This window comes from Podarcis pityusensis (genome assembly GCF_964106645.2).
Source record: "Podarcis pityusensis genome assembly, chromosome: 1".
Classification (NCBI taxonomy): domain Eukaryota; kingdom Metazoa; phylum Chordata; class Lepidosauria; order Squamata; family Lacertidae; genus Podarcis; species Podarcis pityusensis.
In genome coordinates this window covers 81744203-81863067 of record NC_138028.1, presented here as the reverse complement: position 1 = coordinate 81863067, position 118865 = coordinate 81744203, and the positions used below count along the sequence as shown (strand labels likewise).

Here is a 118865-nt window from a genome sequence, read left to right as displayed (position 1 = left end):
GTTCTACCAGTGTGCCTCTGAATATTCCAGTTGCTGGGGAATCAGACCTATAGAGACTACTGTTGCACTCAGGTCCCATTTGCAGACTTTCCATAGGCATCTGGTTGGTCACTTTGAGAACAGGGTGCTGGACTTGGCCTGATCCTGCATATCTGTTATGTTCTTATGAGTATCTCAAAGCCCATGGGGTCAGTGCTCTGCTTTTGGCACAGAGTAAGACCAGTCTCAGGTCAAATGGATTTGGCAGAGTTTTGATGCCCAATAAAAAGTTGCAAAACCAGACAATAAAAAAAAATGTCAAAAATTGCAGGTCACTTTCTGTGTCCCAAAGGCAACATACCCCATTTAGCAATTAACTTAATTAATTAATTAATTAAATTAAGTTAATTTAGCATTAACTAGTGAGCTAGCTTCCTCACAGTGCCCAAACAGATGCTTATGGAAAGGGCTGCAAAATACAATTCTCGTTGTCTTTTCACCTACAAGAAGAGGTGGGAGAGATGCTTATGAGCTTTTGTTTTGTCTTCTTTGCCTCAGGCGTCAAAATAACTTGACCTGTCTTTGCTACTGATGCACTACGACCTCCGGAGGAGGAAATTGCTGCACTGCCTCAGGCAGCAAAATGTCTTGGGCTGCCTCTGAACCTGCTTTGGACAACTTGAAAGTACTTGAGCAAGCAAAGATGTCTCTTTAGCAGTGCAGGGTCAGCTAAAGATGAGGAAAATGACCTCTGGACTGCAAACTGACGATCCTTCTGAGCCGTTAAGGGGAAATGTTTCTCTGGCTATGATGCTGCAACTGTTTGAGCTATGCACAGTGTCCAAGAATTTAACTTCCCCACAATTCCCTGCATTTGAGGCCACAGAACAGAAAACAGGTTGTGCTCTCAGTCTCCATTTGCTTGCATTCCCCCCTCTCTGTTTCCCTTTCTTTGTTTCCACTTTTGACACATACAGTACAGAAGAGATGGGGAACCTGCAGCCCATCAGCTGCAGCCAGCATGACCAATAGTTGGGGATGATGGGAGGTGTAGGCCAGTGATATATGGAGGGCCACACAGTATCATCTTATAAGCTAAAAGCAATCGCAGATATTCCGCGGCTGGTCTGTATGTCGCTGACTCAGGGAAACCCTTGTGAAAATGCAATACTTCAATCCCACACTTTCAGCATGGTGCTGGAGAACCTGTGTGAGGTAGCAAAATTTTGGGATATTATTTTTTTCTGGAAATGGACAAAATAATTGGTACCCATATTGTAAAAAAAACAAAACAAAAAAAACCCCTCCTTGCTCAAGAACATGAGAACGTTACATTTTAAAACTTTAATCAGTCATAAGCTATTAGCAGCAAGAGTGACAATGGCACATTACTAGAAAGACTTGAAAGGGGCAGATTTGGACTGTTGATACATCAAACCATGGCAAATTGCATTGATGGAGAAACTCACCAAGAAACAAAACAAGAGCAGCTGCATATACTGTGTACAGATATCTTGTCTCCTGTCTTTGAATAAGTGTGCTAATCTGTTGCTGATTTGTACGGTTATTCAAAAACCACAAATAGGAAATAAAATTTATAGATGTACACACACAAAATACTGAAGGCAACGTAGGCTCCTCAGCGGAAAGAGAATGCTAACTGTTGGATGGTGAGGCAGAAAACAGATGAGCGATGGAATAAAATACAGTGGTACCTCGGTTTAAGAACGATTTGGTTTACAAACTCCACAAAACTGGAAATAGTGTCTTGGTTTGAGAACTTTACCTCTGTCTAAGAATGGAAGCTGAATGGTGGAAGGGCACCAGCGGCGGGAGACCACATTAGGGAAAGTGCACCTCGGTTTAAGAACGGTTTTGGTTTAAGAATGGACTTCCAGAACGGATTAAGTTCATAACCCAAGGTAAGAACTTAATTCATTCTGGAGGTCCATTCTTAACCTGAAACTGTTCTTAACCTGAAGCACCACTTTAGCTAATGGGGTGTCCCACGCCGCTGCTGCATGATTTCTGTTCTCATCCTGAAGCAAAGTTCTTAACCCGAGGTACTATTTCTGGGTTAGTGGAGTCTGTAACCTGAAGCGTCTGTATCCCAAGGTACCACTGTATCTGGAACAGAAGCATCCGTGCTGTAACATTTTGTTGCAGGCTCTACTTGTATATTCCAGTTTGTACAATATGTAATGGTGTCAATTCAACCTTGTAAAGTCAATGAGCTGAAGCATGCTAAATCAGCACTGAGCCTCTATCTATAATGGGGATCTTCTGCATTTTAACAATGAGAATAAGGTTGCCAGTGTTTTAACAGACGGAGACGTAATGACAGAGCGGGTAAAAGAGGTAATCCTGTGGACAGGCATTTCTGTGCTTCCTCTCGGGGCTTTTTATCTCCCCTGACATTGAGAAATGGTCAGATAAGTCCTTCAACTGAATGTGCCTTCACTCCTCCTTGTTTGCAGCTGGTACAGAGAGAAACCATCTGCTGGAAATAGCATGAGTAAAGTATGCTAATTTAGCATGTGCACTGTGCACATCCATAAGGTTGCTATTCATCATGAATAAATCACATCCTATGTAAATGAGGCTGCCTGGATTTGTGAGGCCGCGATACAGCAACCGTGTTCATTAAATGAGTGAATAACTTGCAGTGCGGTAGCCGGTGATCAGACAGGCGAGTTCCAACAAGCAACAGCTGCAGGCTGCCACCTCTCTGTGCGACTTGATATGCAAATGACAGCTTATTGCAAAATAGAAAACATTTATTTGCCACATAAGAGGTTGGAATTCATTTACCAGTCTAGAAATTTGAACAGAAGCCTGCCTAGAAATTGTGGGCTCAAAAATAATTGCACATTTTCAAGGATTTGGCATATTTGCTTCAGGAATGAAGCTCCTGCAATCGGATCCTGATTTCCCCCCCCCCCCCTTTCAGCAACTTTCTTCTTCCTTCCTTTCAAAATACAGGCACGTTAAATGGAACCCCACATTTAACATAGTGGCGTGTTTGACGCATGTCGCCGGAATGCAGGTGCCATTCGCACTCGGCCTGCATTTTGTGAACTGGGATTTAAAGTTATCTTGCATTGTGAACTTCTCACTTCCCTCAGTCCTCAACACCCAGTGCTGGTAGTGGTGTACACCAGAGCAGCAGCAACAGCCACAAAATGGCAGCCATGATGTCATTTCTGCAATCTGGATTTCCGTTTTGAATGCAGGAAGTGAAAGAGGGTGGGGAGGGCCCCACCACCACCCAAATATATTAGTCAGTGCCTTTCTCTAGGCTGAAAGGATGGGGCACTTTTCTAAGAGCAATGTAATTGTGCCGGTAATTCTTCTTGCTGGGCCCAGAAATACATTCACTCATTTTCTTGGGGGCAGGCGAGCTGGAACTTGTCACTTGGGTATGAAAGCCCAGAGGTGATGATAATACCACAGGGAGGTGTTAGGGAACCTCAGTGTTCATGACAAGCCACAACACGACCCCTCCGCTGCTCTTCAACAAAGGAAATACCCTCTTCAACTCTCTAAATGCTGAAATCCATTAAAAGCTCCTCTGTGGCTTTTGGTTCATACAGTCTTCCATCTCACTCCAGGTTTCTAACTTTTGATGTGATTTTTTAAACCTGGCATCTTGCATAGTGTGCGTGTCACAGAGAATCAGCTTTTGAGTGTCGTTGTCTTGACAACAAAGGTTTATATTTTCCAAAAACAGGATTTGAGGGCACAGGGTCCCTGAGCATGTATTGAATGTATTGAATCAGGATGCCTTTCTTTTGAGAAGGAAACCCACTTCTGCTCAACCCCATCCTATAAAAGAGGTTATAGGAAGTTGGAAAATATAAAAGACTCAATTCGGTGTTCTCCCCAACAGAAATCTAACAGTACCAATATTCTGTTCTCTTACATGTTTTCGTGCAACACTAACAGGATAACACGGCACTGCTTTTGTAACTGTGGCAGTGTGAACACTAGGTGAAGCTGCAACTGGTGGAAATTCTCCTTTTAATGCAAATCTCCTACCCCACTCCTGGCTTTTCATCTTCTTAGTCTGGCAGTTACCCAAGTGAATAAACATTTGCTTGATTCGCATCTAATATTAAGAGACTGATTTGTTTCCCTATCTGTCTTGCTGTACAGACGTCTCTATTTTACATTCTATTTGCTTACTATGAATAAGTCTGTCTTATTCGTACTGCATTTCTTTGCAATTATATATATATTTTTAAACAACAGAACAGGTTGCCTTCTTAACCACTGGGTTTAAATTGGCTAGCCAAGTGCTTCTGCACTGTGATTTGATGTGCATTTGTGCTAGAGCATCCCCTGAGGTAACCAACACAATTCTACAAAGCGAACTACATTTGGGGCTGCATACTATACAAAAACATGGCCTGCCTAGTCCAGCATTCTGTTCTCACTGTGGCCAAAACCCACAAGCAGCATCCTGAGTGCAATAGCACTCTTCCCTCCTGCAGTTTCCAGCAATGGGTATTCAGAAGCACACCGCCTCTGGCAGTAGAGGTGAAGCACAGCAGTTGTGGCTAGTAGTACTCTGGTTCCAGCAGTGGCCAATCTCTTGCCCCAAGGAAACTCAGAAGTAGGCCATTTTGGGGGCAGCCATACCTCTTTGTTTCTTCCCTGCAGGTGGGGATGTGAGGTCTACTGCCTCTGAGTAAGATTCCATTTTTGTTTATAAGGACTAGTAGAGGTATGTGAGCCAGCATTACCAGAGCAAATGAAGGCATCCTAAATGCCTTCTCGGACTGCCTATCTTTAGTTAGCCAAAATGGCACAACCCACTCATAAAAGGAAGGCATTAGCAAGTTCAGGGGGACTCTGAGGTTTGCATAAGTACAAAAAACAAAAGCCACTTTACAGAAACCTATTGAGATGGAATGCAATAGTGTTTCCTGGCAAAGAGCCTGGCTGGCTGGTAATATGAACAGAAGGACTCTCACATTTTGGTGCATGCCTGACTTCTGAAAGACATTCAGGTCTCAACTTACACGCCACAGAACTCACTTGATGGCCTTGGAGAAAATATTATCTCCAAGGCTTTCTGATTTTCAGACTAAATGGAATGGTGATAAAGTCTGCCTGGGAGCCATCTCAGCAACTCTGGAAATCCTGTTCCTTAATTCTAAACTCCTTAATCCTAAATGGCAGAGGTTACTTAGTGGTGAGAGAGATGCATTCTGCAAACGCTCAGAGGTATTTTCTCCATTGTTGCTTTGCCTGCTCCAGGACTCAGCAGTGGTTTTGAAAACAAAATCCTGAGCCCTTATTTTACCTCAAATCATATACTGCAGCTGAGTGTCAGCCTCACTTTCCCTTCTGCAAAAAGGAAATTGTGCAAAGCAATCCTATGCACATTTGCTCAAATGTTAAGTTCCACTGATTTCATGTGGTGTGTGTGTGGATTTCAACATACTGGGGAAGTGGATCAAGTGTTAACTAGGCTAACTAGGCTTCCTTGAATGCAAGAACTCCATCTGTCCATGGGCAGAAGTGAGATCCTGTGGAAGATTCAGCCAGTAGAAAGGAGGAGGGATCTGTTGATCTTTTAGTTGAAGCAAGCTAGTCCTTTTGAGAGGCAGCGGAAGACAGGAGTGTCTGGCATGCTCTGGTCCATGGGGTCATGAAGAGTCCGACACGACTAAATGACTAAACAACAACAGTCCTTTTGAATTGGCATTCGATTAGCTGGCTGAAACTACACCTAACTTCAGTGGGTTCAGACTGTTGGTTTTTTACTCATGTGTTCAACAGTGGTGGTTCCATATAGTCAGACTAATGTGAACTGGGGAATTATTTTAGGTAGATTCTCCTCTGTTGTTTGACAGGCTGTCAAAATCTGTAAATGAGGGCTTGATCAAACCTGACAAGAGTTCTTTCTGTTTCTTAGGATTGCATGAAGTCTTGAATTTAAAAGGTCCCTTGTGTGCTGCCTGAATCCTACTTCTCCAGGCCATTTCCCTGTACAGCTAATCCAAATGTTGTAAACTAATGTGAATAGGAAATAATGTCACCTGCAAAATTAAAATTTAAAAGGGGGGGGCACACCATTTGCATGCCTCTATAAGGCTTTGTTCAAAAGAACAAAGCTTGGAAATCCACCCTATATCAACTGTTAAATTTACTTCAGGCCTCAAAATTAACCACATTGGAGGGGCAGATGGCATTAAGGAAACTTAACCAATGTGAAGTATTTATTAGTATCCAGTCGCTTTTTGTGGTTTTTTAAAAAATATTAATATTGAAATAGCACCTTATTTTTCTTTTGCAACTCAGTCAGATGGGCGGGGTATAAATAATAAAAATTATTTATTATTTATTTTATTTTCCCAGGATACCTTCAGGAAAACCACGGTGAATTTCTCATCATCTCAAGACATCATCCGCGTGGCTGCTTTCTTGTCAGAAAGGGTGAAAGTTGGAAACCACTGGAAACAGCAGCAGAAGTGAAGTGTGCGAACAGTTCTGTATTGCATAATGAAACGCGCTCGAATAAAACAGCCGCCTGGAAGAGTCCCCTCCGCGATCGCCCTTTCCTTCTCCCTGCTCTTTCGCGGGAATCCACTTTCTTGGATTTCCTCCTCCCCTTCGCGTTTTGACCATGCCACTCTCGCTGCCCTCGGCCTCCCAGATCTGCTCAGCGGCTCGCCCTCTCCCGCCGCCGCCGCGCCCCTTTTCCCCGCCTTGTTCGGAGCCGGCTTCGCGCCTCTCCCGCCGGCCCGGGGCGGCGCGGCTAGTGGGGCACTGGGTCGCCCGTCATCAAGGGGGCTCTCAGAGGCGCTTTAGGACCCAGCGGCGCAGCGGGAAGGCGCTGATCCCATGTGCTCCGGTCCCCTCCCCCTGCCTGCCTGCCTGCCTGCCTCTATTGTCTGAGGCTGAGCAGCCCGGCGGCGGCGGCGGCCCGGGCAGGGATGCGCGGCTTGCGCAGCGCACCGGCGAGCGCGCACGGCTGACGGCGCTGACTGCCCGCTCGCACCTGGAGTTTGGCGCCGCAGCGGAGCCGGGCTGCCGTGCGTGTGTGTGTGTGTGTGTGTCTGTGTGTGTGTGAGAGAGAACATGCGCTCCACAGCGCCGGGAGTGGGGATCTGAGCCGGAGTTGGGAACGGATCGGCTCCTGGAGAATGGAGTCCCCTCGTGCAGCTGCCCGCTGGCTCCTGCTGGCCGTCGCGCTGCTCCACCTGCGCGCCCCCGGAGGTGAGTCCTGGCTGGGGCTGGAACCCCCTCGCCGATCTAGCTGCGGTTTTTTGCCCCTGGCTGGGAAATGGGGGTGCGATCACGACTTGGATGTGGGGGTCTCGCATGTTCCTAAAGCGATGGACCGCCCTCCCCCGTCAGAAACCGATGCCGTCCCTTCCCCCTGGTTGGTAGGGACCCTCTTTTAAAAAGCGGCTTTTGAAAAACTATACTGCCTTCACTTCGGATCTCCATGGAAACAGCTGAACACCTCTGCGCGTCTGCGGGGTTTGTGTGCGTGGGGAGCCAATGGGCTCTTCTCCCCCTGCTCCCCCTCTCCGGACCCTTGAGCGCTGCTCCCTGATCCCCAAGGAGGTGCCCCTCCAGTTGTTTCCCGGGCCAGCAATGCCCCCACCCCACTCGATCTCCCCGTACTGACAATCAGGTTGAAGTGGAGCATCCTTTCGACCCCCTCCACCTCGCGTTTTCGTTTATTTGTTTACCGATTTACATGCCGGCTTTCAAAACAGAAGTTTCCCCCAAGGTAGCTTCGGAACCGAGCCAGCTCTGGGCCCCCACTCTGCACCCCATAGGACCCCCTCTATGTGCTTTGCAGTTGCTATCGCATCTTTTATGCGTCTTTCCTCTACCTGCTGCTGAAAGGGGGGGGGGGGGTAAGGAAAGAAGCAGATTTCTCTAGGACTTATCTTGAAATGCAAATGACTCTTCAGTTGCTGCTGTAGTTCAATTAGCTTTTGGTAACCCCCACCCCTTTTTCCCCCAGCAAGACATGATTATTCCCCACAGTGTATCTCCCCCCCACCCTCCAAGCCTGCAAGATGGGTAGGCTACTTGCAAATGATTCAAGCCTTAGAGCTGATACGTCTTCCCTTGGGAAGCTGAAGCTGATGAAATTGTATATTGTGTGGAGAAAGAGAGAGCAGAATTCTACCTGTTCTGGCTGAACCTCCCCCCTCAAATGCTCCACCCTATTCCCCAGTCCTCACTTCAGCCTTCTGAAGAAGCTTTTCTCCCAATATGGGTCCTTATGCTGATTTATTTGCGCCTGCTCTGAGACTGTTACTGTTCTCTGACTTTGATGTTCTACAGTCATTTTTCCACAGGCAATTTGTTGTAGTCAGAATGTGCCACTAGTCTTGCGTTGGTTTAGAATCTCGTATCAAGGCTTATAGATGACCACATACCACTGTAGTGAGTAGCAGCACTTTTCAGCTGTGCTGAAGAGCGAGCATTTCCTCCATCATTTCCTCTTTTAAGCACAATTGTTGAGATTATAGCACCAATTCTCCCAGCTCTAGTATAAATTCCTATTAAGCAGAGGGTGCCAAGCAATGCTTCTGCCCCTTCACTAATGTTAACTGCACAACTGTGTGCCTGGCTGATTTAAAAACTGCCTCCAGAGCCATATGCACAGCCATTGACGAAGGAATACGACCTAAGTCGATCCCTTAACGCAGATGGCTTTTGGCTGCACGCATGATATCCTCCACAACGTATCTTTGATGGTTTTGGCCAAAGAAGAGGCGCCCAACATTGTTTTGATCAGATTGTTCCTGTGTTGAATTCCTGACAGAAAGCTCATTTAGTCTCCTTGGAGCAAAGGATGTTTCTGAGCATCAGTCATCATCGGAACCATTTAAAAAGTGATGAATAAATCCTCCCCTTGGTCCTGTTCATTCAAGGGGAGCCTGTGAAGCTACCAGGAAATGGTTATTGCCGGCAATATCTCAAAGCTGTGGTGGATTCATTTATTGTTCGCAGCCGCTGCTTTTGAAGTGATTGCAGAACTAGTGGGTGCTTTAAATGGGAGCATCCCTGGAGAAAAACTGGTGTACAAGATGGCATATCAAAGGAAGAGGGCCCTGATGGTCAAAAGAGAGAGGGAGAGAAACACAGGGAGATGCTATAGATAGATAGATAGATAGATAGATGGACCTTGAAGGGTGTAGCACCCACCCACCCACTGAGGTTTGTATGGAAGGAAAGGGGGAAAACTCAATCAATCCAAGAATGAAGAGGACAGGTTATATATCTGGATCATGTTGTCAAGCTGACGAGGGGGAAATTGATGGAAGAAATGGTGATTAGCAGAGAGGGGGAGCAGAGGTGACAAGAGGTCTCACCCTAAGGGAAGAAGAAGCTAAATTTGTAAAGAGGCCACTTGTTTCCTTTCTCCTTCTGCAACCTAGAGGGGCAGGGGGTGATGTCACGGTATCTCCTAGCCATCTGCTGCTTCCTCAGGGGAAAGTCTGTGACCCGACCCAGGGCCTGTGGGAGGTGCGATAAGGGGATCCCCGCAGGGCTCAAGATCATTAATGCTCCGCATACAGAGGATTGAGTGGGGAGAGCAGAACTGCTCAGGTTTATGGAGGTTGCATTATGGCCAGGGATGCACAGCTCCGTCTGTGTGTCAGCTTCATTGTTAGGCAGTTTCCAGAGGGGCAGCTGTATTGTTAGTAGGTCACAGCAAAGACAACCAAAAGCGTCTTGTGGCACCTTAAACTATTAGCCGTTTGAAAATGACGTATGCCATAATAAAATTAGTTAGTCTTTAAGGTGCCACAAGACCCTTACTGTTGGGCAGAGCACTTCTACATCCCCACTATTAATGGCCGCTAAATCACGAAGAGTCGGGCACGACTAAGCGACTAAACAACAAGATCAGTGCAATATAGTCAAGATATTGTCCTTGTCTGGCAAACATAAGATGAGGAGGACAGGATTGCACTGTCGGTTTGTGGGATATATGATTTTCTTTGGTCAAAAAGAAATTTTTGTAACTTCTACATGACTGTCACTAAATTAAAATGTGCTGTTCGAAGTCTGAGTGAAGGGTATCCTTGCTCAACAATTGTAAAAAGTTGTACATGCTCTCAGGAGTAGGTTTAAATTTTTTGGTTTTCAAAAAATATGTTTTTTTTATTAAAAAAAAAACTATCTGTGGAAAAAGAGGGGAGTGTAAGTTTTCCTTTAAAGCATGCGCGCACACACACACACACACACACACACACACACACTTTTGTGGTAAATGTCCAAGAAAGCCTAAAATAAACTTTCTTTTGTAATTCACCCTTATCTCCAGATTATTATTTTTTGCAGTCTCTGACTTTCTCTATTACTTTCTTGGTCCCTTCATGTCTTTTATTTGCTTGCTTAAGGGAATCTGATCTCCTCTGAAGATTTCTTTTTGTGTGTGCCCTTTTTGTGCCTGCATTTCCATTTTCTTTGTAGTGCTGGATGGCAGACTGTAATATTTTGGTTGGGGCGTTCCTAATTCCCTGAGCTGGGATGGCATATGCAGAGCAAGAGGATTTGGGTGGGGAATTACTTGCCAGCTCCCATCTAGGGATTTGGCTTTTTAGTCTTTTTGAAGTCTTACTGCTTTCCCTGAATCACAGCCAGTATCTTTGGTTTGGTTACTCCACTGATGCCTAGAATCTGACTGATGCTGACTCTCCTATTTAGCCTAAAGAAGAGAAGGTTCATTTATGTATTAAATTGATATCCTGCCCTTTCTCCCAAAGGAGCCCAGGACAGCATCAAGATTAAAGGGATACAGGATAGTGCACTCTGAATATCTGCCATGTGGAAGGTGGAGCAGACTTTTTTTCTGCTGCTGCTGCTGCAGAGGGCAGCTCTAAAACCAGCGGACAGAAATGGTAGGGAAGAAGATTTGGGTTAAACATTAGGAGAAATGTACAAGATGTTCAAAAGTGGGAAAGGCTGCATTGGGAGGTGGTGGTCTCCCACATTTAAGCAGACTTGATAGCAATCTGTCAGGGATGATGTCATTGCACCCTGTATTGTTGGTGCTGCCTTGAGCAGGGGTTGGACTATCATGACCTCTGAGGTCCCTTCCAGTTCTGTCATTCTACGATTCTCACCCAACATCACTTGGCCAACTCTAGCAGAGCATGAATGTGTATAGCACGGGGGAGTGGGATGGCTTTTTCTTCATTCAGTGCATGCAAGCCCACCCCTGCCTATGGCTTGGTCCTTGTCCTCCAGGGCAGCACCCATGTGACACCCTGAGCTCATAGCATGGGAGAGTTGGAAGGGACCCTGAGTGTCATCTAGTCCAACCCCCTGCAATGCAGCTAAATCTCAGCTAAAGCATCCATGGCAGGTGGCCATCCAACCTCTGTTTAAAAACCTCCAAGGAAGGAGAGTCCACCACCTTCCGAAGAAGTCCATTCCACTGTCAAACAGCTCTTACTGTCAGAAAGTTCTTCCTGATGTTCATTCAGAATCTCCTTTGACCTTGTCACGAACAAAAGGTGTTTGGTTTTGTGCTGTACCCTTATTTCTAGATGCACGCGGGAGGAGGAAAAAAAGGTGCAGTGTTAAAATGTCCACGGACACAGCTGTGCCAGGACCACATCCTGCTTTGGTGCTTTCACTTTAACCCAGAAGAATTGAGTGGAATCCGTGTAAAAAACAGGGATGTGACAACTCATATTGATATTATACGCTACCCAACCCTACAAAACATGTGATAAGCACAAGCACAAAAGGAAATGTGCAGATAATATCAGAGAAAGATGGGAGAAATAGATAGTTCTGATCTCTCTGCTCTTGTCTGCAGTGCAGATGGGTAGGGGAGCAGGGTTGGACTCTATGGCACTTGCAAGATCAGGGACACTGGGAAGATGCGTTTAGTCCCCCCAAACTGCCCTCTTCTTATACGCCCTTTGTGTGCAATTTCTTTGCATGTGGTGCCCTCCGAAAAATTGGCTGTACATTAGCTTCTGGCATTGGGGGACCAAGCCAGAACAGTGTTAATGGGTTGGATTTGAATCAGGGAAACCTGGGTTCAAACCTCCACCCAGCCAGAATCATAGAATCATAGAATCATAGAGTTGGAAGAGACCACAAGGGCCATCGAGTCCAACCCCCTGCCAAGCAGGAAACACCATCAGAGCACTCCTGACATATGGTTGTCAAGCCTCTGCTTAAAGACCTCCAAAGAAGGAGACTCCACCACACTCCTTGGCAGCAAATTCCACTGTCGAACAGCTCTTACTGTCAGGAAGTTCTTCCTAATGTTTAGGTGGAATCTTCTTTCTTGTAGTTTGGATCCATTGCTCCGTGTCCGCTTCTCTGGAGCAGCAGAAAACAACCTTTCTCCCTCCTCTATGTGACATCCTTTTATATATTTGAACATGGCTATCATATCACCCCTTAACCTCCTCTTCTCCAGGCTAAACATGCCCAGCTCCCTTAGCCGTTCCTCATAAGGCATCGTTTCCAGGCCTTTGACCATTTTGGTTGCCCTCCTCTGGACACGTTCCAGTTTGTCAGTGTCCTTCTTGAACTGTGGTGCCCAGAACTGGACACAGTACTCCAGGTGAGGTCTGACCAGAGCAGAATACAGTGGCACTATTACTTCCCTTGATCTAGATGCTATACTCCTATTGATGCAGCCCAGAATTGCATTGGCTTTTTTAGCTGCCGCGTCACACTGTTGGCTCATGTCAAGTTTGTGGTCAACCAAGACTCCTAGATCCTTTTCACATGTACTGCTGAGCATCATTTGGTCAGGGCATTATCTGTGAACCCATTTTACAGAACTGTGGCCAGAATCTATTGAAAATGCATACATAAAGACCCTATCTATATCTATCTATCTATCTATCTATCTATCTATCTATATCTATATCTGTCATACTGGGATATCGCAGCCAGCAGAGCACGAGACCCTTAATCTCAGGGTTGTGGGTTCAAGCCCCATGATGGGCAAAAATATTCCTGCGTTTCAAGGGGTTGGACTAGATGACCCTTGTGGTCCCTTCCAACTCTACAGTTCTATGATTCTTTCTATGTATGGCCAGAATAGATACACTGGAGGAATGGTGGGACAGGAATATTCTAGTGTTGGGGAAATGAACAGCGTCATTTTGAGAGAGCACCCCCCCCCCGCATGCTAGAATATGGCGTTTGGATGATTGGCATTTCACAATTGGAGGGGAGGGGATGGTGGACTTGCTGCCTGCTAAAAAAAATAACAACCCTTCATTGGCCCAGTTTTAAAGGGATACTAATAGCCTTGGCAACCATCCGCTGCCCCAGTGGCTGTAGCAGCAACAGTGCTTGACCTAACCCCTCGGACACAAGTGGGCACCTCTGTATCTTGCTGAGGTTGCTGCTGGAAGGCTGTCTTTACAGCTAGAGATGTCATTCTTGTTTTTGAAGGGCAGCTGAAAAACAGCGAAACCTCAAGGCAGCAGCCTTCAAAAGATTCACCCCGAGTGATGTGCTGAATGCCATTTCCATGACCGCCTCCCCCCCTCCGATGGACCGCTACAACTGTCCTCCCAATGGGGCAGCCTGCTACTACACACCACACGTGCCCCCTCCCCCTCAGGCTCCTTTAAAGCTAGGATCATGATGCCTTTTTTTCCCAGATAGATAATTCAGCGGAGCCTCTAATTAGGTTTCAGTTAATTAAGAGCAGCATCATTATCATTTTTAACATTGTTTGGGAGCTGGAGAAATCCCAAATTAAAGCTAAACCCCAAAATCTATTTGAATATTTCCCCCCCACACACAAAATAATTGCTAGGGGAAGGAAAACAACATTCACCAAAACAGAACAACAATCCCTCCCTCACACATCCTACAGCATTAAAATGGCTGCTTTGGAAAACCTCAAATCCCAGGTGGAACTGGGGTGTAGATAGAAATGTTAACAAAACTGAACAAAGCATATTAGCGGACAGATCAGAAGTTTCATTAGGTACAATGGGTGCCAAAGGAGCTCTTTATTGGTTTTATTCTGGTGGGTTCCACACCTGCCTTAAAATGACCCCTCGTTAACCAATTTTGACCAGCATATTGTTTCCCCCCCTCTTTTTATTGAAACCCACCAAACAGATGTGATGTAAGAATGCACAAACTTGATTATAAGAATGCCTAGGCTTTGTTCCGTTCTTCTATCAAATCGCAAAAATTAAAAATAAAGGGCAGAGCAAAATTGTGGTGTCCATTCTCTGGAGCTTTTGAAATAAGGGGCATCCATTGTGTTTGACAGAGCTTTTGTGTGGAAATAAAGAACATTCCTTAAAAAGATGTGTATCTGCTCTCCCTAATCCCTGCTTTCCCCTGCTTAATTAATGCTGGTCTTTGGCCACCTTCTGAGTACTACTCTTCATAAAGAAAAAAAAAGGGGGGGGTTCTTTCTGACACTGGTGTAGTTGATATATTCACCCACCCCACCCAACTGATGTTTGACCTGATCATGGTTTATTAATTCCAGGGAGAGAAGAATAAAAGCTGAGGCTTGTTAAAAAAATATTCTTTTTCTGACTGTCACTCAGTTCTTTGGCGATGGACAATTATGATGTGTGGTCCAAAGAGTTAAATGATCTGACTTGAAATCCCTTTCTCTCTCAGCTACTTGAGCTTTTTTATTCCATTTTCTCATCTGATGATGTGTTTGTACCGCTCTCTGGGTGTCCAGAGAATTCAGAGAAAGATGAGGTTTGCATTTCTAATGGGAAACAAGCAGAAATGCAAACACCTTAGACTTTTTAACACACACACAAACAAAATCTCCCCAGGCTTTTCATGAACACAAAAGCAGAATTGCCAGCTCTAGGTACTCCTAATAATTGGATGTGTCTTTAAAAAGGATGTCATTTTCCTTCTACAATTCCATTTATTTCGTATTTGTCTTGTGCTTCTGGATTCTTTTAAATGCCTTGGTTTAAAATCCTTCATAACGAGAGCATTTTCTCTTCCCCAAAAGGCAGCTACGGTTTCAGATAACAGCCTGACATTAAGACAACTAAGGATTTTAAATTTGCTCATGGCACAATCCACCACGGGAGATCTCTTGTTCAGGCTCCACTGAAAACAACAGGGGCTAGCTACACAAGAGTGCGGCAGGGCTCCTGCACAGCTTCCATTCATCTCAGCGGCGCTTGTGCAGGAGATCTCCCAGGTGAGTGCTGCCCTAGGATTACTAACACACTGAAGAAATTAAAAAGATGTAAACTCGATGCTCTCGTTTTGCAGTACGCTTATGTCTACCGTGCCCCAGGTAAGACTGGGGGCAATAGTCTGCAAACTGATGTACTGCTGCATTGGGAGAGAAAGTCTTTAGTTGAAAGAGCCCTGGCACGATTCCATTTTAGTAAATATCTATTCCTGTGAGAGGGGAGTCCTGTTGTCCAGGCAGCCCAGGAACTCCATGCACACTTATTTAAAGTAGATGTATAAATGAGTCAATTAAGCGAATTTGGAATATGCAGAAAATATAAAAAATAAATTTAAGGAACCACAGAAAGAGGGGGAAGGAAGTCGAGTTTTGAAATGTTAAAATGATTGTAAAATTATTGAAATGCGTAAGATTGAAAACAATAATAATAATGAATGAATGAATGAATGAGTTGTGCTACTTCTGAAAATTTACCTCCCCAACTGCTCTTACCTCAGCAGAAGAAAGGAGAGGTGTATGCACATTTTTTCCTTGATAAGTTTTTTGTGTCTAGGGTATTTTTGGCAGGAAGCAGCGCAAGGGAAAGGGTTTATGAAGCCCCTCTCACCCTCTGTGCCAATGCTCTCCTTCAAATCTCAGCTTTGTCGGCTGCAGTGTACAGAAGAGGAAGGAAGTGCCACTAAAAAGAATCATGGGTCCACACGTAACATGTAATTCTGCCCCTGAATGAGCTTGATATCGAATCCACAGGGTGTGTGGGAAGCTAATGGATTGATGAGAACCAGTAGTAAGAAGCCAGAGGAAAGTGAAATTAGGATCTGTTTCTTAGGTCTCTCCAAAGCATGGTACAAAGTGTCTGCAAGAATTGAAAATACAGACAGTTAAGGCGTCCGTAATCCTGAATAGTGACCTAATCTTTACTTTTCCTATCATCTCATATACTCTGCTCTACCTCCTCAGGCCTCTTAGGCATAATGTACCATGAAGTGCAGTTTACAAAATCATAGAGCTTGATTTTTTCCAAATCAGTGAGATGCCCAAATCAGCTCAGCTTGAGTTTGCAATGGTAAATTGGAATGAAAGGCTCTCAGATTCATTCAGAAATATGGTTTGTTTTTGTTTTTTTAAAACCACACACACACACGGTAGGATTTCTGTGTCTTAGCTGCCATTCAAGCATGAAGACATCCTGAGATGGACCTTGGCAGGAGGTGGAGTAGCACTGCCTTGGGCTAGGAATCTGTCTGATCCCATAAACAGAACTAGGTTGGCTCATATCTAACTGCCAAATGTCATGCATCTCACACTGCCATTCATGCATTTTCTGGTTGCATGCATTTCCATGCTACCTTTGTGGGATTTTCAAAGAGAGCTGGAAAATTCTCCGTGAATGTGGCATAATTTAATCTCCTTTTCCAGACCATTTAAAAAAAATCCTGCATATTTAATCTTTTAGAAGCTTGAAATGTTATGCTTATTGAGCAGTTTAAAAAAATTGGTGGCATTGTCCTTGTGTTGGAGTTTATTAGATTACCAATTATAGGTCCCGTTTTTCAAATAACTGATTTGAAGCTAAAAGGTGATGTGGCCTATATATTAATAGTGAGTGAGTATGGATTGTTATGTAGCCAAAATAGTACAATCCGTACATGAGGAAGATATCAGCAGGCTTGGGCAGACCCCAAGATTTCCAGAAGTACACATCTTATTTGTAGGGGGAGGGGAATCTCAAAACAGCCCATAGAGGACTGAGTGTGTTCAGTGGGCATGGAATGTGGACTGACTATTGAGAGTGAAAAGGCTGAAAATGGGGTCAGGAGAGAGGAAATGGAATGGAGTAACCTGGTAGAGTGCATGATTGGTTGGAACTCTGAACAGGAGCATTGTGCACTGACATGTTTGCTGCAGGTCCCTCTTACTAACATTGCTTCCAAATCACACCCACAGCACGGTTAACGCCAATCAGCTGTTCAAGACAGGCCAAATAATAACAACAACAACAATTTATTTATTTATACCCCGCCCATCTGGCTGGGCTTCCCCAGCCACTCTGGGTGGCTTCCAACAAAATATTAAAATACAGTAATGCATCAAACATTGAAAGCTTCCCTAAACAGGGCTGCCTTCAGATGTCTTCTAAAAGTCTGATAGTTGTTGTTCTCTTTGAAATCTGGTGGGAAGGTGTTCCACAGGGTGGGTGCCACTACCAAGAAGGCCCTCTGCCTGGTTCCCTGTAACTTCGCTTCTCGCAGTGAGGGAACTGCCAGAAGGCCCTCAGAGCTGGACCTCAGTGTCTGGGCAGAACAATGGGGGTGCAGACGCTCCTTCAGATATACTGGACCGAGGCTGCCCATTCACTGCCTTTAAAGGTCAGCACCAACAACTAGAATTGTGCTCAGAAACGTACTGGTAGTGGATTTAGGTTCACCCCCACCAAATAAATGATGAGCGCTGCTCAGAATCTTTAACCAAGGTCATGTGCCCATAACCCCAATTCAAAAGCAAGAACTGCTTGTCAATTTTTGTGGTGTGCCTTTTCACGCGGCCATTTTTGTGGTGTACCACATGCAGCCCATTCTTTAAGCTTCTACAGACAGACCACCTATTATCGATCAGGCTCAATATACTGTAGCTAAATTGAGTTATTCTGACAGGCCCCAATTCCTGTAACTATTTAGCTAGAAATGAATGCAAGGTTTGGGTGGCTCTCCTTGTTATTTTTCTCTAGTTTTGTATATGGACAACTGTGCCCTTTTCCCCCTTAGTGGCATATCTACCACACTTATACTAAACAGATGGGATAGCTAAATGCTAAACTCTGAATCCTAAAATATACAGGGATATGCAAATAACTGTTTGGGTTTTCTTGGTTTGGTTTAGTTTTTTACACACATTGCTCTGTGCTCATTTGGCAGCTGCATAGACAGCTGAACATTGAGTTTCTAAGGAGGGAAAGAAATCATCATCATAAAAAACAGGACAATACAAGATCAGCCATGAATCAGAGACGCTGTCCTGGGGGCCAAATCTATAGTCTGACTCTGTAATAGGAGTGGGTATCAGGGCTCCACAGTTATTAGAACATCAATTGGAGAGAGATGAGAAACTTCCTGAAATACCTTCCCGAGAGAGAAATTAGAAGTGGTGTTTTTGCTTTCCAGAATGTGTATGAGTACTGCAACAGCATGTGCGTGAAATTTATGCGAAGAATTGTCACTGCTTTTCCTTTTTCCACACCTTGATTTCGGTTTAGTAGGGTAAGGAGGGCCAGAGGAAGTCAGAGTGCTTCTGGCTCTTGAATCCTAGGCCTGAGGCTGGAACACATGAGGTTTGACTTTGATTCCTGGTTCAAACAAGATTAAAGGTTCCCAATGCCCCACCCATGCATTGAAATAGCATGTGAGGGCTGGTGTTGCTGATGCATGCAGCAGCCACACATCTGTCCATGCATTCAGCCAGCGTGTGAAGGGGATTTACTGACTGGTGAACATGTCTAGGACGCCCCCATGTGAGGGGAGCATCCTGATTGGGCGCCAGAGTCCTCCATTGCATCAAGGAGCTGGGTCTGCGCATGGAGCCCCTTCGCACACTGGCCAGACATGCAGACACCAGGGGCCATGACTGCTGCACGTGTCTGTGGGGATTATGACTAGTCTGTATGACCCCGTGCTCCCTGCACCCATTTGAACACATGGAAGGTGGGACACCTGAACTCTGGCAAGTATTCACTGCCTTTATTTCAGCCTTTCCTATCGCTAGTCAGGGTTTTGTGGAACAGCACTTGTATATCTGGACTGGGGTATGGGGAGAGGTTGAAAGGCTGGTGTTGATGGACGTGGTTCTCCTCTTTGCAGTGGACTGTGAATCTGAGTCTCCTGATGCGGTGTACCTTCCAGCCGAACTAAAAGTGCTAAATGGCCCAGACTACTTCCGTCTTCAGCGTACGGACCGCTACATGCCAGGAAATGCCTCCCTCAGCTCCCGCTCAGAGACCTTCCTCTTCCTCCACCGTCGACTGTCAGGGAAGCCCACCATCCAAGCTGGCTACCCCCCTTTCACAGCTCAGCAGGTAAATAGTCACATGCAGCTGTACAAGGGGACTCCCTTTCTTTTCTTGATTCCTGCTGTGAGGTGCTTCAGCAGAGCTCAAGACTTTCTCTCTTCCCCAGGCAATACCAGCTGATGACTCTCAATCCACAGACGTCTCCACTGCCTGGGACATCCGGGCTGTGTCCATTGAGGGCACAGTGTCCCCTTACGAGCCATACACCAGGGTGCTCTTCCACCTCCAAGGGCAGGACTGGATGTCAAGACAGCAGGCCCTGCCATGCGTCACCTTACATGTCTTCCACCAGGCCCAAGTGGTTCATCGTGCCTGCCACCTCCAGGTTGGTCAATGAGATGCCACTATTTTGGGTAGTCGTTGTCGTCCCTGCCAACTGTCTTGCTTGGGAGAGATTTGGTACATGACCCTGAAATGTCATAGGATAGTCTTCACCAGCCTGGTGCTCTCCCCATGTTTGGGACTGCAATTCTTACCAGCACTCTCTCCTCACAGGGGCTGATGGGAGTTGTAGTCCCAAACATCTGGAGGGCACCAGGCTGACTCAGGCCCACAGAATAAGTTCTGGTATGATTCACTGTAAGGATTCTTTTGTAAGCATCTATCAACAAACTAGAAAGTGGAATGTCAAAGCCGGCCAGGGATGTCATATGAATCCCCTTCCTTGGATTTTTTTTTTTTAATTATTAAGAAGAGAATGGACAAACATCCATCTGCTATGGTTTAAGTCTACAAATCCCTGGTGTTCCAGGTGGCAGGACTCATGAGGCTCCTTCCAGCACTGTGATTCTAGAGCAGAGATGGATAGCATGAGACTCTTAATCTCATTGTTGTGGGTTCAAGCCCCATGTAGTCCCTCCCAACTCTACAGTTCTGTGATTCTATGACATTAGGGCTCACACACTTGTAATGTTCGCAAAGGAGAGGGAATTTCAGGAGAGGAAGCTTGTCATTATAGTTCTCCAGAGGTGAGAAAAATCCCCTCTTACACAGAACATTAAATTTATACAACGGGTGCCTTTTTTTCTATAGCATTGTTATTTCCATTGCATGTTGGATAATATGAAACTGTTTCCAAAATTGGAAAAACCTTTTTGCCCCCCCCCCAAAAAAGATGAACGGGCTTTTTTCTAAATATCTCTGTGTGGGGAACATTTCTGCTTTTAAAATAACTGGTTGTTGTTTTTAATTACACACTCATACCACTCATCAAAAGAAAGCAACATTTAACAAGCTCTCCAATGTTCATTCAGAACACATGTGAAAATGTTTAGTACTTTGCTGGGAAGAAAACCGAAATGATAAAGCACTGGAATTACCCTAGGCAGGTGTTGGCTTCCGTACTGAGGACGCTTCACTGCAGCTTCACACATTGAGAAATGCAGGGATTCTACTTTTACAGGTTTCCTGGAAGTGCAGAAACCAAATGTGACTCACAGCTCTACTTACCAGGACTTTCTGTAATGTGTGAAGCTGCCCTCAGGGTGCTCATACGGACGGTGCATATTCTGTTCTTCCGTGCATTCTCTAGGTGGTGGGGGATAGTTCAATCTGTTAACATGGGAGAGGCATTTGTGCGCAAGTCAGTGATTCTTCAAGCCATTCCGTTGCTCTTGCTGAAGCCTGGGAGGCTTAACATCCAACTTGTAAAGGGCTGCAAAATGTCAGCAGTTCAACTTGGCCTTCCCTGTAGTAGCCCATTAGCTTTATTCCCCGAGCCCCCTGTCAGTTACCGATGGCAACTGGTTGAGTGGTGGCCAAGCTCAGCAGAGAGCTCCCTCTGCAGCCTGAGGCCAAGCATGTGGTAACTGTCAGATCTGCCTTTTTTTGAGCTGGTGGCCTGGTAATGTCAGAGTGAGTCTGTGAAGTTCTGCCTTGACGTGGGCTTCCTGCTGCATGCTGGTCCTGCTTTACTGACTGCCCTGGCTTCAAATCCCCACCAGAAGATGTGTGGGCTAGGTAAGACAAAAAAGACAGGGACAGAAGGAGAGAGATAGATGATGAGCAAGAACTAGTGGAAATGGAATATGGTGACAAGCAGGATGGGCCCTTCCATGAACCAAGGTGAGCCTCTTAACTCAGGTGGCAGAATGCGCAGGGCAGCAGATGGTGCTTCTCACCGCCCAGTCCTCCATGGCTGTCCTCCCACAGTCCCACCCACCACCCCGCTGTCACCTACCCACCCTCTGGCAAATTTGGGCCCTGTGTGTGTCAGCCAAGGCCACAGAGCCACCATCACTGACCATTACCTAACTAAGTGGCACAAGAACAAAACAAAAGCTAATTTCTGGTCACTGGACCAAAGTGGACAGCAGCTATATTCCTGCAGCTACCCTGCCCCCAATCCCCTTTCATCAGAGTGAGGTATTATGGCATGAGATAGGCCCAGAAAGAGATTGCACCACAGCCCTTGCACCACAGTGGCAAAAAGTGGGACCTCTGAGGCCCTCTTGGTCAGTCACTCAATGTGTCTTTCAAAGTGAGGTGGGATAGCTGCCCTACCAAGGCTGGTTGAGAGGAAAAGAGTGGCAGTTGCCACTTAAGGCAGGTTGGGAGGAGGGGCGGGGAGAAAGAGCAGCTGCCGCGCGACATTTCTTGGTCTGCTTCAGTCATCAAAGTGTATTGGGCTGACCCTAGTTGTAGAGTAAGGTGAGGTGAGAGTAGCTTTCTTGGACTCCCAAAGTAAGGGACTATAGCTCAATGGTGGAGCTGTTGCTGCATGCCCATAAGGCTCATTTCTGGCATCTCCAATTATAAGCATCCCAGAGAGCTAGTCTGAAAGAGACCTTTCCTGAGATCCTTGAGACTCAATCAGAGCAGGCCATACTGGACTAGACAGACCAACGGCCTGACTTGGTGTAAGGCTGCTGCATGGGTTCACATACCATGAGGAGGGACTTAAAAGGAGCACATGGTTTGTCTCTCTCTCTGCTTCTCCTGACCAGGCACCGCTGGGTGTGTGTGTGGTGGAACTCGAGCTCCCCCCTCGCTGGTTCTCTCCTGCACCCGCCAGCAGCCAAAGGAAGGGAGAGGATTCCACCATCACTCCTCTGAGGGCTGAGCTGTACTACACCCTGGAGCCCACGCTGCCCGGGAGGACGCCGAGAGAGTGCCCCCACGTCCGACCCCGGGAAAGGCCACGTCCGGGCGCTGAGGGCGGCAAGGAGCGACTGCACTACGTGGGCCCGGTTGATATCAGGGTGATGAGCCTGCCGCGGCGCCAGGAAGTGCGGCTGGACGACAACGTGATGGTCCGCGTCCCCGACATGGCCCTTCGCCCGGGGCAGCTCTTCACGGCCACCCTCATCCTGCAGCAGAACTTCACGGCTGACCTACTGATCCTCCGGTGAGTCAGGGGAGCCAGGCTTTGAGATTCCAGCCATAACGTTCTCATTCCAGTGAATGACAAAGGAATCTGAATTCTTAGGGGGAGCTTTCGAGTCAACTGCGGTTATGTTAATTCTTAACAACCAGAGAGCACTTTCAAGTGTTCAAGCGCTTTGCATGTTTTATTTAGTTGTGATCCTTACAAAAAAACTTGTGCATCAGTATTCTTATCCCTCAATACGCTTTATCTAAGGTCACTTCATGACAGAGGCAAGAATTAAACTGGGGACTTCCTGATCCACAGCTCATTCTGTTAGCCACTATGTTACACTATCTCTCGGGTGCTGTCTTCCCTCAATTATAGGCAGTTCAAGCCTTGGGGTGCTCATTCCTCTGGGGCCTGGCCCTCGTTATTCCTTAGCCTATCGCCAGAGCTGCTGTGAAACTGTTTTGCTGGCTTTTTCCTGTCTACACACCTCACTTTGCTGCTTTTCCTTTCAGGATCAAGGTGAAGAAAGGGTTACAGGTTTTGGCAGCTCGCCCTACCAGACCAGAGGCTTGGACTGCAAAGCTGGACAAGTTCAAGGGTGCCAAACACCACACCGCTCTGGTCACTTGTCGGCGTTCCCTTACTAGTGGCTTGGACTGGAGGTAGGTGCTCATTGGACATCTCTTGGTGTCATGAGGGCTAGAAACTTTTTGTTTATTTCAAAGGAAAGCTGAGATTTTCAGGAAATAGGAATCTGTACCCAGTATCACTTATGTGATGTTTGTTTTTTGAAGTTCTTGTGGAATTGCAATATACTCACAGCCCTTACTATATCTCTTTCAGTGGAATTGTTTTGTCTGCTGAACGCAAAGACTATACAAGGGACTCTTGAGGGAGAACTATACTGTTTAGCTACAGTAATGTAGATAGTCAGTCTTGTTTTGAGAGGCTCACACTTCACCTCTCTCTGTGAAGAAAGTAAGGAGATAAGAGAACATTGAGACAGAAAAACACACCAAACCCTCTCCTTATCCTCTATAAAGGAATGTCAACTAGGTGATTGGAGCAACTTTCATTGGTCCAGACTGTCTTTAAGCAATATTTGATTATAGTGTCTCCTCCTTATTCTCTGCTGTAGCCTGAATAAAAGACTGGGTCTGGTGATGTGTGAAACTTACCGTATTTTTCGCTCCATTGGACGCACCGGACCATAGGACGCACCGGATCATAGGAGGGGGAGAACAGGGAAAAAGTTTTTTTTTCTTGTTCTCCCCCTCCAAAACAAGGTGTGTTCAAGGTACATTCACCAGAGCTTGTGGGGCTGGCGGTGGGGGGAAGCGCTGCTTTCCCCCACCGCCAGCCTCAAAGATCCCTGAAGCCTTTGGAGCGCAGCGCCCCGCTGCCCTGCACAGGTTTGCGCGCAGCCGTCCCCAAGCTAGAGCAGTGAAACGGAGCCCTCCGTCTCGCTGTTCTGGCTTGGGAACAGCCTTGCTAGCTTCTGCAGGACAGCGGGGTGAAGGCACCCCGCTGCCCTGCAGAGGTTTGCGCGCAGCCCTCCCCAAGCTAGAGCAGCGAGACGGAGCCCTCCGTCTCGCTGTTCTGGCTTGGGAACAGCCTTGCTAGCTTCTGCAGGACAGCGGGGTGAAGGCACCCCGCTGCCCTGCAGAGGTTTGTGCGCAGCCGTCTGCTCTAGCTTGGGGAGGGCTGCGCGCAAACCTCTGCAGGGCAGCGGGGTGCCTTCACCCCGCTGTCCTGCAGAAGCTAGCAAGGCTGTTCCCAAGCCAGAACAGCGAGACGGAGCGCTCCGCAGTGCTCCGTCTTCCTGTTCTGGCTTTGGGCTTAGCGGCGCAGCCTGCATTCGCTCTATAGGACGCACACACATTTCCCCTTAGTTTTTGGAGGGGGAAATGTGCGTCCTATAGAACGAAAAATACGGTAACTGTTTGTCCCCCTGTAAGCTTGGTCAGCCAGCTAAATAGAAATTCAGGAATTTATTTGAAAAAATTATTGGGTGTTTTTCTTCCTATCCAACCTTTCCACTCTGTAATGAACAAAAATTGAGAACAAGTCACATAAGCATTAAGAGACAGTATAAATCCCAGCATTGTTCCAGAGGTTAAGCCAAATGCCTGCTGGAATAAAAACCTTTCGGGTCATGACAGAAAACCAAGACTGAGGGGGCCCAGGGCAAAGTGCTCCACCTCCTGGGCTCCACAGAAGAGAGTGCCCACCACCCCTGCTTCTTCCAACTGTGCTTCTGATAGTAGCAGGACAATCTCGAAAGGCCTCCATCACTGATCTAAGTTGAACAGGCACAGTGAAGTTCTATGATCTACTCAGCTTCTCTTGGGCTCTGTGTTTACTTCTGCTTTACACTTAGTGTGTTGTTGCCTATCCTTATCTCCATCTAGGGCAGCAGATTCCCCAGAGTTCCTGTATCTGGATTTTGTCGTGGAGAATGGCACAGGGGGCCTAGCTTCTAACCGTCCTGTCACCTGGCAAGTGGAGTATCCTGGCCAGGACCCCGAGGCTGAGAAAGACAAGATGGTGTGGGAGATCCAAGTGTCGGAGCGAGATGTGCGGGCCTTGGTTCCACTGGTGAAGGTGAGGCCTAGAAGGGCTGTGCTTCCCCTCCTCATAAGGTACCCCTGAGGGGCATCTAACTTTGGTTCCTCACTTTGTTTTTCCTTGACCCTCTTCAGGAGCAGGAGATTGTGAACACTGCCCTCCTCACAGGAATCCCCCACTCAGTGCCTGTGAAGCTGGTTGTGGTAGAGACTGGGGGAGCAGTATCAGAGGTCACGGACCAGATGGGCTGTGAGTCTTCCAACAAGCAGGTCCTGCAGGTGAGAAGCTAATATGCCTCACAAAGGGTCTGTTTCCCTCTCTGTGGCCACAGGATTAAAATCCGCTTCCTAGGGGTCTTAACTCTTTGTCCATATCTCTGGGACAAGTCTCTGTAGCCCCCAAAATGACCAGACGCCCATTTTGTGTAAATCTGGTGTTTTTATCTGTCCACCTTATACATGCAGTGCTGTTATGCAACTGTCTTCCTATGCTCCTTACAAGCCTCCTCTTTGTTTCATCTGTTCTTACACAGTATCCTTCCTCCTGCTTCCCAGCTTCAGACTTGGCAAACCATGGATTTGTCCCATTCTTTAATGTAGGCCTCAGCCTTCTAGTTGCCTCCATGACGGGCCTTGTCCTCATCAGTCTTCTGTCTTGAGCTTACTCTGTCCTTTTCCTCTGTCTTTTCATGGGTTGGGCTAAAGTGACTGAAAAATGTTGGGCCACAGGAAAGACAAATGTACCTCTCCCTGCCCCCCTCAACCCCCCCCACTCTCCTCTTTCCCCTACCACAAATCTTGGGCCCCTGCCAGATCTGCCTTCTTCAGTAGGCTACAAGAATGTGGAGCCCCATAAGAGTTCCTGGCTACAGTCGCTGAATGAACTGCACATCAGGGGGAGGGAAGAGGAAGCATATAACAGGCCTATGGCCAGGTCCATAATCAGAAATGGGACCTGAACATCTGTCTTCTCACCTGCTCTGCACCCTTATGCGGTCTTCCAGCATATTCTTGGGTGCTTGTCTCTGCATTTGTGGACTTTCTTGATGTGTTCCTCAATTTTCCCTCAGGTATCCGACGTGTGTGATGCTGTCTACGTAGGGGGGAAAGAGAGCCGAGGGGCACGTGGTGTACGGGTGGATTTCTGGTACCGTCGGCTGCACGCTTCACTGCTCTTTACTGTCTGGGCCCCACTGCTGCCCCTGCGCATTGAGCTGACAGACACCTCTCTAGAGCAGGTGCGAGGCTGGAGGGTACCTGGTCCGGCCCCAGATGGGTAAGTGCTATGGAACCAAGTTGGGTTGACTGAGCCCAGTGTTTACGCCACAGAGTGAGGTCTGTGTGCTCTCTGTGCTTAAGCAAGAGGAGAGGGAAGATATGAGGGATAATCTCAAGGGAGTGTTTAGAGCGGGGATGGGGAAGCTGTGGCCTTCCAGCTGTTGTTGGACTCCCAACTCCCATCAGCCCCAGCCACCATGCCCTGTGGTGAGGGGTGGTGGAAGTTGCAATCCAGCAACATCTTGGCAGGCGGGTGTCAAAGGGTCCCCATCCCTGATTTAGTCAATGGCCAGAGCTTTGATACTTGTAGGGTGGGTGACTTCTCATTCCTCCATGCAAGCCCAGTGGTTCTGTATAGACAGCTGTTGTCATGTGGGCCAAAGCGAACAAAGAATGCAAAACAGAATGATGTATTCATGGACAGTGTTCAAAATTCCCCAGCCACGTTTTGCTACTGGTGCAGATCAAGTTGCAACTACCTGGAGATTTCTGGGCGCCATCCTGCCTTGACTTGTGCGTAGCAAAGTCTTGTGCTTCTGTGCAAATCATGGCCCCCTTGTTGGGCATCTTAGTCCTCCATCATCACATCAAGGAAAGTAAGTGCAGGGCTGAGTACAGATATATTTGACTGTGCTTCAGCCTTTCCACAACCCCCCCCCCCAATGGACTAACAGATCACAGCTTAAAAACCTCTGTCTTACTTAGTCTGTAGTTAATACCCTTTCCATTTCCACTGTGTGTTTTTCTCCTTCTTGCATACCGAGACAAGTGAATTGTTGTAAGAGCAAGCTACAGTCAAGCAGTGTAGTTGAGATAGTAGGATCATGTAGTGTTAGAGGGGGCCCTGAGAGTCATCTAGTACAACCCCCTGGCAAATAGACATTCCTTTGTGGCAACCGTAACCTAGGTTTAAGGTGCCATTTGGCACCTAGCTTGTATATCTGAGTTTCTGCTCATGGATGGTCTAGGAGCATGGTTTCAAAATGCACCATAGTCTTTGTCGACACCAGCCTGTTGGTTGATGCTGGGAATACACGGCTCCTCTAAGGCAAGACAGAGCACTGCTCTGCTCTGCTCCCCTTTGATTCTTCTCTTCATGGAGGCTTTCCCCTGTGTGGGTATCTTTCCTGGCACTGGCCTCTACGGTTCTTTAATAAATGGTTCCTGTTATCCTGTCAGGTGGCTGCTGGGGAGATACCTAAATCGCTGAAAAATAACTTGGGGAATTGATTATTTCCATTTGCATTTTGGCAGAGAGATTAATGGCGATAGTGCTCCAGACATATTGTATTGTCTGGAAGTTCCTTGAACGTCTTTAATGATCAACGAACAAACAAAGCATGGCTGCTGGCGGTGCCTTGATTAATACCCAGTGCACAGCAAGCAAGAGATGATGATGTTAATTATGGTATAATATAGTGCCTACAAACTACTAGGTGCTTTACACATCATTCTCCCTAAGAGCTCACAATCTAAAATAACACACAGAGGAGAAAGGGTAAGGGAGGAGAAGGGAAGAGAAGCATGAGAGTGTGCAAGGAGATAAAATTTTTTTTGCCTAGGTGCAAAGTACCTAAGCTACACAGCAGGATGGCCACCTGACTCAAGTTATAATGGAAATGTATCTCGATCTTTGGAACTCCCCGCCCATTGATGTGGGCAGGTGCCTTTGCTGTAGCATTTCAGCACCTGCTGAAAACCTTTATTTGTTTCAGAAACCCTACCCAGGCATATAATTTTAGCATGTAATTCTACTAAGTACCTTTTAAAAGTTCAGGTTTAATTTTAACTTGTTATGTTTACTTGGTTTTAATCTTTGCTTTTATCAATTTTTTTCCAAATGAATATTTTGGGATTTTTCATTGGAAACTACTTAGAGGTCTTGTGTTGATACAGACTGCTAAAATAAAATCTAAAAATGGTAGGAATTACATTGTGCACACTTGAAACACTCGGTACTCTTGTAGGAAGGTGGAGTAGATGTTAATTTCATGTAAGGGTTTACTTGGGGATAATTCCAACCTCTTTTATAAAGCTTTTGTCGGGATTACTGAGATAATGCACCTCGAGTGCATTACTTGAAATGCGCCATTATAAATGCTCAGTACAAGTTATCCCTCCTCTTCCGAGCAGCAGCCCAACAGAGCCTGAAGACGGTGGAGAGGAAGCCGAGAGAAGAGCTCGTGGCTGCCGTCTCCAGTACCAGCGTGCCGGAGTCCGTTTCCTTGCCCATTTTGTGGCTCACCCACTAGATGGTGGCCGTCACTTGACCTATATGCCAAGCTCTGATTGGCTGCTGGATGTCTCTCATCTGGTGCAAAAGCACGCTAGAATCCAGGACCCCCGAGTGGCAACACTGGAAGGTGGAAGTATAGTGGTTGGCCAGGAACCAGGAATGACATCTGTGGAGGTAAGGAGCTGTCCAGGGGGGAAAGAGAGGCAGGGGTGCTGTTTGTTGGCTGCTGAGATGAAGTGGGGCGAGAAGCTTGCTTGATGTGTGATGATAACCTCAGATGGGTCACCTAGAAGTCTGAGCATGTGCTTTGGATGTTACGGGATAGCAGAGGTGTTTGGGGAAAAGGTGGAGCAATGGGAAGAGTGAACACCTATGAACAGGTGGTTGTAATCTGAACACAGTTAGGATAGGTGATATGGTTTGCTGTGGGAGGAGGGAGTCAGAAGACAGGACACTGAAGTGGGGAACAAAGTGGGAAAGATCCCAGGGTAGGATGGCAGGTACAAGCACGCTGTATTGACACATGTACAAGCGTTTGTGTGAAACGTTACCTGTGTACACTTGTTTATTTGTACAGCTCAACTGTTGGGTACACAGGCACACAAATGGTACGTTCGCTGAACATCACATGTGAATAATTATGTAAGTGTGCAGCTCAACTGTTTTGAGTTCACATACTCTACACTTGTTGAATGTAATGTGTGAACGCCCCAGTGGTGAATGCAGGGAAGCTACAAAGAAAGGGGAATATGGCAGTCATGCAAATAGCCCACAAGCATTTTCCTTTTACATATATTTGTCAATCACTAGTGGGAAACCAGCTTCCCTTACACACCAGAGGACGCTTGGTACTAGTTAGCTATTTACAAGCTGAAGCAATTCAGAAGAATATCAAAGAATAAAGGTACTGGTTCCTCTTGAGGGTCATCATGTCCTCTTTATCCCCTGGTTCAGGTGCGTTCTCCTGTTTCTGACTCTATCCTGGGGGAGCAGACCCTGGTGGTGACGGAGGAGAAGGTCTCCATCTCAGAGCTGCAGGCCCAGCTAGTCTCAGGCCTCTCGCTGACACTCTCCGTGGAGCCAGGACACCTGAATGTCTTCACTGCAACGTGTCAGGGACTCTCTGCTCTGCGCTCCCTGAAGCAGGTGAGAAGATGCTGCAGTAGGTAGCAGAGGAAGGGCCCTATTGGGCAGTTGGTGGTGTGGCAAGTTTAAGGCTCATCAGCCATTTGGTCCAAGGAAGTGATGGAGGGTGCACATGGAAGATGAAGCCCCTATCCTGCTGTGGTCCACCCAGGTACGAGCTGGATTTCATGGCTGCCACTGAAACCTGCAGCCTTGTGTCTCCTCCTCCAGTCTGGCAAAATATACCTGTACAGACATGTGGCTTGGCACAGTTGTGCTGTGAGTTTCCTTGCCTCCACAAATGAGGACCTGAAAAAGGGGAACCAACCAAAGTCCTCCAGGCAGATTTGCAAAATGCAATTCAATAAATAAAAAAGCTTCAGTACAAATGACATAAAAAACATCAGAAGCAACACCAAAGCAACACCAAAAAAAGAGGCACAAATCAGGCGAGCATGAATTCATATAAAAGCCAGCCTCTTGAGGACTTTTGACGTCCAGCCCTGAGGGGGCAATTACCCAGGTTACAGGGGGGTCAGTCCCAGCATGCACTGCTCCTGATATGGCAAGCCTACCTCATATTAAACTCAGGGCTGTGTCTTATCTGTGTGGTCTCCTCCACCTCCTGACCCCACATTCCCTTTCCTTGCAGGAAGCAGTGCTGACCATCTGGCTGGTATTCACTGACCACACCTTGGCCCCTGTAGAGCTTTATGGCTGGCGAGATGCGGTGCTCTCGCTTTCTTCGCTGAACCCTCGCGTGGTCTCCGTGCGGCTGGATGAGGAGCAGGCTCGCCCCGTGGCCGTGGCGGAGGGGCCGGGCCGAGGATCCCTCCTGCAGCTGAGCCTGCACCCCCCAGACTCTTGCCGCAAGGGCAAGCATAGGGCCCCCCTCTCCCAGGGCACCATGTGGCTGGAAGTGAACTTTGGCCAACACCTCCCAACCACAGGCAGCCCACAGCAGCAGGACCCCGGTCTCCACGGCGAGCCCCCTTTCCAGCGAGCAGAAGGCGCCATGTCAGGCGAAGCAGTGACGGTTGCAACCGTCACCGAAAGCGGAAGGGGGTCACGGAGGCGCAGCCCGGTGGGAGTGGGGCCACCCATGACCAAATTTGAGGAGCCTGGCGGCAGCTCCTATAACAACCCTGAGAAGGTGGAGGTGGAGGAGGAGGACGAGATAGTGAAGGCCCCTGCCAAGGTGACGGATCTGGAGATAGGCATGTATGTTCTGCTGGGGGTTTTCTGCCTCGCCATCTTCATCTTCCTCATCAACTGTGTGGTCTTTGTCCTCCGCTACCAGCGCAAGGAGCCCCCTGACGCTGGTTCGGGGTCGGCTTCTTCCGCCCCGCAGCCCCACAACTGGGTCTGGCTGGGCACTGACCAAGAGGAGCTTAGCCGGCAGCTGGATCTGCGCCACCAGCACTGCCAGGACCAACCCCTGGGCCCTTCCGGCACCAGCGACGGGTGCTGCTGCTGTGCGGGTCCAGAAGGGAAGCTGGAGGCTGTGGCTCAGGAGAGCCCAGGTCCGCCTCCACTGCCACCGCTGGGGCCAGAGACGGGCATTTCTGCCAGCACTCTGGGCCTGCCTGCCCCTGGGAGCCCAGCCCTCACCACCACCTTGTCTAGAAAGAAGGAGGGCAGGGAGGTGGGTGGCCGGCGGAAGCGCGTGGAGTTTGTGACCTTCGCGTCCCCCCCTGGCTCTGCTCCCAGCCCCCCGCCTTCCGCTCCTGCCGTTCAGTCCATCCTGGTGGCCAGCGAAGACGACATCCGCTGGGTGTGTGAGGACATGGGGCTGCACGACCCAGACGAGCTGCGCAGCTACATGGAGAGGATCCGGGGCAGCTCCTGACCTCTGGCTCTCCCGTGCCCCACCTGTACCCATAGGGGCAAACCAATAAGGGATTGGCACCTGCAAGCTCCCCCCCCCCGGGTGCTCTCCTAGGGTCATCCAGCTGGGCGTTCTCCCCTTTCCCCCCTTTCTGAAGAGGGCTCTACACAACAGGAAACCAGCCTTGGGTTACTCGGCCAGAGATACTTGGCTGCTCTCTCTATGTTAGAGATCTCCTTCCTTGGCTGCACCACTAAGCCCACTCTCTTTTCATGCCGGAGAGGGATGTGCTGGGTTGGAGTCCTCCCCGTCCTGCTATGACCTCAGTGGAGCTACCTCTCCCTCGCGGGGACACAACCTGGGTTGCCCTCGTTGCTTCTCCCCTACTCCCACCCCAGGAGGTTTCTAACTAGAGTGTGTGGGGGGGGTTGAGGACTTTGCAGGCTGGAAATCAGCTGCCCAGAGCAAGCCAACTGCAATGTGTTCTGGAGGGGGATCCTGGGGGCCAGTGGGGGTGCCTTCCTTCCCCCAGACCTCCCTTATTGCTTTGACCCTCATTGCCAGTTTGTGTCCATTGTGGTGGTTTGAACAGCGAGTGTCCCTTCCTTCCTGTGGTCTTGAGCCTGGGGCTCTTCCCCTCCCCGCAACTCCCACACCCCACCTCCAAAAAAAGAAAAAGAAGCCGGGCAAGGGCAGAACTCCAGCAAGCACCGGCCGGTCCTTTTTCACCCCAGCTGTGTGCCTGGTGTCTTTTAACAGTTTTGTACAATCGCTCATATTTTATACCTGTAGTATTGGGAGGCTGCCAGGCAAGTCCTTTTATTTATGGAAGATTTTTAATTCTTACATTGTTATTAAAAAATAAATGATAATTGAAAATGACGAAGGTTTCTGTGTTTTGGACTTGATGGCTTGCTTGTGCTTTCCTTGCTTGGTTGGTCATGGGCAACACTCCCTGCTAGCCAGATTCAGGTCAGGCACTCAGGAGGCAGGACTGGCATTGAGGGATCGGCGCAGTCAGTCGTCTGCCAGGGGGCCACACTTCCGTGGCAAGAGGACCTCCTCCTCTCCACCTTTGCAACCTACTTGCTTATTCACCTGCCTGGGTGCTCATTGGCTTTCTGCAGCTAACAAGCAGGTGGTAGCAGGAGGAGGCAGAAGAGGAAGAGGGGCAGCAGCTGGTGAGAACTGTGATGAGGGGCTGGACTCAATGCAGAAGGGGTGTCTTGCCCAACCTAGAACTGATGCTATCCTACCACCAATTTTTCCCTGTATGGAAGGAAATTCAGCAAGTACCGTTTTCCCATCCTTGCAGGAGACACCTGCCAAAAAAAACCCTCCTCCATGCATTTTGAGTTGACAGGAGCCCCCTCCTCCTCTGCGCTGTTGAAACTTGTCTCTGTGGGAGGCCCTTCCAACTGCCACCTTCCGTCCTCCTGTCACTCCTCAAATATGCCGATAAGCTACAGGCCCACTGGTCATAAATCATTTAGGATTAGATTTCATATTACCAGGAAAAGTAAGACGAGGCCCCGTGGAACTTCTCTCTGGGATTCTACGGGAGTCTTGTCAAGCACAGAATGTTTCTATAGGGAGTTTGGCATTGATTTTAATTTTAAAAATTCATAACGACAGCTGAAGAGCAAATCCAACACACTGAGCTGACACGAGCTGCAGCGGAATCCAGCCCAGCTGGGTGCAATTGCTGCTGTGGTCCAGATCAAAGCCCCTGCTAAGTTGAAGATGCCACACTAGGAACAACCTGTCGCCTTTGACCCACATCTATGCCAGGCTTCTTCCACACAGAAACCACTTTTGGGGTTGGCATTGCAAAGATAATTCTACTCTTCTTTGCATTACAAAAGGAATGCTGAGATGGACTTAAAAGGCCACAAGAAGGCTTACTAAAGCAATTATCGAAACATTATTTTAGATTTTGTGCTGGCTCACATTTGCAAGTGAAGTTTGTTCAGTCAGAGGATCAGAAACACATTGGGTGATTGTTTTTTTAATTGAAAGTGACCGATGTTTCCATTCCACAATAAAAATCTATCCTTGTATTCCCCACATGTAAAATGAAGTGACATAGGTTCACATTGCATAAGTTCAAAATACAAGTGCTTGGATCCACAGAGGTCTTAAAGTACTTAAAGCTTCCCCAAGACACCCCTGTCAGATTCCGCTGTCCCATTGCAGTCCCTGCCATACCCCACCTCCCGCCATTGCTGGATGTTTGTGTCTAAGGGCTGCCGTGAGGTGGGAGGGAGCAGTCAGGAAGTCCCCATTCCACAAGTGCCATTCCTTTGCATCTTCTCTGGGCCCAACCCATGAACACTGTTGTGCTCTTCAAATCCCAGGCCTGCCACTTTCTTTTTTTCATGCAACAGAAGCCAGAAGCAGGGCAACAGACGTCGTTTTCTCTGTGACAAAACTGGCTCTCAGTAACTGATGGTACACACCTTAAAGGCCATGTCCATTTTCAGAAGAGGACTGTGGATCCCTCCACACCAGATTTTGTTGCGTGAAAAGCTTTGCTGTATATATCTGATGTCTTAACCCATCACCAGCCACATCTCCATTTGCTACACTCACCCTTGGCCAGAGAGAATAATTTCCCCGAGGAGGTGACTTTCAAGAAGGCTGCACAGTGGCTTAAAGATAGAATGGTCTTGTCATTGACTTGGACATGGGGGGGAGAGGGGGTAGAGGGAGGAGAGATACAGAGAGAACTCTTCTCTTATTTTTGAGTTTAATCCCGCCACCAAAAAGGACAGCTGAGCTGCAAAAGGAATGTTAAGTACTCACAGAAGCAAGAGCAGCTTTGCCAGGTCAGAGAACGGGTCCGTGTGACTTAGTCACAGTGGCTTATATCCCGGGATAATTAATTTGGGCTCCCCGGGCTCAGCTTCAAGAACTAAGACGTTAATGACACTTTGAACGTGCGGTTGTCGTCTTTGGCTGGCTGCCACTGACGGCTCTATCCCCAATTAATTTCTCTAATCCTTTTATATACCATTGGCCTCCGCAACATCCCAGCAGTTAACCATATAGGCTACAGTGGTGGGGATTCTGCAGCAAGCTGAGATCCAGGGGACTCTGGCGCCTCTTTGCAGTCCAGGTGGAAGAAGGCAGAGGATGTTAGTTGCCCTCGCGGCCAGCAGAGCGGAGGCGCTCATAGCGGATGGAGATCCAGATAAAGAGGACACAGGTTACTGTCTGAATCCCGGCCAGCAGGAAGAAATAATAATCCATCCGACATTTGTTAATGTTCCCTAGGGGAGAAAAAGGGAGAGCCATTAGTGTACACAAAGCAGGCCAGCAGCAGGGAGTCCCATTGCCACGGACTGCAGCATTCACCACTCCAGGCAATTCTTTCCTCGTATTCTCTGTCTACAGCAGCCTCCTGACAACATACCTTCTTTGCAACCTCTCAGACACACCAGGTTCCTTTCTTGCCTACACTGCCCTGCCGTTATAACTCGGACATAGGCCAAAGCCCAGACCCTAGGAGGGGCATGTCAAGAGGCCCTACAGTCTGATTTTACCCGCTACTTGTAGCTAAAGGGCAGCAGACGTTGTATCACTTACCGAAATCCTCTGGGCAGTGCATCCAGCCATCGGCTGGCACAGAGAGCAATGTCAGGAGGCCAGATCCTAAAAGTGATCCCACGCCGGAAATGAAGAAGAAGAGACCCATGATGGCTCCTTGCATGGATTTGGGAGCTTCTGAGTAGGCAAACTCCAGCCCTGGGAGAAAGGAGTGTTGGTTAACCAGAAGAGCAAGGTACTACCAGCTATTTTTAAACCATTATTCAAGGCTCCATAAACCATAGCTGTATTTAAGGCTTCCATTGACCCCCTCCCAGCAGCTTTCTCCCTTGTGTGCAGTTCCAGGCATTTGCTTGCTAGTGCCATAGAAAACTCTTCTGTGCTGCTTACCAGGAATGCTGGCAAAGATTTCGCTGATTCCAATGAGCAGGTATTGAGGGATTTGCCACCAGATGTAGAGCGGGGCTGCATTGTAAACATCCTTCCCAATTCTCTGTGAGATGGTCCCATTGTTGTTCACATATTTCAGACGCTCAGACTCCAGAACACCTATTGAGCAGAAGCAGCCTTTAGACCCATAGGAATGATGCATTTCACAGATAGGATATATTTAATCATAGGCCATGCCTCTGTGGGTGTGGATGTGGGTGGGTGTACAGGACCATTCGCTGTTCCTTTAATGAGAGTATTCCACCAGCTAACAGTTTAAAAGAGAGCCATGTGGTACACTTCTGTGCACTTTCCCATTTGCCAATTAATGCTTCAAATGAATCTCCCTCCTCCTCAGATTGCTGTTTCAATGAGTCCTTATCATGCCACAATTGCAAGAGGTGTAAATGGTTCTTTAATGGTCATAATGACTGAGAGACAGGTAGTGTAGCACAAAAGGGGATCAGGAAAGAATGGAACATAAAATTGCATGCCACCCTAATCTCCGAGCAGTGTGAGATTCCAGGGGTTCCAGATGCTTACCTGGTGCCTCTGTTTCCTTTTGTAAATGAGGCACAGCGGAGACTGTGGTGTCTTTATGAAATATGGTTATTTACACATATATGCAACCTGAGCCTACGATGGAGAGATTCACAACATTAACACCTCAAAAGGGTCTTGTTTCTCCCATAGCCACAGCCTTGGATTCAAGCAGAAATCAGCCATGACTCTCTCTCTCTCTCTGCTTTTGCAGCCTGCAACTTTTCCCTATTCTAGGTCACGCCACAAAAAGCTCTGCTCTCTAAGAAACAGGCTTTGTCCTTCTCACTATCTAAGAGCCCCACCCATTTGCAATCTGGCACAGAGCCCCCTCTCCACTGCTTTCTTAATGGCTCATCGCCTTTCCTTTGTTCTCTCTTGATGGTGATTACCTCATGAAGAAGCTAGCCTGGCTTATATTTTAATCAAGTTTCCTGAACCCTGGATCCAGGGATTATAGGTGCCGGGCACTCACAAACTCGTTAACATGAGGGAACATGGTGTTTCAGTTATACGGAGGCGTTTCTAATTGACCTTTCATTGTGAGGGCAAAACTGGCTCCTGACTCCTCAGACCATGCCAGGCATCTCATGACTAAACTGGGTTTACATAAGACAACCAGGGAAACAGTACAGTCTCGCTCCCAGTCAAGACATTAAATGTCAGCAACAGCGTGAAGTTCTGGAGGAGTTTCCCAGATGCTGCAAATGTCCAGAACTGGGTCATTAGATGCTTCTGCAGGAATTTCCAACTGGCCTCCGGGTCGGGCCTTTCTAACAAGAGGGAGAGCAATTTAATTTCCCCTCCTCTTGTGCTGGGCTGATGCAGCAATTGTCCTGCCCTTCTCCATCTTCCAGCCATGGAAGATGGACCTACTGCTCTACAAAGCCTTGCCAGGGTTTGGAATGAATCTATATCTATATATTGTGAGCATGCCCTGATGATGCCAACTGGCCACAGTAATGCTCATTAGGCAGAAAATGTGCTAGGGAAACATTGGCGTCTTTGACCTGGGCCACCCCTGCGCACACTGTAGGGAAGCAGCTATATGGACTAAGCAGCCTGTGCTGATGATTGCCAGGCCTAGTGGGCAATCAGCACTGGCTAAAGCATCCTGACATTTGCATTGCAACCTGGACATCTGGACTGCAACGCTCAGGGCAGGTCTTCAGAAAAAATCAGATTGTATAGTCCTTCTAGTAGTAAGTGAGTAGTATGTATTTGTGTGTGTAAGGCATGACTGAATGCGCTTTGTAACAAAGGTTCCCTTCCCAAGGAAGGATAACATGTCACAATGCAGGGTTACAGCCTAGCTTTCTCCCCAGGGTGCTATTTTTTAAGTACTGGTAACTGAGTTTTTATTGTTTGTTGTTGTTGTTGTTGTTGTTGTTTACATGGTAGAGGAATTCAGAAACCTACAATCCCCCATCTGCATTGTGAAGTAGTATAATCACAGGACAACTGTAATGCATGCTATTTCATGAAATACAAATTGATTCCTGGAACTGATAAAATAGCATTCCTTATTCCTGAAGCCTTGTTTCTGATTCTATTGGAGCAAGGTGGCTGATAAACCTATTATCTTTTATGCTTTGGGCTCAACTGGTTTTACTCTAAGAATAGGAACTGGGGAGTGCTTCCCTTATGAGGCATTTACTTTAGAATTGCTGTGCATTAGTCAATCACTTTCTGCAGGAAGCATCGCCATCCCGTTATTTTCTTCCTCTATTTTTCCTGTTATTCTTCCATCTTCCCTCAGAACACAGAATGCCTAGCTCCCCCCCCCCCCGAAGAATGGGAAAGCAGCACAATCTCTACATGTGCAGATGCGTTTAGTGCTACTCTTCCATCTTTCTTAAAGAGTGGGGGTTTGATGTGGGACAGTAACATACTAACACTAAAATGTGTTTCCAGGGATAACATTAAAAAAAACAAACCAGGAAAGAAAGATCTTGCATTATAACACTATAATGTAGGGTCAGAACATTACTGAAGTATTACAGCAGTATGGTGTATTACCCCTGTTATCTCTTTCAATGTTCTTAATAAAACTTGGATAGGTGTTTTAGTGATATAATTAAAATATCAATTTATAAAGTAACATGGGGTTATAATGGCATCCACAAGGGTTATAGTGAATGTGTTCTGAGTTTCAAGTGGTTCCATTCACAAAACTCATGCCCATTGATGAGGACAGAACACAGTGAGATACATAAAGTCCATTGCAATTGCAGTGGTAGATACAATGGAAGAGCAATGATTGGGTGGCACTTGGAGCTACCCAGTGGCGGAGCAAGCCAATCGGGCGCCTGGGGCGGTGCGCATTCCCTGCACCCAGGGGAGGGGCCAGCAGCCCATGGGGCGGGGCCAGCCGGGGCAGGACACTCTGTGGGGCCTCCGAGGAGTCTGTCTGCCTCCTCCCACTCAGCCGTCCCACAGCTGAGGGGGAGGCGGCGGGCAAACCGTTTGGGCAGTGTGGGAGCCTGAGCACACCCAAGCCACTGCGTCTCTCCCAGGAGAGATGCGTGGCTTGGGCGTGCTGCAGGCCCCGCGGTGAGTGGCACCTGGCATTTTGTCACCCCCCTCAGTGGTGATACCTGGGGCGGTCCGCCACTACAGCACCCTCCTTCCTCCACCCCTGGAGCTACCTGCCTGCAGAGCCATAGCTAGGTGATCTTGTGCCCCTGGCAGAACTGTCCAGATTGCGCCCCCTAGCCACAGAAATTTAAAGAAAAATGAATGTGGGACAGAAAAAAATAGGGGAAAACAGGGCCCCGCATATCATATAAAGACCCTTTATTTAAAATCTTTTCTTATGAGGCAATAATCAATGTTTTAAATTTATAGACATATTTATGGACATATTTTTAGCCAATTTTGTGTGCGCTCCTGACAGGGGCCTTCCTCACCACCCCCTAGCTACGGCCCTGCCTGTCTGGAAGCAGTTGGGATTGATACAGATGAATGAATGACTCACCTGCAACAACAACTGAGGCAAGCCCAAAGAACATGCCTAGAGCCATCCTCTTCAGTGCTGAAGGCAATAGCTTCCTCTTTGCCAGGAATGGGTCTATGACCCGGTCCTTTAGTGGGACCAGGACCAGCAGAACCACCACATTAGCTAGAAGGAGCCAGGCATCTGGGAACTGGAGAGAGAGAGAGAGAGAGAGAGAGAGACCACACTTCAGATATATTTACAGACAGTGTTGTTTTTTCTAGAAGAGGAGGTGCAGGAACTCACCATGAATGCCTCTCTTATTCTCTTATAATGGCTATGGTGTCCACTTGAGAGGTGCTGGAACTAAGTGCCAGTGAGTTCCAGCTGAAATAAAGCTCTGCTTACAGATACTATTGACACTTCTATGGAGCTAGTGGATGTGGGAACACCTGTTTGATGGGATGTCCTGCAATAGGCTTGGATTCTATGGAGCTGCAAAGGGACAATACACACCACCATACTGTCACAGTCAGTGGGTCCATGCAGAGTTCAGCAACCACTTTCAACACCTGGTGTTATTGCTTCTCCCAAATGCTCACCCCTCACAATCCCACCCTTATTTACTGTGCCAGGAATGGCTGCCCTGCTGTGGTAAGTGGGTTGAGTTGCAAACTGATGAAGGAACCACAGGACTGCTTCTGCTCAACTAACATTTTTGAATGCACTAGTCTGGTTGTGTCAACTGTCCCCAACTACTGTGGCCAATTGGTACAACCTTCAAAACATGTAAGGTAAAGGTAAAGGTAAAGGTACCCCTGACCATTAGGTCCAGTCACGGACGACTCTGGGGTTGCGGTGCTCATCTTGCTCTATAGGCCAAGGGAGCAGGCGTTTGTCTGCAGACAGCTTCCGGGTCATGTGGCCAGCATGACTAAGCCACTTCTGGCAAACCAGAGCAGCGCACAGAAACGCCGTTTACCTTCCTGCTGGAGCGGTACCTATTTATCTACTTGCAATTTGACATGCTTTTGAACTGCTAGGTGGGCAGGAGCTGGGACCAAGCAACGGGAGCTCACCCCATAGCAGGATAGCAGGGATTCAAACCGCCGACCTTCTGATCGGCAAGCCCTAGGCTCTGTGGTTTAGACCACAGCACCACCCGCGTCCCTTTTAAACATGTAGTGGCTGCCCAATATCACAGTGTACTTTCTCACCCCTGATTATCATGGGTTGGTTGTATACAAGCAATCCAATTACATGATCGTGCTTTTATCATATTCCCCAGAATAGAGTGTTTTACAGAGTGTGCAAAAAGCACAGTCCTGTTCGTGGCAATCTCTGCATATGGTTGGCTCCCTGCAAGAAGGAAATGAACCCACACATACATTTTTTCAACAGCAATTTCCAGAGACCACTATATGGATCATGGCTGCATATTCTGAGGATGTTTTCCCCAGAATGAAGTTGAGAAACAGTAATAAAAGCACCACAGCTACCAAGCTGAGGAGATGGGCAAGCAATATCAGAAAGGATGGGGGGGGGGGAATCAATGCCGTTTCAGTCCTTCAAATAAAAGAGACTGCTTCCTATTCATGAAATAGAAGGACATTCCCTTAAGAAAGAAGTCCAAAGCCAACATGAATGCCTGAGTTCTTTCCCCAAAATCCCTCATTCTCTCCTGCATATACATCCCATCCTTACTCCCATCTCAACTCTCCCCTTAGCTTAGCACAACACAGTTTGGGGCCTGAGGGGAAGTGGAACAATTTCTCTTCTGTTTGTGGTGTCTGAGGCTTGTTATCATTGCTAGAGTCACATGCAGCTTGTCAGCAGCTATTCTGCCTATAAAAACAGGGGTTGTGCCTGGGCTGTTGCAGAGGAGGAGGAATGTTGCTCTGGGCAGAACCAGGCTGTTGCTTTATGTCCCTTCCCTTTCCTTAACACATTCACCACAGGCTAAGCCTCTTTATTGGAGCTGTTGAGCACCCATATCTCCTCCACTTAAAAGAGACATTTGTTGTGATGGGTGCCACATTTGTCACAACGTGATCCAAGTCACCACAGCTCATCCCCTTCATATAGCACAGAGCTTGGCACAAGCTCTGTCATCTGGGCTGGACAGTCTTACACCATCTTCTCAAGGTCTAACGAAACCACACAGCAATGTTTCTCATGGCCTACCGTGTAGTGACCATCTGCAGCCACTGAGAAAGCACTGTTGTTCTGCTGACTCTTCTGAAAGATGTTGGGGATGTAGAGGTGCAGACCCTGCAGGTAGTAGGTTGACTGCATCTAAAACGCAAGACAAGAGGAATGCCATTAAAGATATATATGCTCAGCTAGAAAGATCACGAGTCTTTGATTGACCCCAACCCAGCTGACTGTCAAGGTCTAAGCCAGTGGTTCCCAAAGGGGGGAATTACTTGGGGGGTGTTAAGAGGCAAGGGGCCAGCAGGGAAGCACTGGAAGTGTAAATGACAATCAGATTTTGAGCAGCTGGTATATCTGGATCAAGCCAATCAATTTCGTTGAATTAACTAAACTAAATAGTTTCAACTGGATTTTTAATAAATGTGCAAATAATTGTTACTGCTTTGAATTTTATTGTGTTATTATCTACCTTAGTGGGGCATGCAAAGTACTAATAAAACTTCTCCTAAGGTAAAGTAAGCAGCACTGGGAATGAGTTTATAGAACCAAAAAAGTTTGGGAACCACTGGTATAAGCTCTGTGGTGATCAAATGTCTGGACGTCATTGGCAATGCCCACCACATACAGACAACTATTCTTGTGTTATTCCTTGATGTGAAGAAATAAGGAAACAATTTTGCACCAACTTTACAAACAGATGAATCTGTTGTAAAATTCAGGAACTCATAAATCATTGTCAGTGATAACAAGTCTCCCTGAAACTCACAAATAATGCATCTAATAAAGCCAGCCAGAGCTGTTTAAATCCCTGATCATATTAAATGCCAATAAGAAACATTTAATGTGTTCTCTCCCTGGTGGCTAGATATGCAGATCTGACTGCATTTGCATATTCAGCTGCCTCTGCTACAAAAGTAGAAATTATCACCCAAATCCTGTGCATGGTACAAAACCCCCTAACTTCTGTCCTATAAAGCAGCCAGAACCATGAAGAAATGTCTCTTGAGACCAGAAGAGGGTTTCAGTAAGGGAAACAAAAACACAGGAGTGGGGTCAGCCTGTGTAATATATGGCGTCACAATTGCAAAAAACAAACCAACCCCCAAACAACTTAGTTGAATCTGCAATAAACTCTTATTCATCCATTGCAAGCAAAGGATATGTTGCAGCCCTGAAACACTAATAAAGAATGGAAAACAGGAACGTAGGGCCCAAGTTCTGGTCTGAGTCCCATTATGCAACCACTTAGTTGAAGCTTTGCAGGCAGAGGCGCCAGCTTCTCCATATATTTGAGGGGGCCCAAGGCGATGTCCTGATGTCATGTGCATGGCCCTCTGAGAATTGAGGGTCCCACCCCCCTCAAAAAAACCACTGGGGAGCCCCAAAATGCCCTGGCCCCCAGGAGTCACCCAGAGAAACTCCTCCAGGCACCATGTTTCAGGCCTGGGTCTGGTCAGTGCTTGGATGGGAAGAACATCTGGGGAGAACGCTTGTATGCCACCGTGAGTTCCGTCATAGAGCAAAGTCAGGGATGTAAATGTAGCACATGTCTACACAAACTAACAAACTTCAAAAGTCCTTATAAATAAGCAGATGCACAGGGCTTTGATATGCCCATACCCATCCATGGGTCTTCAGTACACATTGGTTTCCCAGCCATCTGCAGGGCAGATGCGGCAAGAACAGTGAAATTCATTATCTGAGCACCTCAGGGATGGGTTGCCTTGTAGTTGGCCAATCAGATTTAGCTACATGATGACATCACAAAGCCAACCACAGCAAGGGCACCTACTTTTACTCAGAATGAGGTACCATTTCCCCACTGTTTTGCAGACCTATCCCCAGCAATCAGTGAAAGTGTGTCTGGGTGTGTTTGATTACATAAGAGGCTGTGTATTCTGTGCAATGTGTATCCTCGTCCCATTTTGGCACAACTCTGATTTTAATCATGAATTGGTTAATCAGTTAAAAGGCATATTATTAAATGGATTCATTAAAAAGAATGCTAGGGGGAGGTAACCTGTAGCCCTCTGTTGTTGGATTCCAACTCCCATTAAGCCCACCCAGCATAGCCAACAGTCAGGGGTGATAGCAAATGGAGTCCAGCAACAGCTGGAAGTTTCCTATCCCTGCTGAGATGCCTGGTGCCTTGGAGAAGGAAGACCTCTCTCAACAGCTGACTTAGTGCCATAGTACCTCAGAGTGGATAAGCGAAACTGTGTTGTATGGAAACACCATGAGCTTGTATCAAAACAGACAGCCTCCTAAGCAATTTTTAACATTTAGAATAATCTGTTTTATTGTTGCCGCCACGCTTGCTCCTTTCCCCTCACAAATATCTCTTTGGGATAAATGGTTTCACATTTCCCTGGCAACCCACTCACCTACAAACAAGGATTTATGACCTTGTTGGAAAAAACGTACGGGAATAGAAACACCTCTGCTTCCATAGCTTTGCTTTTAATGTGCATTTCATTTCACTTTATAGTAACTGCTTGTCAACATTACAGCTGTGCTGTAAAAGCCAACAGGAACCAAGGGGGAAATGAAACGGGCAGACACCCTGTTTTTTCTATAGCCCCTCCTTAGGACACCGGGGGGGGGCACCACAGAAATTTCCCATTGCCAGATTTACCATGGACCATATGGTACAGCTGAACAAACACAAACATTATTTATACAAATATATAAAACTAAACGTTATTTCCCATCTTTCATTTCATTTCAAAAAATAAATTTTATTTTATGGTTTTTTACTGTTTATATTTTGAATTAGATATAGAAGACGGAACCAAAATCCTTTAAGTGCTTAGGGCCTCTAAAGGTCCAAATCTAGCCCTGCTAGGAACCTTGCAGTCTGATCACCCTATGCAAGTTTGCTTGGAACTAAGTTTGGGCTTGAGGCCACATGAATGCATAGCAGGTTGCAATCCTAGTTGAATTTGCTTCCCTGCTAAGGATGGGGCAGAGCTTATGTAGGCCAAAGACCAAGCTTAATGCTTAGTGCAGAGTGACTAAATGGAGAGAGTCCCTGTACCACACTATTACTATTATGTGCTATTATTATGAAAGTATGAAGTCACACATGGTTTAAGAACATTTTGGCAATGAAAGGACATCCTTTAACCCTCCGCTCCTTCTAACTTCAGCCGCTGTATGGGGAAGCTGTAACCCTCCAAATGTTTTGGGACTCCAACTCCCATCAGCCCAAGCCAGCATGGCCAACGGTCAGGGATGCTGCGAGCTGTAGTTCAGCAACATCCAGAGGGCCACAGCACTAAACGGATCAGGGCTTCAGACCAGAATTGGGAAATGGTGCCATGCCCTACCTGGAAATAGACCATCCAGTACGGAATGAGAGTGAGCAACACAGGTAGGATCTTCATGATCACTTGGAAGTTGGCAATATGCTCATGTGACATCCCCACAGGCTGGGTTCTTGGACCTGAAAGTGAGCCATTAGCCTCGGCTTCTGACTGGTTACTATGTGTTCTGTAGATAAAAGGAACAGCAAAAGTGTATCAGGGCTTTTATAACATGACCAGGGTCACACTCCAGGCTTCAGATGAGTTCATGTGGGCTTCTTATCCCCAAATAGCAGTTTCACTTCATTTATAGGAATCATGACTGTTATTACAGAGCCTGAAGTGACATTCCCCGGAACTCAACAACCTGTTCAAAGGTGGACAAAGTACCCATCTATTTCCCACAAAGACCACAGCCCCTTTGAGCCTTGGCCCTGAGAGTGCATTCCTATGGGTTGGAAGTAGAGTGAGAATTGTTTCTTCTCCTGCCCTGCTGTAAGGGATAGGAAACTTGGCATCAGATAACATAGAGAGCCACAACTTCCATCAGCCACAGTCAGCACGGCCTATGGTCAAGGACTGTAGTTCAACAACATCTGGAGGACCACAGGTTTTCCATCTTTGCTGTAAGGAGAGTTCTGTGGGTGGTGAAGCATATGCTTTGGATGAAGAAGGTTCCAGGTTCAATTCCTGACATTTTTAGGCAGGGCAAAGAAAAACCCATCCAAAACCTTGGCAAACCTGCTGCCAGTCAGTGCAAACAATATTGCGCTAGTCCATGAATGGGGAACCCTGTGGCCCTCCAGGTGTTGTTGGACTACAGCTCCCATCAGACCCTTCAGAAACGGTCTGTAGTAAGGAATAATGGGAACTCCAACACCATCTGGAGAACCAAAGATGTCCCACCCTTGCTCTCAAAGGACTAATGGCCTGACTCAGTATCTTATCTGGCAGATTCCAGTGCACTTGGTGAGTGAGAAGCATGCATTGCTTCACCTACTGTAACTGGAAGATACTTTCCGCCCTTCTTGAGGGGTCTTTTTATTCGGTCCCTTTCCACACAACACAAGTGGGCCAACCAAATAATATGAGAGCTCCCAATGATTCCAGGGCTCAACTTCGCTAGTCACATTTTGCCTTTTTCCACTAGATTATAGAAAAAATAGAATATTAAATTAATTAAGAAGCTATTCCCTTTGGATAAGTTTATGTGGCCTTGTCTGAAAATGCAGCAGAATGAAGAGGTCAAATAGGCTGTATTACTTCAGACTGTAGCAGGGGATGCCATTTTAAAAAATTATTGTGTGTGTGTATGTTTAAGAAACTCTCTGAAAGTAGAAAGCTAACATCAGAGAGAACAGACCAAACAAGAACCATTTTATCTGGTGGACCCTGTTTTTTTTAATACCACCCCCTACTTGCATCCTAAAGTGGTAAAGTCCATAATTCCCTCAAGATTCTGCCATCTCATTTGCTGCATCTGTACACCTGCACTGTGTTAATGCCGTCTAGGTAAAGGGTAACTCCTTGCCGGAAGGTAATGCTTAACCCTTTCTGACTGATCTAAAGAAGTTTTGTTTTGTTTTTTAAACCAACTGCTACACACATGCTTTTTGAGTGGTGCTCATGCCAGCCCAAAGCGCATATCCAGCACTGTTCAGAGGAAAGTCCCATACGGTAAATGGCCTTGGCCAGCCGAAAGAGATATTCTCTGCTTTACCTGGTTTTGGTGGTCATCTTCTGGATTGCTTGGCCACAGCAGCTTTTCTGGAAGGCCAACTGGAACATGGGGTAGACTTGACTGCCAGCCGCAGGCTTTGTGACAAAGGTGGGGGCAGCCAGGAGGAAGACGATGATGGCCAGGGCCAGGCAGCCAGCAGGGATGGCGTAGCCAATAAGGAAGTCCACATTCTGCTGGATGAAGGCAATCACCAGCAGAGAGATCACAGCCCCAATATTAATGCTCCAGTAGAACCAGTTGAAGAAACGTCGGGTAGCATCCCGGCCACGGTCCGTCACCTTCAAATTTTTTAAATTACAGGGGAGTGAGACCATGTTCTGCTAGACAAGTTGCTTGTGTGTGACTTATCCCTGTAAGAATTGTAACCATGTGACCGACAAGGGATATATTTAAAACCTGAAAGACAATGGGTCCTTTCCGTCCAAGTATAAGTGGACTAGGACTAGTAAACATTTATAGGGGTTGATAACTGTTGTGGTCTTATTTGCAAGGCTGATGTGCACACATGGAAAACTCTTTTGTGGGATACCACAAAAGATATTTGAATGAGGTGCAAACCAAGGGGGCCCTGAGGTCGAGTTTGACAGAGGCAGCTGTATCCTGACACACCAAACCCTGGTGAGGAGAAGACTTATCCACTGCAAGGGAGGCAATGGCTTCTTCTTGGCTTGTGAACAATTATGGGGAAGTGGGTGGGTAGGACAGCTTTAATGAAGATGCACAAAAACTGGATGGTGGGCGGGAGTTTAAGCATTTTGAGGGCGCTGGCTTTGGAGCTACCAAGTAACTGTGAAGACGCAATCTAAAAAGGAGAGGTGATGAAAGGTTAACCTGGAATGTTCTGGACAAGGTGGGGCAATTAGTACTCTAGGAGCTCCACTGAACGTCTCCTAGATTTTTTTTGGGGGGGGGGACGGGACACCAAAGCCATTCTACTGGTCCGTCTACCAAGCCAGATTTATTCAGAAAATAAATTTCTTACATGGTTTCTATTTTTCAAACTCCTTTTGAAGCTTGGCCCTTTTGTTTTCATGGAGGAAAGAGCTATCAAAGGCTACCAGCCATGATGCCAAACGCTCCAACATTTCTCCGATGAAAATAGGGATGTCCCATTCCATGATAATTTTATTATTTATACCCCACACACATCTTACCGGGTTGCCCCAGCCGCTCTGGGCAGCTCCCAACACATATAAAAACATAATAAAATGCCAACATTAAAAGAAACCTTCCCTATACAGGATTGCCTTCAGACGGCTCAGAGGTCAGATAACTCCATACCCTCCAATATTTCTCCAATGAAAATAGGCATATCCTAAGGAAAAGTGGGACAATCTGGGATCAAATCAGAATCAAGGACAGCTTCTCTAAATCAGGGACGTCCCTGGAAAACAGAGGCACTTGGAGGGTTTGTGATGGCGTTGCTCTACCTCCACAGTTCAAGGCAGTCATGTTTTTGAATACAATTGCTGGAAACCGCAGGACGGGAAAGTGCTGTTGTGTTCCAGTCTTGCTTGTTGGTTGGCTACTGTGAGAACAGGATGCTGGACTAAAATGGGTCAATGGCCTGATCCAGCAAGCTCTTTTTGTGTTCTGCTGGGGGATTTTAGCTGCATTCTGGAGGATATTTACCAAAATGGCCTCCTGAATTTTGTTATCCATTAAATGTTGGCACAACTGTGGAGCTAGCTTTAATAAGAACACAGCAAGCTGGCCGATACCAAGTCAGGCCACTTGTCCATCTAGCTCAGTATTGTCTCTACACCAGTTGGCAGTGCCTCTCTAGCATTAAAGGTCTCTCCCAGTCCTACCAGATGCCAAGGATTGAACTTGTAACCGTCTGCATGCAGAGCAGATGCTCTGCCACTGAACTACTATTTTGTTAAACAATAAAATAGTGTTGCTTAATATAGTTGAAGGAAGCAATGGGCTTGGTCCCTACTCCTTCCAGTCCTCTCTTAGCCCACTGCTTCCTTCACCCACCAATATCCAACGCTGGGAAGCAGGTCATAAAACAAATAAATAAACCCACCAAGAATATTTGGTAAAATTGCCCCCATCCCCCAATGTTGCAACCCACAAACAGCATGGAGAACTTGGGGAGAATAATCCAGTTTAGCTCTAGTTCTGCCACAAGCAGACAAGTAGCTCCATTCTAGGACCAGGATAAGGGAAATTCAATTTGCTCTTGGAGGGAAGGAGAAACTGCTCTTCCTCGTTCTTTGTAAGGAGCTCAGTCGGAAGTTGCCTAATCTCCTACAAATTTGAAAGACCCCTGGCTGCAGATGCTTTTACACATGTTTGTTTGGTTTTAATGGTGTTCTGGGTGGAAACTGAGCATGGCAGAAGTACTGACCCTATTGGTACAGACATCAGAAACCCTTCTCATGCTAAACCACTAAACGATCTGGGCCCCCAAATACCTGAAAGAACACCTCTTTCCCTCAGAGGTTTTTTTTTGGGGGGGAGGGGGTTGGAGACCCCCCGGGAGAAGGAATTCCCTTATCATGGAGGAGGCCTCTTCATTACACAGCTTTTGCTGAATCCTGAAGATGGACTTTTTACCCTGCCTTTTCACAGCTTAGATGTTTATTTTGAAGACCTGCTTTATTTCTGTGATTGCAAGTTGTTTCAAGTTGTTTTTAACATTGTGTTTTAATTGTTTTAACCCACCCTGGGATCTTAGGGTGAAGGGTGGAATGTTGTTAGTATTATTGATGATGATGATAATAACAATAATTCTACTTTTAAAAACGAAAACTCTTTTATTGTCTTTTTCAGAAAATAACACATAGGAAGACAAAAGCTACATTTAATTGAAAAACTACTGAAGAAGAAGAAAAGCCTCCATACTGAAAAAGATGCTTTAGTCAGGGCCCCTACTTTAGAAGTCCCTCCCCAAAGAGGTTCGCTTAACACTGAGCGTGTTATCTTTTCAGCCGCAGGTAAAAACTTTTAAATTTCTGGAGGCCTTTTCTATTTTTTATTTAATTCACTTAGGTTTATGATGTGTTTTCTTATATTGCTATTGCTGAAAATCTGTACTGAAAATCAGGATATAAGGTAGTATGCAAAAACAAACACAAATAATGCATTCTGCTTTCAACAAGTCAGGAGACAATGAGCCAAAGGCTGCATATATACTTTGCCTTTAAAGCACATCCAAAATACATGATTTCCCTCAAAGAATTCTGGGCCCTCTGGTTTCCCCCTCATAGATTTACAATTCCCAGCAACCTTTAATAAATCAAAGTGCCCAGAATTCTTTAAAAGGAAAAAACCCAAACCATTTCGAATGTATTTCAGAGGTATTGTGTTTACTCAAACAACGTATATTGAAGACAGAAGGAGCCCATGAAACAAGGAGCAAAGTGCACCAGTATCCTTCTTGTTTAAATAGGAAGGATAGATGTGAGCTCAGATCTCTTCTTACCTGGTCAGCGCCAAATGGTGTGAGGTTGGCTTTGACAGAGCTGATGCTCAGGGCCAGGAGCAGTAGACCACTGTACATAACAGGGGCACAATATTGACTTGGCAATTGCTGGTTGCAGTCCGTACTACCATTTTTGCAGGCGGGTTGTACTGGGTAAGTTGGCATCTCCCCGCACAGCCAGATCCGACTATCTTGCGAGGCCACGGCTGGCAGGAGGCAGGCTGACAGCAAGTAGAGCAGGAAGCTGAATGCAATGGTCCAGTAGCGGCCCAGGTAAGCATCCGCAAGCCAGCCCCCAATGGGCGAAAACAGGTAGGAGGCCCCCAAGAAGAGCAACGCCGCACGCGAAGACTGGGCGCCGCCCCAGTTGAAGTTGCTGCTGTTGAGGTACAGGACGAGGTTGGAGACGATGCCAAAAAAAGCGGTTCGCTCCAGAATCTCCACCAGCAGCACAGCAGCACAGGCAGTCTTCCTGCCCTCAAAGGGAGATGTGGCAGGCCTGTCAGGGGCCTCCTCCTGCCTTATGAGGGGCTTCCGCTCCTCTCGGACCCCCAGCGAGGCCATGCAAGCCCTGCCTTGGGATCTGAGTTCTTTATCAGCCTGGCTACCTGCCTATTCTCTCGGCCTCTCCCTTTCTTGCCCGTGTCTTTTCCTCCGAGTCTTTCTTCCCAGGGATCCTCTTTCTACTCCAGAGCCTCTCAGTGCTCCTTGCACTTCCTCATTTCTTTGCTTAAATACAGATGTCATATGACCGCTCATTTCTCTGAAAGGAAACTTTCATTTTCTGCGAGGCAGAGCTGGTTCCCTTTTCCCATGAGTCACAATCATATTTTCTTCCCTCCCACTTTACAATCTTTCATCCCTTCTCACAGCAGTTTTTGAAACAACAACAGCTCTTTAATCTATTTATCTGACTTTAAAAACAAAGCAAAACTGCTCTTTGGCTCCCTCAGCCACCAAAAGTTTAGCCTTTCTCTATGAGGCTCTCACAACTAGATGAGACGAAGGAGAATGGGCAACTACAACAGTACCTCCCTCCCCGGCCAACACACACATGAGGGCATTTTGCTCAAGGCTTTCCCAAACCCAGGAAATCCCCAGGGGGAACCAACAATAAGCAGCTCCCTCCAGATCTCCATATTTGTCTCTCCTTCTGTCCCAGGAATGCAGGACCTTTTTCAGTCTACAGGCAGAATTTGTTTTTGAGCAAACCTCCGGGAGCTGCTGGCCAGTGATGGGAAGGGCCAGAGGCAGATAATAGTCAGCAGAGCAATTAATGCAAATGTGTGCCTTTGTACAGCAGGCTAGTTTCTACACACACACAGTAGTGGCTGACAGGTGGAGCTGCATGCCTTTCTTGACTTACCAACGCCACATGTTGCTGCCGGTTACCAAGAAGGTAAAGGGAGCCTGGCACGGTGCGGTGCAGCAGCAGAGCCAATCCAATGCCGTGTTGCACCGTGCGGAGATCCCTGCTGACTTCCCCCTTCACCTCTTGGTAACCTGCAGCAATGCATGGCATAGGGAAGTCAGGAGAGCAAGGCACCCATGCAGCCCTGATGGATGCTACTGTACACACTCACCTGCCCCTCTTTGCCCTCCATCCAGACAAGCAAGAGTCATTATCATACCTCAAGGACACATTTGCAACCAGGCAGAAAACCTCAAGGAGTGTGTAGCTGGAGAGAGGGGTTTGGAAGTGTCCTGAGGGCTCTGTGTTATCTATAGTGATGCACATCTGCTTTAGCTCATGGCAGGCCAAAGAGAGGTGGTCTGCCTCAATAACAAGGCCTAGAAATGTTTATGTTCTTCATTCCTTCCCCTCTGTTGATGAGTCAGCAAAAACACCCTTATTGCAGCACTCTGGACAAGAGCTCTCTCAGTGGGACATCCCTCATTGGGACATCAATCCATTAAGCTTCCTCATAGCTGCATGATGGAAATCAACAGAGTGGGACAATGCTCACTTTCGCCCTTAACCTGTGAAAGCAAGTGACCCCAAAGGAAAGAAAGGGAGGAATTATTGGTCCCATATACACCAGCAATGTTTATTAATGTTTTTGAAAGATGGACCTTTAGGGAATCTAAAAACCTGTATGTCGGGGAAAGGGTTATTCACCACTGGCCTGCAAAAGAGGCACAGAATTAATAAATAATAATAATAATAATAATAATAATAATAATAATAGTAATAATAAATTGTTATTTATATCCCGCCCTCCCCAGCTGAAGCCGAGTGAGGCAGGTGTGGTTTGTACCAATTGGAAGAGGGTAGATTACTGTTCTGACTCCTAGTCCAGCACCACACAAGCATTGGATTAGGGAGGTAGCCAAGAGACACTTCTCTGCTGGCATTTTACTTCAAGAGCCTGTGGTGTAAAGAATTGTGTTCCTTCCCATTTTTTTTTTAAGTTAAAAAAATTCTTCCTCTCATTCTGAAATCTGCTTCTTTCTCTGCCCATTGGACTGTCCCAATCACTTTTAAACCCCCCCCCCCATGCAACTGTTTTAATATTTGCATTCCTTCAAGTCATATTCAGAAACTGATGCCAAAAACAAAACAAGATTTAGGGCCTTCACAGACGTTTGTTTGTACAGTTAAGTGCACAGTTCTTATAGAGCTCTTAAAGAGCTCTTTCCTCTTGCACAACAGCATAACTACAGTATTTTTTTAAGTGAACGAGCAAAGTCCAGTCCAATAAAGGAGTTGTATACAGAGTGGTTGGGAGGGACCAACTGGCCTGGGCAAAGTTGTTCAGATCCCAGGGACCTTTCCTGGGCAATTTAAGCCCCTCTGAAATTTGTGCTGAACTTCATTTGAATTTCTATACTTCCCCTAACCTCATCTCCTCCCAGTAGACTCAGAGCACCTTATACCATTGTTAAGCCAAAATAGCATTTTGAAGAAGCAGTTTGATTCAGATTGCTATGCTAGTCACTGAGAAAAGGCTGCAGCCGTAAGCACACATCCCAAGCAGAGCCATATTGGAGAAACCCAGACAGATGCTTGTCTTTAAAAATAAAGAAGGAAAAAAAGAATATTTGTTGCTTAGGAGGTGAATTGTACCTTCCCCTTCCCCATTCACATGGTGATTTCACATCTCTAGGATAGATGGAACATAAGAGGATGTTCACATGCAGAAAGTGCAATACCCCCAGCAGTGCAGGGAGTCAATTGAAATTTCATGTGTAGCACACAGAGAAAGATAATAAATGAATAGTTTTAGGAGCTGTCCATCTTGAAGCAGGCATCATTTAACCCAGGAATTAAATTCCTCATCTCCTGCTGACAAAATGACAGATCTACCAAGCTAAGCATAATTCCTATGGAAATTATTGTGGTTAAATTAGTAAAGTGCATGTTCAAACACAAATTTCCTTCAGTAGCTGATGGACAAAACACTATATGTTCCAATTAAAGTAGCTGAAAGAGGTGTATGGATTAAATGCTAAAAGCAGTGAACATTTGCAGCTGGAAATTCCTCTCTGAAAAGCAATACTAAAGGAGCCCTACAAGATAAACGGTCTTTAAAGTGGATAATGTGACTGGACAATTGGAATCACCACAGGTTTTAACTAACTAATCCTCATGTGTCAATTAAGAGTCCTCTGTGTATTGTTTCAATTGTCTGGTCATGTTATCCGCTTAGTATGTGGTCTGCTGCGCGTCTCAACAATCTTCTCTCATTCCTTAGTGTGTTAGGGCAAAATACTTGCACAAGGGCCATGGGAGAGCCTCTTGTACTCTTCATGATGCTGAAGGGAGGAGATTGCTCCTCTCCTCCTTCAGAGCAGTAGAAAATCCAATGCTGAAGGAAGCAAAAGAAGATCCACATCACAGGTGCTGCTGCTGCCATTTATTACAACAATTGCAAATGAAAAGTAGTCAAAACAGATTAGTCAAAAGTAGTCAAATTACAGGAATAGGGTGGGCCCTGGAAGCGCACATCTGAGGGGTCAACGGCCCGGTCAAAGGGTTCTGTCTTCAGCTTTTGCCAAAAGCTGTATAGTGAAGAAACCAGACACACAGAGATTCCCCATATGTCCTTCTTTGTGAAGGTCAGATGTCAAACAGAGCAGGACTATTGTGCCATTTATTTATTTATTTATTCATTCATTCATTCATTCCCTGCCTATCTGGCTGGGCTTCCCCAGCCACTCTGGGCGGCTTCCAACAAAATATTAAAATACAGTAATGCATCAAACATTAAAAGCTTCCCTAAACAGGGCTGCATTCATATGTCTTCTATTGGTTGTCTAGCAGATTTTACTGGGTACCTCTTTGCCTGTCCTAATACAGTGGTGGGAGACGTTGCGCCTGGTAAAATTATTCTTTCTATACCACAGAAGGCCTTCTCTGTGTCAGTGGCAATGGACCTGAGGCATGGCTGTGGGCCCACACGTGCTCTGCAGATTGGGAATCACTACTTCTTATCTATTTATACTGATAAGAATATTCAGATTTGTCACACACAGAAGCTCTCAAGGCAGCTCACAAAATGTTATCACAATGAAAATCACATTCAGGTCTGTTGTCAGTAGTGTTAGGGGGAAATTTGATTCAGTTCACGGGTGATTCTATCTAATTCACACTTTCTGAAGCAATATGCAGACCAAATTATAGCCATCCTTTGCAATGGCCCCTTCTCTGAATTTTGCAACACAGTTGTCCAGCCAACAAATGTGTACAAAACTGCAAATATTGGGATGAAGCATGAATAAAATGCATATGAAACAACATACAAAAATGCACTGTAAAAGAAATTGCTTTGCAAAAATGTCCATGATAGGCAAAATTAGGTTCAAAACCTGTATATTAGGAAAAATTCACTAAAATGCTGACGAATTTTCATTGGGACTTTAAAAAAAATGCAAACAGATCTAGAAATCCAGAGAACTGAACTTATGGTCAGAAAAATGAACAAATGAATGAAACTGTCTATTGAAAAATGAGAAACAGAGAGAAACCGAAACTGACAGATTTGTCCACCCCAGTAACAAAATTAACATGATTTCTGTAGGGTGTAAGGATTATACTGGTGGCATTTCTTGCTCATATCCATGGTTTTCCGTGATGTTTCCATTTGGCCTCTGCCTACTAGGCATCAGAGCTACTGTTGACATTTCTCCTCAGGAGAGTGGGACTGAGCAGCTGGATCTCACTCAGTGAAGGCAAGTCTTTCCATGCCATGTTGGTAGTTGCCAGGCAACAGATCCCACTGATACCTTCTGAGTCAGTTGATTCTCACTCAGCCCATAATTAAGCCCATCTTCCCTTGCTGGATCCCTCTTCTGTGGTGTGTGTGTGAGAGTGAGTGAGAGAGAGAGAGGGGGGGGGCTTCGTTTGGGCAGCAAGCCCATAAGAAAATATGTGATGGCAGAGAGCGAGAACAAGCAATCCTATAGTTCTACAAATGCTACTCACCTCTGACTCCACCCGCAGTTTGCCTCTGGCCCTACTTACTGTTTGTATGTGGCCCCCAACAGATTACCCTGTGAGAATGCAGCCCTTGAAATAAAAAGGGTTCCCTACCCTGGGCTCATGTAATTCAGACAAGCCTTCTTATAATAATGTATACCACTGTGACATGTCTCATACATTCTTTTGTACACTACTTGACCTCAAAAGGTAGCTTATGAATACTTTGAATAAATGAAAACAGAAACTAGTACAGTAGCTGTCTCATATATGTCAGTAATCCTATCCTCTTCCCTTCTGAAGACTGTACATATCCCATTGCTAAAACATATTACCCCCATCATTCTCAGTCTCTCTCTCTCTTTCTTTGCCTCACTTCTGGATGGCTTTCCTCAGAGAGGATGGCCTGGCTGGTGCCTCACTCTCACACCTTCCTTTTGCCAGTCAGAGAGCTTTCTTCCATTTCCCCCAGCATTCTTAAATGCCAGCTGAGTGGGTCTTCTGCTGGTTACGCTCACTTATTTTTATCTTCCCCTGCTGTTTCCATTTTGCTCTTTTAGGCTGCAATTCTATAATCATCTTCCTTGGAAGTTAGTTCCATTGACCTCAGCAGGGTGCACTTCTGAGTAGACATCCATAGGGTTGTACTGCCAATTACATTGTGCCGGTGTTTTCGTTTCATTGCTCTGATTGCTTTTATGGTTGTTAACCACCCTGGAAGCTGTGCTAATAGGGCAGAGAATCAGGGTTCCCGCCCCCACGAAAACATAAAGAAAACACATTTTGAAATACACGTGACCTTCAAAAGACACATTCCTGTGGCTGCCTCTCCTTTTTCCATTTCAGGGTGTCTTAATCTTTTAGGGTTGCTCAAGGTGACCCATTCCAAAAATACTAAAATTTTCACAATTTCAGCATTTAATATGTACCAACAAGATCCTCTTTCCAAGTAACAAGGCACTGGGAGAGGCAAAGTTGGCAGGTTCCGCTACAAATCCCATATACACTTGTAACCTGTAGACATAACGAGAAAAATAGGTGCCGACCAGCTGAGATAACTATTTTCTAAAAAAAATCCTTTCTGTAACAAGGCAAAAGACATTTAACTAAATGAAATTTAATGAGGCATTTGTAAAGACAGTCATTGCTAGGGGCTGTTAAGTGGCAAATTGAAAGATGTATAAATCAACTCAGCCATTAACTACTGTGCCTCCACAATAATCGGCTCTGGGTGGTGAGTAATTAACAAATAATCAAGAGTGACATTTCCTTTTGGGCGTCATGGGGAGGGAGGAATGCTGATGTGAATGAAGCTGCAGGGGGTGCAAGGCAGCTGCGAGGTTATAGCTGTGGTGGACGTTCTGGAGGGACTAGTCTCCAGGTGCAATAAGCAGAGCTTCTCTTTGGTCATCATGTAGCTTGCAGTGGGAGTCAGTCATGGCTATTGCTGTCACATGTCTTCTCTCTACCCCAATGCCAGCCTTGCTATTAAAACATTACACTAAGGGTGAGCAACCTGTGTGACCCCCAATCTTTCTGGATGACAGCTCTCATCATCCCTGACCAATGACGGTGCTATCTGGAGCTAATAGCAGTTGTAGTTCAACAACATCTGCAGGGCTACAGATCCACCATGTCTGCCTTGAACAGAACGGAGGAACAATCACGGTGCTGCTAGGTGGAAAGATTCATCCTCCACCTCCTGCCTTTATTCCAGATTTGTCTAATCTAGATTATACATCTATAGAGGGAAGGGCAGAATAAAAGCCACAGTACCACAGGACTGCAGAACAATGTTTTTCTGAGTGCAGAATTTTCATCTTTTGTTTCTGTCTGTGAAGAGAGGCTTGAAAGTGCCTGTAGAAATCTGCCATCTGTTTCTCCAGCCTATGGATTATTTGGGTTGCCCTTTTCTGCCTGGCAGTCGTATCCTGCACTAATTTAACAAGCAAATAAAGAGGAAGAGGGGAACATCTGATACGGAAATCTCATTCCAAATTAAAAAATGGCAGTGGTTCCTCTCCTCTGTGGCTGAGTTACAACCAAGCAGCTTGATACCCGCAACAGATTGTGTTTGTGTATGACTGGGGCCATGTGTCTCCTGGCACAAAATCCACTCTCTTGCACTGGCTCAAGCATATGGCTTGCACATTCCCCCCCCCCCATGTACTTCCATTTGGATAGTACAATGGAACTGCAAGAAGCAGAAGCACATCCACTTGCCAGCACTTCTCGCAAGATTTGGAAGCCACACTGTCTGCTTCCTTACAGTGACAAGTGATTCTTAGATGGTCTTCTCAAATTAAGTTCCGTTGGTTAAGGGAAACGGCCATTACTTTATTTTGACTTTGGGGGACTTCCTCACAGCAGTGGACTTGGCACTGCTAATGCATGCATGTTTTGCACAGTGTCCACACAACATCCTCATCAAAATGCGAGAAGTCTGCCATATCTGCAGAAAATCAATAAGGAACAAAAAGAAAAAAGGCAGAAATGGTAAATATGGACTGTGTGAGAGAGAGAGACAGACAGGCAGGCAGAGAGAGCATTCTGATGAGTACAAGGTTGTGTGGACACTGCACAGAACTTGCATGCAGGAGCAGCACCAAGTTCACAAATAAATGACAGTGTGGCAGCCTCCTAGATCATGTCCAAAGTAAGGTCAAGATAATGATTTGCTGTGGGTCAATATGTCTCCAACACCATGTCAATCCTGCAGCCCCATGCAACCTTGCATTTCTGTAGTGCTGGCTGCTGTCCATTAGAGGGCAGCAGTTAGACTTCATGGGCCTTGCATGTGGTGGTTTTCTTTGTGTAGAGGACTTAGGGCAGAAGTAACTTTAAAAGTGTGGGGTGAGGTGACATACTTTTGCCTGTCTGTGGTTCCTTCTAATTTATCTGGGTAAGAGCACCAGATTAAAGGCCACAGGATGTGCTGTCCATTCAACTGGGGATGTTACTACAGGTAACAAATGGTTTGATGCAGTGCTTTTTTCTAAAAAAAATTTTTAGGGGTACTCTCATTTTGACTCAAGAAAACCACCATTTTATAGCTCAAATCGGGAAAAATAAATACAGTAAACGGACAAAAGTACAAAGATTCACAAAATGTTTAGGGGTATGCGTAACCCTGCATCCCCCCAGAAAAAAACCACTGGTTTGATGAGAGAGGGTTGTGGTTAGGGATAGACGAATCTGTCAATTTCAGTCCCCTAAGTTTCTCATTTTTCCAATCTTAAAAAATCACTTCTCCACATTTCCACAAGAATTTGTGATTGAAAAAAGTCTCATGAAAATTTGTCAGCATTTTAGTGTGAATTTCTCCTAATTAAAGATATTTTTGTATCCATTTTTGCCTAACGTACACATTTTTGCAAGTAAATTACTCTAATATAATATATTTTGATGTTATTTTCACTAATACATGCATTTTTGTGGACACTTTACCCTAAATTACAAATGGCTGATTTCAGAATTCAAACTCCAATTACAAAATTGGAAAATTGCCACTTGGTCCTGCCTGGGTTAGACAGCAGCCATAAAAATGATGTGGCTTCCAATATTACTTTTTCTTTTTCAAACTATTCTCCTGTGAATACACAAGTCTCCCCTCATTAAATGGTAAAAAGTGGCTGTGACTTCAAAAGGCAGTTTGGTTTGCTCCAACCAGTCAAAAATATCTGGCCTTGCCAACCCTTCAGTGATAGCACAATGCCTCTCATTTTAAAAATATTTTGTTAATGATCCAGGGCGATCTGCAGATCTCATGGTTAGATTTTTGGACCTTCCATCTCTTCCATGACCCGTTACTGAACACCCTTTATTTCAGAACTCAGATAGATATATTTTCAGGAAATGGGAAAGTGGTGATTTAAGCGAGGCCAGCACTTCTGACGGATGATGTGATTCAAACCAAATTAAAAGATGTTCCATTTCATCGGATACATATCCATCAGTCTATCAATCAATCTCTTCATTATGGTCAGTGACCAATATTCATACATATCTATCATACTTTCTACTTAATAACTCACCCTGAGATCAAAAGCCATGCTACTAGATCTTCTTTTGAATTCAAAAGAAGCTTTACAAAATGCTTGCTCAGACTCCTACAGGTTTTAATTATGGATTGAAAAAGTTTTGGGAAGGTGATACAGGGATGCCTATATCTGATGAGGAATGGCAGGCAATCTGGGTTGCTCTGCTTCTTTGGTCAGATTCAGCTAGGGTCAAGCAAAGCACTATTAAACCTACCCATCCTTGGCACTTCTATCTACAGCGGCTTAGCAGGATATTGAGTAGCAGATATAACAGCTGCTGGAGAGAATGCAGGCCCACCAGCTTTTTAAAATTACATGCAGTGGTCTTGCTCCAAAGTTGCTTTATTTGGGTGAAGTTTTTCAGGAAATGGAACATACAGCTAAACAAAAACTTTCACCTGACACCAGGCTTGCGCTCCTTTCTGTTTTTGATGCCGATGTTGAAACATTGCTTCGTAAAGACTTAGTTATATATCCCATCATAGCAGCTAGACTGACGATTGCCAAGTACCGGAGAACCCTGGCTGGAAACTTGTTATGGGATTGGACTATTCAAACTTGGATCTTGGCATTAATGGAAAAGTTGACCCACAAGCTGTGTATGCAAATAAATCTGATACACATCTGATAAATTCTATATCATTTGGTCCAGTTTTATTATATACGCCACAATGAAAGACCATGGTTTCTGCCTGCCTGGCAGACGGGGACATATGTGGGAAAGCACTTTGCGATGATTTGTATATCGCTAGCTGGTTTGACCAGGGAGCAGGAAGGTGGTGGTTGGGGATTTGTTTCTTGCTCTGTATTTAAAAAATCAATATCTTCATTTTGAAAAGAAGAAAAACCTAAACACTATTCTTTCACAGGTCAGGCATCTAGAGGGAGGAGGAACATGAAGGTCCTGGAGCCAAAATAACAAGACAACTCCAGTAGCATCTACTTATGAGACAAAGAATGATGTGTATAACTACCAGGACCTTGGTTCTTTGTGTGTGTCCTCTGGCCATGATGATGGACATCCTAATGCTGGTGGCCTGTGGTATCTTACACTCCAGTATTATTTCACATGGGTTTCATATTGCTTTCCTGCCCCCTCCCCACCCCCAATACCATTTTCTCACATTGCTGCACTTTTCAGTCTGCTTGAGTTGCCACCAGGACTAAGAGTGTACTGACAGTTTCCTGACGATTGAAACCACAAGCAAACGAAATAAACTACTGTATGGAAACTAATCACAACGTCAGGAGGAGAATGAAATGAAGAGCATGCTGGGCCTTTTCCTCTCCCCAGCTCTGAAGATCATTGTTGTTCAGTGCACGCTCATGCACGATGGACCTGATGGATGTGCTGCTAATGACCCTTTCCTTAATGGTGATCAGAAAAGGTACCTCTCTCGATTTCTCGCTTGGTTCTGTATTTTCATTTCTGTCCATGCTGGCTCTGTCTTGCTCTGTTCAGCTTTCTCTGAAAGTCCTTTAGATGTGATGACAGCTCAGTGCCTCTCTCCATCTGCCATCCATAACGGTCCTTTCATTTTGCCCAGCTTTCTGCGGTAGATGAATACTCATCTGGTGCTGCCTTCTTTGAGGCCAATACCAGTTTGCAGCACCTGAGGCTTTCAGGTGCTCACGTATCTGTTTTCCTTGCTCTGCTCTCAAGTCAAGAAGACTTGACTTCCTGCTGGCGAAAAGCAGTGGAGGGGAATTTGGTTAATACCCATACCCAAAAGGATGGGAAAAGAAAATAATTTTCACCCTCATTACTCACATCTCTAAAATGGACATCAAATGACAATGAATGTCAGCCTCTTTGAGATGTGAAGTTGACATATCAGACCAAGTAGCCTACAGATGACAGGTCTCCTGTTCTGGTCCTGGACCAACAGCAGTGTCCTCATTATTCAGAAACCAATCTGGCATTTTATGTCCACTTGTTCTCACTATTTTTCCAAATATGGGGAAACATGGGGGGGGGGTTATGCCTGCTGTAATTTGATAAGGCGACACCTTTCCATTTATTCCCAAGATGTGCATCTGAACTCAGAAGTCCACTTTCAGCTCAGTAGAAACAGATGGATACAAGAATCTGTCTTGAATTCCTCCTCTCAGCATAGGAGCTGTTTGCCTTTTTTTGAAAATTTAGCTCATGAATTTAGCTTCATGTCTCCAATTATCACTGCCTGAATCACGAAGGAGGGAATTGACTAGAGATTTCTTACAAATATAAGAGCTCTGCCGGGTTAAGCATCCACCTAGTCTAGCACCTTGTACCAAGAGTGGCTGGCCACAACTTGACCACTTCTCTTCTCACCCCAAACATTATATCATGTATAAACAAGTAGTTGTGGATTCCCAAGCCAATACAGACCCTTGAGGAACACCACTGCTTACCTCCCTCCATTGTAAGGCCTGTTATTTTAGTCCTACTCTTTGCTGCCTTTTTCAGCCTGTTACCATTATATAAGGGAATCTAAATTCTTGCCCCATAATTGCTAAATTTCCCAGTCTATGTTGCTTAATAAATACTATCCAGCTTTGCATGTAAAGTGAACCCAAGATGAAGATTAAAAGGCAGAAGCCTATTGGAAAAAGTGGGGCAGGAATGGACATAAAAGTAGTCCCAGGAGAACACCGTGCTGTTCAAAAATAAAAATAAAAAAATCATATATGCATATTACTAGCCTGGTTAAACCAGATGTGACGAAGCTGTGGTCCTCCAGACATTCTTGGACTTCAACTTCCATGAGCGCCAGCCAACGTGGCCAATGGTTAGATGTTGTAGTACTCCAGTAACATCTGGAAGGCCACACCATCCCCACTCCTGGCTTAGACCATCATATTAACAGAATTAAGTACTGCATCACTTTAATACCATTTATATAAATAACACAGGAGGCAACAGTGAACAGGGCCTTCTCTTTGATTGTACCCTGTTTATAGAAGAAATTCCTCAGTGACACTCATGCAAGCCAATCTTGTAGTCCTTTAGTTCTTATTCTCCCGAGCCTTTGGTGGCTGATGCAGAACCAGCCCTAACATTAGGTAGGGTGAAGTAGTTGTCTCAGGCAGCTGATTTTGAATGTCATGAAAAGGTTATTATTGTTACTTTTTGACCGTCAGAGGAAAAACCTATGAGATTTTCTGCCTGCATTGTTTGAAATAAAGTGCCCAAATTACTCAGCCAATTTTGGGCACTCTGCACCTTAAAAGTGGGGAGAGCGATATTGCGCCATTAGTTATTCTGCCTCAGGGAGCAAAATGTCTTGGACTGTTGCTGGACTTATTGCTAGCACTGTAATTATTGCTAGCACTGTTCTTTTAACTGTTTTATTGGATTTTTGGTTTTGATGTTATGTTGTATTGATTGTTTGTTTTTAGCTTACTGTTAGCCTCCTTAGACTCTATTGATGGATGCCTGTATGGGGGGCAGGGGGAAGACAGTAATGATTCGAAACAGCATTAGCCATTGTGAACACCCAACCAGGGTGTAGTCATTATTACAGATTCATTAATCCAGAATAGAAGGAAAATTTTGATCACACCTCTGCTTGGCTTTTAGAGCTCATTTTCAAGAAAGGGACAAACACCGTTTCTGTCTTGTTCAATATGTACTACTTTATATGATGCCTGTATGGATGTCCTTATATAGGTCTTTTCTAGACAACCTGTTTATTGAGCATACGTCTCCATTTGTTTGTTTTTACAACCATGTTGGCTGTTTATGAAGCATTCATTCTGGTTTATTTGTGGGGAGCTTATACAACATTGCCTCAAACAATTGTTATCCTCCACTTTTTGTGGCATTTTCCCACCACTTTCCTCATTGCAGAAAAATCCAGTTGCGGGGTGGGGTGGGCGGGTGGAGAGTTTGTTGAGCAAAAGTACCAAACCAACTTTGATTGCACAACCTGAAGTTGTTGGTATGTGAGTAAATCCCACCTGAAAATAACAGCAGTCTGGGAGCACCCAAAATTATGGAGATTTAGTTGGAATTCTATTCATTGTGCTTATGATTAAGACTTTTTTTTTAAAGTGCTCCCCAGCCACCAACTAATGCAGGTCTCCCATTTTACAGTGACTGAAAATCTGGTCTTGACTGATTTTTTTAATGCAGGCCTGAACAACTTATGACCCATCAAGTCAACTGCAGTGCAACAGTCATGTATGTTGTCCTGCCAGACACTTGACAGTGTCTGTTGTTCAGGCAAGCAGCAGAACCAAAAACGCCTATACTGTCCCTACTGGGCTTCCATACATGACTGAAGGGCTGCATTTGACCTTGTTTCATGTCCAAGACACACCTTTCTCCTAATACCTGTCTCACCTGAGAGCTGATTAAGGTTGACGGCCAAACTTGGAAGCAGGTCCGGGAATTTCTAAACTGTAATAATGGCTGGGTGGATTCTCAGTGGAATCTTAGAGTGCAGGGAGGGGAGATTTAGCTCTTCCCACCGCAGCCATGATCCCAACAGAAATCTAATTGGGACCAATGAAAGTGTGTTTTCTAAGGCAAATAGCAGCATGAAAGGCAATTTTTGTCAGGAACATGGGTGAGGAGGGAAGGATTAAATTCTCCCTATACATTGCAGTCTGGATGAAATTTGCCCCCCCCCCCCCCATATCTATTACTACAAATTTTAAACTACTCTGATACATTTTATTTATTTATCTTGTAAAATTCTATGTACCATTCGATTGTTTAAAAATACATTAAAGCGGTTTACAAAAAATGAAGCATTTTCTAGTGTCCTGTCTAGTTTGACCCATACAGAAACTTCTGCAGTCCAGACTAGATCCATGTTTGAAATAGTAAGTGCAACATCGTGCACAAGTCTTTGGGAATATTTCTCTGGATTGGGGCCACATAAGAGAAGGGGCAGGGAAATGAAAAATCCCTCCTGCAACATAAACTACAAGGGCATGTTGATCAATGCAGTAAGAAAGTAGATCAATTTTCCAGTACATAAATGGGTTTTTTAATCTCCAAGATTGTAAATACAATTATTTCTACCAATACAAAACTCATGTTTTAATTTAATATACTTGCTTAATTTTATTACTCACTGTCTTTTGACAACATTCCTTGCTTGAGCCTCCATCTCCATCTCCTTTTAAATGAGCATTTAAATTAACATTATAATAAAATCCATAACTGAACCTAGTTGCAGGCTTGTGTGTAGCGTGGGGGGTTGGTGATGAATCCTGAATTGTTCTAAAATAAGTTCCTTGGGAAATGGTGGGCCAGATTCAATTGCAACAGGGGTAAATAATCCCAGCTTCCTTGAAATTTGTTTAAACACCCGCCAAGCCAATGATCTGACCATTGTCTTTTGTTTCTTGGAGCTCTGGCTAATTAGCTGAGGCTTATTTACTTTTTGTGTTTTGAGTTCATTCTGCTGTGCAACTGCTTTATGCCCACACAAACTAGACAATGAGTTAAATGTACAAATATACTTCATGTTTTAAAAATAAGCAGCAATTGCAGGGGGAGAAAGCGGTCAGGATCGGGACCTCTCAGGTGTAACACCTTCGTCTTATGCTATGATCCTGGTGAAAATTGCTAACCCAAAGCTGCTGTATGCATGGGGACATTTTTATTGCCTGGGTCTGATTCTGCTCCCTGACTTTTTATGGTTGCTGTTTGTTTGTTTATTTATTTATTTTAAAAAAACAACAGAGGAGAGAATGTGCTCATACGTTTCCCATGCTGACTAGTTTGGCCCTGAATAAGATGGTCAACATATGCAGAATGCGGAGCAGGTCCTGCCCAAGATATTTTACTGCCTGAGGCAAAGGATAAAATGGCACCTTCCCATCCCATATATAAAATCCAGTTGGATTGGCAGTTTTAGCTTACTTCAGCACTGGTGATAGTACAGTGTTTTCTACACAGCACCTGGAGGTAGCAGGTTAGCAGACTCAGGGGAATGGTAAGGGCTGGAGCCATATGCCCCTCCTCTACAATTGCTACCTGAGGCAGCTGCCTCTCTCTGCCTTATGGTAGAGCTGGGCCCTGGTGTATCGTACCAGTAGCGGAATACCTGCTTTCCACTATCTCTGTTAAAATTATTGTCCAGTTATTCCTGGCAAGAAGGTTAGTCGTTTCTTCTTTGATGAAGGCCATCAAATCATTTATCGTTTTGTCCATTTATGCTAGGTGAGGCCATAGCCTGACGCAAGTCACAGGGGACACCCCTACCTATATAAGCCTCCTACATGGGCCTGGTCACTTTTAAATGCACTTAACATATATGTGCATTATCACATAGTAATTATATCTAAGAGCGATCAGCGGCCTAGGTGTGTGTGCCCCTAGAGTACTATGAAAGACCATATGAAAAAGCTCTGCTGGATCAGGCCAAAGGCCCATCGAGTCCACCAGCCTGTCCTCAGCGCAGCCAGCTAGATGCCTATGGGAAGCCCACGAGCAGCATCTGAGTTTACCAGCACACTCTCCACTTGCGATTCCCAGCAGCTGCTATTCAGAGGCATTCTGCCTCTGACAGTGGGGGAAAATATAGTCATCACAGCTATTAGCCACTGGGAGCCTTCTATTCCCCAAATTTGTCCAGTCCTCTTTTAAAGCTTTCTAAGTTGGTGGCCATCACTACATCTTGTCGGAGTGAATTCAGTAGCTGGAGTGCACTCTTTGAAAAAGTACTTTGTTTTCTCTGTCCTGAGCCTTTCAAAATTCAGCATCACGGGGTTTTAGTATTACGAAGGTGAGAGAAAAACACCTCTGTAGCCAGTCTTATAGTCCTCTATCATTTGTCCTAAACTAAAAAAGTTCCAAATGTTGTAATCTCCCCTCAAAGGGGAGCTTCTGCAACTCATTGATTATTCTGGTTGCCCTTAAAAAAAAACCTTTTCTGTCTCTAAAAATATCCTTTTTGAGGCGAGTCGAAGACCAGAACTGCACACAGCCTTCTACCTTTGGTCTCACCATCGATGTGTGATGACATTAGACATGAACAGGTCAGTGCTCATGCTACGTACATGTAAATGTACCTTGTGCCTCTGGAAAGCTTACGCAGGTAGGAACTTCATGTGTGGCCTGCATCCGGCCTAAGGCATTTTGCTGCCTGAGCAAAATAACAAGATGGCTCCCTCCTTCTACATTCCATGTACAGAAGCAGCGGCGTAGCGTGGGTTGTCAGCACCCGGGGCAAGGCAAGTAATTTGCGCCCCCTAACCCGGGGCAAGGCAAGTAATTTGCGCCCCCTAACCCCTAACCTGCCGCCGCTGCCAGCTTCTTCTTGCTGCTGCCTGAGCTGGTCTGATGTGGTTCTCTCCCGCGCTCAGCGCTGCGCTGGGCGGCCGCTGCACTGTCCCTCCCCCAGATAGTCCCTCGCTCTCTCTCCGCACCGCACGCCTGGCACCCACCCCCTCCACAGTGGGCGGCGACCCAGCGGCTCGGATCGGATTCGCACAGCCAGCACTGCAGTGAGAGAGAGTGAGTGAGCCAGGTAGGGGCAGAGAGCTGCGAGTGCGAGCGAGCGCCCCCAGATGTTGCGCCCGGTGCGGCCGGCACCCCCTGCACCCCCCACGCTACGCCACTGTACAGAAGTGAGCTGAACAGGCCATTCGAATGTAGTTTCAACACCGTTGATGAGGCAATGTCCTCCACTGTACTTGAAGGTGGTAGGCTGCCTTACGGGGTGTGCTATGTGGTACACCTCCAAAACATACTCCCCGCCTTCTGGCACCTGTTGCCTGATGTGGTCACTTCACTTTGCTCAATGGTAAGGCCAGCCCTGATACCGCTAAATGAGGTGGCAGAACCCTGAGATGGCAGAATGGGATACTCCACTACAAGTGAAGAATCATACATGTTAATGTCAGACCCTCCAAGTATCCCTATGTTCCAGGGGCAGTCCCGGATTTACAGAAGCCGTACCGGTTTCTGATATGATCCTGGAATGTCCCACTTTTCCTTAGGGCATCCCTATTCTCATCAGAGTAATGTTGGATGATATGGAGCCAAGGAGATAAGTAATTATACAACCTTTAGAAGATATCTAAAGGCAGCCCTGTATAGGGAAGTTTTTTAAAAAAATGTTTATTGTTTTATTACATTTTTATATATGCTGGAAACTGCCCAGAGGGGCTGGGGCAACCCAGTCAGATGGACAGGGGATTATTATTATTATTATTATTATTGAAGAAGAAGAAGAATAGAACATCCCTATTTTCATCGGAGAATGTTGGAGGATATGTAATATGTCCAGAAACTCACCACAAGTAGAAAGCTAGCAAAGCAGGGCCAAGGCTAGGCTTGAAATATTCTCTCCGTGGAGTTTCTTTTCGACTTTCAATAGTCTTTTTTACATGGCAGAGAAATAGAAAAAAGGCATCCCTTCCTCACCATCTGAACTGGCACAGTACATTTTATCCTGCTTGCCTGTGAGCTGAGAGATTCAAATAGATCTGGAGCATTTTGAAACGGCAGACAATTGCCATCCCTGATGCTTTGTTTGTTTCAAGGTTCCTGTCTCGCATTTACCAGTTTGTTTTTGTACAGCTAAGTAAGCAGCAGTCAAGCTCTGCCAGTTTAGATCAGCCAGGGGCCTGACCTCTGGCCATATGATTCATTCTTTGGTGGATTATGGAAATCGGGCTTTTCTAAGGACGTGCAGCCTATGCTTTTGGGATGGCAGTAAACCTTTCCTAGGAACAAGTTTCAGTCAGGGTGAACAAGATAATAGTATTTCCCTCCTCCTGGTGTGCCAGGAATCTTGCCCTCTGGCTGATCTGTAGCACATCAGTGAAAAGGGATTTGCAGATGAGCTGTAATAGGTTCCAAATGCCGTGAGTTTATCTTGATAGGAGCGGCGTGGCTGGCAGCTTCTGTGCATGTAAGGCCATATGGGATCAGATCTTACTTTGTGGTTGCGATTTCGCTTTTGAAAATACGAGGCAGGTAAATCGGTACGATTTAACCTAAAAGAACGTGATTATGTTCCTATCATGGTGGAAGCAGTCTGGCTTTATTCAGTGGGATAAGTCTTCAGAAATGGGAACTGGGGTAATTAATTCAGACCATGTGATGCTAGATGATGATAAACATCGAAGCGCTCCAGGGCTGGGGAGAATCCATACTATGCGGAGGCCATTTACTTCCTGTTCTGAAAAGATGCTGCTTTTATGTTGAAAGAAAGCTGATAGGCTACAGCAGAGAGACAGTCAGGTTAGAATGAAAGAGTGAGAGACTAAAATGGCGTAAGCCCCGCAGGGTACAGCCTTCCAGGAGAGGGGGTGGGGAGAGAGAAAAAAATGTTTAGCCTAAAATAACCCAGTTGTAACAATGGGTTCTCTTAGGCTGTAGGAAAGCAGAGATGGTGCCCTGTTGCTTGGACTTAAGTGGCTTATACAGAATAATACCCGAGTGTGCAGCGGATGGGCAGACACAGTGACCTGATTTCTGAAGCCAAGCCCTCCTTTTGGTGCGAACAATTGCAGGCAGTACTCACTGCTGGAAAAACTGAAGCAGCTGCCTGGAAGGTTGTCTGTCGGCCAATGTGCATGGTCACAATATATCAGAGGCTGTTTTTATTGCCAGGCGCTTTGAGTTCTTCAGTTTAATATGGTTAACTCTCATTTTTCAAGTACCTTTGTGTTTGGATTCCTGACCTTAGACTTTGGATCCATCAGACCTTTGGTGTCTGACCTTTCCCCTGATCTGGGCAACGAGAGAAGGCTTCAAGTGTCACCATTCTTAATCAGACCAAGAGTTCCTTGAGTAGACATCCTGACTGTCCTTGATTTGACTGTTTCAGAACTGACTACTGGTTTTATTTACAACAGCTAGAGATCTAATCTACTAACCCCAAAGGAGAACACCCTCCCAAGCTGATATTTTGCTGATGGGATTTGATCCATCTTAACATTTTGTTACCCTCCAGCAACATCCCACTCCTGTTTCATCCAAGGATGGTTCTTCGGAAAACAGAAGAAAGAGGCCTTCATGCTGGCCTAAGATGTTCAAGAACAAGACACACCAAAACAGAAAGTGTTATTTCTTCCTCCCTGCCTTGTCCGCCTGCAGGTTATTTTTGCAGCACAGGAAGTTTAGATGACACCCATTCCTAAAATAGATGGTTAATAAGAAGAGAAACCGGTGGATAAGTGACCAAGGATGATGAAAGCCTTTTCCTTTCAGTGTCAGCTGTTGCTCAGGCCAGAACAAAAAGCCCAAACATTGTAGAAGATTGGATCTTTTAGACTTGATGGTCCAGTGTCTGACCCACTGGGGTTGATGTTGTGTTTTCATGGTTTCTTGAAGCACTTTCTCCATTTGCTAGGACTTTTTTCTTGAGTGATGGCTATCTTTTATTTAATTCATTTTATTCTTAAAATCAATGTATGTATTATTTAAAATATTCAGTTAATGGATGCTGATATTTCATTGAGAAAGGGCAACCACATTATTATGCTGTCCTAGATAATTATTATGAAAATGAAAAGAAGTTCATCTTACCTGGAAGCAGCTAATTCTTTGCTGTCCATTATGATGTCTGACCAAATGTGCCAATTTTGAAGTTTCTGAGGGCCAAAGCAGATTAAATCCATGTCCGATCTCCTGATTTATTTATTCATTTATTTAGTTACCTTAAATGCCCCACCAGGGCTGTTTTCCTGATCTAAACCACACACATAGCTGCTCTTAGACCTACAGGTACTGGTACTTATATTTCCCCCCTGCAGTTAATAGTCAAGGGGGAGGGGAGAAATCAGAAAAATGTGATGGATAGTGTTTAACCACACACCCCAGCATTGCATCCCCAGTCACACACACACAGTGGGACTTCATCTAGTTCAGGGGTCAGCAACCTTTTTCAGCCGTGGGCCGGTCCACTGTCCCTCAGACCATGTGGTGGGCCGGACTATATTTTGGAAAAAAATAATGAATGAATTCCTATGCTCCATAAATAACCCAGAGATGCATTTTAAATAAAAGGTCACATTCTACTCATGGAAAAACACGCTGATTCCTGGACCATCCGCGGGCCAGATTGAGAAGGCGATTAGGTTGCCTACCCCTGATCCCCTGATCTAGTTTGTTCTTAACTACCCATAAGGGGGCTAGGTTGCGTATCCAAATATTGTTCTGATTTTTGGATCACTATCTGGAGAGTTGAATGGCACCCAAGATTACAGAAGCTAGTTGTTCCTATATATGAAAGCTTGAAAGATTATGTCTTTCAAACTGGAACAAACATAAAACGAGTGACTATTCTTATAATGATAAGAGTAGATTTCCCTTGCAACATCCAACTCCAAATTGTGTTAGGAAAAGCATTTTTATAACATAAAATTATTTTAATATTCTGAATTAAATAACTTCCCAATATGTGTGCTTCCTAATAAAGCTTTTCTTTTATCTATTTCATGCAAAAAGTGTTGTGGTGGGAAAAATAGAAGAGAGGAGGGCTTTGATTCATTGGTTAGAGTTTTTGTTTTAAAACATAATTACAAGCAGAGGAAGGGAAATCACGAATTTCAGGCGGCAATCCTCTTCACACTTACCCGGGAGTATGGTCCATTGAAGTCAGTGGGTTCTTACTTCTGAGTAGAAATGTATTGGATTACACTGTAAAAAGGCTTTGATGCTCCCAGTAACATTCTATTCTTATTCTATTCATGCCAATTAAAGTTTGTACTATAAAGCATGGATGCAAATGAGGGGATTATGGAGCTTAAAATGATTCTGTTTGTCTTGAGTTCACACTGCTAGCCAAAGAATTGGTTTATCTGTAATGGAGGCTAATCTGTTCTTATTCAGCATTCATGGTGGAGCTTGCAATGGAATAGCTGTCCAGTCTTCTACTTCCATTTTGAAAATATATTAATGAAAATATTCAGAGTTGTAATTACTTAACATACACTCTCTCTCTCTCTCTCTCTCTCTCTCTCTCTATATATATATATATCCTAGTCAATCATTTTCTTTCCTTCACTGAGATTTTTCTCCCACACCAGTATAAATTATTTTAGACAAATAATTCCAAAATTTTCTGTCAGATAAATATTGGTATAGTATTCATTGAGAACTTAATTTTGAGGCAACATTTATTTTAATTATAGTGATCCTCCCTAACCACCTGTGGTTTTTCTTTTTGTTTGTGAGCTTTTTTATTGTTTTATTTACTCAGCTCATATCGTTCACTGACATGTCTGCATATATTTTTAGTCCTAGGTATTTTATGATAATAAATTTCCAAGGAATGAATAAAAATTGCAATTTTGCTTACATGGATATATATGGCGAGCAGATATATTTAATACCCAATAATCTCTATTTCTGCTCATTGATTTTATGCCCCAGGTGATGAAGGCTGTAACTAGGGATAATCTGTAGGGTTTTGTGAAGAGATACAACCGGATCAGAGATGGAATAGCCGCATTATCCATGTATAAAGAGATTACATTTTATTATATCCCCTGCTCCTGTCTAATTGTGATAGACATTGACTTTAATGGGAGCATGAAGGTTAATAGAACATCCTCGGCCATTTTGCTTACTGCTTTGTCACCGAAAACAATTTGAATAATTCTAGCTCAGTGAGCATCAGTGAAAATTGCAAATGAAATAAGCACATGCATTGCTAAGTAAGAGGGCATAGATGTGTGTAGAATTTGCATATGCTAATTTATGTGCATCAATGCAAATTTAGAAAGAATTATAGTAATTTAAATAGAAGGACAATGCATCTCACCATAGTGGGGAAGGCTATGTTCAAGTGACCTGTGAGTGCCTGCTCAGTCTGTTGCCCAGGTGCTGACTGGGGATGAGCAAGTACCATCCTGCCCCCTGCCCCCTGCTCTCCTTTCTTATGACTGATTATCATTAAAACAGACTTGGACTCAACAGCCCTTTAAATAGTGGTTACCTTGAAATAGATTAGTGTCCTCTGTAAAGTAGAACACTATTTTCTCTATTTGTAAAGTGGCAGTCTTATGTGAACATACCTTGGAAAAAGTGGGAGGGAAGGTTCTCAGTAAGAAGTTACAGGATTGGGCTGCACACCAGATCCTAGGATAGTCCCTTTCCGATAATTTACCTTAGGCTGCAATCCTAAGCACACTTGCTCAAGAGAAAGCCACATTAGACACAAACATTAAGACTCAATATCCAAATAAATACGGACAGAATTACCGTTTTATAATCTATTCAAATGCTTTATATGCATCTCAAATAAAATGGATGTTGATCTTTTTAGCTATTCTTGATTTTACTCCAGTATTTAATTCTTCTGCTGCTGTCCAGGCCATCAGTGTGGTGCTCTCCAGAAGTTATTGGTAAATGGGAATAGGTGCCCAGCAATAACCTGAGATAGCTCAGTCGGTAGAGCAAGAGACTCTTAAGCTCAAGGTCATGAGTTTGAGCCCCATGTTGGGCAAAAGATTTCTGCATTACAGGGGGTTGGGCTAGATGACCCTCATGGTCCCTTCCAACTCTACGATTCTAACATAAGAAATGGAAGTGGGAAAATCCTGAAGGTCGCAGGTCGCCCCCTCCCAAAATTGATTGTCAGAAGGAAATTCCTCCCTCAGAAAACTATTTTGGTCCACATTGATATGATTTATTATTTATTTGTTGCGCTTCCATTGCACATTTGCTGCAAGGAGCTCAAGGGGGCATACATGGCTCTCCCTCTCCTCATTTTGTCCTCACAACAGCGCTGTGGTGGGAAGGCTGAAAGACAGTGACAGGCTCAAAGCCACCCAGCGAACTCCACGGCTGAACGGGAATTTGAGCCCCAGACTCCTAGGCAGACATTCAAACCATTACCCCACAGTGGTGCAAGGAAGTGATCAGCCAAGAGATACCAACTTAATTCTGAAAGTATTTTTGAGTCACTATTTCACTGAGAGCTTGGTCTATAATAATCTGGGACCAAAACTGCATAAGAGACTTGTTGGATTAGCAAATTTCACCTGTTTCCAATAAGGCTATCCAAATGCCTCTGGAAAGCATACAAACAGTACGTTAATTCAACTGGGAGCTGATCTTTAATATAACGATCATACAACATTTGTACAAAGCTGACAATTTTTCATTAATTCCACGGATTGCATTTTGTGTGCGTGCTACATTTCATTAATGTTTCCTTATTACATAAATTAGAGAGTAACACGTTTGTGCAATTGGTTCAATGTCTGAGGTGCCGCACCATGTGCTCCCATCAAGTTCAGTGGGTCTCCACTAGGAGCAGGGACTTTTGAGTAGTGGTGCCAGCCTTCTGACACTCCCTCCCCATGACACTACCTGGCCCAGACAAGAAAGTCTTCAGACTCCAGGTTAAAACTTGGTGCTTGAAGGAGGCTTTGTGGTCAGTGAATCCTGCCTTTGCCTCCGTACACACCAAACATTTAAAGCACGTAGCTTCCTCCAAAGAGTCCTGGGAACTATAATTTGATAAGGGTGCTGGGAATTGTAGCAATGTGAGTGGTACAATGTAGCAATGTGCTTTAGCTGTATGGTGTGTACACTTACCGATTTGTTCCTGCTTTCTTGTGTGTTTTTTGCTGCTTTGATTACAGTGTACTGATTTGCATCTTTCTGTTTCTGCAGATGTGCAGTTTTGGTTTTATTGTGTGATTTTGATTGTTTCCTTGTTTGTAGTGAGTTAGTTGCAAGCTGCTATGAATCATTTTAGAAGAGCGGGATTAGTATTATTTTTAAAAGAAGAAGTAAAATAAGGAGAGAATAATAAAAGGTTTCCTTCCTTCCTGTCCTGTTGTTTCCTTCAGTGTTTGACAGCACATATCTAGCAAAGGTGCATATATAGCACATCTCTCATTATCTGAAGCTCAATTATCCAATCTACTTGCTTTGAATCAATTGACAGGGGAATAGCGATAGTTGGTGATGTGACAAAAGGGGTACAGCATCTCTTCAGTGGTATATGTCTGCAGCAGATCAGTCCCGCTGATTTTTTCACCATTTGTGCATTTCCGACTCATTTTTAATGATGATTTTGTAAAACATTCTTGATACTGAACATGCCCAATTAAGTGATCTCCCAGGAAACCAACATCCTCAGCTAATACACCTGCTGAGCACCTGCTGAGCAGAGAGCCAGAACAAACAGTAGGGTGGGCTTTATTTCTCCATTGACTTTGTATCTGACTTTCTACCATTTAAAAAAAAATATTATTGGATTTTATTTTGCAGTGAAAAAAAGCAGGGCTTTTTCTCAGCCAGAACTTGCCGGAACTCAGTCATGGCAGATCTTAGGTGGGTGACATTGCCATTCTAAGAGAACGGGGGAGGTGTTCATGGTGAGTTCTGGCACCTCGTTCTCTAGAAAAACAGCACTGAAAAAATAATAAAGAAACAATTTTAAAAATCAATATCACGAGAAAAACAAGTCCAATTTACTGCTTCTTACAGCAGATATATTTAAAAACGGGGATTTTTGCTGACCATGACAGCTATTTTGTTCTGTCGTCCATGGCGCTTTCCTGAATATTTGGGTATCGGCACCTCATTTTCTACCCCAGAAAGCATTATACAGTGGTACCTCGGGTTACATACGCTTCAGGTTACAGACTCTCCTAACCCAGAAATAGTACCTCAGGTTAAGAACTTTACTTCAGGATGAGAACAGAAATCGTGCTCCGGTGGCGCAGCGGCAGCAGGAGGCCCCATTAGCTAAAGTGGTGCTTCAGGTTAAGAACAGTTTCAGGTTAAGAACAGACCTCCGGAATGAATTAAGTACTTAACCCGAGGTACCACTGTATAAAAATATTGATCTACCTAGCTCCATCAGTTAGGGCATGGTGCTGATAATGCCAAGGTTGCAAGTTCAATCCCTGTATGGGGCAGCTGCATATTCCTACATTGTAGGGGGTTGGACCACATGATCTTTGGGATGCATTCCAAGGCTACAATTCTATGAGCTGTATCCCAGATTTCATGGACTAATAATAGCAGCATATCAGAAAAGACAGTCGAGGTTGCATTTCACAATAAACTATACTCAAATGCTGATGAATTTTCATAAAGACTTTTTAATTAAAAAAATCACAAACTCCTGTAGAAATGTGGAGAAGTGAGCCTTAGATTAGAAAAATGAGAAACTGAAATTGACATACTTGCTCATTTCCCTCCTCAGATGCAAGTCTTGGTCATCAAAGCCCCCTGCAATTTTAAATAGACATTGCCTCCTTGCAACTTGTGCCTCTGATTGCTTCCTGTTGGGCATAGCATGGCGTCAGTGATGAACTGCCCAGACTCTACTAGAGGAGCGACCATGTCAGTCATATCAGTGGTCCTTATGTGATCAGAGACATTTGAGCTGAAAGTGCTTAGGATGCATATGGAGCAGAAGCACTTGTCCTGCAATCTGGGATACGGGATGCAGGATGCAGGTCCTTCCTACAGTGGTATTTTGGACCACCAGGATGGAGCTGATACTTGTGTGTAGAAGCATCCATTATGTGGATTGGCCTCCTTGAATCTAGGTGATTGGCATTGCTGCTGTACAGTTTGAGTTTAGCCTAGGACCCTCGTACCTACTGGACCGCCTCTCCTGGTATGTCCCACGGAGGACCCTACGGTCTTCAAATAAAAACATCTTGGAGATCCAGGCCACAGGGAGGTTAGGCTGGCCTCAACCAGAGCCAGGGCTTTTTCGGCTGTGGCCCCGATCTGGTGGAATGCTCTGTCACAAGAGACTAGGGCCCTGCAGGACTTGACATCTTTCCGCAGGGCCTGCAAAACAGAGCTGTTCCACCAGGCCTTTGGCCAAGGCACAGTCTGACCCCCTCCTTCGGTAATCCTCACAGAACTCTAGCCCAATGGTTGTCATTAATTTGATTTTGAATTGATTTTAGAATGAATTGATTTTAGAATGCATTTCAATTAATTGATTGTGATTTTATGTAAACTGTCACTTTTATTGTTGTTAGCCGCTCTGAGCCTGGCTTCGGCTGGGGAGGGCGGGATATAAATAAAAAATATTATTATTATTATTATTATTATTATTATTATTATTATTATTATTTTAGTGGAGTTTGCATGGACAGAAAGACGTGTGGGATGATTCACACAAAGATCTGTGTAATCAGCAGTGGTTGGTGGATTGAGCTCCTTGTTTGCAACAGGAGCTACTGATTCAAACAGGTTATGGTACATTATAAATTCATAAAACTGACCTGTGTTCTGAAAAAGTATTGTTCTTATTTCTTATTCTGTCTATGCAGCAGTGAAGCCAAATCCACCATCAGCCGATCCATACATATATTAATATTCTATAAGAATGTCACTCAGTTCATGTCAGTCATTTTAAACACTCTTCAGGTCATGGGGTGGGGGGGCTATGAGTTGAACAGTTAACCACATAGAAAATTACTGTATTTTTCGCTCTATAACACGCACCCGACCATAACACACACGTAGTTTTTAGAGGAGGAAAATCCGTAGGTATGCCACCTGTAGGCATTTCCTCCATAACACGCACAGACATTTCCCCTTACTTTCTAGGAGCAAAAAAGGGAGTGTTATGGTGCAAAAAATACGGTAATTCCCATTGCGACCTAGAGTGGTTTGATTACTATGCAAGAGTGGTGGAACCTGAATAGTTGGATTTGTTATTCACACAAATAGGGGGTAAAACTTGCTATAAGCTTAGAATCAAATGACCTGTCCTTGTGAAATTTGGTCCACGGCTGGCTCCTAGCATGCTTCATTAGTATAAGTTTAAAGTAAAAGACATTGACACAAGGAGAATCTTGCTGTTTAGCCTGCATTTCTCCTTGCAGTTTCATCTGTGAGTTTGTATTTGAAAATTGGGATGTTTTCAGATGGGAGTTGGTTGCGAAATTGGTAGTACTCACGCCCACAAGTTTCTTCAGCATCCATACAATGTCATTATCAAAGTGCTGAAAAAACTTCTTTTTATTTAAAAAAATGATCTGGATTTTGCCTCCCTGCAGAAAATCTGATAGTAAAAAATTACCTGTTATATATCTGCAGGTACTGCTTGTGTATTAGAGCTGATTTGTACATTTTGGGAGTGGGTTTGCCAAGTATATGATGCCGTTTGTGTGGGTAGTGTATACTGTCACACACCAACTTCTGTTTGCTTCTCCCTTAAGCACAACCTAGCCATTCTAATTCTGGTGGACCCAAACGCCAAAGAAAATAAGTCAGTTCTCATTGATCTGCTGCACCTTTTGGGTTCTCTGCACTTTGACTGGGAAGAGAAGGGCATTTGCCCCAGAACATCTTGAAAACAGGAGTGTTAAACTCCTGACTTAGCTTAACTTAATACATTACCCAACCCCCAAATCACTCTTGTCGCTGGTTTATACAGAAAAGCGATGCTGTCTATTACTGCTTCCAGATGAGGTGTTCATTGTGGATTTGCTATACAGTGGTACCTCGGGTTACAGACACTTCAGGCTACAGACTCCGCTAACCCAGAAATAGTACCTCGGGTTAAGAACTTTGCTTCAGGATGAGAACAGAAATTGTGTGGCGGCGGCGCGGCGGCAACGGGAGGAGGCCCCATTAGCTAAAGTGGTTCCTCAGGTTAAGAACAGTTTCAGGTTAAGAACGGACCTCCAGAACAAATTAAGTTCTTAACCAGAGGTACCACTGTACCTTGTTCACTCATATTTTACAGCAGTGGTGGGGTGGTCCACATGATGTAGGTTCCTTCCAGGTGGGTAGTTCCTAACACTATCCATTCATTACTCTTCCATTGTAAGCTCTGTGCAGAATTGCAACAGACTTCCCTATCTGCTAGGAGTGTCACAGTTTTGCATGTGAACATCATCTAATGTTCCATCCACATTAGTGGATGTGACATAGTCCTGTGGCTGGGGAAGAAAAGGGTACAATTCAGCTGAGCATACGTGTGTGTGTGTGTGTGTGTGTGTGTGCGCGCACACACACACATTTAATTTTTAAATAAATGGCTAAATCTTACATCCAGACCCCTCTCTGCGCACATGTGTGTGCGTGTGCACGTGCACACATGCACACACACACGCGCGCACACACACACACACACAGCCAGCCAATAAATCTCACCCTGCATTCCAAGGGCATCTGTTTGGACAACAGAAAGCTGACTATAGTTGCTCCGAGACAAGGTATTTGTTTTGGAATTTTTCATGCGTCATTAATTCACAGTTTTTTCAGGGTGTCCAGACAACATAGTAATCTTTTTATGATCAGTCCTTGTTTCCTCAGCAATTGTGGGAAGGAAGCTTGCGAACACGTGGAAGGACATCGCATGAAGTTCAACACGCACAAAACACAAAACTTTGCAAGTGTAGAAACACTGCTGCAATTCTGCATGTAGACAAAGAGCAATGAACACATAGTGTTGAGAATTGCCTGTCGAGAAGCAGCCTATGATACCATCCATCTACATTTCATGAAGAATATAGAAATCATTCATCAAATCAGAGGTTTAAACAGATGTGGTGCCATTTTTGTGGCATTCTCGTTGACAATGGCCGAAATGTCACAAAAGGAAAAGGCATCTTGGGTAACTGAGTTGTAAACATTAATAGATGTTCTATAACATTTTAAATATTCCCCAAATTGTGAAACTCAATTTTGTGGTGGTAGTGCATGAAATTGAAGACTGGCTCTAAAAGCTGCATTTGATACAGATATGATAATTTCACCGATGGTCTTGATATGCTGTTTGCACTTGAGTTTCGCAATGCCGATTTGCTTAATGTTGTTATTTCACGTTTCATGTAATTAAGGGCTGGTGTAAACTGTAAATATTGTTTTACAAAATATTTTCTGATTTTCAGCAACAGACAAAATAAAAGAACAGTATGCTGGCTTCAAATCCGCTGGAATAAATATCAAGGATTTGAATAGTGAAGAATAAGTTTGTATTTATAAGGCAGTTTCATTTAAATTGAAAATTTCATTTATCAATGCAAATATGATCACTTAACATACTTTAAAAAATAAATTTCCAGAAAAAAATGAAAAGAAAAATGTATCAAAAATCAGATTCCACTGAGACTGTATTTTAACTCTGTGTTAATAATATACATATCTAAGAGTCATCCCTCCTGCTGCAATCTCTACTTTTAAGATTGATTTTTGGAACCAACAGTTTATGTGCAGTTTCCACAAGGAACTGCATTTTGGTAGCATTGTATTTTATCCCTATGGGTTTTATATGCTTGTTGAATGCAAGAAGATACTGAACTTTTGATATTTATGAAAAGAGATACAGTGGTACCTTGGTTTAAGAACAGTCCTGTTTACGAACTATTCGGTTTACGAACTCCACAAAACCAGAAGTAGTGTCCCGGTTTGCGAACTTTACCTCGGTCTAAGAACGGAAGCCGAACGGTAGAAGGGAGGACTCATTAGGGAAAGCGCACCTCAGTTTAAGAATGGTTTCGGTTTAAGAACGGACTTCCAGAACGGATTAAGTTTGTAAACCGAGGTACCACTGTATTACGTACTGAACAGCTAAACCCTTTTATATCTTTGGTAGTTTTTCCAGGGCTGTTTCATTAGGCCATTTTTACAACTACTGTACATTTAATCAGTATCAGCTGAGGGAATAGAAATGGGGCAGAAAGTTGGTTCAAACTGAAACGCAGCCATCCTTTGAAATTCACACTTCTGAAAAATTTGCGATGCGGTTCTTCAACTGAAAAAGGTGTACGAAAATGCCTATATAAGGCGAAATGCTTATATCAGTGTAAATACTATACAAAAATGCATTATGTTAGGGGGTAAGTGCTTGCAACAACATGTATATTAGGCAAAATTACACACAGAAGTGTCTGTGTTAGCAGAAATGAACACAAAAGTGCTGACAAATTTTCATGAGGCCTGGAGAGGGGTTGGGATAATTCACATACTGATGTGGATGAACTGAACTTAAGAATTGAAAATTGAGGAACTGAGTGACATTGAAATGGATAGCTTGCCCTAAAACTAGCTCTCCAGCTAGAAAAGAGCCTCCAAAAATATTCCAGCTGCACAGTTTGATCTCTCAAGAAGTATTTACCAATCATACGAATTCTAACTAGCACTTAATTATATTCAGCAGAGACACTTCATATCACCTAGGGAGTTGCTCCCTGGTTCTTCCCCCCACCCCCACCCCGATGATGTGCACTTTTTGTGCTGGAGTCTTGGAATCAGACACCGGTGATTATTCACTTCCAAATCTTGTCTGTTTTTGTTTCAGTCCAGGCAAAGCCAACCGGGTCTCCTGCCATTGGAAACAGCACTGAAGGCAGCCCAACTGCAGAGCCAGGTAAGAATACGAAAGGGTAGGCTAAGCCCTTTTCTATCTGTGCTGTGTTTCCGCGTGGCTGGTTCGTAAGGCCATTTTTACTACTAATACTGTACAGTGGTGCCCCGCAAGACGAATGCCTCGCAAGACGGAAAACCCGCTAGACGAAAGGGTTTTCCGTTTTGGAGGTGCTTCGCAAAACGAATTTCATATGTGCTTGCTTCGCAAGACGAAAATGTCTTGCGAGTTCCTGCGGGGTTTTTTTCCTTCCCCCCCCCCCTTTTTCCCAAGCCGCTAAACTGCTTAACAGCTGCTGCTAAGCCGCTTATCAGCTGATCTTTAAGCCTCTTAACAGCTGGTGCTAAGCCGCTTATCAGCTGATCTTTAAGCCGCTTAACAGCTGATGCTAAGCCGCTTATCAGCTGATGGCTAAGCCGCTTATCAGCTGATCTTTAAGCCGGCTAAGCCGCTAATACTGTAGCGCTAAGCCGCTAAACCTCTAATGGGCTTGCTTCGCAAGACGAAAAAACCCGCAAGACGAAGAGACTCGCGGAACGGATTCTTTTCGTCTTGCGAGGCACCACTGTATATTTATTCAGTACCAGCTGAGTGTCAGGTGCTGGGCAGATCCAATTTGGTGTGGGTGATGACATGGTGAACACATCAGGATCAACTGTCAATCACCTCCTCCTTCAACTCACCTTTTGACAGTGTTTTTTTTTAAGATAATTTTTTAATTGAATTTTCATTTTTCTACATAACAAATTAAACATTTTACAAACTTTGAAATATCCAATAACTTCCTTTCTTCTCCTTCCATGGTTCATATTACATATCATAGTTTCCCACATATTTTACTGTAACCATTCAAGTCAATTTTCCACTTTTGCATCAATCAAATATTATTTACTCTGTTGAAATTATTTTAATGCTGCCAGTGTTTTCAGCTGTATACAATCATTTTCCATATATTCAATAAATATTTTCCACTCTTCTTTAAATATACGTTGTTCTTGTTCTCTTATTCTGTGGGTTAAACCTGCAAGTTTAGCATATTCTACCATCTTAAGTTGCCAATCTTCTGTAGAAGGCACCTCACCCACTTTCCATTTTTGGGCCAACAAAACACAGGCCACTGTTGTTGCATACATAAACAAACTTTTCTGGTACTTGGGAATTTCTGTATGGGTTATTCCCAACAAAAGGACTCTGGTTTTTTTTGGAAAGGTAAATTTAAACATTTTTTTCCAGCTCATTATATATCATTTCCCAATATTCTTTCACCTATCTGCATGTCCACCCCTAAAGAAAAAATGTTCCTCCCATTTCTTTACATTTCCAGTATGTTTCTAATTCTGCTTTATACACCTTTGCCAACCTACTTGGTTTTAAATACCATTTATGAATCATTTTCAAATAATTCTCTTTCAGCAAATAACGCGCAGTAAATTTTCAGATCACTTTTCCAAAGTTTCTCCCAGAGGTTTAGGTCTATATTGTGTCCCATATCCATTGCCCAGTGTGTCATCTATTGCCCAGTGTGTCTGATCAGCACATCTTTCACCCCACTTCTTGGATCTGGCAGATGATGGAACACATACGGTTCAGAGTAGACACCACCCTAAGACATAATGCTGCATCTTTTGTCTTGGAGTCTGGATGGTCTTGTATTCAGTTCCCATTAGCTGCTTGCATATAGGGCAGAGACAGGGTGGGGCGGTCAATTTACAATAGTCTCCAAGCTGTGCAAAAATGGCCCAGGCCAGCCCCCACCTGCTGGGATTCCACCCAGGGAGCAGAGCTTACCTCATCACTGGTTTTTGAGGTTACCTGAGCTCCGTGTGCACTCACCTCAGTGACATTTTCATCAAAGGGGCAGGAAGTTGTGTGGGTGGCAAATTGTGTTGCACCCATCCCACGGATAGAGCGGAGTTGAGGTTGATGTGCTTTTTTTTTCTTTAGCACCCACTTCCTGGACTAGGGGAGTCACTTATTCATCACTAAAAAAGAGAGGATGCAAATCTGCCTAATATTTGCATATGTTAATTCATCTGTAGGGGTGCAAATTTAGACGCAACTGGTATAATCTAAAGAAAATAAAGTACATCTCACCATTGTGGGGAAGATTGTGACCAGGTGAGATGCGTTTCTGGTGTCCAGGGGCTTTAACTGCCGAGGGGCCACCTCAAGCCTCCCGCACCCCCACTTTCCCTTCTTATGGTTCTTTTAAATCAGACAGCGCTTCATGTAGAGGACTCAGCCAAACAGAGGACTGTCTTTCTCCTACCTGGTACCCTTCAGATGTTGTATGACTGCAACTCCCTCCACCCTTGACCATGGACCATCCCTGTAGTCCTAAATATCTGAAGGCCACCAAGTTGGGGACTCTCTTCTGACAGGCCTTCAAATGGAGGACTGTAAAAAAAGGCATATGGACCCCCTATCCTGAACTGATTGGCTGAATCTCAGGCAATTTCTGTAGCAACATAAGCCAGGATTGGCTCTTTTGGCAGGATCAATATTGTCACTGTCTTCAATGAGCCTGTACCATACTGAGGCTCCACTGACAGTTGTGAGCTTTGGGGTTATGTGTGTGTGTGTGTGTGTGTGTGTGTGTGTGTGTGTTTTAATCCTGGAAATACTGCAAATCTCTGAATACAGTACAGAGTCCAGGCCAATAGTATTTTTTATGAGTGTTCAACCCACACATACTTTTCTCCCATGCTGGTTTCATGAATCATGACTGAGGGAGGAAAGATGTATCTGTGTGCAGAGCTCTGAAGGAAACAAATGGCCTCCCCTCTGGACAGCCTCAGGCCGAGATGCCTTAGGAACATAGGAGCAGAGCAGGCAGTCTTATACACAGTGAGGCCACTGGTCCATCTAGTTCAGTGCTGTCTACACTGACCGGCAGCAGCTCTCCAGAGTTTCAGGCAGGGGGATAATTCCCAGTCCTACCCGGAGATGCAAGAGATTGAACCAAGGGAAGTTCTGAGTGCAAAGCAGATGCTTTTCCCCTGAGCTACGGCGTTCTTTTTCGCCATGCTATACTGAGAATGCCTCTCAGATAGAAAAAAAAAGTGGGTGGACCAGTCTGTATTTCCCCAACTCTTGGATTCCGGTTATCTCATTAGCTATAGAATCGGAAACATCACAGGGTCGGTAACATTCCCACATGCAATTCTATCACTTGATTTCTCATAACTTGGACCTACTGTACATGCAGAGCAGAAAGATGTGGCAATGAGCTGGAAGCGTCCTGAGGTGGTAGAGTGAGCTGTATCAATTCATACCGCAGGTGGGGGAACCATATTTTTCAATATGTATATAAAAAAAAATCCCAAACCTGAACACTCTGCAGTCAGAAAAGTGGCACAGCAGAGGGTAGGGCTGAGACCTTTCTCCCTGATGAGCTAGTTGTTGTTGTTTTACTTGCAGGAAATTTGATACATGGAAAAGCAAACAAAAATGCTATCCTTCTACCTACTGTCTGAGGTGGTACAATCCCCCTTGCCCCTCCAGAATTCTGCTACCTTATTCTGCTGCATGTGCACACCAGACCTTGATTACTTAGCAATGTGGCTGCCTCTACCTATGCAACAGAACGAGTTGGTAGAATCCTCAAATTGCAGGTGGGGATACGACTTTCGATGGCTTTTCCGCACTTTTGCTTTTAACTTCCTGCACGTAGCAAACTGAGGAGAATGGTTCTAAGTCAAGAACTTTGCACTCGTTTTCTGTCAGTAAGCATTTGTCTTGGTGTTGTTGGTTTTTCTTTTCTTTTTTTTTAATACATGCAGACTGAGCTACAGTCCATGCAACCACCTGACTCCCCCATCTCATTCTGCTGTGTGTGTGAACTGGGCCTGAATAATTGGCAGCTGAATATGACAAACTGATTCATTTGCGGGGAAGGAAGGCCTCATTGCAAAGTGAGGGGAAATGAGGGGATATGAAAGTTCTATCTGTGGGAGGTATCCAACTAAACAGTAACGCTAGTGCAACATCTTTTAGCTGCACAATGTAAGTTCCCCACCCTCTCCTTTCCCCATGCACACCTGAGTTGGGGGAAAAACCCAAGCAGATTTGAGTGGGGCTGCATGGGGAGAGGAGAGGGTGGGGGACTTACATTCTGCAGCCAAAATTTGTTGCACTCGTGTAAATGTTTAGTAAGATAAAACCATGGATATATCTGTGAGGACCATTCCTACATGTGAGTCATCAAGTGATGGACAGGCATGCATGAACCAACTCAACACATCAGCTTCATGCATGTGTTTATCCACGCCAGATCTGAATTTCCCAAGTAACATAAGGATGTTTGGAGCTTTGGAATGTATGGGCTTTCTTTGCCTTGCTGTTTTAGCAAGTTGTACTATATTAAATTTAGATCTGTAAATTTAGATATCTATCTATCCATCCAACCATCCATCCTTCTATTTCTTTGTTCTCCCACTGTGTGACTTCTGATCCAACTCTTCTCTGCATCTTTCCTGCAGAAACACGCAAGCTACGTTTGGTGGATGGAAGAAGCAACTGTTCTGGCAGGGTGGAGGTTGAATACAACGGTACCTGGGGCACCATATGTGATGACAACTGGGACCTGGCTGATGCTGGAGTTGTGTGCCGGCAACTGCATTGCGGCTGGGCTCTTCAGGCTCCTATTGCCTCTCATTTCCAGAAGGGGACAGGCCCCATCTATTTGGATGAAGTGAAGTGCTTGGGGAATGAGTCTTTTCTGTGGGACTGTCCATTTGAGAGGAACCATGACTGTGGACACAAGGAAGATGCCGGTGTAATATGTTCAGGTCAGCACAGATATTTTCCTCTCTCTGTGTGTGCACATGTGCATGCATACAAGTGTCTACTCATACAGATGACCCAAAGAACTGTCCATTTCCTGATCCTGGATGAGACAAACTCTCATTATCCCATGATCAGGCCTTAATGACCAGACTCACATTGCCATGCTAATACTTGGAGACTCCACCAAATGTGGAAGTATTGGTGGAGGTGGGAGGAGACAGGGTAGAAGTTGCTTGACATCCTTGCTTTCCTTCCCTCTATTCCAAGACTGGTAATGGAGGGCAAGGGGAAACAGAAGTCTTTCCACTGACCTCATTAAAACATGTCAGAAGAAGCAGCCAGGGCATTTTCAATCCCTTTTCCTTTTTGTCTGTATTCTGAGCCTGGTGGAGCAGCCAAGAACTAGTACAGAAAGGAATTCCCAGTACAGTACCAGATAAAATGATGCTGCCGGCCTAATGTTGACTGCATGTGGACACTAGGATATCCCTGCTTTAAATTTCATGTCCCTTGCATGTATTTTCTGACAGCTGTGTGACAAAAGTGCATCTCTTGTGCAGAACTATAGGAAAGATCAAGCAGAAATCTATTCCTCAAAGATAGACACATATTTATCAGTTGCAGCTTATTACCATCTCAAGAGAAATGGCTACTCCCCACAGGTTGTTTTGTTTTTTGTTTTTAATAAGAAATATATGACTCAGAGCCCTGCTGGATCAGGCCAAGCTCCCTCCAGTCCTGCATTTTTCTCTGGGGCAGCTGGAGACATCAGGAGGACCGTCTTTACCTTTTTCAATAATAAACCATGAAATAACTTTATGTCTCTGAAGAAGTCCCAGGCCCAAGCAAGTAGTGCAAGTGTTTTGAGAACTATGTGTACTGAATGTAGCTCCCTTGAAAAACATGTAGCCCTGTTCCTCCTAATGCCTGGCCTCCAAACCAGGGTGTCAGCACTTAGCAAGATTGGGGAGATCTCCTGCGCTGACCTCCACACCTCCCATGGAATCTTCTCTCGGAATGTTTCCCAGAAAGCACATTAGCATAAGTTATGCTAAGCACATCCCTGCTGTTTTCGCACATGATACCTAAAGTGACTTTGAGACACATGGTAGCATTTGATGTCTTCATTGCTGAATTGAAACGTCAAAAAGCTACCCACCCACACCCCCTTTGGATGGGAGCTCATTTTTAAAAATATAATAGGAAGACGAAGGAGGGAAAACGTCATTTATTACTGTGGAACAGAAAATGGAAGATGACAGCCTTGAAACCAAATGGGCATCCTACCATGTCCTTAGCCTCCGTCTGGTCCATTGTTTCTGAATGTTATGATTTGGCAAACAGAAGAGAGACATTTTAAACTTGAAGACATGTTCTGATCAGCGTGGCAATCTCAATCCTCAAATACAGGAAACTGCTCTACTATAGTTCTTAGCATCACACATGAAAATGCCTTCCATGTAACAGATATAGCTCTGGCCTACAAGAAAAGGAAATCACTGGTGCTGATAATGTAGCAGTGTATTACAGCATAAGAGTGGCATTTCCCCAGCTGTTTTATCTTTGCTGATTCTATTTCTCTCCCTCACTCCCATCACCTCCGCAGAGCACCAGGAGTGGCGGCTGTCAGAAGGACTAGATGCTTGTGCCGGCCGAGTGGAGGTTTATTACCGGGGCACCTGGAACACTGTGTGTGATGGTAACTGGTACCAGGATGAGGCTGATGTGCTCTGTCACTCATTGAACTGCAGTGAGAAGGCCTCAGTCCCGAGAGTGCCTTTCAACCACACGCTGATGGGCAAGATGTACTATGACTGCTCTGGAACAGAAAACTCGCTTGCCAGCTGCAGTTGGCTCTACAACAATAGCAATGTGTGTGCTGCCCAGTTTGGAGCTGCTGGTGTGATCTGCAAAGGTAATTGCCCTAACTGGTGTCTCCAGTATGCCTTCTCTTTTTCTCTCCCTCTCTCTGGTGCAGATTTCAACCAAAGGGGTATAATGGTAGGAACAGGTAAGGACAGGGGAGAACTCTGATTCAGTTGGCGTTTAAAGGCAAAGCTATGTCATCTGAACTTTCCTTTTTTTAAAAAAATGATATTTATTAAAGTTTCAAAGAAAGGATTACATAAATAAAAAGAGGGAAAAAAGAAAAAGAAACAAAAAGGAAAAAAATACAAAATACAAAAAAAAGATAACAAACACTTAAAAAACACATCAGTCTTTCCATGCCTTACATTTCATTTCCTTACTTCCCTGACCTCCTCACACCTCCCTTTTTTGTATTCCAGTTCTGTTAGTTAATTCAGCAATTCCTTTCCCTCTTTGTTTTTGTCTTAATCCTTTAACTTAATATATTATAACTTTGAATTTCCGCCTGTTAACAATCCATTTTTACATACACCTTTATAACATTACTGCTAAAACCACTTAACTTCATTCTGACATCATTCTAACATTCATTAATTTTGCAGTATTTCTGTAAATAGTCTTTAAATTTCTTCCAATCTTCTTCCACCGACTCTTCTCCCTGGTCTCGGATTCTGCCAGTCATTTCCGCCAGTTCCATATAGTCCATCACCTTCATCTGCCATTCTTCCAGAGTGGGTAAATCTTGTGTCTTCCAATACTTTGCAATAAGTATTCTTGCTGCTGTTGTGGCATACATAAAGGAAGTTCTGTCCTTCTTTGGCACCAATTGGCCGACCATGCCCAGGAGAAAGGCCTCTGGCTTCTTCAGGAAGGTATATTTATATACCTTTTTCATTTCATTATAGATCATCTCCCAGAAAGCCTTAATCCTTGGGCATGTCCACCAAAGGTGAAAGAATGTACCTTCAGTTTCTTTACATTTCCAACATTTATTATCGGGCAAATGATAGATTTTTGCAAGCTTGACTGGTGTCATGTACCACCTGTATATCATTTTCATAATATTCTCTCTTAAGGCATTACATGCCGTAAACTTCATACCTATGGTCCATAACTGTTCCCAGTCAGCCATCATTATGTTATGTCCAACATCTTGTGCCCATTTAATCATAGCAGATTTCACCATTTCATCCTGAGTATTCCATTTCAACAGCAAGTTATACATCTTTGACAAAATCTTAGTTTTGGGTTCTAACAGTTCTGTTTCTAATTTTGATTTTTCCACCTGGAAGCCAATTTTCTTGTCCAAATTGTATGCCTCCATTATCTGATAATAATGAAGCCAATCTCGCACTTTGTTTTTTAGTTTCTCAAAGCTCTGCAGTTTCAATCTATCTCCCTCTTGTTCCAGAATTTCCCAATATTTCGGCCATTTGGCCTCCATATTGAGCTTTTTCAGTGCTTTCGCTTCCATTGGTGACAACCACCTTGGGGTTTTATTTTCCAATAAATCCTTATATCTTATCCAGACATTAAACAATGCTTTCCTGACAATATGATTCTTAAATGCTTTATGTGCTTTGACCTTGTCATACCACAAATACGCATGCCATCCAAATATGTTATTAAAACCTTCTAAATCCAAAATGTCTGTGTTTTCAAGAAGCAGCCATTCTTTCAGCCAGCAAAAAGCTGCTGATTCGTAATAAAGTTTAAGGTCTGGCAGGGCAAATCCACCTCTTTCCTTTACACCCGTTAGTATTTTAAATTTTACTCTAGGCTTCTTGTCCTGCCAGACAAATCTAGAGATATCTTTCTGCCACTTCTTGAAGCAATCCATTTTGTCCAAAATTTGCAATGTTTGAAACAGAAACAACATTCTAGGCAATACATTCATTTTTATCGCAGCAATACGGCCTAGCAGCGAAAGCTTCAAATTTGACCAAATTTCTAAATCTTTTTTCACTTCAGCCCAGCATTTTTCATAATTGTCTTTAAATAGATTCCCATTTTTAGCTGTCATGTTAATCCCCAGGTATTTCACTTTCTTAACCACTGTTAAACCTGTCTCATTCTGAAACCTCTCTCTCTCAGTCACTGTTAAGTTTTTCTCTAAGACCTTTGTTTTTAACTTATTCAGTTTAAATCCTGCAACCTGACCAAATTCTTGAATCAGTTCCAAAACCCTTTTAGTACTAGATTCTGGCTCCTGTAATGTCAATACTAAATCATCTGCAAATGCTCTCAATTTGTACTGTTTAGCTCCGACTTGTATACCTTTAACCAATTGGTCCCTTCTAATCATGTTCAGCAGGACCTCCAGGACCGATATAAAAAGCAATGGGGAGATTGGGCAACCTTGTCGTGTCCCTTTTTCTATCTTAAATTCCGTCATCTGAACTTTCCAAAGTGCTGTGTGAACCAAAATGCCACCCTCCTTGGGAATTCAATTTTGCAGTGCCATTCTCCGATCAAGTCCTCAACTTAAGTCTGGGGGAAAGAGAAACCGAGAGCAACTGAAACAGGCAGATATGAATATCAGAAGATCCTGCTGGATCAGGCCAGTGGCCCATCTAGTGCAGCATCCTGTTCTCACAGTGGCCAACCAGATGCCCATAGGAAACCACGGAGCAGAACAGGAGCACAAGAGCACCCTCCCTTCCTGTGGTTTCCAGCAACTGGCATTCAAAAGTATTGCTGCTTCCAACTGTGGAGGCAGAACATAGCCATCATGGCTAGTAGCCATCATTGATAAACTCTGTGAATTTGTCTAATCCTCTTTCAAAGCGTCCAAGTTGGTGGCCATCCCTGCCTCCTGTGGGAGCAAGTTCCGTAGTTTTAACTATGTGCTGCATGAAGAAGTACTGCTTTGGGGGTGCAGTCTGTCCTGAATCTTTCAACATTCAGCTTCCCTGGATGTCCTGTTCTGGTGTTACAAGATCCCCAAGGACAAGTGATTGTCCATTAATATTCCTCACCACCATCTGCCTGGAGCGTCTCCACCCCCATCGTTCTGCCCGGATGCTGAGGTCCAGCACCGAAGGCCTTCTGGCGGTTCCCTCACTGCGAGAAGCAAAGCTACAGGGAACCAGGCAGAGGGCCTTCTTGGTAGTGGCGCCCACCCTGTGGAATGCCCTCCCACCAGATGTCAAAGAGATAAACAACTACCTGACATTTAGAAGACATCTGAAGGCAGCCCTGTTCAGGGAAGTTTTTAATGTGTGACATTTTACTGTATTTTTAATCTTTGTTGGAAGCCGCCCAGAGTGGCTGGGGAGACCCAGCCAGATGGGTGGGGTACAAATAATAAATTATTATTATTATTATTATTATTGTTGTTATTATTATTATTACTATTACTACTACTACTACCACCACCACCACTTCCCTTCAAGATTAAGGACTTCCCTGCATTTTTGCCTTGCCAGACATCAATATCCATTTAACACATTCTCACCTGTGGACTATCTGCAGAAGGTGAAGCCAAGAATAGATCACATGCCTAAAAGCATTCCAGAGTAAAGACAGGCCAAATTTAGATCACTAGCTGAAATGGAGACAGAAATCCCACCTGGAGCCTGGGGTTCTTCCCCCTACAGGCATAGCTGATCACGTTGGTGAACTGGGCTATTTGTTCCCTGTTTGCTACCAGTCCAAAAAATGATCCAAGTGCTTCCATGAGGCACCTTAATGACCAGCAAATTTATTATGGCATAACCTTTCATAAATTCGGCCCTCTTCATTGGATGCATAAAATAAATTCTTAATTGGTAGGTATATAAAGAAGAAAAATGGTAAGGTGGGAGCTGAATAGCAATCAGGTGCAGAAATCTCACCGAGTGATAATTAGAGCTTAACGAGGCACACCATTAAACCCTTTACAGCAGCAGGCTGGTGTCAATTGCTGACATGAGTGAACAACACATAGCAATAGAGTGGAACCTCAGTTTTCGAGTGTCTTGGAAGCCAAATGCTTCAGAACCTGTACGCTGAAAACCCGGAAGTAAATGCTTCCATTTTTTAACGCGTCTCAGAAGCCAAATGGCTTCCGCTGCATGTTTTTCAATTTTCTCAGTGGAAATTTCCAAAAGCCCTTTGCACCTCAGTTGTTGAACATTTCGGAAGTCGAACCGTCTTGCAGAACGGATTACGTTCGACAACCAAGCTTCCACTGTAGCAGGATCTGTCAATTTCAGTTTTCTTGGTTTCTCATTTTTCCATTACTGAATTCATTTCACCACAATTTGCAGTGATTTCCATGGAAAGAGGAGTGGTTGAAATCTATGCCATGCCAGCCCAATACAGATAGTAGCCACAGGGTCCAAGCTTCAGCAGGGACTTCATGCCATGATGCTGTTTGGCTATCCTGAAGGGGGTGATTGAGATGTCACTTGGGAACAGACCCACCCACCACCTGAAAATGCCCTGGTTGCGTTGCAGAGTAGCTAGGTAGCTGGTTTGATCGTGCAGAAATCGCTGTCACAACATGTATCACAGTCTAAAGGAGCTTCCAGTTGTCTCTGTTTTACCCCAAGCCTGCAATGTGCTCTACCCGACATTGTTTCCTGCTGATCTACATGGCTGCCGGGTGCTGACATGAAACCAGCACAGGCTGCTTAGTCTGCCTGAGCTCAAGACAAAGGTATCTGCAAATGAGGGAGGGTCTTTGGCTCTCCCTGTGCTGCTGCTGATTTGCTTAAAATCAAAATAAAACAGAATTGTAAAAACTATGTGGGGGGGGGGGGAAACTAAGAGGAAAAAGCAGGAGTTGGGGGGGGGGGCTTCTCACCCACCCAGGATCCTGAGAAGATGCAGTCTAGACCCTCTTTCTCAGTCTCCTGCTCTCTAACCCCAAAACTAATACGGTCCTTAGGTGTTGCTGGTTCTTTACTCTTCTGTGCTCTTTTCTGGATTTCAGGCTCACAGGGTTTGGCGGATCCTGCAAACACACAAGTGACAGAAGCAGTGACTCCAGTCTCCCACCTGACCAGTCCACGTAAGTTCAAGCCTCAAGGCACTTTCTCCTGCAGACAGTATCGCATCTCCCGTCTTGTGCTCAGGCGTTACAGAAGGAGGTAGCATAAAATCATGATCTCCGCTTGTTTGGTATTGTCTGCCTGTGTGATCAGTACCCATATGAACAAACACCCCGCCTCTAAACTTTCCACACCACACCTGCTGTTATCTTTATATAGCCCTTGTTCCTGGTCTGTGTCCTCTAGGTGACATAGGGACTGTATGCACAGCTGGGTAACTGAAACAAATAGTAAGACTAGTCTTCATCCACAGTTATGCCATGCTACTAAGTTGTTTTAGACTGGCTTTCATATTGTGTTGTGCTTTAACATTGCAACCTGCCCTGGGACCTTAGGGTTAATAAATTTAATAGTCATAATCATAATCATTGTATGATGTTACATGCCACCCCAATCTCTTGAGTGGTGCAAGATTCCAGGGGTTCCAGGCACTTACTCAGGATTTGTGTTTCCTTTGGAATGAGGTGTAGCAGAGACTGGAGAGTTAATATGGTTTATGGTTTATTTGCACATATTTACAACCAGAGCCTGCAGTGGAGGGGTTCACAGCATTAACACCCCCATAAGGCCTTGCTTCTCTCATAGCTGCAGCCTTGGATTCCTGGAGAAATCAGGCATGGCTCTGATGTTCTGCCTTCCCAGCCGGCTGCCTTGTTTCCAGCTTCCAGCACACATAACTCCACTCTCAACTCTGGCCTTTGTTTTTCTAACTACTTATGAGTTGAGGGAGGGGGAGCACCCAGATCCACTCCTCTGGATTCCTTAGTGGCCCATTACCTCATCAGGAAGCAAGCCTGGCTATTCCAGGAATGAGAAGGGGCCCCAGACATTAGAAGGGTCTTGGCATACAGCCTACTCCCCCCTTCCCAAACTCATAACAACAGCACCAGCAACAACAATAGCAGCAACACATTTATGGTATAAGAACAAAGAAAACACAGAAATGGCATAAAATCAAACACAAGCTTGGAAGGCTGTTTCCCTCTTCCTTGCCCTTCTCCCTTCCACACATTAGAGGCAGGGTAGGGTGGGTGGGTGGGTGAGGATTTGTTTATTTTGCATTTAATGCAAATTTTCCAAATCCACACTTCCTGAACCAATTAGCAAATCAGAATGCATCTCTCCTTTGAAATCTGCACTACTTTCAATTTTGCCATGCGGTTTGCAAACCAAAGAATGCATACAAAAATGTGCTTATTCCTTGAAAATAGCATGCAAAATGCATTCTGTTGGGGGAAACTGATTGACTGGTTGTATTTCTATTCCACTTTTCATTCAAATGAATCCCAAAGCACCTTACAAACAATAAATAACAATAACATAATAGGACATCACAAATGCAACGTAAATCTACTATGCAAAAAACAGCTATATTAGGAGAATGTTTTTGCACAAAATGCATATATATATTAATGCCTACTTGGGGGAAAAATCATCATGGGATGAACTGAACTGGGAAAATGTAGAGAAACTGAAATTGATTTCTTCTTCTTCTTCTTCTTCTTCTTCTTCTTCTTCTTCTTCTTCTTCTTCTTCTTTTAAAATTGTCCATCTTTACTACCCACCCACAATTGCTAATGTTTCCATTTGCAGGTTGGACTGCACCTGAGAACTTACCGGTAGATGTTAGACCATCATACCAGATACTGCAAATTCTCTGCATCGTCCTGGGTCTTCTCCTTTTTTTGGCCATTCTGACTCTAATTATCACCGTTTTGCGACACAGGCGAAGGGAAAACGGTACCATTGGTATGCTGGGCATCACCAGCACTACAGAGGGAGGAAACCTACATATAAATAATGCTATGGGGAATTGGGTGGAGTGGATATAATATACTGTGTTTTGGACAGCTACTATAGGAAGGCTTCGAAACAGATGCCAGATCCCTTCCTGGCAGGAATCAGAAATGCTGCAAAGTGTCCCTGCCATGGATTCATATTGCCACCAAGAAGCTGTCACGAGCTGTCAAATGTTTTTCAGTCTCAGTGTATCCCTGCCACTTCCAGAAGCCTCCTTTATAACAAGTCTATAATGCTTCCTGAAATCTGAAGGAGAGTGCAGATAGATTTCAAGAATAAGGGTTGATTGCAAATGAGACTTAGAAGCCTCTCAGAGAAAAGTGTGTAATTGAGCCACTATCTCTTGGGGCTCCAGGTGTTCATTTTCTCCCCTGTTATGGGCATTTAGTTATATGGATGCATGTCGGAAACTCATTTCGTTTGCTTTAAAGATGCAACATTCAGCCAGCCTGCAGGCTGTCATTTTGACAGATGTTTGTCCCTATAGTTTAGTAGCATATCCCTACTTCTTGGCTCCCTTTTGAAACATTTACATGCAATAATAATAATAATAATAATAATAATAATGTGCTACACACAATTGCAAAGCTGCTAACCAGGTGAACAGAACATATCTCCACATTGCTTAAAAAAGCCACAATGATGCCAGGTCTGTTTCCAGACAGAGTTCAGAGTGCTGGTGCATACCTATAATGTCCTTCAGACACCATCCTCTGAGTGCAGGTCTGGCCCATGAGGTAAAGTGAGGCAACTACCTCAGGTGGCAGGAGCCACAGGAGCAGCAGATCCCAACGTTGATCTGTCTCCCCACTCCCACCCCAATTGTTTCCAATCTTCCCTCACTCCTTCTTCCTTGGCAGGGATGGGGGTGCCATTTTGGGGTCTGTCTCAGGGGCCAAAAGGTATTGAGCCAGCCCTGTCTAGGTGCCCCTGTCATCAGAGGTGAGGCAGGTTGAGACAGGGGAGAGGGGCCTGCTTGGTTGTGGTGCCCCACTTCTAGGGTGCTGTCTCTGAGAAAGCTCACTAAGTGCCTGTTCTGTTGTCCTTTTAGTGCCAGGCAAAACCCTCTTTGTTTTCCCAAGCTTTGGGAAATTGTGTCTAATCACTATTTCTTGGGGGGGGGGGGTTGCAGGTGGATTTTATTGCCATTTTGCTATGTATAATGACCAGAAAATGCTTTCATGTTTACTTTTTTTACGTGAATGAATGATGTTACCCGGCATGAAACTTTGGGCTTATCAACACTTAACTTTCCTCTGGTTTTTCCAGGCACAGCGCACAATTTAAAGCTCAGTGTCTGAGCACCCACACCCACACCCTTTTTTCTTTTTGCTTCAGAGCTTTTCCTGGGAAACCCCACTCTTAAAAATTCACTGTGCCTAGAAAGAGCAGGGTGAAATGTTTTGCCCAAAGTTATTGAGCAAGCAAGGAAATTCGGCAAAATCCGATATGGGTTGCCATACGTCATGTCTGACCTATCTTTAGTTACTATGGACGACCTATATTTCCTTTGGACCTTTCCAAACTATCATCTCTTTCCATAGTAAATATGTGCAGATGCTATTCTTTTCTTACAGAGCACATCTGTTGGAGGAATATTTCACTTTTCCACTGCTCAGTTGGCAGCATGGTTGTTGGTTTCCCCCTGCCCCGGATAACGCAATAGTTACTCATATGATTACCATGTGGAAGTTGGTTGTGAGAATGTCACCTCAGCACCCTCTGAGGAATGGAAGGGAAGCATGTATAGAATGAGGGACCTGTGGCCCTCTAGATGTTGCTGGACTCCTCCCATCAGCCCAGCCCAGCCAGTGGTCATGGATGATGGGAGTTGTAGTCTGACAACATCTGGAAAGCCACAGGCTCACTAGTTCCACTGTTGTCAGAGCAGGAGTCAAACTCCTATCTGCGTGCAAAGTCCCTTTGAAGGGAAGCCTTACAGAATGAAATATCTGTTTTCAGTTGCAGATAGTGCCAATCCCTGTGCCTCAACTGCTGCTCCCATCCTTCTAAATCACATCATGCAAGTCTCAACCACTGGAACACGCAACAACTATCAGCAAGTCCCCACAAACCTCCCCAAAGAAGAAGGTATGGGAAGTTGTAGCTTGCTGGCATCACTTGTATCTCCCTTATTCCATCGACCACCTGTCTCCCCACCCTCTCCTGTCTTCCTGGCAGTTACTAGTTTCCATGTTTGATGGTTTGGGCCAGAATCTACGAGACAGTAGCCCATAAGGCTGTCCTTGATGGGCTGCTGGGAGCGAAATGGTAGCACTATATTATCCCTTGTCTCATGTGTCTCCCACCTCATAATGGCTACTGAGACACAGTAACGATTCCAATCTCTTTTTTGCTGCAGTTATCCAATAATGCTGCTGGTTGGATGTGTTTTATAATTATCAGGATCACAACAGGCAGTTTTCCTGAGGAAAGTCCCTGCCTCAGAGCTGGTATTTGCTACTGAATCCCAGTTATTACCAGCCTCACACCACCAGTGATGCTGTTTGTTTTGATAACATTGTCCCTATCAGGATTCCTCTCAGTTTAACCATTTTATTTTCATAAAAATAGTTATTTTTTTAAAAAACAACAACATTTAAATAGATAATATAACTCCAAAAAAAGCCTACAGCTAGAAAATCTACCGTACGGTACTTTAAATATTGTATAAATGCCAGTACCCATTCCAAGACGTTTGTGTTTATCATCAATAATGCTCTGTGAATGGTTACTTAATGTAAGTGTCTGAGAGTGTCATTTTTTTGTATTTTGTTTCCCTCTGATTTTACTGGTTACATTTCTCCTTCATGTCTCCCTGTGTTTGTGTCTATCTACAAGCTATCTATCTACTCTGCCAAGCAAAGATAGCATTTCAAGCATCTGATAAAATGGTTGAAATATTTTGTGCCAGTGAAATGCTATTATGCTGGAGAATTCATAAGCAGGTTGCTGACAGCTTTGTTGCACGATGGATCATGCAATCTGCCGTGATCTGAGTTTCAACTAGTGCAACTGTTGTGTTGGGTTCCTATGTTGTGCAACAATAAAACTCACCCATCCCCTGGCACAAGAGCCCTGGCAGTAGCAGATAGAGAAGGTTGGGTGTAGCCCAGGGTAAGTCAGTCCTGCTGAATTTCTGAGTTGATCCTGGACTTGTGCCCTGAAGTCCTGCCTGATAGCTCCACTAGCTGGTTCTCCCCGAGTGGACTCATGTTTCTTTCTCCCTTTCAGCAACGGCAGTGCTGCCTACACCCCTTAGTGAAGACTCTGATTCCGACTATGAACACTATGATTTCAGCAGCAAACCACCTGTGCAACTGTCTACCTTCTACAGTGAGCATCTCACCACTGCCAGGCACACACTGCTTTCTTGTCAGAAACTTCCTAGCTTCTTTGGACCAAGCTGTACATCCATGATAATCCCTCGTGATCCTTTGTGGTTCTACCAAAGGATTTGATCAGGACTGGAGGGGTGTTTAACCCTTTCCTTTGTGCTGTTTTCTTAATCAAAATTCCACCCACACCCCCCCCCCCATATATTCACACACACCCCTCTGCTTGACTAGCAGCAGTTTGGGAAGTCTGACTTAGATCAGTATTAAAGGAAAAATGCAGACAAAACTGCATGCCACACATTTGATTTTAATATTTAGTTAGGCTCTTTAAACACTTCCTTCTCCACCACTACTGTTCCTTAGTGCCACTTGGCCCACCTGCTATTTCCCTAACTCCCTCCCTCCCTCCACAGTCCCCGAAGATTTTCCCATTGCAAACTTTAAATGCAGATTAAGTGCAGGTTTTCTACTAAGAGATGCAAGTTAGACTCCTGTGCCCCACATCCATATGCCTGGGTTATTATGCAATCCACATTCAGAGGCAATTGAATGTTTGTTAGGGGTTGCATTTAGGAAGCTGAGTATGTGTCCAGTGTGTTTCTTCATTCCCACCCCAATAAAATCCCATCAATGGGTTCGTGCAGGGACTGGGTAGGGAGCAGAAAATGCTCTGCAGGGACAGCCCATGGGTTCAACTGGCCCCTCCCAGCTAGTTGGGACAAGGTTGGGAGTGAAGGCAGAGAGGTAGCAGGAGAGGACTGGGGAAGGAGGGAGCAGGAAGGCACCCAGGCAGACCTGAGAAGGAATTTTGCCCTTTTGGTTTACCTGGAAAGGGGAAAAAAACCACAAAAAGCCACAAGGGGCAAACCTTGTAAACTTTAAGAGTTGTGGGAACTTAGGGTTAAAGGATCTGCAAGTTTGATGGTTCAGAGGTATGCTGTTTGAATACAGCATATATAATAGCCTACTTTCCTGACAAATCAACTTGTGCTCCTTAGTCATTTGGTGGTGGGGGTGACAGTGATATTCTGTGGATCCTCCTACCCCTGTGTTTTGAAAGAAACCTCCTTCTCCCCTTCCCCTGCATCTGGGAGCTTGATGATGAAGTCTGTTTGGCCCCTGCTTTCAGATTCTCTTCGAAACCGAGTGACTGATGAAGACCCTCCCCGTTACAATTTTGCAATGCCAGCTATGCACGAGGAGGGGGACAACAAGCACCCCACCTCAGAGGCCTATCCACAAGCAGGTGAGAGCCTTTCTGTACCTTTCTGGGGGAACATAGTAATTGTGATGCTGTTGCTGATTTCTTCTGCTGGATCCAGTTCCTCACTGCCATATGAAGTCCCTGGTTTTCTCCAGCAGGACCTGCAGCTGAAGACAGTGACAGCACCTCTTCTGGAGACGCAGACTGGTATGAGAACATCCAGAAACCAGAGCAACAGGAAAGCCATCCAGGAAACGAGCCTTCCTTTGGAGGTGAAGCGTAGGATTGTTATCAATGGAACTTTAATTAGTCAGCTAGCACATTCAAAGGTCATCGCAAAATAAAACAAGGTTCTATCTACTCTGAACGTCAGAGATGAGCACAAACTGATCCCTTCAAAAGTGAGGTCATTCTCTGTAATGAAATTGACACCATCTGGTAATTAAGGCTTTGCGGTTATGGAGCACGTGTGGCCAGGCGTTGTGTTACACACACATTTGCTAATGTACCTGCATGTTAGATACAAAAGAGAGATGGAACGTTAAAGAAAAATATTCCACATTAAACCATGGCCAGACATTTGATTAAAATTCAGTAGAGCTGACAGGGGCCTTATAGCATTGCTTTGGGGGGGGGCGTGTCTGACCTCTAGGCTGCCAGGTGGCCATCTGTGGCTTAGACAAAATGGATTCCTATTGTGGGACAGTTAATGGCTGTGGGTGCCGCACATCCTCATCTAAATATAGGGCTGCCAATTACTGCAGCCCACAATGCAGGGCTCTAGTGATGGTCAAGCAGAGCAAGATCGCCTAAAGAGAGAAGAATAGGGGCCAGAGCTCTCCACCCTGAGAAGCCGATAGTTTTCTCCCTCATTACCCACCAAGACGTCCAGAGAGGCTTCGCAGCTGGATAGTTGGGTCACCAAGCACCTCAGCTTTCCCCTCAGCATCTTTTCCTTCTAAGCTTCTTCCTTCTTCTTGGCAGCTGACCTGAAATGCCCTCATTTCTTTGCTTCAGGTTCGACAGCTTCCCCCAGACCTTTGGTGAACTGCAAGGCTGGGCCTGGGAGCAGCTCATTTGACAGCAGCAGCAGCAGCGATTATGATGACATGTGGGCCTAAAGGGCAGGGATGCAGCTGGGATGATGCCGCTCCATCTGTCGTCAGCAACGCCTCCATCAGAAACAGCCAAGGGTGATGGCAAGGCTGAGAACTGAAAGGGACCTACCTGTTCCCACAGTCTGGGCCTCAAGGATTCAGCATTTTGGAAGAAGACCAATTCCCACAAAGATACGCGTGTGTCCAACTCCATTCCCAGGACCAACTAGAAATTTGTTGCAGTCACAGAGCCATGTGTTTATTCTGCCTGAGATTTTGTGCTATTGTGAGAATAACTATGGGGGTGAAGAAAAGAACTGAGGCCTCAGATTGATTTCCTTTCCCCAGTTTGTATGGCCAGCCAGCAGTGTACTGTCACAAAGCAGTTGATACACTGACATTCCTACCACCCCAGCAGGCTGACTTCTAGCTTCAAAATCCAAGCTGCTGAAGCAGAAGCTTCTGGCAATAAGCACTGGCCAGTCTCCTTGAATGGTGTTACATCACCAACACAGACTTCCCCATAGCTGCTACCCAGGATGGAGCTAAAACAAAGTCCTCGCTCTAGGAACCAGAGCCTCTCCGACAGTTTCTTCCTTGGGGAGAGCTCTTAATTAAATGCCAGGGTTTCTTGGATAAGGGTGAGATGCTTTCATGATGGGATTAGTCAAGGCTGTTCTACCTGAAGAAAGCCAAAACTGCTGTTTCAGGGGCTCTGCTTTCTCCTCACTGTGGGGAATGGAGCACTGATTGCTAGGACTAGCCCCACCTCACAGCAGTTTTAGCTTTCCACTCTGGGGCTTGTGAAGGCCTGTGAGCTCCTGAGATGAAAGGACAGCAGTTCCTTCTGCTACAGAAGCAAATTTGGGGAAGAACCAGAGTTCAGCTGGCAGCAAAGAGCTTTGCCTGCTGTCAGGCCCAGATGCAGTCCTTGGTGTCTCCAGTTCAAAACATCTCAGGTAACAAGGCTGGGAAGGACCTTGGCCAGACGCCCTGGAGAGTTGCTGATGCTAGGCTAGATGGACCAACGTTCTGACTAGATATAAGGCAGCTTCATATATGGTCTAAGGTCAGGGCTGAGAAACCTGTGGGCCACCGAAGAACTCTGACTGTCAGCCATGCTGGCTGGGGCTGATGGGCATCCTGCAATTTCCAAAGAGCCACACACAGCAATGACAGCTGCTCTATGTGTCTGGGAGTATACTGTCTGGGTTAACTGTAAGGCCCCCCCAAAGCGCTTTGTGCTGCACTATAGCCAGGACCAGAAGCATCTAATGGCAGAAATGAATGTATCTGATGAAACCCAAGCACAAGCATCTTCTATTTATTAAGAGAGTTGCATTCTCCTGAAGCGGGGATCAAATTCTTATTACTCATCCCAGCATGGTAAGGTAGATAGTGGCACTTTTGTAATAATGGCGATTTGAATATCTGCTTTTTATTCTCCTTACAGAGTTTGGAATTGGAGGTGCAGCCTGCGAGGGAGGGGTAGGGGGCTGCTGTTTGAGTTCTACCAGTCTCTGGCACTCGTTGTCTGTGAGGTTCTCAAGGGCCCTGTCTGGTCCCTGTCTCTTCCAGATCTTCACAAGAGGGTCTTAAGTAGAGCAACCCTAATTTACATCTATGCTAGAGCAGGGAGGCATTTCAGAGACTGGCTTGCAGAGTCATCAACCACACCCATTGCTTTGCCATTATTGCTGCGGGCAGTGCGGAAGATGGGGGCAGCCTGTTTGTCTTCCCTCCCATTGACTACAATAGAGGGGGTTAATTGCACCAGCCCCAGGGGCTGCTGTGGAGTTTCTCCATTTCTGTGGATGGGTTGGGGAAAAGGTGGCATATCTATGTCCAACTTGCCCTGTTTCCACTCCCACCAGTGGAACATCTGTGCTCTTCACTGGTGTGCCAGGGACATTCTAGCAATGTAATGCCATTCTGCCAGCAAATTTCTGTCTCTGCCAGCAGAGAGATACATAATGCTATGCCACTTTCTAAGGCTCCTCAGCCAGCTCTATGGTGGGGCTAGGTTTCTTAGCACATTTCATTTTTCAACAAAGTCGTTTTTTAAAAATATTTTGATGTCTACGCATAAGAATGAAAAGAGTGAATGCAACAAACGTGTACCGTGCATGCTATTTATTTTCTATTAAAAAAAAAATTAATGCTGCATTTCATCAAAAAGGATTCCGCAGCAGTTTATAACAGGACCAAACGATAACAACCGACAACAGAACCAACAGTAAAAACACGCACAAAATTTAGAAAGAGAGAGGCAATCAAACAGCAACAAACTTAAAGAGTGTTAGAAATAGCAGTCGCCAATCGATAAAACTTAACAGTTAGCTAATGCAATCTGAAATCCGAAAAGGTTTTAAGCTGCCATGGAAAGAGAAGATGGAAGAGGTTGTGTGAGTCTTTCCTGGGAATTCCAGGAAATTGGAGCTTCTACCAGAGAAGCCCTGCTGTCACTGGTGGTCAACGCTTACCCCATGTGCACTCACCAGGGAGACATGATTGGCTGACTCAGGGGCAGAGTCTGATTAGCACTGAGTGGCATTTCTCTTACATTTAATGCTCCTCAGGCCAGCACATGTTGTGTCTGATATTTGCAAGAAATATAATTCCAGTCTTTAAAATGTTCAAGATTAGATCCAGGGTAAGTAAGTTGCACTTGGGTCCCTTTAGAATCTATGCAAAACTAACCATGAATTCATTCCCACTGAAATAAATGAGAACTAAATTGGGATTAATTTTACAAATTCCAAAGGGATCTAAAGAAATATAAGTATTTGCAAAATGCATGATATGTTTTCTAGAATGCACCCATTTCTCCCACCTTCCTCTACATGTCTCTCTGAAACGAAGCCCCAGCCCTGATATAACAGATGTGACAAGGGGACTGTAAATGCCTGGCAAAGAGAGTTACTCCAAATGAAGAGAATGCCAGCGGATAAGATTCCCTATGGACAGGGAGCAGATGTCAAGTCAGTACAAATATATATACCTTTTTCAAAGTTGCATTCCAGAACAGAGCTGTGCTACATATCCCCCACAGCAGAAGCACTGCAGACTCGTGATGCTGTCCAGCATAATAATATACATACTGCCTCACATCTATTTATGCTGAGCATCACCTTTTCCCCCAAGGGAGAGAGTCTCTCCACTAGTTAAGTCTCTTGAGATGATACACAGGAGGGATCTGTGCAGTTCAGAAGGCACTGCTCAGAAGAAGAAGAAGAAGAAGACAAAGAAAAGTATTCAGAGGCACAGAACAACCCCCTCCTCTTTGGAGTTTAACAATTCCTGCATATTGATGGGATAGGATTTTGTGCCCACTTCTGAGATACTGATTCAGTGCACCGGAGCATCATAAGGTGCTATGTACTGCCTGCACTGATTCCTCCATTGCCTTGGAGATCAGATTGGATGCCCATGCAATCCAGGACACTGTCTCCAACAATAATCAGCAAAATTCCCCTGGGAAGCTCATAAGCAAGAGTCCCTTCTCTTGTTATGTGTCCCCGAGTATCTGGTAATTAGAGGCACACTTCTTCTAAACATGGAAGATTTACTGAAAATGTGTGGTGGTGCTTAAGATAATCCTCCACCTAAAGCAATTAAGTGCTTTATAGTGCATTAAAAATTAATCTAAGGGTAGGATTCAATTAAGTTTTACTCAGAGTAAACCTACTGATATTAATGGGCCTAACTTAGTAATGGTCATTAATTTTAGTGGGTCTCTTCTGAGTCAAATGTAGCAGAATGCCACTCTGAATTCTGAGATTTTGGGTATGGTTCCTTTCTCCCACTGTCACTTGTCCTGTGATGTCCTGCAGCCCGTATTGCCACCTAGTGGTCCAGGTTAAGCCAAGCAACTTTCGTTGCAGAACAGCATTAAGGCTAATTGTCCACCTCTGCTGATGACAAGGAACTAGACATTTGGTAGAAGATGATCATGCTAAATTGGGTGGGATTGCACCAAGTAAGAGAGATCACTCATTTTGCTGTGTTGCTACTTTTGAGAATAGCACCCAAACAAGTGCTGAAGCCATTACATACAAATGGAGTTAACTTCGGTGCAGCTGAGCTGTTCTTCACATGGGCTGCCCTCAACTGATGTTGTCATTGGGGAAATATGGTTGCCGGCCCTCAATATGCCAGCAAGTATATCCATTGCAATCACAAGTGTTGTGCATGAAATGGCGTTTACCCAGCAGTCAAACCACAATATTTTGCTCCTGAGAACATGTAGCACTTCCCCCAGCTAGTACATCCATTGCCACTGCAAGAAGTGTATGAGATGTGATTGTGCAAGCATTGCAGATCACTACATTTTCTATTGGCACTGGGCTGGTCCTAAGCTACTGCAAGCACTCCAAGCAACTGATGTCTCATTTAAACCAGGTCTCTTTGTTTCCAGACGAGTTCATATAATGCCAAGGATGTGTGGCCCAGACAGGCATTGCGTTAGCATGCTAACTCTGCACACATAGCAGGAGAGCTCAGTTTATACGAGACGTCAGCTACACAATACACTGTACGGGTCGGTTTTCCTAACCCTCCTGGTGTCACGTTCAAATCGAATGCGACAAGTTGACACTGCAGGAATTTACAATGCAAAGTGCTGCCGTGGCTTACCAGGGTGGTGACGGGGAGGACAACTTCTGCTATAATTGGTCATTTGCGAACCTGAGCTCATTTAGATGCAGCAAATCTATGAAATGGCCCATCGCCTGGCACTGAGAGTTGACTTTTTAACAGACGCCTAGCTGACTTAAACGTCAGGCTGCATGAAAACACTGACACATGCCTGATCAGAGCTCGAGAAGATAGAAGGCATATTTCAGCTTATAACAAGGACAGGACTCATTCAGGGCTCACGTTGCTCTACAGAACAGTTGGCAGCCTGGCAGGGGACTTCAGTGAACCTGGGTGCTACATTACCATTTCATATAGCCACTTCCAATTAGCTTGCTTTCCAGATTTCTCAGTCAAGGACAGTGTGGACATTTTCTAGCCTAGCGTGCTCCTCTTCCTACTGCTGCTCCCTTTGCCACATCAAATGACATCTTAATGACAAAGGAAATAAATAAATGAAGGTAGCCTCTTTCCACTTGAAACTCAACTCCTGATCTGTATCTCCTTCCTCAAACCTTCTGCCCCTTTTTATCACCTCTATCTTACAGTTACAGTTTCCCTCCTTTGGCTCCTTCATCTCCTGTTCTGTGTGCTGGATAAATAGGTTATTTCATTTAAATTAAGCCTATGCACCCATCTGAATCGCTGGCATCTACCAGATCGCTCTGTAAGGGTGTGTGTGTGTGCGCACACACGCATGTACCAGAAGAGGGAGGGAACCAAGGGCAGGGTGTTGAGAAAAGGCCGCATGTGTGCAAACCAGCTTCAGTGGAAAATTCACCACCTTGTGCCCCACATCCTTCAGCTGTTTATCAGCTCAGATGGGTTCTCATATAGACTGAGAGCAAAAGAAGCTTTGCCCCCAAACCACAAGCCTGAGGAAGAGTTGAAATAGAAACAAAGAACACCTGCAGCCCAGAAAAGTAAAGGATAGGAAGTGCCCATTCAAAAACTCAGCATCACCCACAACCACCAAGAAATAGGCTATAATAGGCTATAGTACGGTTCTTCTCTCCAATGATGTAAATACCATTTTTACATTGCTTTCTATCTCTCTCAGACACACACCTCAAATATAATTACAAGCTAAAAAAAGGTAAAGGTAAAGGACCTCTGGATGGTTAAGTCCAGTCAAAGGTGACTATGGGGTGCAGCACTCCACTCACTTTCTGGCCGAGGGAGCCGGCATTTGTCCACAGACAGCTTTCCGGGTCATGTGGCCAGCATGACTAAACCACTTCTGGCACAATGGAACACCATGACGGAAACCAGAGCACACGGAAATGCCGTTTATCTTCCCGCTGCAGTGGTACCTAATTGTCTACTTGCACTGGCGTGCTTTCGAACTGCTAGGTTGAACTGCTGACATGACCGTGTAGACTTATGTATTGTGTTAAACTATTCCACATGCCAACAAATGGTTGCCTCATTGCTTCACTTTGACATATGCAAACATAACAGGTCAATGCAGTCTCAGTACGACATGGAATATTATTAATTTTCAATTTCTTAGCAACTGATGTCTTAACTGCCGAGAGGAGGTTCCACACCATGGACAGGATCCAGTGAGTGGTGTGCTGCCTGGGGATAATGGGAGTTGTAGGCCCCAATGCATCTGGAGGGGACTGGGTGGGAGAAGATTGGCCTACATCATTCTTTCAATTGTACACAGTCTCTTTTATTAAACATAAAATTATTAGTCCTGGTAAATAAGTAATTACACACATTGTCCAGGCGGAAATCACTGCAATGTCCCATGTCAGAAATCTAGAATTTCCTTAAATATAGCTCAAAAAAGCTCAACAACTTTGGGCAAAACTAAAAAAAACAAACCTCTAGCACTTTGCCAAAGTAAAATCCTCAACAACTTTGCCAAAAAAAGCTGAACAACTTTTGTGTCTGTATTTTCACTTTTTGAAATATGGCAACCCTAGTTTATGTAATGTAAGATCTTCAAATGTGTTTTCATATTATCTATACAGGATATATGCAAAAGTAGACTTTTTAATTAGAACAAATAAGTCTCATTCCAGACCCTCCTAGTGTCCCTATTTTCCAGGGACAGTCCTGGATTTACAGAAGTCATCCTAGTTTCTGATTTGATCCTGGAATATCCCGCTTTTCCTTAAGACATCCCTATTTTCACTGGAGAAATGTTGGAGGGTGTGGAGTAGGATGTCCCTACTTTCACTGGAGAAATATTGGAGGGGACATTTATTTTCATTGGAGAATTGTTGGAGGGTGTGGAATAGGATGTCCCTATTTTCATCATATAAATGTTGGAGGGTATCAGTTTTCACTAAGACATTATGCTGCCTAAGGTGAAGGACAAAATTATGCCCCCACACCCCAATTCCACAAATGGAAGCTGGTTGGACTGGAAGTCAACTTTTACTTTAACTGTGGTGATAGGACACCGTCTTCCACCATACCTGAAATCAGGCTGGTTTGGGGGCAGAGAGCAGGCTGCAGGGCACAGACATTTCTGTCTTCCTATGAAGCGGAACGCCTAGGACGCTCAGAAGAAATGGCAGGGGGTTGCCATTCCCGTTTGTCTCCCAGTAAACACTGTCTGAGGCAGTTGCCTCAATTTGCCTAATAGCAGGGCCAGCTCTGTGTATAACCATCACAAAACTACCCCAGACATCAAACCAGCAAGCAGTTCCATTGCAGAAATCTCCATTTTCAAGTTTTCAGTCTACTAACTCTAGTTGCTAGGAAACAGAAATTCTTACAAGAAGTGCAATTTAAAAATGGGGGGGGGGTGTGATGGGTGATTGGGATAATGTGGTTTGATTTTATGATTTCAATGTACTAGTTTTAATTGTAACCCTTTTTTCGGGGTAACCTGTCCTGTGACCATCTAGGGAAGGGGGGGAGTGATAAGTACAAATAATAAATAAATACAAAAATAATACAAATAATAAAGAAAGAAAGAAAGAACACCACTGAAACAGAGCCCATCACTCCACTTTCTGATGTGTCGCAATTCCCTCCCATGACTACCTGTGCCATTTTGAATGATCTGCAATTTGTAATTTATTTCTACTTTCCCCCCTCCCTCTTTTATTTTTGCATAATTTCTTATGTGGCAGCTCTGCGCTCCCAGCACTCAAGCACGCAATATTTACGGCTCAGTGGGAATGAGCCGTAGTCTCATTGAGCTTAAATGGGCTTATAGTGGGGACTGTTGTGATTAGTAAAAAAAATTTTGTGTGGAAAATATTTTATTTTCCACAGAGCATTCATTTTCCTCCCTGCTTTAGCAATGACGGTGTCAAGCCTACAGGGTGTGTGTGTGTGTGTGTGTGTGTGAGAGAGAGAGAGAGAGAGAGAGAGAGAGAGAGAGAGAGAGAGAGAGACGCGTGCGCGCTTCAGCCGGCGGAAGCTTCCAGAAAATCGATAAAGAGCCTGTGCCTTAGCTGTGGGCCATGAATATAGAAAGCTCACTCTTCTGACGTTTTCAGATTATAATGTGGGGCAAACCAATACATTTAGTGGACTCCAGCATAGCTGGGGAAATGAGCTATGAGCAACTCCAGGAGATTCCGTTGATCTGGTTAAGATCCATGCGAACGCAGCTGAAAATTGGTTATGAATATTTATTTGAATTTTCAAAGCAGCCTTTTCATGCAAATATTTGATCAAACAGCTCAATCGTTGGGGCTCACAGCCTTAATATAAAGTGTGCCTGATGCACACATTGCTCCCCGTAACTCATGGTGCTTCTGTGTGCGACGTGATTATGACAATTAGACTTTATTAACCCCCTACGCTCTGTAGCAGAACAAAGTACGATTGGGTTGTGAGATGGCTTATGTCTGCACTGCCACTGTTTAAAATATATGCATTATACAGTACATTAACTAACGCAAATGTATCTGGCATGCTGCACGTCTAATGCACACCCGAAAGCCTTGCTACTGAGCTTGATTAATCAGCTACTCAGTTCTCTCACCACTTCCCAGAAAGACTGAAAATAGCAGGTTTCACATCCTCGGCAGTTTTGATGGCGGAGTTAATAACCTTCCATCAGAACAAGAAAATTAGGTCTGCTACACTTGCAGCAACCTATTGCACATTTGAATTATCTCCTTTGCATTCAGGCAGTCCCTGGTTCAGTCCTCCACAGCTCCATTTAAAAAGTGTGGGAAAGACATCTCTACCCTTGGAAGATTACATGTTGGTCAGAGGAGGGCTAAATAGACAACTAGAGTGCATCCATAGCAGACTCTGTCAGCCTGGTGCCCTCCAAGTATTTTGGACTATGGTTCCTATCAGCCCCGGCCAATATAGTGGCAGAGGCTAATGGAAGATGTAGTTCAAAACACCTGAAGGGCACCAGGTTGGTGAAGACTGTTTTACAGCATTTCTCCCTGTAGTTCTTGTTAAGTTGTGGGCGAACATGTCAGACGACACAGCGATTCTTTAAACAGCTCTTCTTTATTCAGATGCCAGAACAGAACTAGGCTGAGGAGCTCAGTCAGCCTGCTTATATAGAGCTCCAGAACAATGCAACTGTTGCCATTTTCTAAAACTATCCAATCACTGAACATCACTTTTCGATCCTTCATTTGCATACAAAACTATCCAATCACTGAACGTCACTTTTGATCCTTCATTTGCATAACTATCTACAGTATCCCCCTGCTGGCCCAGGGTGAGAACTTCAGTACATAACAGTTCTGACAGGATTTTATTTTATTTTTAACAAGGCATCTGCATCCCCATCTTTATCCGTTACCTCTGCTCTCCTGCTGCCATCCATTTTCCCCCCATTGCAGATAACGTGGCTTTTGGGAAAGATCTGGAACAGCAGCGTCAAAAACTTAGTTGTGGGTGTACCAGAGCAGTTTTACAGCTCAGGTTTTGATGGGTGTGGCAATGACAACCTGGTGGGCGGTTTCCCACTCTCATTCAGTTGCTCCTTCCCTGATCATGTGAGCGATTTTGTTTCAGTCCATCATTACCACCATGATAAATTGTAAGTGCTGCAGTTTAATTTTTCTAATAATTTTTTTAAGACGCAGGTATTCTGGAGCATCAATATTCCTGACCTTATCTGAATGGAACATATTTCCCTGTTGGGCCTTAGGAGGAATGCCTCCCTCCCTACTCTTGCAGTGCCCTGACACAGGGATTTTTAGGTTTTCATGCCTGCTTTTGCGACCGTTCAGATATTTCATTCCCTGTGGCGAACCAACCTCTGTACACAAGCAGTCGCCCAGAAGGAAGCAGGTGCCGCAAAGAGCCATTTGAAAGTGGTCTCCTGGTGGTGACAGATGTTTGTTTTGTGTGCACTGGCTGTAAGTGAGCAATTCAGGCTGACGAGATTAACAAGCAAGTCCATGTAGCAGCAGGCCAGAGCTTCAGTTAGGATAAATCACTGGAATCAATCAGAAACAACTCCTGCAAATGGTTACCCTGACTCTGACTCCAACCAGCGCATGTTAATGAGCATGTTGCATTCAAGGGACCTGAAGCTGAAAGAAAAAGCTCCTTGTAAATTTCAGGGGCAGTTCTGCTACAACAATAAGTAGAAATGGTTTCAGATTCAGAAGAAGGTGATGAAGTTCCCACACAGTAAATACTAGCACTAGTGCAACATAGCGCCTTCAGCGTGTCAGCTGCAAAATCCCCAGTTCGTATCTTGCCTTAGCTCTTAGCTAGTAATTTTAAAACAAAACAAAACAAAACACCCAGACCATATAGTAAATGGAAATAGATTTCAGAAATGGAATATACATATATATTACACCCCTTTGTGGAAAGGTGCAAAATTGATGCAACAAGCTGATGCTTCCCTTGCCTCGATCCAATCAAGTCTAGTTGCATAGCTGGGGCAGTTGTGGAATGTAATATGCATCCAAAAAAATCACATCCTACTGAGGATATTGCCATGCAGATGGTCAAAATTCAGATGCACATTCAGACAGAGACGTTGTCCATCCACACTTTATCACTTTTAATGGGGTATGCATAAGATGGCCATTTAGATATCATCAAAAAAGAAGAAGAAATGCATCACTTAAATAAAGGGCAAAGATAACATAGATTTGCATTTGTTAATTTATACTTATGGATGAAAATTTAGGAATGCCTAATTATTTAATAATTTATAAATACGTACAGCTCAACATAGCGGAGAAGACTGACCAGGTGACCTGTGTGCCTGCTTGGTTTGCTGTCCAGGGGATTACTGCTGATGTTCAACTCCAAGACCGTCTCACTTCTTATTGTTCTGTATCTTTAAACCGGACCTGGGTTGTACAGCCCTTCAAATGATAGCTGAGCTGACATTTCTCATTAGATCCAGGAACATAGGAAGACACCTTATACTGAGTCGGAACATCTTGCACAGTGTTATAACTGGCAGTGGCTCTTCAACGTTTCATGCACTATCCCAGTCCTGCCTGGAGGTGTAGTTTTCTAAGAAAAGTTCTGATATTTTTCTTTTCCTCACCCCCTTGAAAAAGAAGAACACTTCGAGCATTTTCTCAAATTCTTCTCAGTCATAGACACTCTAAGTCTCCTTACTGTCCAGGACAGTCCCAGATTTACAAAAGCTGCCCCAGTTTCTGATTTCATCCTGGAATGTCCCATTTTTCCTTAGCATGTCACTATTTTCATCGGAGAAATGTTGGAGGGTATGCAATCGTTAATTTTTGGTGGATACCATTTTCTCCCCCACCGCCTGGTGCCCTGGAACAATGTCCAAGGGATTGTGGGGGATGCAAAACAATGGCCAGGGTGCCAACCCAGTTGCTCTAGCTGTCGCTTGCAATGGCAGCAAAGCAAAGCAAATAAACAAAACAGGAAAAAAGAAAGAAGCTGTGCAACTGCCACTGCAGATGTTAGGATATTTCCGTTCCACCTTAAAAGGGAGCAGGCTTTGTGAGTCAGAGTCTGCGTATTTCCTGTTCACAGGATGTTTATGTTTTCTGTTGCTTTCGTTTTCTCTCGGTGTCGCAGACACTAAAAGCAGGCAGTCATGTTTTTCTGTGTTCTGATCAACGCTGAATAAACTTGTAAATAATGCTCTCCTGACTGCAACTTTTGGCTGTGCATTATCTGCTGATAGAGTGTGCATGAGCTCTGGAATGTGGCCAGATATTTTCTAGAAACTCATGTCGCTGCGTGCCTACGGGAGGTCGATGGATCGTCCGGCAGCCGGCTTGGGGGCCATGATGGACTTTATCTCCCTGGCAGTATCCCAACAACAGGTTTCGGGCCCAGATTCACAGCACTTACAGGAGAGTAAGACTGCGACAGACTGCTGAAAGGTATGTGGAAGAAAAGCGAAAGTGAGGCTTTTCTGTTTGCCGCTGCAAGGGCCTTTGATGTCCGGCAGGACTAATGGATCTGGAAGCCGCGCCAAAGGCTTCGTGATTTATGAGCTGAAGAGATAAGATGTCTCTGAAGTGAATAAGACTCACGGCTCAAATAGAAACCTGGAATGGAGTTTTTCCAAGCTTCTGAGGCTGCTGAGTGCCCAAAGTTAAATCGGCACAACTATCAGACCTGGGCAAAATGGTGTGAGAGTTTGCTGCGTCAGTTTGGAGTGTGGCATACTGTGTGTGAGGCCCCTCCAGTTCCTCTGACAGATAGATGGAGGGCCGAAAATTCGAAGGCGATAGACGTAATAGTCTTGTCCGTCTCTCTGGAGGAAATAAAGACGCTTGCTGGCAATGTGACTGCACGTAAGATGTGGAATGCTTTGAAAGTAGCCCATCTGCCAATCATCCCAGCCCAAAGTTTGACTGCATCGGAGGTCCTGGCTGTTTCCCAGAATGGAAGTGAATGCAGGGATGCTGAGGGCACCGGTTGCAAGCTGCAGGGGGAGCTGACTGTCACGTCATCCCAGGCAGCATTCCAGCCTCCAGGGGGTGCCAAGGAGTCGGCAGCTGAAAGCTCTGTTTCTCATGGGAGCCAAGGTCATCGCCTTTGCAGAGGCCGGAATGGCAAAGGTAAACAGAGGCAGACGCCTGCAGATGGCCAGAAGCAGAGGGAGGGTGAAGAGCCCATGCCAGAGGAAAACAAGGTTTTGTTTACTGGCACAGCTTCACCAAAGGCTAAAGGCAAGTCTGATGGCCAGGAGCAGGGGGGCAAGCTGCAAAAGCCCACGCCGGTGGAGAACAAGGTTTTGCTTGCCAGAAAGACTGCTCCAAAGGCCAAGGCCAGGTTTGTTGTTGATTCAGGCTGTACCCGCCATGTCTCAAAAGACCGCCATCTCTTTATCTCCTTCAAACCTCAAGAAGGTGAGATCCACCTGGCTGATGGAAAGACGTTGCGAATTGCAGGAGAAGGGACTGTGAAACTGGCAAGTCTGCACACGACCATCAAAGATGTACTGTATGTTCCAGGTGCTGCAGACAATTTGCTCAGTGTCCCACAGCTTACTGGGCGTGGTTTTGAGATTTCCTTCAAGAGGAGCGTTTGTGTCATCAGAAAAGGCAAAGAGGACATTTTGCATGCAAAGTTTATGGATGGCTTGTTCTGTATAACTTATGATGACAATGGTGCTATTGTGTCTAATGTTGATTCTTGTTGTGTTGCACAAACTAACAAAGTTCTTCATGCAGGATGCATTCACGATGCACATCGAAGGTTTTGCCACCTCTCTTGGAAGGCACTGGCCAAGATGCCAGAGATGTTTGAGGGTTTGAACATCAAACCCTGTAAGTTTCACATGAAATGTGTATCTTGTGCAGAGAACAAGGTGAAGGTTGCTCCAAAAGGCAAGGAGTCTAGCAGGCAGGCTTCCAAACCCTACCAGCTAGTGCACGCAGACCTGGTTGGTCCACTTGCGCCCTCTTTGGGTGGAGCAAGGTACTTCATGGTTCTAATTGACTCTTTTTCCAGGTACATTCATGTGTTTATGCTCGAGCAGAAATCGCAAGCGTTTCCTAAGTTCAAGGCATTCTGTGCTTGGTTGGAGAATGTTCACGGTAAACGCATTGGCTGTTTGTTTACTAATCGAGAGGCTGAATTCACTTCTCGGCAGTTTGAAGCTTTCCTGACTGAGAAGGGAATCCAGCATAGCCTCTCAAGTCCTGGATCTCCATGGGAGATTTGTGAGCAAGCAAAGCAAACGTTGCTGCAAGGACTGAAAACATTGTTGCATGATGCCAATCTCCCTGAGAAGTTTTGGGGGGAGTCTTTGAACTCGTTTGTTTACACTTTTAATCGCAGGTTGTCATCACCTATTGGTTGTACCCCCTATGAGAAGATGTTTGGTAAGAAACCCAACATCAAGCACATGAGAATCTTTGGTTCTGACATGTGGGTACACACCCCACAAAGCAACAAGCTTGGGAAGCGTGGGGCACATGGTTTGTTCATGGGGTACGAAAAAGGTGCATACAGGGTGTGGATGACTGACTCTAAGTCCATTAAGTTCACAAGGAGTGTTGAGTACAATCCTAAGTGGGGGGGAAATGTGGGAATTTTCCAGAGTTACCCAGAGGAGGATGAAGGTGATGTCAAAGAAGCAGCTAAAGCTGAGGAAGCTGCTGAGGATGATGATGACGATGATGATCAGAGTTCGGATTCCAGTTCAGTGGGCGGCGCTGCTGCTGATGTCGGTGACAGTGATGACACAGCAGACTACAAGAGCGCAAAGGCCTCAGTCAGACCATCTGATGCGTCTGACAATGAACTGGAAGAACCACTGTTCACCATTGGTCACTTTTCTCCTAAGAAGGAGGAGATGAGTCCAGAAGACTTGCGTCTAGTACGCAGATCTGAAAGAGCCACAAAGGGCAGACCTCCAAAGAGATTTGCTGATGAGTTTGCTAAGACAGCAACTGCTGTTCTTAGTAGCTCAGAGAAGGTGTGGGAACCTTCAAGCTTCAAAGAGGTTCAGGAGTTAACCTCTAAAGATGCTGAGCCTTGGCTTAATGCCATGAAGGCTGAAGTTGATTCCTTGAATAGGAACCAAACTTGGGAACTGGTACCGGTAGTCCCAGGAATGAGACTGGTTGGCAGCAAATGGGTCTTCAAGGCCAAGACAGACCAGAATGGCAAGGTTGTCAGACACAAAGCCAGATTGGTTGCCAGAGGTTTTTCACAGGTACCAGGACAGGATTACCACGAGACCTACTCTCCCACAGTCAAATATGAGAGCATTCGGCTGATGCTCAAGATTGCTGCGGAGGAGAAACTGCATGTTTCCCATCATGACATTAATACAGCTTTTTTGTACGGGATTCTGGGGGAGGAGCTGTTTATGCTTCCACCTGATGGGATGCAGATACAGAAGGGAATGGTCTGTAAACTGCGGAAATCCTTATATGGTCTCAAGCAGAGTGCCAGGTGTTGGAACACAAAGCTCACTGAGACGTTGCTTTCTCTAGGTTTTCACCAGGGCAAAGCTGATCCATGTGTGTTTGTCAAGGAGGAGGGGCAAAACAAACTGTATTGTTTATGTTTTGTTGATGATCTTCTGATGTTTTGGAAGAATCAGGCTTTGTACCAGAGCACCCTAGCTCAGCTGAAGGAGCACTTTGACATGAAGGATCTTGGTGAGGTATCCAACTATCTTTCTCTGCAGGTGGAAAGGGACCAAGCAGGTAATTTTCTGGTACACCAAACACAGAAAATTGCTGATGTATTAACCAGGTTGAATTTGGTTGATGCAAACCCAGCAGACACACCGATGGTGACAGGTTACCAGGTAGATAGTACTGCTGAAGCGTTTTCTGACACAACGCTGTACAGATGCATTCTAGGCAAGTTGAATTTCATTGCTAGATGCTCAAGACCTGACATAGCTATAAGCACTAACCTGCTTAGCAGACATGCGAACAATCCTACTGTTCAGGATTTGAAAGCTCTGAAGCGCATAGCCCGCTATTTGAAAGGGACTATGCACTACAGGCTGAGGTTCACCAGTCAGAAGACTGGAGGTCTTGAAATCTTTGCAGATGCAAGTTTTGGAAGTGACACCACGGATGGTACAAGCACTTCTGGAGTATGCTACATGTACAACCACTGCCTGTTTGACTGGTTGTGCAAAAAGCAGACGACAGTGAGCCTAAGTTCCTGTGAAGCAGAACTCAATGCTCTGTCATTTTCACTCATGGATTGTGAATGGTTGATGCAACTGTTTAAGGACATCAGAGTTTCTGTGAAATGTCCTGTACAAGTGTATCAAGACAATAGATCGTGTTTGGCTTTGCTGAACTCAGAGAGTTGCAAGCAAAGAACCAAGTACTTGCAGATTAAGCTACATCGTGCAAGGGAGTGTATTGAGAAAGGACTCATTTCAGGTGTCCTACATGCCAGGAAATGAAATTCCTGCTGATCTGTTGTCTAAGGTTGTTAACAGAGAACAACTTAAGGTTTATGTACAAAGGTTGCAATTGGGTTGAACCACAGGTATTACAGGTTACACGGAAAGGGGGAGGATGTTAGGATATTTCCGTTCCACCTTAAAAGGGAGCAGGCTTTGTGAGTCAGAGTCTGCGTATTTCCTGTTCACAGGATGTTTATGTTTTCTGTTGCTTTCGTTTGCTGTCGGTGTCGCAGACACTAAAAGCAGGCAGTCATGTTTTTCTGTGTTCTGATCAACGCTGAATAAACTTGTAAATAATGCTCTCCTGACTGCAACTTTTGGCTGTGCATTATCTGCTGATAGAGTGTGCATGAGCTCTGGAATGTGGCCAGATATTTTCTAGAAACTCATGTCGCTGCGTGCCTACGGGAGGTCGATGGATCGTCCGGCAGCCGGCTTGGGGGCCATGATGGACTTTATCTCCCTGGCAGTATCCCAACAATCCCCACCCCGAAAAACTGTTGGAGAAATTTGATAAAATGGTCCCCCAATTTCTCTCCTTGCAAATGGGGGGCGGAAGACTTCAAGAGCCCAACAGCTTTACTTCAAACTAAGGACTCCTTCATGTGGAGAATTGTTCTCTGTTAAGAAAGATATGTGGCCAACCCACATATCTTGAAAGCACACCCCCATCCACATTCTGTCCCAACTAGTCATATGTAACTACAGTCAAACCTCTGTTTTCAAACGTCTCAGCTGCCGAACATTTCGGAAGCCTGAAACCTGGAAGTGAATGCTTCCGTTTTCGAACACACCTCAGAAGTCGAATGGCTTCTGAGATGCATTTTTCATTTTTTCCCCCCATTGACTTTGCAGCCTCGGTTTTTGAACATTTTGGAAGTCAAGCAGACCTCCGGAACAGATTACATTCGAAAACCGAGGTTCCACTGTACATGCAGCTAGAGCTAGATCAAGCTAAAAATCTCGGCACTGGCCAGCAATTAAATAACCAGTTTGTCATGACAAGAAAGGGCTTATGAGTGGGCAAACCAGTATTGTTTGGCCTCTATTTCCTCTCTGTAACAATAGAATAGTGACTTCACCACTCCAAAAAAAGGTCTTTAGTGATAAATATGCCAAGGAAATATTATAGACTGCCTTGAGCCCTAGAAATGGTACGAAATAAGTCTATAGGAATAAACGCAGATTGCTGCAAGAGATACAGAAGCAGCAGGAATCCACATCCTGGCAGAAGCTGTGATGAAGAACATGTCCTCTTCTCTAGAAAATGCGCTTCTGTGACCAAAAGCATGCATGTCAGTTGATCTGCTCCCAGCTCCAATTCTGCCGACTTTGTTGCCTGAGAGCCCCAGGACCCTTTGTGCAGTTTGTATGGCATGAACCACTTTCCTCACCCCAAGAGCTGAGAGGATCAATAAAGTGCACCCAAGGGCCCAGAGCTAGCAACGTGCCTGCAATTTAACAATGCAGAAAATTCAATGAGGTCAACGGTGTCACAAACACTCATCAGTCATTATGTGTCTGTCTCTCTGAGCTGATTACTAACTGGGAAACAGAGCAGTAAATCAGCAGAGCTCTGTCTGCCTCCATCTGGCAACAAAGTCCATGTCAGCATGGGAGATTCCTATGCTCTTTCGACGCCTTAGAAGCCATTTCTGTGACCTCTGCGATTTGGGATGGCTCTTCATGTGGAGCAATCTCCAAAAGGCTTTGGATTAAACCAGCACCAGGTGATTGTTTGGTTGACATGATTCCAGCTCACAATTCAGAGTAAAAGAATCAAATGTGATTCAGCTCATGCCTGCAAATGCAGGTTGGGCAATTATCGTTGATTGGCAGGCCTTGTACAACAAACCCGCTTCCCCAAAGGCTCAGACTTCCTGTGATAAGGGAAATGCACAGGAAAGTGTGGGATAACTCTTGATGTGATGTAACATCATCTAACATCCCTACAAACAAAGCAGAGCAAATGCTGATTAGATAGCCCCCACTGGAGATCTGGCACCCACAAATGTTACTTCAAGTCTGCAGGTCAATACGAGGCAAAGATTTGAAAGAAACTTCAGAGAGGAACTGAGGGATTGGGACCTTAATGCACAGTCTTCCCCCACTGAATACAGGAAGGTTTGGACTACAAATAGGACATATTTCTGCCTATTTAGATTTTTCCTGGGTTGCTCTGTCATTGAAATGATTTATGATCAGCCGTCGCCCTGGCGACCCCACTGGATTTCATTAGAAACACTGCAGCTGGTTCTAAATTTAGTTTCAGCCAAAGGAATGAAAAGGAAAATCTTATTTGAGAATGCAGGAGGGATAGAATAAAGGGGCTGTTAAAAATTATTCCACTTAATGCCACACAAATAATACAGCAGAGGCAGCTGAGAAAGGTTCCCCATGCACACGATGTAGAAGAAGGAGGTTGCATTGCAAGGTTTTGAAAAATGGATTCAGATTTCTATGAGCACCAGATCAATAAAACACAATCCAATATGAAAACAGATGTTTACCTTAACTCTTAGGCAATAACAATGCAACCCTAAATACAATGTCCAAGAGTAAGGACCAGCTAAGCTGCGTGTAGGTAATGACATAAGATCCATGACAGGCAGTGATGTATTTATTCAATGTTCAGGACTCTTGTTTGTCTGGAGTTTAACCCCTGAATTAAACTTAATTCTTTCATTTTTCCCTAGTTAGTCTTTGGATTTATCTGGAACTGTATTTAATGGCCACTTGACTGACCAAGGTGGCAGCAAGTGGAGCACAACCTTGAAACAGAATCACGGAATTGTAGAAATGGAAGGGACCCCGAGGGTCAAGTGCAAGCCCCTGCAATGCAGGACTCTCAAATAAAGCAGGTAGCATGAGCAATGAAGTGGGGGGGGGGTGTCATGGTGGGCTTAGGAGAATTACATTAATTTCCCCAATAATGTTATACATGGATATTGTTGTGAGTTTGTGGGGGCATTAGGCTGTATGCCTGAGTCCCTTCTCATTCCTGGATCCAGCAAGGATTCAACTGGTGGAATAGCCAGGCCAGCTTGGTAGTGGCCCCCTAAGTATGGGTCATTCAGGTAACAAAAGACGTGGCTCTGTGCCAGAGGACAATGGGTACTCCCCCCACCAGCTGGTAGTTAGAAGGACAAAAACCAGAGTTCTTTGAGAGAGCTGGGCTAGAAGCAGGAGGCAGGCTGAAGCCTGTGAACGAGAGAAATGCTTGATTTCTGCCTGACTCCAAGGCTGCGGCTATGGGAGAAGGAAGGACTTCTTGGGGTGTTAATGCCATGAGCCCCTCCATCATAGGCTCAGGCTGTCTATACAGTTGTCTATAAAGTGGTACCTCCAGTTGCGGACAGGATCCATTCTAGAGCTCCGGTCGGATCCCGAGGCAACCGGAGGGACCGCTTTCTCGCACACACGCACGAAGTGGTAG

General features: G+C 44.9%; 3 protein-coding genes across 4 annotated transcripts; 2 read left to right on the top strand and 1 right to left on the bottom strand.

Annotated features, from left to right (window-relative positions):
* The first annotated feature begins 4621 nt into the window (after window positions 1-4621).
* On the top strand, window positions 4622-32440 carry TMEM132A (transmembrane protein 132A). Its single transcript, XM_080997999.1, has 12 exons — window positions 4622-4705; window positions 6346-7206; window positions 19000-19214; window positions 19315-19533; window positions 22154-22554; window positions 23037-23186; window positions 24936-25128; window positions 25227-25370; window positions 26162-26367; window positions 28503-28779; window positions 29560-29751; window positions 30383-32440. Exons 2-12 carry the CDS (start codon window positions 7134-7136, stop codon window positions 31577-31579), a joined length of 3267 nt encoding a protein of 1088 aa, XP_080854125.1. The 5' UTR covers window positions 4622-4705; window positions 6346-7133; the 3' UTR covers window positions 31580-32440.
* Window positions 32441-33550: 1110 nt separating this feature from the next.
* SLC15A3 (solute carrier family 15 member 3) lies at window positions 33551-50406 on the bottom strand. The gene is made up of 8 exons (XM_080998021.1): window positions 49645-50406; window positions 46191-46489; window positions 44495-44657; window positions 41196-41306; window positions 39054-39222; window positions 35498-35656; window positions 35147-35305; window positions 33551-34830 (listed from the first exon to the last, which is right to left on the bottom strand). Exons 1-8 carry the CDS (start codon window positions 50206-50208, stop codon window positions 34697-34699), a joined length of 1758 nt encoding a protein of 585 aa, XP_080854147.1. The 5' UTR covers window positions 50209-50406; the 3' UTR covers window positions 33551-34696.
* Window positions 50407-59755: 9349 nt separating this feature from the next.
* CD6 (CD6 molecule) lies at window positions 59756-100994 on the top strand. 2 transcript variants are annotated; one of them, XM_080981264.1, is made up of 11 exons: window positions 59756-60491; window positions 80301-80369; window positions 84848-85156; window positions 86761-87069; window positions 91942-92019; window positions 93653-93799; window positions 95822-95950; window positions 97094-97195; window positions 98327-98443; window positions 98557-98673; window positions 99419-100994. In XM_080981264.1, exons 1-11 carry the CDS (start codon window positions 60437-60439, stop codon window positions 99520-99522), a joined length of 1536 nt encoding a protein of 511 aa, XP_080837390.1. In that variant the 5' UTR covers window positions 59756-60436; the 3' UTR covers window positions 99523-100994. The 2 variants fall into 2 exon arrangements, with proteins under 2 accessions (XP_080837390.1, XP_080837389.1); XM_080981263.1 differs by having other exon boundaries at window positions 93653-93808; window positions 98560-98673.
* The last annotated feature ends 17871 nt before the right edge of the window (window positions 100995-118865 follow it).

Excerpts from the sequence above, each read along its gene's own strand:
- TMEM132A (XM_080997999.1), top strand. The coding sequence starts at position 7,134 with ATGGAGTCCCCTCGTGCAGCTGCCCGCTGGCTCCTGCTGGCCGTCGCG. Across the intron at positions 7,207-18,999 it reads CCACCTGCGCGCCCCCGGAG|TGGACTGTGAATCTGAGTCT; the intron begins GTGAGTCCTGGC and ends TCCTCTTTGCAG. Across the intron at positions 29,752-30,382 it reads CTCTGCGCTCCCTGAAGCAG|GAAGCAGTGCTGACCATCTG; the intron begins GTGAGAAGATGC and ends CTTTCCTTGCAG.
- SLC15A3 (XM_080998021.1), bottom strand. The coding sequence starts at position 50,208 with ATGGCCTCGCTGGGGGTCCGAGAGGAGCGGAAGCCCCTCATAAGGCAG. Across the intron at positions 39,223-41,195 it reads CTGCAGATGGTCACTACACG|TTCCCAGATGCCTGGCTCCT; the intron begins GTAGGCCATGAG and ends CTCTCTCTCCAG. Across the intron at positions 34,831-35,146 it reads GCACTGCCCAGAGGATTTCG|GGAACATTAACAAATGTCGG; the intron begins GTAAGTGATACA and ends TTTCTCCCCTAG.
- CD6 (XM_080981263.1), top strand. The coding sequence starts at position 60,437 with ATGGACCTGATGGATGTGCTGCTAATGACCCTTTCCTTAATGGTGATC. Across the intron at positions 92,020-93,652 it reads CTCCCACCTGACCAGTCCAC|GTTGGACTGCACCTGAGAAC; the intron begins GTAAGTTCAAGC and ends TTCCATTTGCAG. Across the intron at positions 98,674-99,418 it reads AAACGAGCCTTCCTTTGGAG|GTTCGACAGCTTCCCCCAGA; the intron begins GTGAAGCGTAGG and ends TCTTTGCTTCAG.